Consider the following 144,179-nt stretch of genomic DNA (forward strand, 5'->3'; position numbering starts at 1 on the left):
ATTGGGAGTTCATTACTGGAGCTGAACAAGAACTAGTTATTCCTAATGTTCCCAAGAGAGCCAGAAAAGTTATGTACTGGCTGTCTATCAGTATTTTAGATTCTATGATTGTGCATATTCAGGATGCAAGCACGCCGAAGGAGGCATGGGATACTTTGACAATAGCAGAAATACATAAGCCAGGAAAATGCAGCTCAAGTAGGAGTTGCATAATGTGTAGAGAGAAAATTTGAGCATCAATGACTACCACATGAAGGTGAAGAAGATTGCAGATGCACTTGCTTCTATTGGGTTGCCAGTGGAACATGATGATTTAGTTTATGTGACCTTGAATGGTCTAAGAAAGGATTATGCACAATTCTGGGCATCCATTGCCATCCATGAGAATTTTCCTGATTTTGAAGACTTGATTGCTCTTCTAATTTTTGAAGAGCAGAGAAGTATTTTGTCCTTAACCTTTGAAAATCAAGCATGAAAATTAGCACATAGCCTTAGCAATACAAGGAGAAACATGCTTCTAACACTCACAAAATAAAATCTCACAAAAAATGAACCTACATTGCTTAAAGAGACACACCTTCTTGAAAAACTTCCTTTCACACAAGCAGAGAGGGAGAAGGGTGGAGAGGGAGCACAAGTGTTGGGAGAGGGGCTGGGTAGGGGTGAGGGGTGGGGAATAGAGAGAAGGAAAGCGAGGTTGTTGATTATAAGGTGGGAGGAGAGATTTTTGCTTTTCTTGCAATAGAGATGTGAAAGATGGCGTTGCGCAAGGTTTCGGGTTTTAGCCCCCAGCATCGCTATATAGCAACACGGGTTAGTCACTATATAGCGATGTTTATATCCTAAAAGCGTCGCTCTATAGCGACAAAACATGACAAAGCGTCGCTATATAGTGACGGTTTAGGGCACTTTCTGTTAGAAGAGAGGAAAGGAGCTCATGGGTGGCTATTTTTTGGATCTTAATAGATTTCCTTGCAGCTCATGTTGTGATTTTGGAAGTGTGCAAATGGAAGGGACGAGTGGAAGCTCGTCAAATGATGCGCCAACAGACGGGAGCACAGAGTGGCTTACAGAGAGGTTGTATTGTCATTGCACTCATTGCAAGCAAGAAGTACGACATCAACGTTGTATTGTCATGTGCCACTTACAGATGTATGGGGAGGAGCTCGAACCAGTACCCACCGTTGGTGTTACACATAGTGATGTCAGAGTACACGTGATGTCAGAGTCTGAGGTCAATATGTGAGAGTTGCAATCAACACAGTTGTACGAGGGTGCTAGGATGTCTAAACTGCGGGCTTGTCTCTCAAATCCATAGTGGAGTTGATGACTTGGCATGTATCTCATCAGTCCACTGATGACACATTGAGGATTCCCGCAAATTGTGCAGCTTGGAAGCACATAGACAATCAATGGCCGGACTTTGCGAGGGAGCCACGCAACTTACATCTTGGGCTCGCCATGGACGGTGTGAATCCTTTCAGGTTACGCTCGACATGGCCCATAGTGATTGAGTGTAATACTTTGAGATGTGATTGAGTGTAATTCTGCATGTACGATACATGTTTCCTCAACATCGATCACACATACATTTGATTTTTTGCTCCAACCACATTTTACGATGGTGGATATGGAGGGATTCATCCTCAATGGAGGCACTTGTTGAAGATGAAGACATCCTATAGATAAACAACCCAAGACATGTGTTCTTGCATGAGTTGTAAATGTCAAAACTCTATGTAGCATCTAAAAGCGCATCCAACACCGCGTTTGTACTGTGGAATGCATCTATAAGCGCGTCTAAAACATAGTATAGCCACGCTGATAGATGCACATTTAGATGCGCTTTTAGACACGTGTTTAGATGCACTTTTAGATGCACAGACTGCGAGCGGATTGCATTCGTGAGGAAATAAGGGATTGCATTCTCTTTTTCTCTCTTTTCTCCTCTCTTTCCTTCTCTTTTCTCCTCTCTTTTTCTCTCTTATCTCCTCTCTTTTTTCTCCTGTCTTTTCCTCTCTTTTCCTCTCTTTTCTCATCTCTTTCCTTCTCTTCTTTCCTCTCTTTTATCCTCTCTTTTATCCTCTCTTTCCTTCTCTCTTTTTCTCTCTTTTATCCTCACTTTTTTCTCTTTTTTTCTCTCTTTTATCCCCACTTTCTCTCTTTTCACTTTCTCTCTTTTTCTCTCTTATCTCCTCTCTTTTTCTGTGTTTTTTCTTTCTTTTCTCCTTTTTCTCCTCTCTTTCTCTCTCTTTTTCCTCCTCTCTTTTCCTCTCTTTTCTCCTCTCTTTCCTTCTCTCTTTTTCCCTACGTGAAGCTTCAATAGCCTACCATTGAGCAAGCAGATAGAGACTTCTGTCACTCTAATTCCAAGAATGCAGGAGTCTATAAATGCTTGCTCAATGTCATGCTATAGGATTCTAAGCTTGCTCAATGTCTTAGAGGTATTCTAAGCTGTAGGATTAGTGTACCGATAATCATGATGTGTTAGTATAATTATGATTATGTTATATTATTGACATGACTTCTTTGTTGCTTTGATAGTTCATCCTCCCAATTACAGTAAAAGGGTGCTTACAAGAAGATGTTAGAAATGCTATATTCAAGATCAATGGTATTGTGAGGTATGATTACTATCAAATCGCATTGATTGCATTTTCTTCAATTTAAGCTGAATAATCTATAGACTGATTATGAATATATCTTACATGGGCATGTGAAATAGGTGGATATCTCAAAAAGAGATCTCCATATCAAGCATTGAGAAGGCTAGGGTGGAGCAATGCTTACCTGAACACTCGCCATAGCCTGGGAAGTCATGCATCGTCCACATCAAGACTGCTTTGCAGTTGAAGTCTTGTGATGAGGGAGGCCTGCTCACATCATGCACCTCGATACCTCTCCAAAGTATCTCTAACTCATCAATCAAAGGCTCCAAATAAACATCAGGGTTTTTGACTTTATGTTTCCCTGGAATTAGAAGGGACAGCATAACATGTCCTTTCTTAATAGCCATAGAGGGTGGAAGATTGTAATTCACCAATACCACTGGCCATACATTGTAAGACGTGCTTTTGAGACCAAATGGGTGTGACTTTTGAGACCAAATGGGTTCACACCGTCCATACCCAATCCAAGTCTCAAGCTCCTAGGTTCTTCCTTGAAGCTTGGCCATGTGTCTTCAATATGCTTCCACGCAGGAGAGTCCGCGGGAGTTCTCCACTTGCCATCGGTTGATCGATGGGAGGAATGCCATGACATGAGCTCTATAATAGATTTGCACTTGAACATATGTTGGATGCGAGGGATTATGGGAAAATGTCGCAATACCTTACGAGGCACGTCCAAGGTTTTGAGATCTGCTCTATATCTTGCCTCTCCACAAGTAGGACACTCTCTTGCATCCTTATGTAGTCCACAAAACAAAACGCAATCGTTGACACATGCATGGATGTGCTTGTAATCTAATCCTCCAAGAGAGGTCACATGTTGCCTTGCCATATCTCTTGAGGTCGGTAGTTTATTCTCCCTTGGAAGCATTTTACACAATAGCCTACACGTGAAGACCATAAATGAGAAAAAGCATTCGAGTAATTGACCCACTAGCATAATTCACCATGTTTGCAAAATAGACTTTAAAGCTTACTTAAGTAATGCATTCAAACTTGCATTGCTCCATCCATAGATGGTTTGCAAGTTTAGTAACTCAAGGGAGGCACGTAGAACAGAGAATGTGCACCCCTCAAACAGTGGAGTCGATGCTGCAGTAAAAAGATCATCCTGCTCCATGCTATCATCCCTCCCTTGATGGACATATAAATCCCGCACCATATCATCAAACACCTCCTCCTCCATGGCTTCATGAGGTAATGGCGGAGGGCTACTATCACCATCACTCCATGCATCCGTAACGATCCCTCCTGAAGATCCCACCTCATATCACCGACGCTTCACCCCTTACGGCAAGCATAGCGTAACATATGCGGGTGTGGCACTGCATCCTGTATCAAATTAAAACGGGATCATAACTCAAACATATGAACACCCATAGGTATCTCAATCAACCTTAACTTATAAACCCTTACCCTGTTTACGGTCACATCCCATTCTCCATACTTTGAGATATGATTGAGTGTAATCCTGCATGCATGATACATGTTTCCTCGACATCGATCACACAAACATTTGATTTTTTGCTCCAACCACATTTCACGATGGTGGATACGGAGGGATTCATCCTCACTGGAGCTACTTGTTGAAGATGAAGACATCCTACAAACAAACAACCCACCAAATTTGCTCTTCTTCAAATGTTTAATTTAAACTCTGTGTCGCATCTAAAGGCGCATCTAAAAGCACGTCTACAGTCGCATCTAAAGGCATGTCTAAACACGCATCTACACTGTGTATTTAGACGCGCTTATAGACGTGCTATTAGACGCGAGCATAGACGCAGCTTTTAAACCTGCTTTTTAGCGTGCTCGCTTTGCTTTTCTTCACATTACTTATACTTCGCGCGGCTTGCTTCCTTCCTTATTAGCAGATCCATAGTTTCGACGCTTAAGAGGAAGGCTCCCATACTTACTTCCAAGCTTATACTTAAGAGGAAGGCACCCACACTTACTTCTAAGCTTAAAGGAGAGGAGGACGAACAAGGAGGAGAAGCAACTTTGAAAAAGAAAGAAGAACCTTCCATATCTCTATCCAAGTAAGTCTTTTTGCAGTTGATCTTGTTTGGAAGTTTGCTCTCTTTAGATTTGTACTTTCTCGTATCCAAGAAGCGCATGATCTGGGTATCAGTGTCACGTTTGTGTGTCGGGCGCAATGTCCTTTTTTACTTTTTAAAAATCCCGTCTGTCGGAGTGCGTCTATAGGCATGTCTCAAAGCACGTCTAAAAGCGCGTGTACAGGCACGTCTAAACGCGCGTCTAGCTGTTTGCAGACATAGACAGACGTGTCGATAGACGCTCTGTTAGACGCTCTGTTAGACGCTCTGTTAAACGCTCTGTTAGACGCTCTGTTAGACGCTCTGTTAGATGCTCTGTTAGATGCATCTATAGATGCGCAAATCAGACGCGTCTATAGACGCGCTCTGACAGTAGGCCTCTCTTCCCTTCCCCTTTCTTCTCAGCTCATCAGTAATAGATTTTTTTCCCTTTTTCTAGTTCAACATGTGGCCAGGAAGCGCTTCCAGCTCACCTAATCCCTGAGAATCTATTTGGAAGGAATTATATAACCTTTTAGGCCACCCTCCTAGTCTTGCGGAGTTATATGGGTATATGACGGGTACTCTAAACACTCCCTTGGAGTTGGCACTACAGACTCCAAACCACCCCACACCACCTGAGATCACCCGAGCGGAGTCAGCACAGCCGTCTTATGCCCCTTCTTATGCCCCTTCCCCCATACCGTCTTATGCCCCTTCCCCCATGCCATCTTATGTCCCTTCTGCCATCCTGTCTTATGGCCCTTCCCCCATGCTGTCAGGAGGTCCTTCTGTCTCGCAGAGCCGTCGACGTACTCCTATGCCATCGAGACTCGATTCTCCAGCTACGAGTGGTCAGTGTAGTCCCGTGCAGTCTCCAGCTACAAGTGGCCAGCGTACGAGCTCGACACGATAGGGTAGCAGGCGTAGTAGTAGGGAGATGGTGGGGGATGCATGGCACAATGCTTTGGGCCATGTAGCAGTGAGGAGGATGATGATTCAGATGATTTAGACATGCCTCCGGGTGATGGTACGATTTATTATGACATCACTCAGACAGGAGGCATCTTGATGGATGCGCGAGGGAAGGACATCATGGCCTTCATGCGCTCTGTAATTGCTAACAATTACAGAGATTGCTTTATCCACTACAAAGACCAGCCAAAGAGGTTAGCTGATGAGACCCTCGCTGCTGTTCGCTCTAGGTATCCTAACCCCCCCAATCGCCAGTTCATAGATAAATGGGCCAAGTTAAATATTGTTACGATACTTGGCAATAAAAGATCTTCGCTTAAGAGGCAGGCACTAGGGGAGCTTGCCAGGCTTGAGGCAGGTCAACCACCAAGGGGCCCGCCCCACACCGCTCACAAGCGTGAGTGGAAGAAGGCAATGAAGTCAGCGAGGGAGGACCCCAGTCTGCAGCATGTGAAGGCACGGAGGATCCAGATGGAGGAATATGGAAGCGCGCATTTTGGAGCAGGGGGTGTTGAATCATGGGAGGCCCAATTTGTAAGTATCGATCTCAAATTATATTGCTTATGTAGTTTATTAGGAGGTTGTTTCTTTGTACTAATCCCTCCGCAAAGTGTGTCATAATGCAGCTTGAGATCGTGGGCAAATACCCTACTCCTGTGGAGACAGCCTACCACCGCCACCATCGCAGAGGAGATACATGGAGACACTTCTATGATGATGGGTTGATTACTGAGGAGCAGTATCCCCGGGCTACTGGAGCGGCCCCCAAGGTATTTGAAAGTAATTAAATAATGCCAAAATTATAAGTAAAGATTTGATTTTTCATACATTGATATATGTTGTCCCTTGTTTACAGGCTCGTGCACAAGACGATGAGGAAGAGGAGGAAGGAGGTGCAGAAGGGAGCGTGGAAGGGAGCGAGGACTTAGAGAACATAGATTAGTCGTACAAGTAGTGCTAGCTACTCTTTTTTGTACTTAAAGCCACTGGCTTGGCTTTGTGCCTCTTGTATATACACTCCTCTTATTTTTTGTACTTGAAGCCACATGACGTGGCTTTGTGCCTCTTGTATATACACTCCTCTTATTTTTTGTACTTGAAGCCACATGACGTGGCTTAGCTTCGTGCTATATGTATATACAAGCACTTTTTGGGCTTTCAATTTTATTGCATTTTGGAGTTGTAATGTTTTATTTGGAATTGTAATTAAAATGCGGTTGGCTGTAAGAATTGAATTACACAATGTGGATATGGGATTCTTGTAACTATATAGCATACACAACATACACAGCATTCAGTAAAATTAAAAAAAAAATAAAGCGCGTCTATCAATGCATTTTAAAATGCGTCTATATACACGTCTGTCTGTTCGACTTGTGTCTATATTTGCATCTATAAGCACATTTATAAGTGCGTCTATTTATGCGTCTAACTGCGCATCTATACGCACGTGTGTCTGATATATAGACGCGCAATTAGACGCGGGTCTCCAGACGCGAAAATAGACGCGCCCGTAAGTTTTTTATTTAGTTCAGTAAATGTGTCTGTGCGCGCGTCTATGGGTGCTTTGTCTTGTTGTGTCTTCAATGTAACAAATGGTCTCTACATTGCCTCTTAAGATATTGTTATATTGGAGGCATTGATTGTTGTTATCATAAAACCCAATGCCAGCTAAAGGAAGGCTATGTTGGAAAACATAGGCCTTATTATCTATAATACAATGTAACAAATGGTCTCTACATTGCCTCTTAAGATATTGTTATATTGGAGGCATTGATTGTTGTTATCATGAGACCTAATGCCAGCTAAAGGAAGGCTATGTTGGAAAACATAGGACTTATTATCTACAATACATACTTCCCTACATAGATTATGAATTTAGCCAGTGAAAGTCTACATCATCTGATGTTACTTATGTGGATGAATTCTCAAAGGGGCACTTAGAAGATTATTCATTAGCATTGTATGATTTTGAAGATTGTCATATTATCCTTTGAGTGTGTTGAATGCATTTTGGTCTTTGTGCATGTTTTTATAGTACCTTAATTTTGAATTATATGGTCTTCCTCCTCACAATGGGTAGAATTTTCTTTATAGTATTCAAAAGATTTGGATTATTCCATAGCAAAATGTGGACTAGGTAGCAAGGCCAAGTGAAACTGATTGTTGGGTATACAACTCTTTTTGCATTGTGTCAGCCTCCATGCACATGCCCCTGTGGTGTGTGTGGTGTGTCATTTGCACTCTGCGTATCCATTCCATCTATTGCACCTCGAGCTGCAATCAAAGGCTCTCCAATAGAAGCAAATTATGTCAAAGAGAGCATCCCCCTTATCACGATAGTCGTCATTCCCAACCTTGATCACAAGAGAGAGAGGATCCCAACCTCGAGATTGCGAGTCGAAGACTGGTCATGCTAAATGGGAACATTGCTAAGTTTTGCATTTTCTTTTCTGAAAGAGAGCCGCCTCCTTTATTTTACTTGAGATGCTCGCAACACTGCAGTATTACTGCCTTATTTTACTTCTGAGAACGGGCACCTAGCATCGTGCATGCTGTCTCTACTTTGTCTTACAGCTGGACCTAACACCAACGAGCTTCCAGATGTGCCTTTCAACTTCAGAATCTGTAGTACCCGCACTGATCTTCCTTCTTCTACGTTACCCAGGTTTAATTATTCTACCTCACACGCCAAGGCTGGCTCTTTTACTTTGCGTGTTTTGAGTCGTGTACGTAGGCAACATAGGCACTTTCACTTTGCGTGTTTTGATCGAGAAGTGTCGTTGATCTAATGTACAAGAACTTTCAATAAGGAGGCAGATTTTCAGTTTTGTTCCAAGCTGCTCTTTGTCCTTCTCGCAGGCTTCCATTGCTTGATAGGTATAGCTTTTCTCAGCTTCCGTTTTCGAAATGATATTTTCATATGAACTCAAAGATACCATTTGACAAACTATTGAAATACACTCGATCATATGCATCCAGCAGACGATATTGAGAAGCTCGACAAACTTGATTCAAATAGCTGTCAATATTCATGTTTATTTTCTGTGACTGTTCCAAGAATGTAAACATGCATCCCGTTGTTCTTTCTCATTTGAATTGGTCATATAAAATACTTTCTGGTAAACGATTGAATTGTGAATTGACGGATCAAAACCTCTCTGATCTCCAGGGAATGTGAGGCAGTCACGGGAGAATAAATCATGAACCAGCTATGTCAACTAAGTCAGCAAGATCACCGGAACGTGAATCGTCACCAAACTGTTAAAATATCAGCTGACTGCGCAAGCGACAAAAAATTCACGTATTCGATGCAAGTTTCGGATTCTTTCTATCTTACAACTATCACGTCCCAATTCCGTTTTCAAAGAGCCACTATAAACGATGTTGCTGTCCTTGACTATGCTCTTTTCTGTTTTCATTTTTGTAGGGAATTCCGGAATCTCGCCTATAATTTGTTGCAACGCGAAAGGGAAGTTGTACGGCAATAACCCATTGTCTGTCTGTCCCTTCCCGCCAAGCCCCGACATTCTCCCCCAATACAATTTTCTGCTTTTGGTCTTAAGCTTCATCTCAGCCATGAAGGATTGTCGCGGTTTTCTAACAGCGGCAAGCAAGGGTAAAATAGTTGATATCCACATCGAGGCCTGCAAGGAAGACCCTGAGGGGGGGCAAGCCTCTGAAAAAGATCGGCCACTGTATGAAAGGGCACTGCTCCTTGCAGTCAATAACAAAAGAACAGAGGTGGTGAAGTGGCTGGTAAAGACCTATCATGAGAGGAAATATACGCGTAATGCTGTACTTTTGTATGCTCAGAATGGGGATCTAGACCTCGCAAACGACCTCTTGTTCTCTCTCGACATCAATATGGAGGAGTTTGCGTCTCACTACATACATATAATCACTGCAGCAGCCAAATCGGGCAAATCCGTAGAGCGTCATTTGTACGCTATGGGAATAATATCTGGCTATGATCGCACAAAGATTATAGCGACGGCTATGCAGCATGGAAATGTGGAGACGGCAACAACTCTTATCAATAAGTTTTGGAGAACCCTTAAACCTGCTGATATTGTAAAATTGATCAATTTTTCCGCTTACAAAAATCAGCCAACTGTCCTAGAATCATTAGCACTACCGACGAGAGAAAATGCGGACGTAGCTTTAGAATGGAATCAAGAAAATCTCACCCCATTGTATCTGGCAGCACAATCCGGTAGCATCAGCTGCCTTAAGTTAGCACTAGAGTATTGGCCACAGAAGTTGGACGTCAATGCAGTCTATTTTCACGAAGGTTTCACTGCCTTGCATGCGGCTTCTTTTTATGGTCACGCGGATGTGGTTGAAGAATTGATAACTCTAAAAAATTGCATGATTCTAAAGGACATAGTAGGACGGACGCCATTACATTACGCTGCCGTCAAAGGCCATTTGTCGGTGGTTTCGGAGCTTCTGTCCCATGGTGGAACGGCAGTGGATTATCGTGACCACAATGCTATGACGCCTCTTCATTTGGCAGCTTGCGCAGGACACTCAGAGGTGGTAAGAATGCTCATAGAAAGGCGCATTTCCGTCGATCTAGAAACCTTGAAAGCTCGCGAGTACAAGATTCCAAACTTGGAGAGGCTTTTCAACTATGAGAGTAAAAATTACTTGTTCACAGATAAACGAGACGCGTCTACACTCTTGTTGGAGTCCAATTACTTTCAGCCTCCACGAATCATTGATTCTGTCTTCTGGAGTGCCGGTGAGTTTTCCGCACTGCATTTCGCAGCAGCATTGGGGTGCGACAAAGTAGTGCTAGAGCTCAAAGGAAGTAAGACATTTCCTCAAGAAAAGGATGTTGAAGGATTGACGCCGGATGACTGGGCCAAAGCTAGCCAAATTTTCATGGACTATGGGGGAGCATTGAAAGAAGGCAGAAAGATTGAAGGTGATCATTTAGAAGACCAGGCAGTGTATTGGTTGGAACGCAAGGAGATCGCTGGTATCCTTGAGACAGACGGGGCAGTGACTTTGATGAAGGAAGTCCATAGCTTTGAGCAGAAGAAGAGAGGAATGAAATGGTGCTTGGATATGTGTCAAGCTCTAATCGAGTGTAGCATGGACGCAGCTAGGGGATTGGTGCTCAAAGCCAAAGTTCAAAAGGTCAACATCAACGACTTTGGTGACCGCATCAATCAAGTCTTAGAGTCACATTACTTTCCAGTTGCTCTAGCCCAGAAAGGTCTGGAGGAGGAGACATCTAAAGGCAACATAGAGGGATTGATAACACAGGACACATCTAAAGAGGACATAGAGGCATTGATAACACAGCTGTTGGAAATTGCAGAATTTCCAACAGATGTGTTGGAGTGCTGGTTGAGGTATGCCGTCTTGTTTGATTTTCCGTGCCTCGCTTACGACCTTATCGTAAAGAAGAAAGTCCACTGCATCGGTACCCAAACGTAAGTCATTAAATCTCAACCGTTCTCGTTGATATATTGGACATGTCTTTTGCAACCTCATGTTAGTGATATCTCTGTTTTTCTGTAAGCGTGACTAAAAACCCTGCGATTGTAACATCTTTTTTGTGCTGGCGACTACAGCTTGTCATTGAAAAGCCATCTCAGTGAAAGGAGGCAAGCCACGTAAGTGAGCATTGTGATGTGACATGTCAATGTGTTTTCCTATATAGAGAGTGTACGCGAGTATTGTTTGGTGCTCCTTTTTATGGTTATAATGCCGGATACGCAACTAATTTGCTAGAGAACATCGATGAATACATCGATTTTCGTTCCGAGCAAGCAAAACCGTGCTTTTCTTGTCAGCATGCATCTGACTTTTTAAAGTCTTGTAAGTGGATCGCTTGCCCGTGCCTTTTGCTTAACTTCTGTTCTATTCTCGTGGATCAGCGAATCATTGTTCGAGTTAGCCGACAGAACAAAGCGGACCCAAATGCAAAAATGGATGGTCCAGCGAGAGGACGTAACACGGGGACTGTATGAGAACAGGCAGGTGTTTCTCGAGTACGCAAATACAATTTTGGTGGGTGCAGTGCTCATCGCGGCCGCAGCGTATCAAGGGTGGCTGCAGCCACCGGTACCGCACGACATCAGTACAGCAGCGTCGAGGAGGATGCTACGAGTATTCTGGTGGGTGAATTACATGAGTTTCTCGTTTGCGGTGGCGACGGTGATAGTGGGCGGGGTGGGGGCGATTCCAATAAGCGAGGAGAAGGAATTGGTGCATGCAGTGAAGAGAGTGAGGAACGCAGTGGCGATGGCGAGTGTGCTACTGGTGGTATGCGTGATATTCATCGTGACGACGTTCGGAACGGCAGGGCTAGCGGTGCTACCGCTAAATTGGCAGCCATATCGATCCATCATGTATGGGACGATGGGCTTTGGGGCGTCCTTGTGTGGTTTTGTTCTGTGGTGGTTCATCAAGCGTCTGCTTTACCTCGTCCGCCCCACGTTACTTGAAGTTTCTGCCACCTCCCTTCAAAATACTCGTCGCCTTGTACTCAACTCCTACCGATCTCTCAACGGTCAAAGAGTCCGCATCACCTTTTGGCTCTTAAAGATCATCACTAAATTCCGAGCTCTTATACGCTGCTGATGCTCGCCCTCGTGTGGAACCATCTGGCATCACCGGTTGATGCTCGCCCTCCTGTGGTACGATAATCGGTCGACCATGTTATACAGTGTTCACATGACCTATAGCACTTTCCTTCACAGATTTCTAGTTCGAAAATAGTACACGCCTTTAATTGAAAACTTTGCAATTTTCCTTCTATTCGCATTTGCTCCTGTTCGCATCAATTAATTAATCTCACTTTCCTGATCGTTAGAGTTTGAGTAGCTAATCGCTTCCTCCGCTCGTGTCCCACCCTCCTCTCTTTCTCCCTCCCTCCCCGTCAAAGTCACTCGGGCTAGGAGGGAGAATCTCGGCCGTTGGATAAAGCTGTCATAAAGATGAGAACATGGGGGGCGCTGTACTTAAGCTGATGTGTCAAAAACTTTGCAGGTGGCCCATCACATCATGGAAAAGCTTCCATAAATAGTTGACGTCTCCAAAACTTAGTACTTAGCCTATCACATCATGGTTGATTTTTTAGGATTCTTGCAAAGCCACTCGCCACTTTAATTTGAGGGAAAGGCCTCCCCGTGGCCTCTACCTACTCCTTTCCCTCCCTCTCTCCCTGTATAATATTTTGAGACTGCTCATGGAGTTCTTGAGAGCTAGGACCGTGTTTTTCATGGTTGTGCATGAAACTAAGGCAAAAACGGTATTTTATGCTTGATCGACAATGCAAAGCATATCTTTCACAGGCCGTCAAGGGCCACGGTCGGGTAGAAAAAAACCTCCATTGTTCGATCACACGCTGTTATTTTATGGAAGATGCAATCGATGCACTTGCAAGTCACAATCAAGCGAGAAGGTGGCGCATAGCGCGAGGTTCTGAGGTGGTGTAAGGAAGATGATTGTCTTGTCACAATCACTTTCACGTAGGACGAGGTTCTGAGGTGGTGTAAGGAAGATGATTGTCTTGTCGCAATCACTTTCAGAAGATGGCACAGATTCCAAAAGTTAAGACCTGGCGAAAGGAAGATTTCGCTCCTGTCTCCATCACTTCAGCCTCCCGCAGGCCCTCGACGTCTTGGAAATGCCTCAAGTTGGCATTTCCAAAAAATCCAATGGCTCAGGGGGTGTTGCCACTCACCATATGATTTTATGGAAATGCCTCCTTGAGGCACTTCCCTAAGGACCTCCTTCCCCTCTACCCTCCTCTACCGTGGCCTTCACAGAGCAAAAGCTTCTCCAAGAAGCTGCCCACTCTTGTCTCGAATCTTTTGCATCGTGTGTCTTATGTCAATCGGCCCGCCCTCATTTATGCTTATATTAATCGGCTCCCTGAGGTTTCTTAAATGGGTGCCAGACATTAGACCATGGATCCTACATGTCCAGTAGCTAAGGGGAGCTTGGGCATAAGCACTTTCACAAATGGGCATCAGACAAACATATAAATTTAACTATATCAGCAAATGAGAAGTGACCAAGTGGTTATCATGGCAAATTCTTTACTCTTGTCTGCCTCTAACTTTGTTTGGGCGGCCTTGGACTGCCGCCCAAGAAAAATCCTCTGTGGTCCAAACTTTATTGGGATGCCACATAAGCATGTCCGCGCCCATTTGTGAAACCATTTAAGGGCTCAGGGTAGACAATTGAAATGCCAGCATGCTATTAGGGGCTATCATTTTTGTTAGGACGTCTGTGCCTGTTTGTGAATCCTACCTAATCAATTAAAAGTGAGTTTTTCTCATTGGGGGCCCCTATTAGCTAAAATATTTGCAGCTCATCAAGTGTCTCCTTTAACTTTTTTGCCCCACCGGCTTACTTAAATTTATGCCGCCTCTTTTCAAACTACTCATCGCCTTCTCCTCAAGTCCTACCAAGCTCTCAACGCTCAAATAGGTCTCCTCGCCTTTTCCTCAACATTGTGTCACTAAACTTCGAGCTCTTATATGTTGTTGATGCTCGCCCACTATGGTGGATCATGTCACAAAGTGTTCTCTTAGAAAACATTTACCTTAACACATACCAAAACCTTCAAATTTAAAAAAGATTTAAAGGTTCACAAAGTGTTCTCTCAGAAAACATTTCCCTTAATACATATAAAAACATTTAAATTTAAAAAAAAATTGAAGGCCTAGCAAGGCTTTACTGAAGTTTTGTAGGTTTTTGGCAAAAATAGGATTGAAATGCTAAACTTTCTATTTTCAAATTTTAAGGTTAATTTCCAAAATTAGTCATTCATCTATCATGAAACCTCTTTTTTTCTTGAATACTAATTGTGTATCATCATAGGGATTTAATGCCTTGAAATTTGTAGGTTTTTAAGCCTTCTACTTTCAAATTTACAAATTCGCTATCACAACAACACAATGCATCCATAGACGCACACACAGACGTGTTTCCTTGATTTTTAAAAAAAAGTTACGGGCGTGTCTATTTGCACGTCTATTAACAAATCTATAGACCTGCGTCTATAGGTGCATCTATATAACAAACAGACGTGCCTATAGACGTGCAAATAGACGCTCTGTAAAAATTTTTTAAAAATTGAAAGACGCGCTTATAGAGGCTCTGCATAATTTTTTTAAAAAAAGTAGAATTATGTGTGGTTGAATAGAATGCTGTGTATACTGTGTGGTTGCAGGAATCTCATTTCTACAGTGTACAATTCAATTCTTACAGCCAACCACATTTTAATTAGCATGATTCCACGCACGTCTATAGCCAATGATTACAATTCCGAATAAAACATTACAACTCCAAAACGTTTAGTTCACAAGGCATTCATTAATAGAACATTGCACAAGGAAATTGAATGCAAAAAAAATAAAAGGAGTGTATATTAATTCATAGCCCAAAAAGTGCTTGTATATACATATAGCACAAAGCCAAGCCACCTGTGACTTCAAGTACAAAAAATAAAAGGAGTGTATATACAAGAGAGGTACAAAGCCAAGCCAATGGCTTCAAGTACAAAAAAGAGTAGCTAGCACTAATTCTAGCACTACTTCTATGACTAATCTAAGTCATTTGCGTCCTCGCTCCCTTCTTCATTGCCTTCTTCCTCTTGAATATCCTCACACAAGCTTGTAAATAAGGGACAACATGCATTAATATATGAAAAATCAAATCTTCATTTACAATATTGACATTATTTAAGTACTTTCGAATACTTGCGGGGGCGCTCCAGTAGCCCAGATATACTGCTCCTCAGTAATCAACCCCTCATCATAGAAGTGCCTCCATGTATGTCCTCTGCGATGTTCACGATGGTAGGCTGTCTCGACAGAAGTAGGGTACCTGCCCATGATATCAAGCTACAAGATGACACAATTTGCAGAGGAGTTAGTACAAAGAAACAACCTCCTAATAAACCATATAAACACAATATAATTTGAGATCGATACTTATAAATTGGGCCTCCCATGATGCAATACCCCCTGCTCCAAAATGCATGTTTTCATATTGCTCCATTTGGATCCTTTGTGCCTCAACGTGTTGCAGACTGGAGTCCACCTTCGCTGCCTTCATTGCTTTCTTCCACTCACACTTATGAGCAGTGTGGGGTTGGCCCCTTGGTGGTTGACCTCCCTCTCTCCTGGCAATCTCGGCTAGTGCCTGCCTCTTAAGCAAAGATATTTTATTGGCAAGTATAATGGTAACCTTTGACTTTGCCCATTTCTTTGTGAACTCAAGATTGGGGGGATTGGGATACCTAGAGCATACAGCATTGATGGTATCATCAGCCAACCTTTTTTGCTACTCTTTGAATGAAATAAAGAAATCTCTATAGTTGTTAGCAACTACAGAGCGCATTCATAGAAGATCATACCCTTTGGCATGTCTACATCATCTGAATCCTCCCCGCCCCCACCATTACCCCCAAAGCATTGTGCCATGCATCCCCTAGAGCTCTCCTTGCTACTATGCATGCTGTCGTGTCGTGACAAGCTAGTACGTTGGGCACTTGTCTCTAGAGAAGGGACTCCCAACTACACGTGACTATGTTGGTGGCTCTACGAGGTAGAAGGGCCTCCTGATGGTAGGGGAGAAGGGACTCTAGACCACTGCAGGGGAGAAGGAAATCCTGATGATTGCAAGGGAGAAGGGACTCCAAACCGCAGGGGAGACAGGACTCCTGATGATCGGGGAGACTGCTGGTGGCTCTGTCGCCTGCTGGGCTGCCTTGACTCCACAGGAGTAATCTAAGCTAGTGTGGGTATGGGGTGGTTTGGAGTCTGTACTGTCGACTCCTGGGCGGTGTTTTGAGTACTCGTCATGTATGTGTACAACTCCTAAAGAGTGGGAGGGTGCCCAAAATGTTATATAACTGTTGTAATATGGCATCTCGAAGATGAGGCGAGGCTCCTGAAGAGCTTCCTGGCCACATGATGAACTGCAGAAAAGAAGAGAATAAGATTTCTATCATGCATGCCCTCTTTCAATCATGCATGCAATCCCGTGATTTTTTTCATGCATGCCCTCTTTCCATCATGCATGCAATCCCATGATTTCCATCATGCATGTCCACTTTCTTTATCCCGCCCTCATGCTGCAGTCCAATTTCCCTAATACAATCACTTATTTCCATCGTTCATGCAATCCCTTATTTTGTCACGAATACTTAAGGCATTGAAAATTCAACCTAAACATGCATGCAAGGGAAAGGAGAAAGGAAAGAGAAGGGAGGATGGGAGAATGGAAGGAGGAGGGAGAACAGAAGGAGAAAGGGGAATGGATTAAGGAGAAGAGAGATGGGAAGGGGAAAGGGAAGGGGAAGGGGATTTCCATCATGAATGCCCTCTTTCTTTATCCCGCCCTCATGCTACAGTCCAATTTCCCTCATGCAATCACTTATTTCCATCATTCATGGAATCCCTTATTTCCTCACAAATGCTTATGGCATTGAAAATTTGACTTAAACATGCATGCAAAGGAAAGAGAAGGGAGGATGGGAGAATGAAAGGAACATGGAGAATGGAAGGAGAAGGGGGAATGGATTAAGGAGAAGGGAGATGGGAAGGGGAAAGGGAAGGGGAAGGGGAAGGGGAAGGGAAAGGGAAAAATTGTCTGTCAGAGCGCATCTATAGATGCGGCAAACAGTGCGTCTATAGGCACGACTACACTATTTTCTCTAGCATTTGACGCGCTGTTAGACACATTGTTAGACACGCTCCGACATAAACTTTTTGACAAAAAGTTAAAAACGACAGGTGCCCGACCCCAAAAAGAACAAAAGTACCAAAAGCATCCTTTCCCTGCATATGGCAAAGGATGAATCTAAAGAGAACAACTTCCAGAGAAGACCAATTGACAAGAGACTTACCTTGGATAGAGGTATGGAAGCTTCTTGTCTTTCTTCAAAGCTTCCTCTCCTTCTTCTCTTGTGGCTTCCTTCTTCACCCTCTTCTCTTGCATGCTTGGGGATGAGTGTGTATGCTTGGACATGAGTGTCAGTGCTTGGAGGTGAGTGTAGGTGCCTAGAGTTGTGCCATGTATGCTTGGAGACTTGTGTATTGAAAGGAAAGCCAGTGCGGTAAAGTGAGGAAATGAGCAAAATATAGGTTTAATAAGCAGTACGCACATCTAACAGTGCATCTACATTGTGTTTTAGATGCGCCTATAGACGTGTTCCATAGTACAAACATGCCTATAGATGCACTTTTAGATGCGCTATAGAGTTTTCTCATTAATTACTCAAGGAAGAACACATTTTTTGGGTTGTTTATCTATAGGATGTCTTCATCTTCAACATGTACCTCCAGTGTGGATGAATCCCTCCATATCCACTATCAAGAAATGTGGTTGGAGCAAAAAATCAAATGTATGTGTGATCGATGCCGAGGAAATGAGTATCGTGCACGTAGAATTACACTCAATCATATCTCAAAGTACGGAGAATGGGATGCAACCGTATCTCGGGTAAGTGTTAAAGCGTCTTCATGTGTTTGATATATGATCCTTCTTTAATTTGATACAAGATGCAATGCCACACCTGCATATGTTGCCCTATGCTCGTCGTGAGGATGTGAAGCATCATGGTGATATGAGGTGGGATCTTTAGGAGGGACCGTTATGGATGCATAGAGTGATGGTGATAGTAGACCTACACCATTGCCTCATGAGGATGTGGAGGAGGAGGTGTTTGATGATATGGTGCAGGATCAGTCCTCAGGTAGACCGTAGGGATGATGGCATGGAGCGAGATGATCTTTTTACTGCAGCATCAACACCACTGTTTGAGGGGTGCACATTCTCTGTTCTTTATGCCTCCCTTCAGTTACTAAACTTGCAGACCATCTATGGATGGAGCCATGCAAGTTTGAATGCATTACTCAAGTAAGCTTTAAAGTCTATTTTGCAAACATGGTGAATTATGCTAGTGGGTCAATTACTGGAATACTTTTTCTCATTTATGGTTTTCACGTGCAGGCTATTGTGTAAAATTCTTCCAAGGGAGAATAAATTACCGACCTCAAGAGATATGGCAAGGCAACATGTGACCTCTCTTGGGGGATTGGATTACAAGCGCATCCATGCATACGTCAATGATTGCATTCTGTTTTGTGGATCACATAAAGAGGCAAGAGAGTGTCCTACTTGTGGAGAGGCAAGATATAGAGCAGATCTCAAAACTTTGGATGTGCCTCATAAGGTTCAGTGACATTTTCCCATAATCTCTCGCATCCAACATATGTTCAAGTGCAAATCCATTGCAGAGCTCATGTCATGGCATTCCTCCCATCAATCAACCGATGGCAAGTGGAGAACTCCCGCAGACACTCCTACATGAAGCATATTGAAGACACATGGCCAAGCTTCAAGGAAGAACCTAGGAGCTTGAGACTTGGATTGGGTATGGACGGTGTGAACCCATTTGGTCTCAAAAGCACCTCAAGTACAGTGTATGGCCAGTGATATTGGTGAATTATAATCTTCCACCCTCTATGGTGATTAAGAAAGGACATGTTATGTTATCCCTTCTAATTCCAGGGAAACATAAAGTCAAAAATCCTGATGTTTATCTGGAGCCTTTGATTGATGAGTTGGAGGTACTTTGGAGAGGTATCGAGGTGCATGGCATGAGCAAGCCTCCCTCGTCACGAGACTTCAACTACAAAGCAGTCTTGATATGGATGATGCATGACCTCCCAGGCTATGGAAAGTGTTCAGGTAAGCATTGAACGTTTAATTATGAGTAGGAAATCGATGTGGCACCCTAAACCAACCTTGCTTATGCAATTGCATCTATTGTTTACGTCTCACTACATCAAGTTACCATGCATGTCCTGTTTGTGGTCCTTCGCTGGTTGCTTCATGGGCAGACGCATTGAATAAGGTCATCTATGAGAATCACCATTGATTTCTCCCATTTGATCATCCTAGATGTGTCGCCCCTTGGAATGAAGTCCCCCCATAGTCACTTAATGCATTAGATTGGATGAGAATTTGGGACCGCTCCACCACTCCTCCACCACTTGGCATGAGCTGGTTAGGGTTTGTAACTATTGCGTGCTATATTGAATGGAAATAAAGATTGAACGCTAACACCATCTTTTGTTTAGATACTCCATCTTTTATCAATTATCATATTGGTCCCACCTTAAGATCAATCACCTGCTTGATCCCATGCATATCTTCAAGAATGTGGCATCTACCATTTGGCAACATTTGAATGGGACATGAGATTTTGTAGGGATAAGGGATGATCTACACACCACAGGGAGGATGCGTGACACTTGGCCACAAGAGAGGCCAAATGGGCGTGTCTTTTTACCCCGTGCACCATGGAAGTTATCAAAGCTAGAGATGGTGGCGGTGAAGCGAGCTATCATTACAATTCGTACTCCCACTGGATGCATGAGGTATTTAAAGGGGGGATTCACAATAGATCCCACCATGCTTGAGGATGCTTGAGTTATGTCAGTGGAGGTGGTTTGTTTGGTGGAGGAGACCTTTCCACGTTCTATTCTCACAAGCCAACTACATCTCATAGTGCATTTGGTGGATGAGATTGCTATATGCGGCACTGTACATGCACGATGGTCGTTCTTCCTCGAGCGCTTCATGAAGACCTTGAAGGGTTTCGTGAGGCAAAATGCAAGGCCCGAAGGCCGAGGGTTGGTTGGTGCAAGAGTCACTTGTATATATTTTTGAGTTTCTTGTTGATGTGGATAGCTCTCTCCCACGACTATGGGGAGATGACGAAGACCTAAGGATGACCTCTATTGTGCCTCAAGGGAAAGGACGAAGCAAAGTGATGGACACGAAGTAGCTTAATAATATCAATCTCTATTGCATGCTTAATAGTGATGTGATGAAAAGGTGGGTGAAAAGATATGAGGATGCAAAGGCAAGAAGACAAGGAGAAAGGGCCCCTTTGTGTGTGTGTGTGTGTGTGTGTCCCACCCCCAACCCAAAGGGTAAGACCACATGGTGGGGAGTAAGCCCGCCATGTGGAACTTACTCCCCACCTAGTAGTGTGTAGAGAAAACATGGATCATTATGATAAGTGTTAAAAAGTTATATCACTAGTATAAGCATATGTCAGTTCCATTTTAGGGTGGCACCCATGTTTCTACACATAAAAAGTAATAATTAGTACTCAAATTAAATGGAATCAAAATATTGCCTATTGAAAAATATTTATCTCAAGCCATGTCCTTGCTCTTCCGCTTGGTCTTGGTTGCTTCAATGAAATGAGGAGAGAATGAGAATGAATGAATGGAAAGAAGAGTATATATAAGAAAAACTAGCCCACTCCTCCCACTCACGAATAAATTTGAATTTTAAAAAAAGAGAGGGAAATTTGAATTCATTCTTCTAGAGAAATTTGAATTCAAAATTGTGTTCAACATTCTTCTGGTATGATTTGTGTTCGACATTCTTCTCGTATGTCCCTCTTGTTTGTTGCTCTTGCTCGTGGTACGCTCTTATTTGTCACTCTTGCTCGTGGGTCGTTCTCCTAATCTTCTACTCTTAGTGGTAAGAATTCGACCTCTCTCTCCCTCTACTCCTCTTCTCTATGTAGTGTGCTCTCTCTCTCTCTCTCTATAATGGCACTCCGTCTCTAGTCGCATATCTCCCCATCTCTAGTCGCATATCTCCCTCTCTCTAGTCACATACCTTCCCCTCTCCCTCAAGTCTTCTCATCTCTCCTCTCTCTCTAGTCGTGTACCATCCCCTCTCCATCAAGTCTTCTCATCTCTCCTCTCTCTAGTCGCGTACCTTCCCCTCTCCATCACATCTTCTCACCTTTCTTCTCTCTCTATTCGCATATCTTCCACTCTCACTCACCTCTCCTCTCTCTCTACTTAGCATATTTTCTCACCTCTCACTCTCTCTTCTTTCTCTCTATGTCCTCTTCACTCCCTTCCCTCTTCTCTCACCTGGGGGCTGCAGCCGCCAGGAGTCCTCTCTCTCTCTCTCTCTCTCTTCCCTCTCTCTCTCTCTCTCCTCCCCTCCCCTTCCCTCGTCTCTCTCATTGCTCCCCCTCCCTTATTCCTCTCACTCTCCTCTCATCCTTCGGAGCCGCGGTCGCCAGGGCTCCTATCTCTCTCTCCTCCTCTCTGCTTCCCCTACCCTCCCCTCACTCCTCTCCCTCCCCTCACTTTCTCTCTCTCTATCCTCCCCTCATTCCTCTGACTCCTCTTAGCCCTGGAGGCCGCAGCCAGCTTCTCCTTCTCTCTGCTCTCTATCCTCTCTCTTCCCTCACTTTCTCTCTCTCCTCTCCCTGCCCTCACTCCTCTATCTCTCTCTCCTCTCCTATCTCTCTCTCCTCCCCTCCTCTTTCCCTCACTCCCCTCCCTCCGCTCACTTTCTCTCTCTCTCTCTCTCTCTCTCTCTCTCTCTCTCTCCCCCCTCTCCTCCCTCCACTCACTCCTTCTCTCTCCTCTCTCTACTCACTCCTCTCTCTTCCCTCACTTTCTCTCTCTACTCTCCCTCCCCTCACTCCTCTTTCTCTCTCCCTCCTCTCCCTCCCCTCACTCCTCTCACGCTGGGGGCCATGGCCCCCAGGACCTCTCTTTCTCTCTCCTTAAGCTCCTCTCTCTCCCTCTTTCTCCCTCCCCTCACTCCTCTCTCTCTCCTCTCTCTCCTCACTTGTCTCTCTTCCCTCACTTTCTCTCTCTACTCTCTCTCCTTTGATCTCTCTACTCTCACTCCTCTTTCTCTCTCTCTCTCTCTCCTCTCCCTCCCCTCACTCCTCTCACCTTGGGGGCCGTGACCGCCAGGAATTCTCTTGCTCCTCTCTCTCTCTTTCTCCCTTCACTCACTCCGCTCACTCCTCTCTCACCTCCCCTCCCCCCACCGCCTCCCTACCTTACCCTCTGCCCTACGTCTCCTACTCGCTGCCTCCCCTCCCCTACCCCCCCATACCTCCCTACTACTACCCTACCCTCCCCTACTCGCAGCGCCTCGCTACCCATAGTGCCTCCCTACCCGTAGTGCCTCCCTACCTCCAATGCCTCCCCGCACCTCCCCTACCCTCTATGCCTCCCCTACCCTCCCCCCCCATGCCTCTACCTCCGACACCTCCCCTACCCCCTCTCGCCTCTCTCTCCTCTCTCTCTCCTCTCTCTCCTCACTCGTCTCTCTTCCCTCACTTTCTCTCTCTACTCTCTCTCCTCTGATCTCTCTACTCTCACTCCTCTTTCTCTCTCTCTCTCTCTCTCCTCTCCCTCCCCTCACTCCTCTCACCTTGGGGGCCGTGACCACCAGGAATTATCTTGCTCCTCTCTCTCTCTTTCTCCCTTCACTCACTCCGCTCACTCCTCTCTCACCTCCCCTCCCCCCACCGCCTCCCTACCTTACCCTCTGCCCTACCTCTCCTACCTGCCGCCTCCCCTCCCCTACCCCCACGCACCTCCCTACTACTACCCTACCCTCCCCTACTCACAATGCCTCGCTACCCATAGTGCCTCCCTACCCGCAGTGCCTCCCTACCTCCAATGCCTCCCTGCACCTCCCCTACCCTCTATGCCTCCCCTACCCTCCCCCCCCACACCTCCCTACCCCCGTAGTGCCTCCCCTACCCCCTCTCGCCTCCACTACCCTTTGTGCCTCCCCCCTACCCTCCCCGCTGCCCCTTCTAGCCTACCTCACTGCCCCCTCTGCCCTCCTCGTGCCACCCCCTCTGCCCTCCTTGTCGCCACTCCTCCCCTCCCCATTGCCTCCCTACTGCCTCGCCCCCTCTACCCTCCTTGTGCTGCCCCCCTTTGCCCTCCCTACTGCCCCTCCTCCCCTCCTTGCCGCCCCCCCCCCCCACCGTCGCCTCTCCTTCCCTCGCCGCCTCGCCCCCTCCCACTACCCTACCTCTCCCTCTGCCACCGCCTCCCCCCTCCCGCCCCAGTCGCTTCCTCCCCTCCATCCCCCCACCTCCCTCTCGGATCTCTCTCTCTCTCATACCTCTCTCTCTCTCCTCCCTCCCTCCTTTCCTCCCTCTCTCTCCCCCCTACCACCTTCTCCTTTCTCTTTTTCCTACTTTCCTCTTCCTCTTGGAGGCCACGGCCCCCAGGGCTCCTCTCCTTCTCTCTAAACTTTCTCTCTTTCTCTAGTTCCTCTCTCTCTTTCTTTCTTTCTCTCTCTTCAAATTAAAAAAAAACAAATCTACAAAACTTAGATAAATTAATCAAAAAATATTTACAAGTACTTGGAAAAAGTTTGTAACTATGCTCTTTCTTGCTTTCTTGCTTTCTTGCTCTTCCTTCCTTGCTTTCTTGCTTCAATGAAATGAGGGGAGAATGAATAAAGGCAAGGAAGACTATATATAAGAAAAACTAGGTTTTCCTCCTCCTCTCCTATTGGCTTTCCATTACTTTCTCCCATTGGCTCCCATTACTCCCCCTCTCCCATTGGACCCCCATCCCTCATCCCAATCTTCCATTGGCCCTCCCTCCCATCTATTTCTTCTTCCTCCCCCATTGCCACCACTCCCATCCCACATTTCCACCACGTCCCATGCTCCTCTCATTTCCCCATCCCACCCTTCCATTTCCCAAAATCCCACATTTCCCCATCCCACCCTCCTCTTTTTCATCCCCTATTAACTCCCCTCACTCATTCCCCTCCCTTATTATTTTACTCCCCTATTACCTTCCCCTCTCCCATTCCACTCCTCCCTCCCCACTCTCACTTCCACTTTCCATCACTCACTTGCCATACACATTTGCAAACTATTAATATATTATTATACTATTTTTTTTTACTTATTATCCTACACCCCTATTACCTCCCCCTCTCCCATTTCACTCCATCCCCACTCTCACTTCCACTTCCCATTACTCACTTGCCATACAAATTTGCAAACTATTAATATATTATTATACGATTTTTTATACTATTTGCAAACTTACATGTGGGCAAAATCACAGGTGTCAAAGTGAGCCTATCGTGTTCATACAACAACTGTGCTTTTATTCAAGGGCATATTTACAAGGGCTTATTTATCCTCATCAACAAGCTTATTTCAATGTTTATTTTGACACAATACCCAAGGTATGAAGTGCATGATTTGTGCATGAGGTGTTTACTTTGTTGTATCAAAATCGTTTGCCACACATACACAATATACACATACTAGGAATTTGCTAATATTATTGCATCTACATTTCTCTGATGGGCACAAAACTTTGTACAAGCCTCAACCTAGGTGGTATTGACTTGCATACAAAGTGGTGCAACCATCCCATAAGTACTTGTTCACATAACACATATACAAGCGCATTTTTTGACGATTGTGCATAACACTAAGAAGAAAACGGTGTATAATGTGTGATCGGCTATGCAAAGCATATTCAATGGGCACACGACTTTTCATGTGCCTCAACCTAGGTAGTATTGACTTGTGTGTAAAGTGGCATCCCCATCTGATAAGTACTTGTTTGAATAACACACCTAGGACCATGTTTTTTGACGGTTCTGCATGACACTAAGGCAAACACAGTATTCAATGTTTGATCGACCATGCAAAGCATATACGATGGGAAAAATACTTTGCACGTGCCTCAAAATCGATGGTATTGAGCTGCATGCAAAGTGGAACGCCCATTCAATAAGGACTTGGTAGGATAACACACCTAAGAGCATGTTCTTTGATGGATGTGCATAACACTAGGGGGAAAATGGCGTATAATGCATGATCTACCATGCAAAGCACAACCGATAGACACAATACTTTGCACACACATCAACCTAGCTGAACTTGACTTGCCTACAAAGTGGCGCTCCCATCTGACAAGTACTTGTTTGAATATCACACCTAGGACTGTGTTTTTTTATGGTTGTGCATGACACTAAGGAAAAAATGGTGTTTTATTCTTGATCGACAATGTAATGCATATCCGATGGTCACAATACTTTGCACGCACCCCAACCTAGGAGTTATTTACTTACATGCTAAGTGGCACACCTATCCCATAAGTACTTGTTTGAATAACACATCTAGGACCGTGCTTTTTTACGGTTGTGCATGACACTAAGGCAAAAATGGTGTTTAATAATTGATTGACAATGCAAAGCATATCCAATGGGCACAATACTTTGCACACGTCTCCACCCATATTTTATTGACTTGCGTACAAAGTGGAATCCCCATCCAATAAGCACTTTTTTAAATAACACACGTAGGACCGTGTTTTTTAATGGTTATGCATGACACTGAGGCATAAACGGTGTTTAATGCTTGATATACCATGAAAATCTATTCGATGGGAGCAATATTGTGCGTGCACCAAAACCTAGGTGGTATTGAGTTGCATGCAAAGTGGTGTGTCCATCCGATAAGTACTTGATCAAATAATACACCTAGGAGCGTATTTTTTTACGGATGTGCATGAGACTAAGGCAAAAATGGCATTTAATGCTCGATCGACCATGCAAAGCATATCTGATGGGCACAATACTTTTCTTACACCTCAAGCTAGGTGGTATTGACTTGTGTGCAAAGAGGCACACCCATCCGATAAGTACGTGGTCGGATAACACTACTTACAGTTCAGATAACATACCTAGGAGCGTGTTTTTTGACTGTAGTGTATAACACAAGGACGAAAACAGAGTATAATGTGTGGTTGACAATGCAAATCATATCCGATGGACACATTACTTTTCTCCCACCTCAACCTAGGTGGTATTGACCTGTGTGCAAAGAGGGTCCCCCATCCGATAAGTACTTGTTCGAATAACACACCTAGGACCATGTTTTTTTACGGTTGTGCATGACACTAAGGTGAAAATGCTATTTAATGCTCCCTCGACCATGCAAATCATATCCGATGGGAACAATACTTTGCATGCATCTCAAAAGTGGTGGTATTGAGCTGCATGCAAAGTGGTAGCCCCATCCAATAAGCACTTGTTCGAATATAACACCTAGGACCGTGTTTTTTTATGGTTGTGCATGACACTGAGGCACAAACGGTGTTTAATTCTTGATATACAATGCAAATTATATCCAATGGGCACAATAATGTGCATGCACCACAACCTAGATGTTATTGAGTTGCATGCAAAGTGGTGTGTCCATCCAATAAGTACTTGATCGGATAACACACCTAGGAGCGTGTTTTTTTACGGATGTGCATGACACTAAGGCAAAAATGGTATATTTAATGCTCGATCAACCATGAAAAGCATATCCGATGGGCACAATACTTTTCTTGCACATCAACCTAGGTGGTATTGACTTGTGTACAAAGAGGCACACCCATCCGATAAGTACTTGGTCGGATAACACACCTAAGAGAATGTTTTTTATGGATGTGCATAACACTAGGGGAAAAACGGTGTATAATGCATGATCGACCATGCAAAGCATATCCGATGGGCATAATAATTTGCACTCATCTTAACCTAGTTGAACTTGACTTGCGTGCAAAGTGAATACCCCATCTGATAAGTACTTGTTTGAATAACACACCTAGTACACTAAGGCAAAAACCTCGCAAAAACGGTATTTTATGCTTGATCGACAATGCAAAGCATATCCAATGGGCACAATACTTTGCACACAGCTCAAACTAAGTGGAATTTAATTACATGCAAAGTGGTGTGGTCATCCCATATGTACTTGTTTGAATAACACGTCTAGGACCGTGTTTTTTTATGATTGTGCATGACATTAAGGCAAAAACGGTGTTTAATGCTTGATCGACAATGCAAAGCATATCCAATGGCACAATACTTTGCACTCACCTCAAACCAAGTTTTATTGACTTGCATGCAAAGTGGTACCCCCATCCGATAAGCACTTGTTCGAATAACACACCTAGGACCATGTTTTTTTATGGTTGTGCATGACACTGAGGCACAAACGGTGTTTAATGCTCGATAGACCATGTCAATCATATCCGATGGGCACAATATTGTGCACGCACCACAACCTAGGTTTTATTGAGTTGCATGAAAAGTGGTGTGCCCATGCAATAAGAACTTGTAAGGATAACACACCTAGGAGCGTGTTTTTTTACGGATGTGCATCACACTTAGGCAAAAGTGGAACTTAATGCTTGATCGACAATGCAAATCATATCATATGGTCACAATACTTTGCAAGCATCTCAAAATAGGTGGTAATTACTTGCATGCAAAGTGGCATGCCCTTAGTACTTGTTCGGATAACACACCTAGGAGTGTGTTTTTTGGCAGTTGTGCATAACACTAGGGAAAAAATGGTATATAATGTGTAATCGACTATGCAAAGCATATTCGATGGGCACAATACTTTGCATATGTATCAAACTGTGGTATTGAGTGGCATGCAAAGTGACATGCCCATACCATAAGTATTTATTCGGATAAGATACCTAATTGACGGTAGTGCATAACACAAGGACGAAAACGGTGTATAATGTGTGATTGACAATGCAAAGCATATCCGATGAGCACAATACTTTGTGAACACCTCAATCTAGGTGGTATTGAGTTGTGTGCAAAGATGCTCCCTTGACCATGCAAAGCATGGTCAAATACTTTGCATGGGCCTAAAATGCGGTGGTATTGAGTTTCATGCAAAGTGATACACCCATTCAATAAGTACATGGTCAGATAACACACCTAAAAGCGTGTTTTTTTACGGATGTGCATAACACTAGGGAAAAAACGGTGTTTAATGTGTGGTTGACCATGAAAAGCATATCCGATGGGCACAATACTTTGCATGCACATCAACCTAGCTGACCTTGACTTGCGTGTAGCCCCCATCCGATAAGTACTTGTTTGAATAACACACCTAGGACCGTGTTTTTTTATGGTTGTGCATGACACTAAGGCAAAAATGGTGACATTTTATGCTTGATCCACAACGCAAAGCATATACGATGGGCATAATACTTGCATGCACATTAACCTGGTGTTATTGACTTACATGCAAAGTGGCGCGCCCATCCCATAAGTACTTGTTCGAATAACACACCTAGGACCGTGTGTTTTTTACTGTTGTGCATGACACTAAGGCAAAAACGGTGTTTAATGCTTGATCGACAATGTAAAGCATATAGGATGGGCAAAATACTTTGCATGCAGTTCAACCCAGGTTGTATTAACTTGGGTGAAAAGTGGCACCCCCATCCGATAAGCACTTGTTCGAATAACACACCTAGGATCATGTTTTTTATGATTGTGCATGACACTAAGGCACAAACGGTGTTTAATGCTTGATAGACGATGCAAAGCATATATGATGGGCACAATACTATGCACACATCACAACCTAGGTTGTATTGAGTTGCATGCATAGTGGCATGCCCATTCGATAAGAACTTGGGGTGGTAGCAAGCTAAGGGTGTCCACTTCCGGACCACTTTCGAGTGAGTGTGACACCTGCTCGAGTGGAAATACAAAGGTTTTGCTTCGGTCTGCAATACCTCGATCGAGGTATTAGTTCCAATGAAAATCACACATGAGGACAACCGAGCCAAGCCAATACCTCGATCGAGGTGCTGGGCTTTTTTCACCAGACCGAGCCTATACCTCGATCGAGGTTTGCTGGCAAACCACCTATACATGCCACATCTACCTCGTTCGAGGTATCTTGGCAATCCAGCTACACCTCGATCGAGGTAATGTGGCATGTCCAGCATACCTCGATCGAGGTATGTGCCATCCGACAGGGCAGCTGACATACCTCGATCGAGGTATGCTGGACTGATGACTTGGCCGCATGTCGAATACGTCAATCGAGACATGTGGCATCCGGCTGCTGCCGACATACCTCGATCAAGGTATCGTGGCATGTCAATACCTCGATTGAGGTAGATGTACCGAGATGTATGGGCATGTTAGAATACCTCGATCGAGGTATCGTGGCATGTCTATACCTCGATCGAGGTAGATGTACCGAGATGTATGGGCATGTCAAAATACCTCGATCGAGGTATCGTGGCATGTCTATACCTCGATCCGATATGTATGTTGCATGCGAAATACCTCGATCGAGGTAGGGAAACCCTAAATTTTCTTATAAAAGGAGAGCGACCCCCCTCATTCTGCATACCTCGATCGAGCTTCTCCTCATCGACCGATTTCGGATTTGTGGGACGTCGACAGAATTGCGCTAGCGACGGAGAGCAATCGACGGACATCGACGGAGATGGACGGAGCGGGAGAGTCCAGGTAGGGTTTTTTTTATGTAGCTTTTTTTTTTTGCTAAAATTTAATTAAATTTTAGTTTATAGGAATAATTATAAAAAATTTCTAAATTTCAAATGCATTTTAATGTTTTTTTGAAATTTTTGAATTACGACATTTTTTATTTAAAATGTGAAAATGAATTTTTTAAAAAAAAATTAGAGCTATTTTTATTAAATAAAAAAAGGTTCATAGGAATAATTATAAAATATTTCTAAATTTCAAATGCATTTGTAAATTTTTTAAAAATTTTTGAATTACGACATTTTTAATTTAAAATGTGAAAATGTAAAAATTATTGTTTTTTTAAATCATCTTTGAAAATAAAGAGATTAAAGTAATTGTTTAAATTAGAGCTATTTTTATTTAAATAAAAAAACGTTTAAATTTTAGTTCACAGGAATAATTATAAAATATTTTTAAATTTGAAATGCATTTTAATTTTTTAAAATTTTTTTGAATTACGACATTTTTTATTCAAAATGTGAAAATGTGAAAATTCTATTTTTTAAAATCATCTTTGAAAAAAAAGAGATTAAAGTTATTTTTTAAATTAGAGCTATTTTTAATTAAATAAAAAAACGTTTAAATTTTAGTTCACAGGAATAATTATAAAATAATTTTAAATTTGAAATGCATTTTAAGGTTTTTTTTAAATTTTTGAATTACGACATTTTTAATTCAAAATGTGAAAATGTAAAAATTTTGTTTTTTAAAATCATCTTTGAAAAAAAAGAGATTAAAGTTATTTTTTAAATTAGAGCTATTTTTATTTAAATAAAAAAACGTTTAAATTTTAGTTCATAGGAATAATTATAAAATATTTCAAATTTCAAATGCATTTAAATTTTTATTTAAAATGTGAAAATGTAAAAATTAGGTTTTTAAAAATCATCTTTGGAAAAAAAGAGATTAAAGTTATTTTTTAAATTAGAGCTATTTTTATTGAAATAAAGAAACGTTTAAATCTTAGTTTATAGGAATAATTATAAAATATTTCTAAATTTGAAATGCATTTTAAAGTTTTTTTAAATTATTTTTGAAATTACGTAATTTTTTATTTAAAATGTGAAAATGTAAATATTTTGTTTTTAAAATCATCTTTTAAAAAAAAGAGATTAAAGTTATTTTTTAAATTAGTGCTATTTTTATTTAAATAAAGAAACGTTTAAATTTTAGTTTATAGGAATAATTATAAAATATTTCTAAATTTGAAATGCATTTTAAAGTTTTTTTAAATTATTTTTGGAATTACGTAATTTTTTATTTAAAGCCTGAAAATGTATATATTTTGTTTTTTAAAATCATCGTTAAAAAAAAAGAGATTAAAGATATTTTTTTTATTAGTGTTATTTATATTTAAATAAAAAAACGTTTAAATTTTATTTTTAAAAATGATCTTAAAAAAAAAAGAAAATAAGAGTTTTAGTGAAGTTTTTATTTAAATGTCAAAAAGTATATAATTTGTTTTTTAAAATAATCTATTAAAAAAGATTTATAAGTGAAGTTTACAAATTACTGAAGTTTTGAATTTAATATAACGTTTAAATTTTGTTTTTAGAAATCATGTATCAAGAACAAGAAAATAAGAATTTTGTTAAAATAAGAAAATCATGTATTAAAAACAAGAAAACAAGAAAACAAGAACAAGAAAAAGAGAGATTAAAGTAGGTTTTATGCTATTTTTGAAATTGGTGCTATTTTTATTTAAATAAAAAAACGTTTAAATTTTAGTCTTCAAAACCATCTTTTAAAAAATCATCTTTTATGTGGAATATTATAGATTATATAGTTGGTTAAGAGTTGTTTCATAATTTAGGTAGAGTAAGTAGGCTGTATAAAACACCACATGGGCATTATCCCTAAAACACCACACCACATGGGCAAAGACCCCAACACTAGAGTGGTTAGATGCATAAGCGTATGGCTAATTGGATCTTCTAAATGCACCAGCGCATCGAAAACATACGTAATTTATGATTGTCCAAAGGTCTCCTCTCTCCCCAAGCATGGGAACCAAGTGATGATCTATAGGAATGGCCACTAGTTGAGGTGGATTGCCCAACCAAAATAGATAATATTGAAAAGGCTTAATTATTTTCTCAAAGTTCTCGCTTTAAAAGGTCTGTAGTGTCAACCCGCTCTCTTTTTTAATGTGTAGTCCGAGAAATACTAGATGCGCCTTGCTTGTGTATCGTTCAAAGTAATGTATTAGGTATCCTTCTATCTCCTCCATATCTATTGCAAACCCAAGGCAGTAAAGCATTCAAAGAAGGTCTTATTAACCAAACCTCTCCACTATCTGTCCTTAGTATAGGGGCCATAAGTGGACAATGTGGTCCTTACACCACATTTGGAAAAGTTTCATATTGGATAAAAAGTAAAAAAAGGGAAACATATAAGGAAAAAATATTTGAGACATCTAAGTTTAAAAATGCAACAACTAGAGTTTGAAAAAATTTTAATCAAAATTAAGAATTTTTAATAATATTGAGTTTGATAAACATAATATTGAGCCACACATTTGGCCCATCTACCGGTAGGTGCATAGGATGATCCCAACGACATCCTACATCATCAAGGAGTACGTACAAATAGTTTTCATTACGTAAATAGATTATAAGTCATATTGAATAGAATATTATTTTCATTACCCAAATAGAATATTAATTTCCATGTGTTTTTTTTGTGCATGTGCTAGCCAGCGCACAGGTTCTAGCACCACTATTCGTATGCAGATAGAGATGCTGAGAGCTGAGATGAGGGCACTGTAGGATGCTAGGGCACCCCCTCACTTGGTTACGAGTCTAGATTCAGTTATTGAGGCTCTAGGTCGATTGGACACAGTTGAGGACATTGTGGATCTAGCTTTCAGGCACAGGCTGAGGCAGAGATCACTGGTGGTGGCTTGGATTGGAGAGCCATTTGGCAGTTGTTTGAGCATGAGTCACATCACAGGCAGGCCTTAGAGGATATGTTTTGGGATGGTCACACTAAGGCTATGCGACCACAGTCAAGGCTCCCCTTGCATATTTTACGTTGTAGGCACCCCATCATAGCAGCACACATTTATTCGAGATATCTCGCTACGAATGGTGGTCGATTGCCTCACAACCGTCAGATAGCTAGGTCATTTGCCATGCAGCTATACGCTAAGTTTGTGCTTGGTCATCGGGTAGACTACCTTAGTACCCATCCAGGATCAGGAGCGGGACATGGTAGGATGGGGCATCAGGAGCGTCAGATTGCAGGTGTTCCTGCGTCGACGTGAGGCACTAGAGTTGCACACCATCCCTGCATCGGCATTGCAAGCTGTTGGAGGACAGATTAGGGGGGATGTTCATTCAGTGGCATCATCCTTGCAGCACATGGTCTCTGCCCTATCGAGATCACTTTCGATTCCACCTCCCCCACCTCGATCATCGATGGAGCCTCCCACATCTACACCACCTCCCACATCTACACCGCCTCAGCATGAGTTGGAGGCTCGAGACGCACGGATTGCAGAGTTGGAGGCATTGTTGGCCGAGTCTAGGGACGAGGTTAGTTATTTTGATTATGTTAGTTTATTTTTTTGTAGCGTGTTTTGAACTGAAGTTTTTTGGTTAATTCTCACCATGTACGCGACATGTTTGCATTGCAGGCACATCTATTCCGTCAAGAGATGGAGTCTCGTGTACGACTGTTGCAGACAGATTTGGAGGAGCAGAGGATTCGGACATGCATAGCATACCATCGTGCGGAGCACTATATTTTGCAGTTGAGGCATATTAGTCGTGATCCATCTCACCATAGGATCGACCCCAGCGTGGCCCTATATCCTACTCCTCCTATAGATGTGCCAACTAGGACACCCATAGATGCAGCAGTCGTAGCCAGGCTTCCTACTGCCACTTGCGTCCTTTGCCACGAGGAGTTTGACACCGTAGGGTGGCTTGGACTAGGGTGCGGCCACATCGCACATCTCCATTGCATGGCCCGCCACATGGTGGCACGATCAGTGTGCCCTGTATGCTTTGCTGACATTGATGTGGCCACATACAGAGGACTAGGCATGGATGATCTATATCCTGGTCATCGGCAGGCCATTGATCCATTCGCCCGCGTAGTCTTGATAGAGCACTACAAGGAGGAGGCACATAGAGCGTTGCTGATGCAGGAGGGTGCTGATACATCGGTGGTTGCAGCGTGCGTTCCACGTCGCTTTTCATATGGTGATTTCATGCCAGGTGATGAGGCACGAGCAGAGGAGGCACGCCGGATTGAGCGAGAGGCAGAGCTGCAGACATCATTGCAGCAGTGGGTGGAGCAGCAGCTTGGGCGGGGCCAAGACCAGCATCTTCTACATGTAGAGACGATTACTCGCGCTGGATTTGAGGCACGAGTATTCGCAGATGCACGACTATGGGAGCTGAGACGCGCATACATAGAGGAGGCAAGGTTCTGCACGATGATGATGATGATGTACAGATTAATTTTGGTACTTTCATGATATTGTTCTTACTTTTATAATGTATGAGCATTTTCGTACTTTCATGATGTTCTTCACACTTTGTTTATCTCAGTTTATAGTTTGTTTAAATGTAACATAAACATTTAAAATTAGGAGTATGATTTTGAATTTCGAATATCTCAATTCACACATCTAATACATAAGGTATTTAAAAAAGAATGCCATGTGAAGTAATTGTAAACATTAAGCATTGAAAAAGTGTTCAAGTTCCAACTTTATCATTTTGAATATCATATTGAATTTCGTATATATCAATGCTTGCAATTATTACACTAAACCTAAGAGCCGTGCGAAGTTTCATCCCCATGTGCATATTTAAAATAAAGAGTATGATTTTGAATTTCAAATATCTCAATTAACACATCTAATACATAATGTATTTTAAAAATAATGCCGTGTGTCGTAATTGTAAACATTAAGCATTGAAAAGGTGCTTGCAAAAATGTATGCATTATACCTTCCACGTGGCACAAACCAGATCAGTTGGAGACCAAATCTTGCATGGATGTACGTCTAGGGTAGCCTAAGAGCCATGTGAAGTCTCATCCCCAACAGGGTTTAGGATTTAGGGTTCAGGGTTTAGGGTTTAGGGTTTAGTCATGCTAGTAGGGATTATAAAAATGTACGCATTATACCTTCCACGTGGCGCATACCAAATCAGTTAGAGACCAAATCTTGGTTGGATATACATCTAGGGTAGCCTAAGAGTCGTGTGAAGTTTCATCCCCAACAGGGTTTAGGATTTAGGGTTCAGGGTTTAGGGTTTAGGGTTTATACGTGCTAGTAGGGATTGTAAAAATGTACGCATTATACCTTCTACGTGGCGCAAACCAAATCAGTTGGAGACCAAATCTTACGTGGATGTACGTCTAGGGTAGCCTAAGAGCCGTGTGAAGTTTCATCCCCAACAGGGTTTAGGATTTAGGGTTCAGGGTTTAGGGTTTAGGGTTTAGTCGTGCTAGTAGGGATTGTAAAAATGTACGCATTATACCTTCCACGTGGCGTATACCAAATCAGTTGGAGACCAAATCTTGCGTGGATGTACGTCTAGGGTAGCCTAAGAGCTGTGTGAAGTTTCATCCCCAACAGGGTTTAGGATTTAGGGTTTAGGGTTTAGGGTTTTTGGTTTAGTCGTGCTAGTAGGGATTGTAAAAATGTACGCATTATACCTTCCACGTGGCGCATACCAAATCAGTTGGAGACCAAATCTTGCGTGGATGTACGTCTAGGTAGCCTAAGAGCCGTGTGAAGTTTCATCCCCAACAGGGTTTAGGATTTAGGGTTCAGGGTTTAGGGTTTAGGGTTTAGTCATGCTAGTAGGGATTGTAAAAATGTACGCATTATACCTTCCACGTGGCGCATACCAAATCAGTTGGAGACCAAATCTTGCGTGGATGTACATCTAGGGTAGCCTAAGAGCCGTGTGAAGTTTCATCCCCAACAGGGTTTAGGATTTAGGGTTCAGGGTTTAGGGTTTAGGGTTTAGTCATGCTAGTAGGGATTGTAAAAATGTACACATTATACCTTCTACGTGGCACAAACCAAATCAGTTGGAGACCAAATCTTGCGTGGATGTACGTCTAGGGAGCCTAAGAGCCATGTGAAGTTTCGTCCCCAACAGGGTTTAGGATTTAGGGTTCAAGGTTTAGGGTTTAGGGTTTAGTCGTGCTAGTAGGGATTGTAAAAATGTACGCATTTGTCCTTCCACGTGGCGCATACCAAATCAGTTGGAGACCAAATCTTGCGTGGATGTACGTGCAGGGTAGCCTAAGAGCCGTGTGAAGTTTCATCCCCAACAGATAAGTCCACATGCGTATTTCATTAGTACGTGCGCCATTTTTCATACATAGTCGTGCTAGTAGATATTGTAAAAATGTACGCATTTGTCCTTTCACGTGGCACATACCAAATCAGTTGGGCACCAAATCTTGCATGGATGTATGTCTACGGCAGCTAAGAGCCGTGCAAAGTTTAATCTCCAACAGATAAGTCCACATGCATATTTCGTTAGTACGTGCGCCATTTTTCACACATAGTCGTGCTAGTAGGGATTGTAAAAATGTACGCATTATACCTTCCACGTGGCGCAAAACAAATCAATTGGAGACCAAATCTTGCGTGGATGTACGTCTAGGGTAGCCTAAGAGCTGTGTGAAGTTTCATCCCCAACAGATAAGTCCACGTGCATATTTCATTAGTACGTGCACCATTTTTCATACGTAGTCGTGCTAGTAGGGATTGTAAAATGTACGCATTTGTCCTTCCACGTGGCACATACCAAATCAGTTGGGCACCAAATCTTGCATGGATGTACATCTACGGTAGCCTATGAGCCGTGCAAAGTTTAATCTCCAATAGATAAGTCCACATGCATATTTCGTTAGTATGTGTGCCATTTTTTACACATAGTCGTGCTAGTAGGGATTGTAAAAATGTACGCATTATACCTTCCACGTGGCACAAACCAAATCAGTTGGAGACTAAATCTTGTGTGGATGTACGTCTAGGGTAGCCTAAGAGCCGTGTGAAGTTTCATCCCCAATAGATAAGTCCACATGCATATTTCATTAGTATGTGTGCCATTTTTTATACGTAGTCGTGCTAGTAGGGATTGTAAAAATGTACGGATTTGTCCTTTCATGTGGCGCATACCAAATCAGTTGGGCATAAAATCTTGCGTGGATGTACATCTACGGTAGCCTAAGAGCCGTGCAAAGTTTAATCTCCAACAGATAAGTCCACATGCATATTTCGTTAGTACGTGCGCCATTTTTCACACGTAGTCGTGCTAGTAGGGATTGTAAAAATGTACGCATTATACCTTCCACGTGGCGCATACCAAATTATTTGGAGACCAAATCTTACGTGGATGTATGTCTAGGTGGCCTAAGAGTCGTGTAAAGTTTCATTCCCAACAGATAAGTCCACACGTGTATTTTGTTAGTACATGCGCCATAGCTTTGCCGTAGTCATGCTGGTAGGGATTGTAAAAATGTACGCATTGTACCTTCCACGTGGCGCATACCAAATCAGTTCAGACCAAATCTCGCGTGGATGTATGTCTAGGGTGGCCTAAGAGTCGTGCAAAGTTTCATCCCCAACAAGTAAGTCCACACGCGTATTTCGTTAGTACGTGCGCGAATTTTCTTAGTCACATTTTTAAAATGTCTTAAAGCACAAAACAGATTACAACATTACTACTAATAAACAATTTTTTGTTTTACAAACACAACAAATCCCATTGAGAAGACATCAGACATCATGTATAATATAGAATCTAATACAATGATGTGTATGAACGTGTATACTGCCATCATAGTGAAATACAAAATATGAGTCCTTGAAAATTACAATGGTACGGTCACACAGTGAGCCTATACATATCGAATACAAAAAAGTGTAATCAACTAGTGATACCCAATAAAAATCAATCTGATCAACTGATGATCCCAAAAAATATGATACGTAATGTGCTACTCCTCAGGATTAGCTCTCATGCCAATAGTTGCAAGTATGCTCTCGTGATCCGCCACTGCAAGGCATCATCGTGGAGTGGACGTCGCCTTGCGAGTGCAAACACGACTCAAAGTAATCTTGATCCCAACAACAAGATGAGAATACATGTATGCCTCCTGATCCGCCATGTACTCCTGGAACTCAATATAGCGACCACGCCTCTGTATCTGCTGAAAATAGTGGCCATCTACGATCATGCTATGAGCATTGAAGTGCATCCCATGCCCATCCACTATATCCTCATTCAGCACACTCTTCAGCATAGAGCATCGCAACAAGTAATAATCCACACCCTCCTCATTGCCCTCCGAAGCAATAACCGCGAAGATATCACCAATACGCAAAATATCTGTAAGCTGGTCATAATCTCTAGAGGAACTGAATCCCGCATCCTGATCATCATGTACCTCCTCCCAAGGCTGGAAGGGAGAAAGCACTCGCCGTACCCATGGATCGGCCCATGGTATCATGGAGCACCCTCCCCAATCATCATCAATGCATGCAGAGCAAAAACATGCAAACCGTCGAGAAAAGATCGTGGGGTGAGACTCACCTATGCTCCTGATGGAATGGAAATCAAGAGTGCCAGGCACAGAACGATAATCAAAAGGCCTAGACCAATCAAGACTCCCAATGTCCATGCACCAAAAATACCTGCTCACCACCCTATCGTCACGCGACTGAAACGAGGAGGTAGCACTAGTGGATAAGTGCTGGCTGCACCACCACACCACATCATGTGCATCCTTGAAGCGATCGGCACTGTGACGCAACTGGTATCGATGCAAAGCACGCTTCATGCAAGCACCTGCACCATCGTGCTCTCCCTTACCGTGCCCTATCTTGAAGTAGCTCCATGTGATCGGAATGCCTGTCTCACGGTGCCATCTGTAGAACCAATAAAACTGTCTAGCGGATTTGAACTGACCATCGCAGCCGTCTGACCAGATCCAGTGCCGCTGCCATGTGACACCATGATCCCTCAAGAAACTATCATGCAAAGTGAAGCAATGCTGCACAAAATGGGCATCATGCGATCGATCATCACTAATGTAGAAGTGATACTCTCGCACAATGACGCGTGAGTCCATGGTGCTATCAATGCCATCCACATGAGCCTGTGCATGATGATAGCTAATGTGCACAAATATAGCAACCTGCAATATGGCATTGAAAAAAAATATGACTATTGAAATAATTCAATATAATGAGGCGGGGAAAAAATCAATAATCATACATCACCTGTTCGGAGAAATAATACTCCGATTGGATCTCATGCTGTGGTGCAAAGGTGTAATTCTCTGCAAAGTCCACCACTGATACAACCACCCCTATAGGAAATGTCCTCAAACATGCACGGAACTGACGATCCTCCCATTTCGCAGTGTGCAAGTGGCGTATGTAGCGGTACAGCTTCCCTAAAAAACTGTCAATGAATACAACACGTGGTGTCTCTTTCCCCACAAGTTGCAACCTCCTCGACTGTGCACCACCATCTAATGTCAAGGTACAGTACTCATACTGCTGCCAACGAACCATCTGCACATCACAAGTATCTAGTGCAACTCATGGCACTCTAGCAAAGTCACCACACAAAGTACACGTGCCTTCCACACAATCAAGGGAGTGGAATAAAGCATCACCATCTCGTGTACACAATATGGAATGAATGAAGTCGCGAGGGCTAGTAGGAACCACTCCCCTATGACCATCAAGGGAACGGAATACGTCATACATCAACACGTAGGAGCATGTTTTTTGACAGATGTACATCATACTGAGGCAAAAACGGTGTTTGATGCTTCATCGACCATGCAAAGCATATCCAATGAACACAATACTTTGCCAAAATCTTAAGCTAGGTGGTACTGAGTTGGATGCAAAATGGGGCACCTATCCGATAAGTACTTGTTTGGATAACACACCTAGAAGTGGATTTCTTGAAAGTAGTGCATAACACTAGGGGGAAAACGGTGTATAATTTGTGATCGACCATGCAAAAGATATCCGATGGGCACAATATTTTGCTAACACCTCAACCTAGGTGGTATTGACTTGTGTGCAAAGAGGCACTCCTTCTGATTAGTACTTGTTTGAATAACACACCTAGGATCGTATTTTTTGACAATACTCAAACCACTGACTAGGTAGACTCTTGGTTAGCATATCTGCAGGGTTATCATCTGTATGAACCTTAACAAGCTCTACGCACTTGTCCTCAAGTACCTCCCTGATAAAATGGTACTTGACCTCAATGTGTTTGGTCTTTGCATGAAAGACATGATTCTGTGCTAGCTGAATAGCACTCATGGAATCACTATGCAATATCGGTACACCTATATGAATCCCCAAATATCTCACTAGCCGATCAAGCCATATAGTCTCCTTGCAACCCTCTGTGGCTGCAATATACTCGACCTATGTGGTACACAAAGCAATGCACTTTTGTGCGTGAAACATGCATGACACTGCACCACTTGCAAAGGTGAACACATAACCAGAAGTGGATCTCCTGCTATCCACATGCCCTGCATAGACTGAATTTGTGTACCCAAATACACGCCTCCTTGGTACCTTACATGTACCTTAACTTCCTCCCAATGCCTTTTTCTTGGATTAGCCATATACCGGCTAACAACTCCCATTGCAAATGCAATCTCCTCTGCCAAAGCAGATACACACCTCCTTGGTACCTTACATGTACCTTAACTTCCTCCCAATGCCTTTTTCTTGGATTAGCCATATATCGGCTAACAACTCCCACTGCAAATGCAATGTCCGGTCTAGTAGCTATCATAGCATACATAAGACTCTCAACCATTGATGCATAAGCAACCTTGGCCATCATGGCCCTCTCCTCATCTGATTTGGGACTATTTTCCTGATTCAGTTTCACATATGGATGCAATGCAGTGCTTACTGCCTTCCCCCCCTCCATATTGAAACGCTGCAACACTTTCGTAACATACTCCTTCTGTGAAAGACAAAGGAGTTTCCTATGCCGGTCACGCGTGATGCACATACCAAGAATATTGGTGCATAGACAGCTTGCTCTCTATCAACATATGCAAGTGGATTCACATCCTGGAAAGTGATTCTCCTCATTTCCACATCTCTCATGGGTGTCTTATGCATCTTCTTGTCATTGAAGAACATATCATGGCTTCGTATGATTTTCTTTGCTTCTGGATCCCAGAGACGATAGCCCATCTCTTCACTTTCACCATAACCCAGAAAGATGCATTTCCTAGACTTAGGATCTAGCTTCATCCGAAGCTTTTTGGGCACATCTGCATATGCCTCACAACCAAATATATGCAAATGATAGTAAGAGGGCTTCTTGACACTCCATGCCTTTTCAAGAATACCACCATCCAAACTCTTGCTAGGTGATCTATTGATCACATGCACTACAATCTTCATTGCCTCAGCCCAAAAACCACCAGAAAGACTTGCATTGGAAAGCATACATTGCAAACTTTCCTGAATGGTGCAATTCATCTGTTGTGCTACTAGATTCTGCTCTAGAGTACGAGGGGACGTGAGCTCCCTCTTGATCCCATGTGTATCACAAAAATGTTGAAAGTCATGAGAAATATACTCTCTACCATTATTAGTCCGTAGGCATTTAAGCGTTCTACCTGACTGATGACCATGTAGGCATGGGACCACATACATCTGAATGCACTAGATCCAACTTTTCAAGCTCTTTCTTTCCCCTTCTTTTATGGACCAATTTAGTCTTCTTCCCATAGAGACAATGTTGACAAAATTCAAAGTAAAAAAAACTCAAATGCGGTACATAACCCAAATGGCATAAGAGTTTCATTCCATTCTGGCTCATGTACCCAAACCGGCTACTTGGTTATTGCAACAACATGATCAGACACCCCTGATACATGTAAGGGATACAAGGTCCCACACTTGGCACCCCTGGCCAAAACCATAGAGCCCTTTTGAATTTTCCAACTCTGAAAGCCAAACGTGGTCTGAAAACCAGAATCATCTAGCTGACCCATTGAAATAAGACTCTTGGTCAGGCTTAGGCACATGTCTCAGATTTTTTTAAAAAAAATGCAGATCCATTTGCAAAAGAAAACTTTATCACCTGCATAGTTATTTCCAATATGCACACAACCTGTCTTTCCACTATTATAAGTAGAGAACCATTCCTTATGGGGAGTAACATGGAATGAAGCACTAGAATCCAAAATCCAATCTTGGGAATATACATCATCTGAAGTGGTAAGCAAGTCTACAGGTAGACTAGACATGAAGAGAATGTCATTGTCACTATCATCAGTGACTGCATTAATCTCCTCGATCTTCATTATTCCTTTGTCCTCCCTTGGACTCTCTTCCTTCTTATTTGCACCACAATTTGCATTCTTTTTCTTATCCTTTTGCTCTCTTTTTAGCTTGTAACAATCCTTTTCAAGTGGCCCTTCTTGCCACAATGGTAACACTCAATGTTCTGTAACCTGGATTTGCTACGAGACTTCCCTCTTTCTTGGGACTTCCCCCTGAACTATGATCTTCCCCTTCGCACATTTAAGGCTGCATCCTTCTTGTTGCCATCCATAGACTTCTGTCTAATCTCCTCGGCCAACAAGATACCCATAATATCATCAAACTTCAGTACTCCACCAGGTACATAGTTACTAATAACTGTACGGAAGGTATCCCAAGAGGATGGCAATGAACATAAGAGAAATATTGCCTCCGCATCAAAATTCATTTTTTGAGCCTGAAGCTGGCTGAAAATAATATCAAATTCATTCAAGTGAGAAGCAATGGAGACCCCTTCCTTCATCTGCAGCTCAAACAACCTCTTCATGAGGTAAACTTTATTAGAGGCAGTTTCCTTCTCATAAGTGGCACATAATTTCTTCCACAAATCTTCCGTAGTCTGCTCATTTACTACTGTGAAATAAATTGACTCTGCAGGATGAAGTCCAATAGTAGACTTTGCTAATGCATCCAACTCATTCCAATCATCCTCAGACATATTTGCAGGCTTAGCTTCAATCCCTGCCAAGGGTTTAATCTGCTTCTTTTGAACAAGCACATCCCTTATCTGTTCTTTCTACAAAGAAAAGTTTGTCCCATCAAACTTTTTAATGCTGAAAAGCTTCTTTTTAGACATGGAAGAGGATGCCATGATGCAAATGAAACAAAATCCCAAATGCGAGTATCATCAAAAAATGCATCTGACTCATGTGCATATACTATGCATCCATATGAGCAAATCTGGCCCAAAAGAAAATGTCAACCCCCACAATGACAAAAAACTGGCAAATATAATGCTAATAAGAGCCAAGTGCCTCAAGCATAAACACCATCCGTGGGCATAAGCATCAATAATGTCTCATCCAAGAGATCATACCACAACCTGTGCATCCACTGTAATATGTCAAAGCTGTCCCTTAGCATAAAATAGCATTTGTGTGCTAAATGTCCATTAATAAAGCATCCCACAAGGCAATCTTGGCCTATCAATGCATCCAACAAGGATCACAATGCATCCAAATGGCCTGTAAAGCATCCACTACAACCCAATGAAAACCACAAATCAGTGCACATGGCTTAGACTATAACCAAAGTGATCTGCATAAGGTATATCCAAGAAATCACAGCCCCATGGCAATGACCGCTAGTGAAAATACAACCTGGGATGTCTTAAAACATGGGCATCACTGCATAATCAAATTCAGCAAGACAATCTGCAAACATCTCTCTTCTGCCACAACTCCAAAATCTCATCCAAGGATGGAGTAAGCGCCAGTCAACCCTTGCATTTACTTGCAAAACTGAACCTTAGGAAGCTTAACCTCAGCCAAAATGCCACATGGCAATCAATGAGAAGGTCTTGGAAACTTTGAGAAATTTCCTCAAATAGACGACAGAGAATCACAACTCCTTCAATTCTTCACGGAATGGCAAGCGGCTTTGTAGACATATGTTTCAGGCAGTTCCGGATCCAATGGGACAAACAGCTTTGCAAATGGAGGCCCAGATGTTGAGTTTTCACTCACACAGGAAATGACAGAATGAAGACATTAGAGTAGACAAAGCTTCACTACAGCTTCAGAACTTCACGGAATCGGAAGTAGCTTCACAGGTAAAAGTTTTGGACTACTCTGAATCCACTGGGAGTGACTGAACTGCAAATGGTGGTCTGGATATGGAGATCCAACACACGAAATCCGCGCAGGAAATTGAATTTCGTCACTTTTTGCAAGAGCTGTAACTTTTCACTGAAAACTCGGATGATAGATATGTAAAAACGAAAAATTAAGTACTTAAAGTCTTCTACAACTTTGCTTCACATCTCAGAGCGAGATTTAACTTCTAGAGAAAGATATCTTCATCACAAGACTCTCAGGCCTAAAGTAGACTGACTTTTTGCCTCTAAAACCACCTGCTGGCTTGCAAAAAACAACTCAAACAACTTTCCAAAGGTTCCTACAAGGTCTTTGCACATAAGGATGGAGGTAAAATTACCCAACAGAGCTTCTCCTTTCTCCCACAGAGCTGTAGCTGCAGACTTTGGGCTCCAGGCTCACACCCAGGCTCAGTTAGAACACCCAACGGAGCTAGAAAAACCACTCAGAGAATTTTCCAAAGGTTTCTACAAGGTCTCCACACATAAGGATGGAGGTAAAGACACCCAACGGAGCTTCTCCTTCCTCCCACAGAGCTATAGTAGTAGATTTTAGGCTCCAGGCTCACACCAAACTTCAGCTAGAACACTGATACCAATTGAGAGATCTCAACAACGGAAGAGGAATGGAAGAAGGTGAGAGAGAGAGATAGAGCCAGAAGAGAGAGTCACACAAGTTTTTGGTGGGTGCAAGATACCCTAATCTTCTATGTCATCCATATATATATGTGTTTGAGTATTGTACGTAACTGGGGTTAAGGTACAGTGGCCTTTAACCCCAACAGCATCCCCATCGGATAAGTATATGTTCGGATAACACACCTAGGAGCATCTTTTTTGACTGATGTGCATCACACTAAGGCAAAAATGGTGTGTGATGCTTTATCGACCATGCAAAGCATATCTGATGGGTACAATACTTTGCATGCATCTCAAGCTAGGTGGTACTGAGTTGGATGCAAAGTGGGGCGCCCATCCGATAAGTACTTGTTTGGATAACACACCTGGGATCACGTTCCTTGAAAGTAGTGCATAACACTAGGGGGAAAATGGTGTATAATGCATGATCGACAATGCAAAGCATATCTGATGGGCACAATACTTTTCTCACATCTCAATATAGGTGGTATTGACTTGTGTACAAAGAGGCGCCCCATTCTGATTAGTACTTGTTTGAATAACACACTTAGTATTGTATTTTTTGACGGTTGCGCATGATACTAAGGAAAAAATGATGTTAAATGCTTGATCGACCATGCAAATCATATCTGATGGGCACAGAAATTTTCATGCACCTCAACCTAGGTAGTATTGACTTGCATGCAAAGTGGTGCTACCATACCATAAGTACTTGTTCGGATAACACACTTGGAAGCACATTTTTTTTATGGTTGTGCATAATACTAGGGGAACAATGGTGTATAATGCATGATCGACCATGGAAAGAATATCCAATGGACACAATACTTTGCACGTACCCCAACCTAGGTGGTAATGACTTGTGTACAAAGTGGTGTCCCCATCTGATAAGTACTTGTTCGAATAACACACCTAGGACCGTGTTTTTTTATGGTTGTGCATGACACAAATGCAAAAACGGTGTTTAATACTTGAGCGACCATGCAAATCATATCCGATGGGCAAAATACTTTGCACACACTTTAAAATAGGTGGTATTTATTTTTGTGCAAAGTGGAGTTCCCATCTGATAGGTACTTGTTTGGGTAACACACCTAGCAGCGTGTTTTTTAACGGATGTGCATGACTCTGAAGCAAAAATGGTGTTGAATGCTTCATCAACCATGCAAAGCATATCTGATGGGCACAATAATTTTCATGCATTTCAACCTAGGTGGTAATGAGTTAGATCCAAAGTGGAATGCCCATCCGATAAGTAGTTGTTTGGATAACACACCTGGGAGCACGTTTTTTGTTGGATGTGCATCACAGTAAGGCAAAAATGGTGTATAATGTGTGATCGACCATGCAAATAATATTATATGGGCACAATATCTTGCACGCATATCAAAATAGGTAGTATTGACTTGTGTTCGAAGTGGCATTCCCATCCGATAAGTACTTGTTTGAATAACACACCTAGGTCCGTGTTTTTTGACAATTGTGCATGACACCAAGACAAAAACGGTATTAAATGCTTGATCAACCATGCAAAGCATATCCTATGGGCACATATACTTGACATAAGCTTCAAACTAGGTGGTATTGAGTTTCATGCAAAGTGACATGCGCATTCAATAAGTACTGGTCAGATAACACACCTAAGAGCATGTTTTTTGACGGATGTGCATGACAAGGCAAAAATGATATTTAATGCTTGATCGACCATGCAGAGCATATTTGATGGACACAATACTTAGAACATGACTCAAAATAGTGATATTGAGTTGCATGCAAAGTGGCGCGCCCATCCGATACGTACTTGTTTGGATAACACACCTAGGACAATTTTTTAAATGGTTGTGCATGACACTGAGACAGAAATGGTGTTTAATGCTTGATCGACAATGTAAAGCATATCCAATGAGCAAAATACTTTGAATATGCATTTTCCTATGTGGCATTGACTTGCATGCAAAGTGGCACATCCATCCTATAATCACTTGTTCGCATAACATACCTGGGAGCACATTTTTTGATGGTGGTGCATAACACTAAGGCAAAAACAGTGTATAACATGTGATCGACCATGCAAATCATATCCGATGGGCACAATACTTTGTACATGTTGCAACCTAGGTGGTATTGACTTGTGTGCAAAGTGGCTTCCCCATCCGATAAGTACTTGTTTGACTAACACACCTAGGACCATGTTTTTTGACGGTTGTGCATGACACTAAGGCAAAAATGGTGTTTAATGCTTGATCGACAATCAACAGTATATCCGATGAGCACAATACTTTTCTTGTGCTACAACCTACGTGGTATTAACTTAGATGCAAAGCGGTGCACCCATCTGATAAGTACTTGTTTGTATAACACACCTAGGAGCGTGTTTTTTGACGGATGTGCATCACACTAAGGCAAAAACAGTGTTTAATGCTTTATCGACTATACAAACAATATCATATGGGTACAATAATTCGAACTCACCTCAACCTAGGTGTTATTGATTTGCATGCAAAGTGGCGCATCCATCGCATAAGTACTTGTTTGGATAACAGACATCGGAGCACGTTTTTTACGGCTGTGCATAACACTAGGAGGAAAATAGCATATAATGCATGCTAGACCATGCAAAGCATATCCTATGGGCACAATAGTTTTATGGAACCTAAAAATAGGTGGTATTGACTTGCATGCAAAGTAGCGCCCCCATTCGATAAGTACTTGTGCGAATAACACACCTAGGACCGTGTTTTTTGACCGTTATGCATGACAGTAAGATAAGATCGGTGTTTAATGCTTAATTGACCATGCAAAGCATATCCAATGGATGCAATACTATGCATACACCTCAACCTAGGTGGTATTGAGTTGCATGCAAAGTGGCGCACACATCCGATAAGTACTTGTTTGGATAACACACCTAGGAGTGTGTTTTTAGACGAATGTGCATCAGAGAGAGTAAAAAATGGTGATTAATGCTTGATCGACAATGCAAAGCATATATGATGGGCACAATACTTTGCACAAACATCAAACTAGGTGGTATTGACTTGCATGCAAAGTGGCACACCCACCCCATAAGTATTTATTTGGATAACACTCCTGCGATCTCATTGTTTGACAACGGTGCATAACACTAGGGGAAAAATGGTATAGAATGCATGATTGAGCATGCAAAGCATATCCTATGGACACAATACTTTGCACATGTCTTAACCTAGGTGGCATTAATTTGTGTGCATAGTGGCGCTCCCATCAGATTAGTAATTTTTTGAATAACACACCTAGGACCGTGTTTTTTTACGGTTGTGCATGACACGGAGGCAAAAATGGTGCTTAATGCTCGATTGACCATGAAAATCATATCCGATGGGAATGATATTTTGCATGTGCATCAAGGTGGGTGGTATTAAGGCCGTGCAAAGTGATGCACCAGTCCGGTAAGTGCTTGTTCAAGAAACACACCTAGGAGCCCTTTTTGATGGTTATTTAATTGAGGACCTCTCCCCTCCCTCCTTTATCCCTCAAAATTTATGCCACTCTCCAATTGAAGCCCTCTCCCCTCCTTCCTTTATCCCTGATAAATATCTTGCCATCATATACTACTACACTCCCCCATTTTATTTTAATTGACGCCTTCCTTCACCCCTTTATCCTTAAATTTTTTATATAATCGATGCCCTCCCCCACCCCTCTTTTGCCATCATACAACACTACCCCATCCCACCAATAAATAAATTATTGATTAAAAATTATAATAAATGAGTAGATTATTAAAAAGAGACTAATATTTATGTAATTGTTATTGCTATAGCTTACTTGCAACAAAGGACTCTCAAAAAGGAGATGGCTATAGATTTTGTTCTAGGGATAGATGTGATTTTATGTAGCAAAATAGAAGTAGTTGCATTTGCTACAATCCATGATAGTGATCCCAATTCAGTTTACCACTTTCGAAGACTTGGCGAAGATAAGGTGGCAGTTACTGTATCAAAGATTCTTAGCGCACATGTTGAGCTAAAGTATAAATGTGGAGATATGGAAACATTGGAGATGTTATGCCCTACAATACATCCAACAAATCATTTATATCATGGGACAAAGACGAGACTTATCCAATAGACATTATCAAGAATACAAAGTGCACCACCTTGGATTTTACTGTAGGGGACATTTTACAAATGACGTCATTTGCAAATAAGAATGTAGCAGAAGGTGAAGTATTGGGATTTGAACAAGTGGAGCAATGGTCAGTTGCACAGATGAGGATTCTAAAAGTCACTGATGATGGCATGGTTGATAACATTGTGACAACAAACAATAATATTTTGTTTTGAAACCTGTGGGAGGATTTGTGGGACCCGCAAGGTGACAAAAGGTAGCCATGGAGACAAAGAACCAAGAAGCGTCACTACAAGGCATAGGCCCTTTTTCGACGAAAATATTGATGCTTTTTACATTAATTTTTTTTTTCATGGGCGTAAATGTCGTTATAAAAGTCGCTAAAAGCGTCAGAAAAGAACCGTCTCTATATAGCGACGCTATTAAACGTCGCTATATAGCGACACTACTAATCGTTGCTATATAGTGACACTGGTAAACATCGCTATATAGCGACGATTAACAAAAGTAAAAAAAAAGCTTTAGTGGGGACTAACAGGGCCATAGCAAGCCCTATTTTGCCCCACTAATGCTTTTTTTTTTAAATTACAAGGAAAAGGCTTTTATTACAAAATTTTCCTTGCGAAAAAGGTGATAGAAAATCACTCAAATGAAATGATCGAGTAACAAAAGGATATACATGTCGAACATATACAACATTGTTTGTTACAAAATTATTCTTTCGAAAAGGGTGATACAAAATTGCTCAAACGAGTGGATATACAAAATGACATACATGGCAAAGTATATGTAAACTGCTACTACTACTACTACTACTACTACTCATTGGAATCGTCCTCATCATCCTCGTCCTCCTCCTCATCTTGTTGGCCTAATCCTTGGGCCTCTTGAGCTGCGCCTTCTCCCTGATCCTCATCTTATTGGCCTGATCCGTGGTCCTGCTGATCGCTCGCCTTCGGTGATGGGATGCTGGAGCTTGCACCCTAAGAGTGAACCATATAAATTGAAAATTAGATTGGAACTTAAAGAATAAAACAATTTAAAAAGTGAGATTACAAGTAGGAGTAGACTTATACCGTGCAAGCAGCCACCTCAGCCCAATCGACCATCGCTCCCATCGCCTCTTGCTCAATAAACCACGGTTTTGTTCCTATGCGAAATGCCCCCGTCGCGTCTCTGCATCTGTAGGAGGATGACCCATCGCAGCTTGCTGTGGATCCAATTTACGAGAGTTAGAGTTAGATAAGAGGAGGGAAAGGAAAGAGGGGAAGAAGAGGGAAAAAGATGGAAAGAAGAGGGAAGAAGATGGAAAGAAGAGGAAAAGAGAGAAAAAGAGACATATGCTTATGCTTATGCATGAGCATAAGAACATGAGCATGAAAGAGGGTGGAAAAGAGGAGAAGAGAGAAGAAGAGGGAACAGAAAGAGAGATTGGAGAGGGGGAAAGAGGGAAAGAAAGAGAGAAGAAGAGGGAAAGTAAAGAGGGAAAAAGAGACATATGCTCATGCATGAGCATATGTCTCTTTCTCTTATGCTCATGCATAAGCATAAGCATGAGCATATGTCTCCTTCTCTTATGCTTATGCTTATACTTATGCATAAGCATAAGAGAAGGAGACATATGCTCATGCTTATGCGTATGCATGAGCATAAGAGAATGACCATGAAAGAGGGAAAAGAGGGGGAAAAAGAGAGGAAGAGAGAAGAAGAGGGAAAGTAAAGAGGGAAAAAGAGACATATGCTTATGCTTATGCATGAGCATATGTCTCCTCTTATGCTCATGCATAAGCATAAGCATGAGCATATGTCTCCTTATCTTATGCTTATGCTTATGCTTATGCATAAGAGGAGAGAAGAAGAGGGAACGGAAAGAGAGATTGGAAAGGGGGAAAGAGGGAAAGAAAGAGAGAAGAAGAGGAAAAGAAAGAGAGAAGAAGAGGGAAAGTAAAGAGGGAAAAAGAGACATATGCTCATGCTTATGCATGAGCATATGTCTACTTCTCTTATGCTCATGCATAAGCATAAGCATGAGCATATGTCTCCTTCTCTTATGCTTATGCTCGGGGGGGTCACTCATCATATGTAACCCTATCACGTGAGTTCAACAGAAGGATTTTTTTAATTTTTAAAATTTACAGAAATAAATATACATAAGGGACTATTTAAAATATTTTTGGAAAAAATTTACAGATTTGTATAGAAAAGGGATACATTTTATTAATGAAATTTTTTACAGATAAGGGACTTTAAATATAGGCCTTGAACGCACGTGATATAGAGGGTTTATACATAGTGACGCCCCCGAGTGCTTATGCTTATGCATATGCATAAGCATAAGCATAAGCATAAAAGAAGGAGACATATGCTCATGCTTATGCTCATGCTTATGCTTATGCTTATGTATGAGCATAAGAACATGAGCATGAAAGAGGGAAAAGAGGAGAATGAGCATGTGTCTCCTTCTCTTAATACTTATTTCATTAATTTTGGACTTGTCAATGTACAAATTCATTTTTACATATAATTTTGGACTAGTTTTCAGATAAAATTTAAGAAAAACCCAATCTTCAAAGCACATATAAAAACATAAAAACAAGCATTTTTTTATATATTTTTTAAGGACATGAAACTAAAATTATAAAATTTAACGCAGCCTAGATAAGTTACATGAAAAAATAAGATTCCGTTGTTGTAAACTCTCTTAATATTTAATGGTGTTAATAAACACCTTCAAAAGTCAAGCCTGAGATTTTCAAGACTACAGCCATTCAATTTGATGAATTTTCTATTTTCAAGTCCTTAGCCTAAATTCAACCCATTCAAGAGCTGAGCTCATCTCATCCTCATCGATGTAGTTAAAATTATAGAAGAGAAGTAAGGATTGATGAATTTTCTCCTGCATAACACTTTGTTTATTCCGAATGGCTTGCGCTTCCTCGGGGGAAAATCTTCCATAACGAGCCACACGCGAAGATATCTCACTTTGAAAGTCTATCAACTCTCTCCTATATGACTGCAATTTATCTATTTCAGTAGTAGCCATACTTATTTTTCTTTCCTCTTCCTTATCTAAGCCCTTCTGACAAGCAAAGTCATCCTTCTCGTATTGGGTTAATGGAGCTGGATTTTGCTTTCTCTCCTCTCTCTTTCCTTGGTTCTTGGCAATCCATTCTTTGAGGCTGCTAATGGCTTGCTCGACAGAATCGATTACCTTAAAAAGATCCATAATGGCTGCAAGATGAAAGGAGTATGCTTGAGAAGAGGAGGTAAGGCTGCGGGCAAGATGGAAGGAGCAAGCTTGAGGAGAGGAGTAAGGTAAGAAGAGTAAAGTGGAAGAAGTGTGGAGAGGAGTAAGGTAAGAAGAGTAAAGTGGAAGAAGTTTTTGCTGCGGGTGAGATATAGAAGACGAACGAGGAGCAAGCTTGAGGAGAGGAAGGAGCAAGCTTGAGGAGAGGAGTAAGGTAAGAAGAGCAAAGTGGAAGAAGTGTCTGCTGCGGGTGAGATGTCTGCTGCGGGTGAGATATAGAAGATGAACAACTACTAGGGAATTTATAGAACTACAGATGCAAGACCGTAATGCGAGATGACTAGATGCAAGACCGTAATGCGAGACATTATAAAATAAAATGATGGGATGCAAGACCGTAATGGGAGACATTTGATACATGTAAGATAGTGATAGTACATTGAAATCTATAAAATAAAATGATGGAACACAAGAATGATATAATTAATAGAATCTCATCATGAGATATTCTTTTAATATAATATAAGTTAGTAATTATTAGAATCTCATCATGAGATATTCTTTTAATATAATATAAGTTAGACTTGCTGTACATAATAAATGATAGATTTTGAGTACATTGAAATCTATAAAATAAAGTGATGGAACATAAGAATGATATAATTATTAGATTCTCATCATAAGATATTTATTGTACATAATAAATTAGACTTTCAAAAAAGTAAAACCTAATGTATTGTAATGAATAAATATCATAAAATATCCTAATGTATTGCAACATTTAACATAAGTTTTAAAAACACTATCATTAATCAATACAAACAAGATAAAAATCTTCAAGGACTCATGTTTCTTTCTACATGTTTTACAACTGAATAGAGTCTGATGAGTCCTCTTGAGGCTGTGATTCTCTAAGAGTACATTGAGTCTCTACTTGTGTGGATGGTGTACATTGAGATTCTACTTCTGGTGCAATCGGGATAGTCTTAATCTCTTCCTCCTTTACAAGATGTGATGTTGTAGATGCACATTGAGTCTCCACTTCTTGTGTAGGAAGAATGCATTGAGTCTCTAATTCAAGTGTAGATTGTAATGCTTCTACTTGAGGCTGTGATACAGAAGGAGACTGAATTGTCTCTTCTTTTTCTTTGGCTCCCTCAGGTTCTTCATTGAGTCCATCATGTTGTTTCCCAATGATAGCAGTTAGATAGTGAACAGTCTTAGCCGCAAAATCTTGTAGCTCGAGCTTGGTATATGCTTCTATTGAGACATGTTCAAAAATTTCATTGAGATACAACATGAAGTTGTAGGCAATTCTCCACCCACTACTAAACATGTCTTTCTGCTCCACTGCAAGGCGTGTCTGGAAATTTGGTTGGTCTTGATGCTCCCTGATTTTCATAATCGCAGAAACTAACTTGTTTGCAGACATGTCCATCATGACATATGACAAAGTGAATTTGTGTAGTAAATAGTAAGATGCATGTTCATAATGATATGATAAAAGAACACTTACCTGAACACCCCGTGAAAGCCTATAAATGAGTTGACAAACCAACAATGGTTGTCATCAAGGTCCCATACTATCAGGCTCCAATGTGAACTACATCACCAATAAAGAGCGATAAGATTTATCACAATATTAAGTATTAATTGACACAATATTATAAATAAGAGAGTAAAAGAAAGATTGAGACCATACTTACTTCTCATAGTATGGCATAAAGACAAGTAGTATGCCATCCAAGTCTAAAGGTTGTAGAATTGAACAAACATCATCTACTGTCTTCTTGATCGAGCATACAGACGCGATTCTGTACTGATCTAGGAAAATGAGATATAACTGTACTGCAGCAATAAATAAACAAATGTTAGAAGCAGATTGAATCAAATGATTGAAGTATCAAGCCAAGAGATGTTCATATCAAACCTGAGGATGGCCATCATGACTTTGTCATTAGCCTCTTTCAAAGGGTCGGAGAGGATTGTAACTTCCTCGCTACCAAAAGTCAAAACAGGAGGTTGCTTGCTAATGATGACCCTAACCTCAGAAGAGCTCCCCATTTCGTCCAATACAGCGGTTACATCAGGACAACTTATGGGCGTAGCAACCAATGTTTCCTCTGGATGCTCCACCACGTTATCAATAAATGCCTTAATGATAGATGACATAAATGCATATAGATGCAAGTCTGTATATGTCGACAATGAGGTTTCACCGCCTCTCAAATTAAAAATTTGGGCAAGGAGCAAAAAGCAGTTATATCCGACTCTCCACCGACAACTGTGGTCATCATTCTGCTTCGCTGCAGGGCATGTTACATACTCTATTTGATCTTCCAAGTCACCCTCCATTTGCATAAGTGCATCTATAGCACCTACCAACTTTCGAGCAGATCTACACATCAAAATAGAAAACATAAATGAATGTGCGCATTGCATAGGATGCATCTCATTGACATAATTATGACACAAGTAGGTTATACTTACTTTGACACACTGCCATGGATAGATGCTATTGAATTGACAAAGAAGCATTGCTTGGCTAAGATGCCCACAATTACCAAGCTCCAATGCAAGCTGCATTATCAATTAAGAATAATTATTATTTGATATAATCCTCCACAATGTAAGAGATAAGCTAGGTAGGGATTGATACTCACTCCTCGTGATATGCGGTAAAGATAACTCGCGCCGCAGTCAAATCAATAGGTTGCAACCACTTAAAAACATCATCTATGGTCTTCTGCTTATTGCTAAGTACACTAGAAACAAGAGGATCGACCATATATGCACATCTTTGTATATATAGGGGAAGCTGTTGTAAAACCATACTACAATAAAAAGAAAAGAATATTAGTTCATTTGATCCAATGGAAATACAAAAGCATAAAGTCAGTAAAAAGTTTGTGTCAAACCTGAGGATGGCTATTATGACCTTGTCATTGACCTCTTTCTTGAAGTTTATGAGGATTGAAATGTGTAAAGAAAGAGGGAGAGAGATAGGAGACTCAAGTTCAGCTTTCTTCACAACACACAAAAGAGAGAGGACACAAGGTTGGAGGGTGAAGCCTTTCTTCACTTTTGCACACAACAACAATACAATAGAAGAGGGAAATACCCTATATGTCAAAACCTAGAATACGTGGTTCATATGTGAACCCAAACCAAAACATACGTGGTAGTCTAACTACACCACGAGTACAACTAACATAGACGGTGACATAAATGATAGTCATCCAGGAGATATGTCGGGGATAGAGCTTGATATCTCAACACTCCCCCTCAAGCTCAAATCCATCTCACGTACACCAAGCAAGCTCCTAAATCTGCGAAGCTTCTCGGTACCCAATGCCTTCGTAAAGATATCAGCCACCTGCTCCTCAGTGCTGACATAGACAAGATCAATCTCACCAGCTAGAACCTTCTCTCTCACAAAGTGATAATGCACCTCAATGTGCTTCGTTCTAGCATGATAAACTGGGTTATTAGCAAGCATGATGCTGCTAATGTTGTCACAATGAATGACAACTGCTGCATGAACTGACTGTCCCATATCTGCAAGTAGCTTCCGTAGCCAAGCTACCTCACATGCAGCCATTGCTGCACCCCTGTACTCTGCCTCTGTACTCGACAAGGCAACTGTTGGCTGCTTCTTGCTACTCCAACTGATGGCACCACTCCCAAGGGAAAACATAAAACCACTAGTAGATCTCCTGTCTGAGACACTACCAGCCCAGTCAGCATCTGTGTATCCATGTACCTGTAATGCACACCCAGCTTCATAAAACAGTCCATAATGCAATGTGGACTTCACATACCGCAGTATGCGCCTAGCCGCATCCAAATGTGGCTTCCTCGGTGCCTGCATAAACTGACTCACCAGCCCCACAGCATAGCTCAAATCTGGTCGGGTTATAGTCATGTAAATCAAGCTACCTACTATGCGCCTGTACATAGTAATATCTTCAAGAAGCTCACCTGACTCTGCATTGAGCTTCACATTCTGCTCCAATGGAACAGAGATAGGCTTACAGCCTGTCATCCCATATTTGGACAGCATGTCCAAACCGTATTGCCTTTGCAACAGCCATATCCCACTCGGGGATCTAATAACCTCAATGCCCAAGAAGTAACGCAGCTCTCCCAAATCCTTCATCTCAAATTTCTGCTTCAACAGCAGCTTCACTTCATTAATGTCTGCATCACTATCACCTGTAATAATCAAGTCATCAACATAGATGACTATAAGCACAATCCCTCTGTTTGTCCTTTTCACATAAAGTGAAAAATCTGAATTGGAAATCTGAAATCCAATAGTGACAAGATATTGCCCTATCTTGTCTGACCATGCCCTCGGCGCCTGTTTTAAGCCATACAAGGCTTTGCGCAACCTGCATACAAAATCGGGGTGTGCTTTATCCTCATAACCTTCTGGCTGCATCATATAAACCTCTTCCTGCAAGTCACCATGCAAGAAGGCATTTTTCACATCCATCTGATGCAAAGACCATCCCTTTGCAGCAGCCATAGCAATTACTGCTCTCACGGTTGCCATCCTTGCAACTGGGTTGAAAGTTTCCTCATAGTCAATTCCATATGTCTGTGCAAAACCTTTGGCAACCAATCTTGCCTTGTACCTGCTAACAGACCCATCAGCATTGTGCTTTACTTTGTAAACCCACTTGCAGCCAATAGCCTTCTTATCATGAGGCAAAGGCATCAAATCCCAAGTGTGGTTTGCATCCAAGGCAGCCATCTCTTCATCCATAGCTGCTTCCCAATTTTTATGCCCTGCTGCATCCTCAAAACATGTGGGCTCTGGCTCCTCTAGAACCTTGACCATATAAGCATAGTGATGTGCTGTATACCCATCATATCTCAGCCTGTCAACTGGATACTTAATACGAGTGGACCTCCGTACAACTGGATCAGTTGCAGGAGTCTTTAAATCATGCCTGCTTTTCCTTGCACCAGGTGTAACAACAGAAGGAATCCCAAGTTCCTCATCAAGGCTCATTTCAGAGCCGCTTGACTCTCCATCAACATGAGAGCTACCAGCAGACACATCAAATACTGGAGCATGGTCCACTTTTTCTTTTCCCTTATGTGATACCTGCACAACACTATCAGGACTGCCATGTGACGATTCACTAGATCTCAATCTCCTTGTCCATGCATTAGATCCACTAGTAGAGGACTCTCTGGGTCCACTCAAGGCTTGAGATTGCTGCTCTGCATTTATTGCAGCATTCCCATTTCCTGCATCTGCATCTCCTACCATAACAGTTGGTGCATACCAGCTGCTCATTTCATCAAAAACAACATCTCTGCTTACTTGCATTTTGCGGGTGGAAGGGTTATAACAGCGATACCCTTTCTGGTGCTGAGCATATCCAATAAAGATGCATTTTTCTGCCTTTGGATCCAGCTTTGTTCTCTTCTCATCAGGAACATGAACATAAGCTATGCAACCAAATACCTTCAAGTGAGAAATATCTGGTTTTTGGCCTGTATACATTTCTTCAGGCGTCATGCCATGGACAGCTGCAGTGGGGGTTCTGTTCATAATATAAACAGCAGTTGCTACTGCTTCAGCCCAAAAATAATCAGGCATGTTTTTCTCATTTAGGATCGCCCGTCCTACTTCTGCAATATGCCTGTTCTTCCTTTCTGCAACCCCATTCTGCTGAGGGGTAGACCTGCATGAGTACTTCCTTTGAATTCCCTGTTCTTTCAGATATTCACAAAATTCTTCTGAAAAGTACTCACCCCCTCCATCAGATCTTAGCACTTTAATATGCACACCTTTCTCTTTTTCAACCATGGCCTTAAAAGCCTTGAAATGGCTGAACACTTCACTTTTGTGCTTCATAAAATAAATCCACACCTTCCTAGTGTAGTCATCAATAAACGTCACATAATAATGGCATCCACCAATAGAAGCAGCTTTGGTTGTCCAAACATCTGAATGGATCACTTCCAAAGGTCTTCTGCTCACCTTAGCATTTTTGGGAAATGCATGTCTGGCCTGCTTACCCATTTGGCATGCTTCACATACCTTTTGCATTCCCTCAACTCTGAATTTAGGCAAACCTGCAACAATGTTTTTCGTTTGCATAGATTTCAGCCTTTGTATATTCACGTGCCTAATGCGCTTGTGCCATATCTCAATATCTGCAATGACACCTCTCCCATGCGCAAACATAGCAGCTTTCACCTCAGGCATATCAACATCCAAGGTGAACATTCTGCCATTTTTGTTGCCTTTCGCAACCAAGCGGCACTTATTTTTCAAGTCCTCAACGAAGCATCCATCAGGGTTAAATCTAACCTGCAGACCTTGCTCAACCATCTGGCCAACTGAAACCAGGTTCTTAGTGATTTTTGGAACATGAAGTACATCTGCCAAGTACTTTGTTTTGCCATCCTGCATAGCCAATGGCACTTTACCAACCTGCGTAATTGGGTGCGCAGTATCATCACCTGTTTCAACATAACCTGGCTTATCCAAATTTCTGACATCATGAAACCACTCACCATGACTGGTCATGTGATTAGAGGCACCTGAATCAACATACCAAACATCATTGCAAGCTGCAGCATCTCCTGACATGGAGTTAACCATATGCTGCATCACAAAAAGGTGCTCATTTCTGTCGTCACCATGCCCACTTGATGATGCATAGTTGCTTTGCTGCAACTTTCCACTTTTGATGTCATTCTGCTTTTTATAGCATGTATTCTCCTTGTGTCCAGGCTTTCCACAATAATAGCATTCTGTGCTGCTATTTACTTGCTGGTTCCTTTGCCATGAACCACGGCCTCTTTGGCTCCCCCTGCCTCTAGAACTACCACGTCCTCCTCCATAGGACTGGTTTTCCTGTTGTTGCTGTTGGTTCTGATTTCCTGCACGGCCACCAGAACGGCCTCTTCCTCTACCCCTGCCTCTACCTGTATTCGAGTAGAAAGCAGTCTCTTGAGAAGTTGAGGTGGCTGAACCACCATTCCTTTGCTCTTCACTCAGCAAGAGAGCAATAAGTTCCTGAAAATCAGGAAATGTTTCACGGACTCCAATGGATGTCCGAAATTGTGCATAATCTTTCCCAAGACCATTCAAGGTCACGGACACTAAGTCCTCATCATCAACAGGTGCTCCAATGGAGGCAAGAGAATCTGCAAGGCCTTTCACCTTCAAGGAATACTCATTTATATTCAGATTTTTCCTTTGCACATTGTGCAACTCCTGCTTTAGCTGCATCTTTCGTGCTTTGGTATTTGTGCTATACAGCTTCACCAATGTATCCCATGCTTCCTTAGGCGTCTCTAGATCCTGTATATGCACAATCATCGAATCTGAAATGCTAACAGATAGCCAATACAAGCATTTTCTGGCTTTTTCATGCCATTCCTTAAAGGCCTTCAATTCAGCAGGAGTGGGAGCAGTACCCAAAACTGGTTCTGCAGTTTCACCACTGATGTAATCCCAAACTCCCTTTCCCATAAGGAAGTTTGTCATCCTGAACTTCCATGCTTGGAAGTTGTTCTTGTCAAGCTTCTCACTGACAATGGTAGACAGATTCTCAGACATTTTACAAATCACGAATTGCAACAGCAACCTGTAAACACAGCAAATGCCTCACAAGGGCAAACAGCAAAACTTCTGCGAAAAGCCTCACAGGGGCAGATTTGCAACACTGACGAAAGTGGTATTTCACCACACAGTCACTTCCTCGTGACGATTTTGCATCAACAGGCAACAGGCATGAATCTGCAACTCCCAATATCTCTGCACATAGGCATACGATGCAATTTCTGTGGCACCTTTCCACCGACTAGCCGCGCGGTGGTCGCACAGCAAAAACAGGGCCTTTTTCTGAGTGCCTGCGAAGAACTTCCGCCTTCAAAACGGGCCCCGAAACGGCCTCAAATCAGAAAAATAAAGTCACCGAGGGCTTCGCCTTCCCCCGCAGCATATACTGCGCTCTCGCCGCACCACGAAGGGCCTCTCAATCTGAAGCAGTGCACTCCTGCACTTTTAGCTGTGCTACTTGCAGAGATTTTCTCCCAAACTCGAAATAGGAAAGCTACACTGGTCCTCTTACTGGGACACCAAAAACTTGGCTAGCTTTCTTGAGCTCCTTACCACGAACAAGGCTCTGATACCATGTAAAGAAAGAGGGAGAGAGATAGGAGACTCAAGTTCAGCTTTCTTCACAACACACAAAAGAGAGAGGACACAAGGTTGGAGGGTGAAGCCTTTCTTCACTTTTGCACACAACAACAATACAATAGAAGAGGGAAATACCCTATATGTCAAAACCTAGAATACGTGGTTCATATGTGAACCCAAACCAAAACATACGTGGTAGTCTAACTACACCACGAGTACAACTAACATAGACGGTGACATAAATGATAGTCATCCAGGAGATATGTCGGGGATAGAGCTTGATATCTCAACAAAATGTCCTCTTCATCGAATATAAAAGTAAGAGGTTGTTCTCGAACTTGAAACCTAACTTGAAATGACACCTCCATTTGCTGCAATGTATGATTATTTTCTAGAGTCATCCGACGGATAGCCAGAGCAGCTTTGCTTTCTTGAGATGAGCTTTCTATATTCTCTGCTCCAACTATGTCCTCCTCATCCTCCTCCTCTCCCTTCTCCTATAAAAGGATAAAATAATTATGAGATTCAAAATTTTAAATTAATTATAAATTTAAAAAGACCTTTAAATGAATAAAGAAAATTAAACATAAGTTTTCATACCTCTACATATCTTCGTAGTCTTTTTATGTAACCTTCAGAGGCAACGTCAGTGTCATATCCATCTTCTTTTGCTTCCTTGCTATCGCTGGTGTCCTCACTATTATATCCAGAGCTTTGATCATTTTCATCATCTTTCTTGCTCTCATCATACATGATCATCTCTATGTCATCCTCTTCATGTGAGATCGGACCTTTCTTATCAAACTTTATTGTGAGAGAAGCCACGGTATCAAGGTATTCCAAGCAAGCAGGGCTCTCAATAATATTTACATTGTGTCCTTTTCTGATAAGAGCTTCAAACAGATGTCCCATTCGACACAATGTGACTTCCCATCCGGACGGTAGCAAAAATTCCATCATACTAATTAAAAGATCAGCACTTTTTGCTGGCCTTTCATAGTGATTTGCATTGCGATGGAGGGGACTTGGAGCTTCATGCCCTTCCAGCAGTAGTTGCAATCTCTTTGCATTCCCTCTTATATTGTTTTGTAAGGAGTGATCATTGTAAGGGCTCTTCATGCACAAGAAAAAGGTTTCTAGACTCTGTATCTTGAGACCGCATTCTCTCTTGTCCCTTTTTCTTGAGTATATCCCATTGTAAATCTTAAGCTCATTGCCATATTGTTTTTCTAGGGTAGCAAACATTTGTTCCTTGTCATCTTTATCAGCAAATATGACTATATTACATTGTCCCACTCTACCAATGGTGGTATGTAATATTCTGTCAAGGAGTTGACGAATGTCATCTGGTGATATTTCATAGATAAAGAAAAGCTGAGGTCTCTCCCAAGCAGTGTCGTCGGACAAAAAATCATTCAATGAAACTCCCTTGCACTCAACACTCTTTCCAGACTCTGAAATGAATTCATGTATGAAATAAAAGCCCTTGTTCAAAGTTTTTTCTTTTCTGAGAGTGTGCTTATTGATGACTTTTTGTGCATATGCATACACATTTTCCGGAATGTCACTTCTCATAGAGGGAGTAATTTCAGATCCATCATCTTCTACCTTCACCCATTTATGCGCCCAAGCCTTCTGTTTAGCTGACGGTAAAGCTGATGCCATCTGCCTCACAATGTTATGATCAATTTTACATTGGCTAATTGGAATATTTATTTCTCCCAATAAATATTCAATTGCACTCTTTACTGCATCACGCTTGACCTATTGGATGATGCAATCTTCCATGCAATGATCTTTATCCTTTTTGCCAAAAAACCATTCTTTGGACATTAATTTCTCTACAGCAAGACTTGCGTATTTGTCTGGTAGGTTTCTTAAAGGCCTCCACATCCGAGCTGTCATCTCTTTTTTCTCAATCTTCTTTGCCTTCTCTTTAATCAATGATGGAGCCTCATATGTGACATCTCCTTTCTCACATGCAAGACACACGTCTTTGATCTGATGAAAAACTTCATCAGTACGGAAAAGTATGCTTGTGTAGTCTTGATACCTATCCCTTACTGTCTTAAAGCTTGTAATCACCTCTGCTCTTTCCTGCTTTCCCCTTGGTACAATGGCACTCAAGCATGTGTAGAAGTCAACAAGATTATCCGCTTCCACTTTAGTTGCAGTTCTTTTGAGAGTGGTCAAAGGAGAATTAAAAGTTTTCCATATGGTCCTAGCTTTGAGCAACATCTCTGAAGTGGAGGTGATTTTTCGTAGTGCATAAATGTCATGATTAAGTCTTTCCGACTCAATCAAATATTTTTTCTCATTTTTGAAGATACAAATGCATGCAGAATAGTAGTGAAATTGAGGCACACTCGCGAAGGTTTGATAAGTAATTTCTCCTTTCTTGTATGCATCTCTAGAGCGCTCATTACAAGCATAGGCATAGTGCTGACCATCTATTGCCTCAAATGTACAATGAGCTAAGAAATTTCTCTTGGCATCCCTTATATGTCGTTCTGGATCATTCACTGAACTCTGTCCTTCTTGAAGTGAGGGAACTTGTTTTCCGAGGAACTTAGTGAATTGCATCTCAAAATCTATAGGCTGAGAGAAATTGATGGATTGACTATAATCTCCCATGACTGGCCAAAATGTTCTTGGACGGAGTACCAAATTAGAAACAACTGGTTTTTTTCCATCAATCAAAGCCTGAAAAATCTTTTCAGCATAGGCTGTATCTAAGGACTTGCTGTTGGTGAAGACACTTGCTTTGACCACTGTTGAAGCATGTATAACTTGAGTCTTCTGGCCCCTCGTCTGGCCCCATATATATTCTGGATCCTCATCTGTCACAGCCTCATTCAAGCAAAGATTTAGGTTCTTCATTGATAACATTTCTGCTTCTAGATTTGACTCCATTTCAAGACCCTCCGCATCCTCTTCATGTTCTTCCTCTTCTCTTCTTTGCCCTTTCTTTGTATATGAACGACCTCTTTTTCCAGTTATAGGACTTGGAACTGTAGCTCGTGAAGTACTTGCCTTTTGCATTTGACGTCGAGGTTTATTTTTTAGGGGCTCAATGTGAACTGCTTTAGATCGCCCTACTTCTTCTTCTATTGCCTCAACTTTAGGTATACTTAAGGGCTTCACTTGTTCTGTTATTCCATCAACTTCATGAGTTACACCATCTAAGTGAGTAATACCATGAACAAGAGATGTGTGTGCATGTCCTGTCTTATCTGATGCATGTCGTGTCTCACTCAATTCAATTTCTATCTGAGATGCATGTGCATGTCCGGTCTCCACCAATTCAATTCCTGTCTCAGATGTAGATCCCTTGTAAGCATCCACGTGTACAAGACCCTCATCCATTGCTACAATGTGTTCTGTCTCATCCACTCCACTTCCTCTCTCATTTGTATTACCATGAACCAGGTCTACATGGCGCGTCTCATCACTTCCTTTCTCATGTGTGGATTCTTGCACCTTAGGTCCCTCCAATGAAGTTGAACCTTGTTGGATGACACCCTGAAAGTATTCAAGGATAATCTTTGACTGCATTTTTCTTGCTTCCTCAATGGGAAATTCCTCCCACACATGTTGAAGGATCTCTAATGCAGGAACCAATTCAGGAAATCTAGGTGCTTTTGGCGGCGGCATCACAAAGTGCATTGCATCTTTCTTAGAAAGAAGAAATGATCTGTTGCTCATTCTTGACTTTGTGTAAATCATCATTGTATTGCTGTCTTTTTCAATTTTTATTCCTACTAAGGTGCCCCCTTGAATCAAATTGCTCTTTGAGAAAGATACATTTGATGCCCACTCATCTTTCTCCAACTCTCTCTTTGTCATCACTAGAATGAGATTTCCTTTACTTAAGACCAAGAACCATGCTTTCTTTGTTGTGTCAACAACTGTCCAGTTTGTGAAGTCCTTTGGGGCATAAATTCTTCCATTGTATTTCAGTGTCATACCATTGACAAATGCTGTAGCCTCAAGATCCATCCTGTATTCAAGCACAACACAAATTTTAAGTACTTTGACAAACTACAATTACTTTGAAAAATCAAAAGTACAATGAGTCCCATTAATACACCTCAAGTTTTTATTCTTCCCAATCATATAAGTATCAATTTCATGCTTTGGGAATAGCCTAAAAGGCTTTACAAGGCTTAGAGCATAAATGCTATAGCCTAAAAGGCTTTACAAGGCTTAGAGCATAAATGTGAAAAAAAATAAGGATTTACAATGATCTCTGAATACAAATTTGAAGTCTGTCATATATAAGTGCAAAATGCTCTGTCAACTCCCGCAACTCATATAAGTGTAAAATGCTCTGTCAACTTCCACAACTGTAATCTGTCATGTCCACTAATACAACTTTCAATCATCTTGAAAGTTTAAAAACCTTAATCGTTGCTTAAATGGTAGGGTTGTTGTGACTGTGAAACCGAATGTGAATGAATGGACTGACTCCGATTAGGAACTAGTCGGGAAATTTTGAGCATGGCTTTGATTGGTTTTTTTGGAGTTCTCTCCTCTAAGGACAAACTAATCTATGCTAATCTAGACTACACCAACCGTCGAAGTGAAGAAAAGCAAGAAATAATTTCTTTTCCATTGTTCTTTTTAATATCCTTAGGTTGCGAATTAAAAGCAAAAAATAATCTATTTTCCATTATTCTTTTTAATACACTAAGGTTGTGAGTTTAAAAAAGATAAAATTTATATTTTATCTTTTCTAAACTCACACCCCTTTCTCTCTCTCTCCCCCCCTTCTCTCCCCCCCCCTTCTCTCTCTCTCCCCCCCCTTCTGTCTTGCTGCCACCCCCATCCTCCCACCCCACCTCCCCCATTCTCACTCCCACGCCCACGCCCATTCTTTCACCTTCCCCATTCCCACTCCCTCTCCCACTCCCATCCTCCCACCCCTTTCTCTCTCTCTCCCCCCCCTTCTCTCTCGCTGCCGCGGCAGCGGCCCCCCCCCCTTGTCTCTCTCTCCCTCCCCCTTCTCATTTTAAAAAAGATAAAATTTATATTTTAAAAAACTAATTTACTTACAACTCATAAGAATTGAACATTCACATTAATAAGAAGTTAAAATCTTAATAAATTTGAATTTAAATAATAAAAACTATAAAGTAGTTTAACTTAAAGTTTATGAAAAAATAACGTAAAATAAAGAAAACAATACTTAAAATTAAAAATTTAATATTTACCTAGAAGAATATATTAATTCTCCCTAAAAAGAAATAAATTAAAGTAATAATAACGAATGTAAGTTAAACTACTTTTAAAATTTTAATTTAAAATGTAATAAAATTAAAATTATACTTTTTATATTCCAAAACAAAATGCATTATAGTCTAAATTAAACTAGTAAATTGAAAATGAAAGTGAAACTCATTTTAAATTCAAAAACAAAGAAAAATTTAAAATTCAAGTTTCTACAAGTTTTGCTTTTAGCATACATTTGTCTTTTCACATCCACGCGTTTGTCTTTTGAAACACAAGGTTGTCTTTTATCACAATTTTCAAGTTTTCACACGTTTATCTTTTCAAACACAAGGATTCATAGTTTAAAAAAAGGTGGGAAATTTGAAATTCTAGTTTCCACACGTTTCTCTTTTCAAACACCAAGGTTTATAGTTTTGTTTGTTTAAGTTTCGACTAAATCACACACCAATCTCCTCTAATATGCCTCATTGATCGTAGCTCCCAAATTCTTCCATCAAAGCATCTCTCCTTTATCTCTTCTTGATCGTCGCCCACTCATTTTTTCTCCTCATTGGTAAGATTTTCTATCTCGATCGTACTTTCTCTTGTGCCCTTCCTCTCTAAATTTTCATCAAACACCAAGGTTTATAGTTTTGTTTGTTTAAGTTTCGACTAAATCACACACCAATCTCCTCTCATATGCCTCATTGATCGTAGCTCCTTTATCTTTTCTCGATCGTCGCCCACTCATTTCTCCTCTTCATTTGTAAGATTTTCTATCTCGATTGTACTTTCTCTTGTGTCCTCCCTCTCTAAATTTTCATCTCTCGTCCATCTCTCTCACTCTTCTCTCTCTCTCTTTCCTCTCTGCTCTAGTCTACGTTTCCTCTCATCTTAGTCTACTCTCTCCCCTCCTCTTCATTTCCCCTCTCTCTCTCTCTCTCCCACTCTCTCCTCACCTTTTCCCTCTCTCTCACTTGCACTCCCCACTCTCTCTCTCACTTGCCACGGCCTCCCCCCTCTCTCTCTCTCCCCTCCCCTCTCTCTCTCTCCCCCCCTCTCTCCCTCTCGCTGCCGCGGCAACGGCCTCCCCCCCCCTCTCTCTCTCTCTCTCCCTCTCTCTCTCTCTCCCCCCCTCCCTCTCTTTCACTGCCGCGGCAACGGCCCCCCCTCTCTCTCTCTCCCCCCTCTCTCTCACTGTGCCTCCCCCCCTTCTCTCTCTCTCCCCCCCCTTCTCTCTCGCTGCCGCGGCAGCGGCCCCCTCTCTCTCTCTCTCCCTCCCCCTCTCTCTTGCTGCCGCGGTAGCGGCCCCCCCCTCCCCTTCTCTCTCTGCCGCCCCCCTCCTCTCCCACCCCCTTCTCTCTCTCTCCCCCCCTTCTCTCTCGCTGCCGCGGCAGCGGCCCCTCCCCCTTCTCTCTCTCTCCCTCCCCCTCTCTCTCGCTGCCGCGCCCCCCCTCTCTCTCTCCCCCCCTCCTCTCTCGCTGCCGCGGCAGTGGCCCCCCCCTCTCTCTCTCCTCTCCCCTCCCCTCCCTCCCTCTCCCCTCCCTCTCTCCGCTGCCGTGGCAGCGGCCTCCCCCCCTGTCTCTCTCTCCTCCCCCCCTTTCTCTCCCCCCCCTCCTCTCTCGCTGCCCCCCCCTCCTCTCTCTCTCTCCCTCCCCCTCTCTCTCGCTGCTGCATCCCCCCCCTTCTCTCTCTCCCCCCCGCTCCTCTCTGGCTGCCGCGGCAGCGGCCCCCCCTCTCTCTCTCCCCTCCCCTCCCCTCCCTCTCCCCCCTCTCTCTCTCTCCCCCCCCTCTCTCTCGCTACCCCCCTTATCTCTCTCCTCCCCCTCCTCTCTCGCTGCCGCGGCAACGGCCCCCCTCTCTCTCTCCCTCCCCTCTCTCTCGCTGCCGTGCCCCCCCCCTTCTCTCTCTCCCCCCCTCCTCTCTCGTTGCCGCGGCAGTGGCCCCCTCCTCTCTCTCTCCCTCCCCTCTCTCTCGCTGCCGCGCCCCCCCTTCTCTCTCTCCCCCCCTCCTCTCTCGCTGCCGTGGCAGCGGCCCCCCCTCTCTCTTCCCTCTCCCCCCCCTTCCCTCTTCCCCCCCTCCTCTCTCGCTGCCGTGGCAGCGGCCCCCCCCTCTCTCTCTCCCCTCCCCTCCCCTCCCCTCCTGTAAGAAAATAGTACGCAGCGGAAGATAACAACAAAACGCAAGTACACGATGGAAAGCTGGAGAGAATACAAAGAATTCTGATATACCAAACTGCTGATACAACTGATGGTTGGCTGTCCACCCGTGCGCTCTACAGACAGAGCTTCGATGGTGATCTAGACAGATGCTGGACGGAGGACTATGAGCGTGAAGAACTGGTGATCTGATGATAGGGGGTGGCCACTTATATAGTGTAAGTGGTTGACGGTCGGCCCTGTAATAGGCAGTCGGCCTAATAGACAGTCGGCCTGGAAGACCACCGACCCTTCAGAAAACATGCCGTCGGGCAGATGAAGGATCGCACATAGGTCATACCGTCGGGCCTGGGGCTACCGGCAGCCCCCGGACCCTGCCGCTGGGGGCTTTGCCCCCAGACCCCCACCGGGGGCCTGCGCCCCCCGGACCCCCAGCTATCGGGGGGGCTATCGCCCCCCCGAACCCCCCCTTTGTGCAGACGGGTATCTACTCTTGGCTCCTAAGCCGTCTCATAACCATCTGGTCTACTCTAAGACCCCTTCCAGTGTCTAAACTGGGGATCCCTCCCAATATCTGATACCCATCATGGCTTCTCCTCATATGGGGGCCTTACAACATTGGGTACACAGAATATTGGTGGGTTACATGAGAGGTGGACATTTGAGCTAACTCTAACACCTCCCTCTCCCCCCCCTCTCTCTCTCCCCCCCCTCCTCTCTTGCTGCCGCGGCAGCGGCCCCCCCTCTCTCTTCCCTCTCCCCCCCTTCCCTCTTCCCCCCCTTCCCTCTTCCCCCCCTCTCTCTCTCCCCTCCCCTCCCCTCCCCTCCCTCTCCCCCCCCTCTCTCTCTCCCCCCCCTCTCTCTCGCTGCCCCCCCTTCTCTCTCTCCCCCCCCTCTCTCGCTGCCGCGGCAGCGGCCCCCCCTCTCTCTCTCTCCCTCCCCTCTCTCTTGCTACCCCCCTTCTCTCTCTCCCCCCCCTCCTCTCTCTCTGCCGCGGCAGTGGCCCCCCCCTCTCTCTCTCTCCCTCCCCTCTCTCTCGCGCCCCCCCCTCCTCTCTCTCCCCCCCGTTCCTCTCGTTGCTGCGGCAGCCCCCCCCCTCCTCTCTCTCCCCCCTCCCCCCCCTCCCTCTCCCCCCCTCTCTCCGCTGCCGCGGCAGCGGCCTCCCCCCCTCTCTCTCTCTCCCCCCCTCTCTCTCACGCTGTCGCGCCTCCCCCTTCTCTCTCTCCCCCCCTCCTCTCTGGCTGTCGTGGCAGCGGCCCCCCCTTCTCTCTCTCTCCCCCCCTCCTCTCTCGCTGCCGCCGTAGCTGCCCCCCCCTCTCTCTCTCTCCCTCCCCCTCTCTCTCGCTGCCGTGGCCCCTCCCCTTCTCTCTCCCCCCCCTCCTCTCTCGCTGTCGCGACAACGGCCCCCCCTCTCTCTCTGCCCTCCCCTCCCCTCTCTCCGCTGCCGCGGCAGCGGCCTCCCTCCCCTTTCTCTCGCTGCCCCCCCTTCTCTCTCTCCCCCCCCTCCTCTCTCGCTGTGCCGCGGCCCCCTCTCTCTCTCTCTCCCTCTCCCTCTCTCTCGTTGCCATGCCCCCCCTTCTCTCTCTCCCCCTCCCTCCTCTCTCGCTGCCGCCTCTCTCTCTCCCCTCCCCTCCGCTCCCTCCCCCCTCTCTCCGCTGCCGCGGCAGCGGCCTCCCCCCCCCTCTCTCTCTCCCCCCCCTCGCGGCTTCCCCCCTCTCTCCCCTCTCTTCCCCCCCCTCCTCCTTCTCTCCCCCCTCCCTTTCTCTCCCCTCTCTTTCCCCCCCCTTCTCTCCTCTCTCTCCCTCTCTCTCTCTCTCTCTCTCTTTTGCTGCCGAGGCAGCAAGACTCTCTCTCTTATATTCTCTCTCTAAAAATCTTTTCTTCACTTTTCTCTCTCTAAGTTCTCTCTCTATAATAAAATTTCAAAGAATACAAATTTTAAAAAAAGTACCTGGAAAAAAGTTGAAATCTATGCTTGTGCTTGCTTTTGCTCTTCCTTCTCTTTTTGCTTCTCCTCTTGCTCTTCCTTGTTGAAATGAGAGAAACAATGAGAGAAGGAGAGTATATATAAGAAAAACTAGGGTTTTAAGTGCTTCTCTCTCATTGGTCCTTCTATAACATTATCTCCTCTCCCATTGGCCTCTCTATTAGATTATCTTCTCTCTCTCTCCCACCCACTCCCATCCTCCCACCCCATTCCCACTCCCACCCCATTCCCACTCCCACTCCCACCCCCATCCTCCCACCCCACCTCCCCCATTCTCACTCCCACCCCCACACCCACGCCCATTCTTTCACCTTCCCCATTCCCACTCCCATCCTCCCACCCCACCCCTCCCACTCCCACCCTCACCCCACCCCCACCTCCCCCATTCCCACTCCCACTCCCACTCCCATTCTCCCACCCACTCCCATCCTCCCACCTCCACCTCTCACTCCCACTCCCATCCTCCCACCCCCACCCCTCCCCCCCATTCCCACTCCCACTCCCATTCTCCCACCCTTATCCTCCCACCTCACCCCTCCCACTCCCATCCTCCCACTCCCTCTCCCACTCCCACTCCCACTCCCATTTTCCCACCCCCCCACCTCCCCCATTCCCACTCCCACTCCCATTTTCCCACCCCCCCACCTCCCCCATTCCCACTCCCTCCCCCATCCTCCCACCCCACCCCTCCCACTTCCACCCCCACCTCCCCCATTCCCACTCCCATCCTCCCACCTCACCCCTCCCACTTCCACCCCCACCTCCCCCATTCCCACTCCCATCCTCCCACTCCCACTCCCCACCCCTCCCACTCCCACTCCCATCCTCCCACCCTCACCCCACCCCCACCTCCCCCATTCCCACTCCCTCTCCCACTCCCACTCCCATTCTCCCACCCCCACCCCCACCCCCACCTCCCCCATTCCCACTCCCTCTCCCACTCCCACTCCCATCCTCCCACCCCCACCCCCACCCCCACCGCCCCCATTCCCACTCCCTCTCCCACTCTCCCTTTCTCCCACTACCACCCTCCCACACTCCCTTTCTCCACTTTCCCACTCTCCCTTTCTCCCACTACCACCCTCCCAACTATCAATTCCACTATTACTTATGAATTCTAATTAAAACTATTACTTAAATAAATGATATTACTTGAAAACACTCATAGGATTTAAGGTTTAGGATTTCGTGGTTTGGGTTTAGGATTTAGGGTTTGGTGAATTAGGGTTTAGGGTTTAGGGTTTAGGGTCTGTGAGTTAGGAATTAGGGTTTGTGAGTTAGGGTTAGGGTTTAGGGTTTGTGAGTTAGGGTTTAGGGTTTGGTGGTTTGGATTTAGGGTTTGGGGGGTAGGGTTTAGGGTTTAGGGTTTAAGATTTGGGAGTTAGGGTTTAGGGTTCAAGGTTTGAGGGTTAGGGTTTAGAGTTTGGTGGTTTAGGGTTTAGGGTTTGGGGGTTAGGGTTTAGGATTTAGGGTTTAGGGTTTAGGATTTAGGCCTAGTTTAGGGTTTAGGGTTTGGGGGTTAGGGTTTAGGGTTTAGGGTTTGGGGTTTAAGGTTTAGGGTTTGGAAGTTAGAGTTTAAGGTTTAGGGTTTAGGGTTTGGGGTTTAGGGTTTAGGGTTTAGGGTTTAGGGTTTGGGAGTTAGGGTTTAGGGTTTAGGGTTTAGGGTTTGGGAGTTAGGGTTTAGGGTTTGGGGTTAGGGTTTAGAGTTTAGGGTTTGGGGGTTAGGGTAAAGGATTTAGGATTTAGGGTTTAGGGTTTAGGAGTTAGGGTTTAGAGTTTAGGGTTTGGGGGTTAGGGTTAAAGGTTTAGGGTTTAGGGTTTAGGAGTTAGGGTTTAGGGTTTAGGGTTTAGGGTTTGGGAGTTAGGGTTTAGGGTTTGGGGGTTAGGGTTTAGGGTTTAGGGTTTGGGGGTTAGGGTTTAGGGTTAAGGGTTTGGGGGTTAGGGTTAAGGGTTTAGGATTTAGGGTTTAGGGTTTAGGGTTTAGGGTTTGGGAGTTAGGGTTAAGGGTTTTGGATTTTTAAATCATTAATAAACTAGATTATTGAGAAGAGACTAATGTTCTTTATAATGGTTGTTACAGCTTGTTTGCAAAGGAAACTCACAAAGGAGATGGCTACAAAATTTATTCCGGGGATGGAGGTGATTTTATGTTGCAAAAGAGAAGTAGTTGCATTTGCTACAATCCATGAAAGTGATCCAAATTCTATTTGTCACTTTAGAAGACTTGGCGAAGATAAGGTGGCGGTTATCGTATCAAGGATTCTTAGTGCACATGTTGAGCTAAAGCATAAGTGTGGGGATATGGAAATCCTTGGAGATGTTATGCCCTATAATACTTCCAACAAAGCATTTATTGCATGGGACAGAGATGAGACTTATCCAACACATGTCATCAGGAATACAAAGTGCATATCTTTGGATTTTAGAGTGGGAGATATTTTACAAATGTTATCATTTACAAATAAGTCTGTAGCAGAAGGTCAAGTCTTGGGATTTGAACAAGTTGAACACTGGACATTTGCGCAGATGAGAATTCAAAAAGTTACTGATGATGGTATGGATGATAACTCAATGTCATTGGATGGTCCCTACTATGAGGTAGGTAAGGATTTGAGATGGAGCATGCAATTTTTAAAGATTGGAAAGACTCGGCATGTGGTTTTTAATGATAAACATAATGTATACTACAACATCAAAGAATTGAAAGAATATGCCAATGTACCAAGCTCTATTCCTTCAGAGATGGATGATTCCAATGCACTCAACTATAGCACTGACGTCTTATCAGAAGTCGATGAGTTCATTGGTACCGAGAAAGAAAAATATTTCTCAAGTGATGCCTTATCCGGGGTGGATGAGTTCATGCACACTGAGAACTTGGGCAAAGATGTCAAAAGTGTTATATTTTCAAGCATGGATGGCTTCATGGATACTGATAAAGTTATTGGAGTCAAAGCAGGTAACTATGGAATTATGGAAATCATGCACGATAGTATAATGAGTGATGTTCTCTCTGGAGTAGGGGAGTTTCAAGACTATGGAGTTATGAAATCCATAGAAAGTGCATCAATGAGCGATGTTCTCTCAGGAATAGATGAGTTTGAAGATCATTCTGGACACTCTATCACCACTGACTATGGAGTTGTGAAATCCATAGAAAGTGCATCAATGAGTGATGTTCTCTCAGGAATAGATGAGTTTGAAGATCATTCGGGACACTCTAATGCCATTGTGACAAGTGGTTCTACGATTGTATCAAAAGTAGGGATGAGATCAACAAAGGACTATTCGATGTTTGACTTTGATTGTGAACTTGTAAATGTTACAAATGGTTTGACGAATGTATCAAAAGCAAGGATGACATCAACAAAGGAATATTCAGTATTTGACTGTCAGAGTGATAAGATCAAGGATGCAACATCTCATGAAAACAACGTGACAAATAAATCTTACAAGGAGAACTACACAAATCCAAATAAGAATGTACAGAAGGTCCCAAAACGGACATACAGATGCATGAAAAGACAACGAGTGCAGGCACATCCAGAAAAGCAACCAAAGAGAATAAGAGTAATGAATGAAGATGTTATGCTAAAAGCAATGCGATCTACATGCTGTAAGCATACATGTATGCGATCCATTAACTTACATGACATCAAGGGTTGTAGAGAACATGTCTGGCAAAGGAAAGGAAGCAGAAGAAATGAATACCTACTCACGAGATTGTCTTGCTTTCTTGTAAATGATAAGAGAAGGCAAAGTTCAGGACATCAAATAAGGCCTCTTATAAATGGAAAAAGTATATGCAATAATGCATATCGCATTATTACAGGATTATCACATGGCACATATTGGAATTTGGCTAATAAAGCAAAGTATGGAGTTAAATTTAACATTCATGGAAACATAGGAAGGCCCAAAACAAGAGCCTCAACGGTTGCGGCAACAGCAATTTTGAAAGATTACATTTATGAAAATGCTTTACCGCAACCCCACCTATCAGAAATGCATCTTTCGATAGGTTTGACCAAAAAAGAAGTATTTAACTCTATTGGAGAAACACAGAGGCAAAGAGGGCATGCACCGGCATCTTTTCATACTTTGTATACTCTTTGGAAAAAAAGCTTTGGACATGTTAAAATCCCAAAGAGGCAAAAAATGTCAAAGTGCAACGACTGTGATGATCTAAAGCGAGCACTTGAGAGTGCAACATCTCCAGAACAAAAAGAAGCTTACAAAAGAAAGAGAGAATTTCATCATGGACTTGTTCGACATTCTATAATAAAATATGCATTTTGGAAGGAGCAAGCTATTTCTCACCCAAATGAGTACATGTGCATTATTGTAGATGGTATGGATCAAAATACAACAACATTACCTCGAGTCGTTAACACTCCACCTAAGCTACAAGGCAAATACTTTTTAAAGACACATCTATGTGGAGTGTTAGTGCACGGATTTAAGTTTTTTGCAGACATATGGATTGATTCCTTGCATCTACACGATAGCAATCAAGTTGTAACATCCGTTATGAAGGCAATTCACAATGTACATGCAGAAAAAGGTCGCCTACCAGCAACTTTGAGAATACAAGCAGACAATTACGGACGAGAGAATAAGAATGTACTCTTCTTTGCATTTTGCTCAATGCTAATCGCTCATAGAATCTTCAATGAGATTGAAGTTGGGTTTTTGGTTGTTGGGCACACACATGAGGATATCGATCAGGTATTTAGCACAGTTTCAAGAGAACTAAAACACAAGGACATGGAGACAATGGATGACTTGATAAGAAAATGTGGGAGGCAAGTTGGTGGCCGTAAGGAAGGAACAATATGCTCAATGGTTGAGAGGATGTATGATTGGAAGAGCTTTATTCTACCTTTCATACAAAAAGGTGGTGATGCCCTGATTGGTCATAGCGCTCCACACTATTTTCGATTTTTCTTAAAGGATGAAAAACCAGTGATGCAATGGCAACACTATTCTCTTGATACAAAATGGGAACCTAAAGAACCTTACTCTCTCTTAACTTCAATCCCGAGCAAAGAAATGCATCCAACATGGGCTCCTATAAAAGAATTCAGCGAGAAATCCAAAGGTGAAATAGAAGGCTTAAAAGCTTTTATTGCATACAAAGAGGAAATGCTCCGGAGATTTTTTGATTGGAAGCCCTCTTGGAAGGAACACACTACTGTTGTAATTAGCAAGACCTACCAATTGATAAAGGACCTTGCAAAAATGCGAGAAGATGATATTAAGGCAGAACGGCCTTTATTTTGGCCAAATGTTGGTAATGACTTGCGTACAGCATGTGGTCTCTTTGAAAATGAGTTTAAATCATTGCTCCCACATCCATATTGTGGACCCAAGAAGAGAGAGTTTATGCCACAAATAGACATAGATGTCCATTGTTTTGTTGTAGTTCGACCATCGGATGATGAACATGAGAACTTGAAGTTTTGGGTTGCGAAAGTAGTTGACGTGAGCATGGATGACCGGGGGAGAGCTACAACATTTACAGCGGTATGGTATGAGCCAAGGGGCAGGAAGGAGAACCAAGATAACAGTACATTGTATAGTAGTTGTTTGAAAAAGGAATGGGTCCCAAACCATGAAGCAATTTCAAGACTTTCCACAGAGACAGTCATAGTATCCTGGAAATCAAGGTCAAAGAAAACAAAGAAGCACATGGGGTATGATGTAGAAGACAAAATAAAATTACCGCAACCAATTATTACGCACATTACAGAGTTCACAAAGATGCTCGCCCGGGAGGAAGTAGAAGGAGATAGCGCAAATGAAGAATGCCCATGATAACACCATTCAAATATCGAGAAAGAGTGAAGGTGGTGGTGGTTGTCAGATGAGAGTGAATGAAGATGGCACCCAAGCGACAAGTGACGACAGAAAGGACATTCTGAACAAGCAAATGTTTGGATCGCTCATTTCTGTGATCATGATAGAAAAAAACATTCAAACAAGCAAATGTTTGGATCGCCCATTTGTACTAAACTCATTGTAAAGGAAAAATTAAATTATTGAAAAGGCCACAGGAGATCCTTTGTACAAAGTCTCATCCAGAGCAATATTTGTTGTAAAACTTATGACATGATAATGTAAAATTGCAAGCATAGCTATTGCTATTTTTTGGAGTACAAAAGAGGCTTCCATCATGTCTCATGTGTATATAAACCTTTTAATTTCTTGAATATTCAAGAGTGTTATAGTTTTCTGCATTGAAAGTAAAAAGAGTCTTACAGGTCTCTTATGTATACATTTTTAAAATGTTGTGAATCCTCAATAGCATGGTTTTTCATGGATTTAAACTAATAACTCGGAATTTTTTATTTTAAGAATATGATTCTTATAAACAAGAAATACAAATTTAGGATTTAATAGTAGTTTTTGCATCATTTGTACAACATTGTAGAGAGATATTTTGAAATGTCTTATGTGAAAATGATAGTGCCAAAAAGTAAACTTTTGATTCTCGAATGACAGTTTCATAAAGTAAACTTTTCAGTTGGGAAGGATTTTAAGGAATAGTCCAAAAGTAGACATATGAGTCCAAAATTAATGAAATAAGTGTTTCTTATGCTTATGCTTATGCATAAGCATAAGCATAAGCATTATGCTCATGCTTATGCGTATGCATGAGCATAAGAGAATGAGCATGAAAGAGGGAAAAGAGGGGGAAAAAGAGAGGAAGAGAGAAGAAGAGGGAAAGTAAAGAGGGAAAAAGAGACATATGCTCATGCTTATGCATGAGCATATGTCTCCTTCTCTTATGCTCATGCATAAGCATAAGCATGAGCATAATATGTCTCCTTTTCTTATGCTTATGCTTATGCTTATGCATAAGACTCCTCTTATGCATGCTTATGCTTATGCATGAGCATAAGAGCATGAGCATGAAAGAGGGAAAAGAGGGGGGGAAAGAGGAGAAGAGAGAAGAAGAGGGAAAGGAAAGAGAGATTGGAAAAGGGGAAAGAGGGAAAGAAAGAGAGAAGAAGAGGAAAAGGAAAGAAGAAAAAAGAGACATATGCTCATGCTTATGCATGAGCATATGTCTCCTTCTCTTATGCTCATGCATAAGCATAAGCATGAGCATATGTCTCCTTCTCTTCTTCTTATGCTTATGCATATGCATAAGAGGAGTCTTATGCATAAGCATAAGCATATGCTCATGCTTATGCATGAGCATGAAAGAGGGAAAAGAGGAGGGGAAAGAGGAGAAGAGAGAAGAAGAGGGAAAGGAAAGAGAGATTGGAAAAGGGGAAAGAGGGAAAGAAAGAGAGAAGAAGAGGAAAAGGAAAGAGGGAAAAAGAGACATATGCTCATGCTTATGCATGAGCATATGTCTCCTTCTTTTATGCTCATGCTTATGCTTATGCTTATGCATGAGCATAAGAGCATGAGCATGAAAGAGGGAAAAGAGGGGGGGAAAGAGGAGAAGAAGAGGGAAACGAAAGAGGAAAAAAGAGGGGGAAAGAGATTGAAAGATTGAAGGAGAAGGAGAAGGAAAAGAGGGAAAGAAGAGGAGAGAAGAGGGAAAGAAGAGGGAAGAGAGGGGAAAGGAGGGTTCCTAGCCCATCACTGCAGCTAGCGCTTAAGGCGCTAACTGCAGGCCAATGCAAATAAAAAAAATAACAAATGGAAAAAAGAGGAAGCACTTACCTGGAATAGTACGTCCCGCTCGGTGTTTTGTGGACTGGCCCTACAAAAGAGAGGAGTCTTCTTTCTTTCTTGAAATCTTGTTTTTTGTTTCAATCCTTTGAAATCAAGCATGAAAACTAGTAATCAAGCATGAAAACTAGTAAGCAGCTTTAGCAATACAAGGAGAAGCACTCACAAAACAAAATCTCACAAAAAACCTACCTACATTGTTCAAAGAGACTCACCTCTTCAAAAACTTTCTTTCAAAAAACCAAAGAGGGAGAAGGGTGGAGGGGAAGCACAAGAGCTAGGAGAGGGGTGAGTGGTGGTGAGGAGTGGAGAATAGAGTGGGAGGTCGTCAGAAATAGGTGGGAGAAGAGATTGCTTTGCTTACAATAGAGATTAGAGAGTGCTAAAGAAAGCACCACGTGTCGCGATAGGTTTCGGTTTTAACCCATAGCGTCGCTATTTAGCGATACCTTTTCTCGCTATATAGCGATACTAAAGAGTCGCTATATAGCGACCTTTAACACTAAACCCTAAACCCTAAACCCAAACCCTAAAAGTCGCTATATAGTGACCTTTAATCCTAAAAAGTCGCTATATAGCGACACTTAACCATAAAAGTGGCTATATAGCGACCTTTTACCCTAAGTGTCGCTATATAGCGACACTTATACCTTAAAAGTATCAATTCAAGGCTCTTGATCTAAGAAGAGAGGGAAGGAGCTCATGGGTGGCTATTTTTTGAATCTTAATGGATTTCCTTGCATTTTGTGTTGTGACTTTAGAGGTGTGCAGATGGAAGGGACGAGTGAAAGCTTGTCAAATGATGCACCAATGCTCAGGAGTGCAAAGTGGCTTACAGAGAGGTTGTATTGTCATTGCACTCATTGCAAGTGAGAAGTATGACATCAACGCCGTATTGTCATGCGCCACTTGGTGATGGATCATCGAAAAGTCATTGCTATTTGAGTTCATGATTAATATTGCATGCGTACACGACACGAAATCTTGAGACAGGATGAGGAGAGTGGTGTGCATATACCTTGACACTACCAATGTGGATATGAAGATAGAGATCATGTGGATATGAAGATGCCACTACCAATGCCAGATCCAATTGATCCAGATGGATTTAGAGAAGAAGATGAAGATCACAATATGAGCCAAGAGGAAGATGTGCATAATGACATTATATGGGAGGAAGATGGAGATCACGATATTGAGGAAGTGTTGAGATATCAAGCTCTACCCCCGATATATCTCCTGGATGACTATCATTTATGTCACGGCCTATGTTAGTTGTACTCGTGGTGTAGTTAGACTACCACGTATGTTTTTGGTTTGGGTTCACATATGAACCACGTATTCTAGGGTTTGACATATAGGGTATTTCCCTCTTCTATTGTATTGTTGTTGTGTGCAAAAGTGAAGAAAGGCTTCACCCTCCAACCTTGTGTCCTCTCTCTTTTGTGTGTTGTGAAGAAAGCTGAACTTGAGTCTCCTATCTCTCTCCCTTATTCTTTACATGGTATCAGAGCCTTGTTCGTGGTAAGGAGCTCAAGAAAGCAAGCCAAGTTTGTGGTGTCCTAGTAAGAGGACCAGTGTTGCTTTCCTATTTCGAGTTTGGGAGCAAATCTCTGCAGGTAGCACAGCCAGAAGTGCAGGAGTGCACTGTTTCAGATTGAGAGGCCCTTCGCGGTGTGGCGAGAGCGCAGTATATGCTGCGGGAGAGGCCAAAGCCCTTGGTGACTTTATTTTTTTGATTTGAGGCCGTTTCGGGGCCCATTTTGAAGGCGGAAGTTCTTCGCAGGCACTCAGAAAAAGGCCCTGTTTTTCGCTGTGCGACCACTGCGCGGCTAGTCGGTGGAAAGGTGCCACAGAAATTGCATCGTATGCCTGTGTGCAGAGATATTGGGAGTTGTAGATTCATGCCTGTTGCCTGTTGATGCAAAATCATCACTAGGAAGTGACTGTGTGGTGAAATACCACTTTCATCAGTGTTGCAGATCTGCCCCTGTGAGGCTTTTTGCAGAAGTTTTGCTATTTGCCCTTGTGAGACATTTGCTGTGTTTACAGGTTGCTGTTACAATTCGTGATTTGTAAAATGTCTGAGAATCTGTCTACCATTGTCAGTGAGAAGCTTGACAAGAACAACTTCCAAGCATGGAAGTTCAGGATGACAAACTTCCTTATGGGAAAGGGAGTTTGGGAGTACATCAGTGGTGAAACTACAGAACCAGTTTTGGGTGCTGCTCCCACTCCTGCTGAATTGAAGGCCTTTAAAGAATGGCATGAAAAAGCCAGAAAATGCCTGTATTGGCTGTCTGTTAGCATTTCAGATTCTATGATTGTGCATATACAGGATCTAGAGACGCCTAAGGAGGCATGGGATACATTGGTAAAGCTGTATAGCACAAATACCAAAGCACGAAAGATTCAGCTAAAGCAGGAGTTGCACAATGTGCAAAGGAAAAATCTGAATATAAATGAGTATTCCTTGAAGGTGAAAGGCCTTGCAGATTCTCTTGCCTCCATTGGAGCACCTGTTGATGATGAGGACTTAGTGTCCGTGACCTTGAATGGTCTTGGGAAAGATTATGCACAGTTTCGGACATCCATTGGAGTCCGTGAAACATTTCCTGATTTTCAGGAACTTATTGCTCTCTTACTGAGTGAAGAGCAAAGGAATGGTGGTTCATCCACCTCAACTTCTCAAGAGACTGCTTTCTACTCGAATACAGGTAGAGGCAGAGGTAGACGAAGAGGCCGTTTTGGTGGCCATGCAGGAAATCAGAACCAACAGCAACAACAAGAAAACCAGTCCTATGGAGGAGGACGTGGTAGTTCTAGAGGCAGGGGGAGCCAAAGAGGCCGTGGTTCATGGAAAAGGAACCAGCAAGTAAATAGCAGCACAGAATGCTATTATTGTGGAAAGCCTGGACACAAGGAGAATACATGCTATAAAAAGCAGAATGACATCAAAAGTGGGAAGTTGCAGCAAAGCAACTATGCATCATCAAGTGGGCATGGTGACGACAGAAATGAGCACCTTTTTGTGATGCAGCATATGGTTAACTCCATGTCAGGAGATGCTGCAGCTTGCAATGATGTTTGGTATGTTGATTCAGGTGCCTCTAACCACATGACCAGTCATGGTGAGTGGTTTCATGATGTTAGAAATTTGGATAAGCCAGGTTATGTTGAAACAAGTGATGATACTGCGCACCCAATTACGCAAGTTGGTAAAGTGCCATTGGCTATGCAGGATGGCAAAACGAAGTACTTGGCAGATGTACTTCATGTTCCAAAAATCACTAAGAACCTGGTTTCAGTTGGCCAGATGGTAGAGCAAGGTCTGCAGGGGTTAGATTTAATCCTGATGGATGCTTTGTTGAGGACTTGAAAAATAAGTGCCGCTTGGTTGCGAAAGGCAACAAAAATGGAAGAATGTTCACCTTGGATGTTGATATGCCTGAGGTGAAAGCTGCTATGTTTGCGCATGGGAGAGGTGTCATTGCAGATATTGAGATATGGCACAAGCGCATTGGGCACGTGAATATACAAAGGCTGAAATCTATGCAAACGAAAAGCATTGTTGCAGGTTTGCCTAAATTCAGAGTTGAGGGAATGCAAAAGGTATGTGAAGCATGCCAAATGGGTAAGCAGGCCAGACATGCATTTCCCAAAAATGCTAAGGTGAGCAGAAGACCTTTGGAAGTGATCCATTCAGATGTTTGGACAACCAAAGCTGCTTCTATTGGTGGATGCCATTATTATGTGACGTTTATTGATGACTACACTAGGAAGGTGTGGATTTATTTTATGAAGCACAAAAGTGAAGTGTTCAGCCATTTCAAGGCTTTTAAGGCCATGGTTGAAAAAGAGAAAGGTGTGCATATTAAAGTGCTAAGATCTGATGGAGGGGGAGAGTACTTTTCAGAAGAATTTTGTGAATATCTGAAAGAACAGGGAATTCAAAGGAAGTACTCATGCAGGTCTACCCCTCAGCAGAATGGGGTTGCAGAAAGGAAGAACAGGCATATTGCAGAAGTAGGACGGGCAATCCTAAATGAGAAAAACATGCCTGATTATTTTTGGGCTGAAGCAGTAGCAACTGCTGTTTATATTATGAACAGAACCCCCACTGCAGCTGTCCATGGCATGATGTCTGAAGAAATGTATACAGGCCAAAAACCAGATATTTCTCACTTGAAGGTATTTGGTTGCATAGCTTATGTTCATGTTCCTGATGAGAAGAGAACAAAGTTGGATCCAAAGGCAAAAAAATGCATCTTTATTGGATATGCTCTGCACCAGAAAGGGTATCGCTGTTATAACCCTTCCACCCGCAAAATGCATGTGAGCAGAGATGTTGTTTTTGATGAAATGAGCAGCTGGTATGCACCAACGGTTATGGTAGGAGATGCAGATGCAAGAAATGGGAATGCTGCAATAAATGCAGAGCAGCAATCTCAAGCCTTGAGTGGACCCAGAGAGTCCTCTACTAGTGGATCTAATGCATGGACAAGGAGATTGAGATCTAGTGAATCGTCACATGGCAGCCCTGATAGTGTTGTGCAGGTATCACATAAGGGAAAAGAAAAAGTAGACCATGCTCCAGTGTTTGATGTGTCTGCTGGTAGCTCTCATGTTGATGGAGAGTCAAGCGGCTCTGAAATGAGCCTTGATGAGGAACTTGGGATTCCTTCTGTTGTTACACCTGGTGCAAGGAAAAGCAGGCATGATTTAAAGACTCCTGCAACTGATCCAGTTGTACGGAGGTCCACTCGTATTAAGTATCCAGTTGATAGGCTGAGATATGATGGGTATACAGCACATCACAATGCTTATATGGTCAAGGTTCTAGAGGAGCCAGAGCCCACATGTTTTGAGGATGCAGTAGGGCATAAAAATTGGGAAGCAGCTATGGATGAAGAGATGGCTGCCTTGGATGCAAACCACACTTGGGATTTGATGCCTTTGCCTCATGATAAGAAGGCTATTGGCTGCAAGTGGGTTTACAAAGTAAAGCACAATGCTGATGGGTCTGTTAGTAGGTACAAGGCAAGATTGGTTGCCAAAGGTTTTGCGCAGACATATGGAATTGACTATGAGGAAACTTTCAGCCCAGTTGCAAGGATGGCAACCATGAGAGCAGTAATTGCTATGGCTGCTGCAAAGGGATGGTCTTTGCATCAGATGGATGTGAAAAATGCCTTCTTGCATGGTGATTTGCAGGAAGAGGTTTATATGATGCAGCCAGAAGGTTATGAGGATAATTCACACCCCGATTTTGTATGCAGGTTGCGCAAAGCCTTGTATGGCTTAAAACAGGCGCCGAGGGCATGGTCAGACAAGATAGGACAATATCTTGTCACTATTGGATTTCAGATTTCCAATTCAGATTTTTCACTTTATGTGAAAAGGACAAACAGAGGGATTGTGCTTGTAGTCATCTATGTTGATGACTTGATTATTACAGGTGATAGTGATGCAGACATTAATGAAATGAAGCTGCTGTTGAAGCAGAAATTTGAGATGAAGGATTTGGGAGAGCTGCGTTACTTCTTGGGCATTGAGGTTATTAGATCCCCGAGTGGGATATGGCTGTTGCAAAGGCAATACGGTTTGGACATGCTGTCCAAATATGGGAAGACAGGCTGTAAGCCTATCTCTGCTCCATTGGAGCAGAATGTGAAGCTCAATGCAGAGACAGGTGAGCTTCTTGAAGATATTACTATGTACAGGCGCATAGTAGGTAGCTTGATTTACATGACTATAACCAGACCAGATTTGAGCTATGCTGTGGGGCTGGTAAGTCAGTTTATGCAGGCACCGAGGAAGCCACATTTGGATGCGGCTAGGTGCATACTGCGGTATGTGAAGTCCACATTGCATTATGGACTGTTTTATGAAGCTGGGTGTGCATTACAGGTACATGGATACACAGATGCTGATTGGGCTGGTAGTGTCTCAGACAGGAGATCTACTAGTGGTTTTATGTTTTCCCTTGGGAGTGGTGCCATCAGTTGGAGCAGCAAGAAGCAGCCAATAGTTGCCTTGTCGAGCACAGAGGCTGAGTACAGGGGTGCAGCAATGGCTGCATGTGAAGTAGCTTGGTTACGGAAGCTACTTGCAGATATGGGACAGTCAATTCATGCAGCAGTTGTCATTCATTGTGACAACATTAGCAGCATCATGCTTGCTAATAACCCAATTTATCATGCTAGAACGAAGCACATTGAGGTGCATTATCACTTTGTGAGAGAGAAGGTTCTAGCCGGTGAGATTGATCTTGTCTATGTCAGCACTGAGGAGCAGGTGGCTGATATTTTTACGAAGGCATTGGGTACCGAGAAGCTTCGCAGGTTTAGGAGCTTGCTTGGTGTACATGAGATGGATTTGAGCTTGAGGGGGAGTGTTGAGATATCAAGCTCTACCCCCGATATATCTCCTGGATGACTATCATTTATGTCACCGCCTATGTTAGTTGTACTCGTGGTGTAGTTAGACTACCACGTATGTTTTTGGTTTGGGTTCACATATGAACCACGTATTCTAGGGTTTGACATATAGGGTATTTCCCTCTTCTATTGTATTGTTGTTGTGTGCAAAAGTGAAGAAAGGCTTCACCCTCCAACCTTGTGTCCTCTCTCTTTTGTGTGTTGTGAAGAAAGCTGAACTTGAGTCTCCTATCTCTCTCCCTTATTCTTTACAGGAAGAAGGTGACGATCATCAAGAATCACCCGACTTTATTGAAGAAGATAATCAAGTCTATGGTGAATGTATGATGATGAAATAGGAGATCAACTCAGTATAGAGTTGGAGATACACTTGTTTGGCGCACTAGACTTAGCTCAGGATGAAGCCAAGTCTCAAACGTAGACATGAATATATGAGCTTCGAACTTGATGTACATGCTCTTGTACTTTTATTCTTTCAAAGGATCAAACGTGTACATGCTCTCGTATTTTTATTCTCTATGAGATCAAACATGTATGAAAATTTAAAAAAATTTATCATTGGAAAAAACTAACTTTTAAGGCCTATATGAGTAAAAAAAATCTTTGGAAAATGTCGCTATAAAATAGTATCTCAGTGTCGCTATATAGCGAAGTGCCTAATACGATGAGGCACGAGTGGCAAGAGCATCAAGGGATGGCGGACACCCAGACAGGACGACACAGGGCATGGGCATGAGTGGGGTGAGGGGGTATAAAGAGAGAGAGTATTAGAGAGTGGTGAGGGGTGGAGTTACAGAATATAGCGACACTTAAAATTTGCTATATAATAGCGACCTTTATAATCATCGCTATATAGTAATATTTGCTTAACATCGCTATATAGCGACGCTTTACGAGACGTGCTTTTCATACCGACGATTAGCACCCCATGCGTGCTAAATGTTGCTGCGTAAACATCGCAATAAGATCCGTGTGTAGTAGTGTGTGACGGAGAAGTTGGTGGTGGGAGATGGCTCTTTGCGGCTACTCTCATTGTGGCTTATCAATCTTTTGATGTCGATTACTTTATTTCACGTAATCATTAATGTGGGTTTGACACTAATTAGAATAATTAGTGAAAATGATTGCAAATGTGATTATGAGTGGAGTGCATCATTGTAAATACCACAGATATGAATTATAAATACCTTGGTATAGGGATAGAATGGTTTGAGAGATATATTATTTGCTTTGTAATTGGGAAAATAGAAATGAGTCATGTATTTTGAGTGGGCTAGATGACTACATGACCTCCATAATGTACTAAAATAATATGGAGAGCACATGCCAAGAACATGGAGGGCATGTGGAGGAGTGTGGAAGAGTGTAAAGTGAAGAGGAATCCTTCTAGAATTCCAAGGTGGTATGTCTTTTCAAGATCTATCTATTGATGTATTCAGATATTTATTCCATTCAGTAGAATAAAAGTAATTGTTGTCTGAGTGGTTAGGTCTGTTGTTTGGAGTAGTTTTGAGAACCTTTTGTAAAACCGTCATAACTTTCTGTTCCAAGCTCCGTTTTGAATGAAACTAATATCAAAATCTTCATCTTTTTGAGATCTATGTTTCATCATCCCAACTGTCCCATTCAGCCAAATCAGCCCTATCGATTCACGCCTTTCACATCAGTTCACATTGTGTTGAGTCTAAAGATGTTCTTCCAACAACGGCTCGCCCTTACTTTTGGGGCTGACCGATTAGCTCAAATCAATGCTTCCCCTCAGCCTTTCTTATTTCCAATGCTAGAGTACAACCTCACCTTTGACATCTATACCTTTGTTTTGATATGAGAAGATAGAGAGTGAGTGTCTCTTTAAGCTTCATCTAATGCCCAAATCTCTTCTCTCTTCTTCAATTTGTGGGTTGAGATGTGACCAAAACCAAACCCCCTGTTTTATGTCACATCTTTTGGTAGAGACGCTGGGTAGGTTTTGCCTAGGATTTTCCTATCATATCCTCACGATCTTAGCTTGCTAACAAGTAAAGACTTTCTTCTTTGTGCTCATTTTTTGTGCAAGATGTACAACATTCCAGTGTTCCGTGGATCAAAATGAGAAGTCACGAGGAGTTACCTTTGGGAATTCAATCGATCATGCCGCTTAACTAGTTGGTCTATGAAGGAATGTGCTGAGATACTTCTAGATTTCTTGGAGGGTGTGGCCTTAACTTGGTACGAGGCCTTGCCAAAAGATACCAAGGATGATTGGGAAAGCTTAGTCGAGGCAATGAAGGAGAGATTTGGGACATTGGAGTCACCAAATTCCTTGTTATTGCAGCTGGAGAAGATTTCCCAAAAGGAAAAAGCGTCAGTTTTGACCTTCACTATGAGGTATGAGGATTTATTCATCAAGTACCAACAAGCTGCTTTGCATGTGGTTGAGTCTTCTTCATCTTCTATGGGAGATTCTAAAGGTTCATTGGCAATGGAACATCTCAAGATGAGCAAATTTGTTTATGGTTTGGATTCTACCTTGCGTGGAAAGGTTCTAAGCAAAAATCTCAGTAATTTCAAAGAGGCTCTTTGCATTGCTTTGAAGAAGGAGGCGGCCCATCAAATTGAGTCCACATTTTAGCCATCTACAAGTGTCATGACTCCGGCACATCGGGTAGAGGTAGCCTCAACATCCTAGGTATCTGCTCCCTCACTGGATCATAATATTACACAATTGATGGTAGAATTTGCTGATTTGAAGTCGCACTTAGTGAATGCCAAGCCATCTAGGGCTCCACGAACTGAGGATAAGCCTAAGTTACATGTTATGAATGTCAAGAGAAGGGACACTAGCATCCCAAATGTCCAAAATTGAAAAAAGAAGAAGACAAGAGTGTAGTACTCTTAGAAAGAACATGTTTAGAGGAGGAAGATGAGGAAGAAACTTTGATGCCATTGATGACAAGAAGTCGTAAAACTAGGAGTGACGAGGTCGAAGAGGAGGAAGAGAAAGAACGAAAACATAAGAAGAAAAATTCATCCCGAAGAAAGATTGGACAATCTAATTTTCCTCTTGGAAAAGGGACTCTTAGTTATGATCTATTGACAGACCTTAGAGAGAAGACTGCACAAATCACATTCGGGCAGCTTTTGGCACTCTCTCTAAAGCTTGGGAAGGAATGGAGTAAATTGGCCAGCACTAGAAAGTCTAAGAAAAAGAAGAAAAAGGATAATCGGATACCTATGGCACAAAAGATAGACATAGATGTGGGAGATGATGTACCTATTGTTGATGTTATCATAGATGGCCAGACTATGTCTAATGCATACATTGATGGGGGTGCATCAATAAATGTCATGAGTGAAAAGAGAATGAAAGATGCTAATTTGAAGTTATCTTCTCTTAGCTCTCCTTATCGTATTAAGTTGGCTGATAATGCTAGAGTGAAAACTCTAGGAGTGGTGAAGAAGTTGGCAGTGGATGTGTGTGGAATTTATGTACCTACAACATTTCAGGTTATTCCTACAAAACCAGATGCTAGGGCTTACCCATTGATCTTGGGAAGGCCTTGGCTCCGTCAAGTGAAGGCAGTACATAAGTGGGAGACAGGTGATCTTATTCCCCAAGGAGGGAATAGGAAGGTCCACTACAACATCAAGAGTCGCCCACAAGAAGGTGGTAAAGGAGGAAACTTTGACTTCCGAGCGCTCAGAGTTCGAGTCATCCGATCATGACACAAGTGGCACCTTCGAGGAGTCCATCTCAGAAGGAGAGGTGGAAGGAGTGGTGTTTGGTCTTTTCCTTGGTGTTAATTGGGGGGACAATCAAGGAAATGGAGCTTCACAAGGAGAATCATCATCTTCAACCATGTATGAGGAAGTGGTGGATCACACTAGTCTTCACCAACAAAATGAGATTCTTCTTGATGAGACTATAATAGGTACTGAAAGAGATGAATACCTAGAAATGCTTGATGGGTTTCCTAATCTGTTTGCAAATAGTTACTCACGTGCACCAAGTTACCTTAGTGGAGCACAAAATTGACTTGAAGCCTCAAATCAAGCTAGTGGTGCAACAGCTTAGATGGTTGGGAGTGGTACAAGCAGAAGTGCTCAGGAAGGAGGGAACTAACTTGCTCCAAGCTGGATTTATTTTTCCAGTTGAGAATTCAGAGTGGGTTTCTCCAGTGGTGGTTACTCCTAAGAAAGGAAAGAAATGGCATGTTTGTGTGGACTTTCGCCCTCTGAATGCATGCACAAAGAGGGATTATTTTCCTCTACCATTACAGGATGAGATATTGGATCAAGTTGCAGGCCATGAAATATATTCCGTATGTGATGGGTACTCCGAATACTTCCAAATTTAGATTTGTGAGGAAGATCAAAGGAAGACTTCATTTGTTACATCATGGGGGGTGTATGCATATAGGGTGATGCCATTTGGTTTAACTAATGCACCAACAACTTTCCAATGTTTCATGAGCCAGGTATTTGCACCCTACTTGAGAAAGTTCATAAGAGTGTGTTTGGATGATTTTTGCATTTATTCAAGCCGTGTGGATCACTTGGAAAAGTTTAAGATTGCATTGAAAAGTATAAATTATGCAAAAGGTTGCCTTAATCCTACAAAATGCCGTTTGGCTAGGAAGAAGGTGGCTTTGTTAGGACATGTTATCTCGGAGAAAGGTATAGAAATGGATCTTGAGAGAAGATACAAGCACTCATGGCCCTTCCACCACCTAGTAATGTCGGAGAAGTGAGGGGCATTTTGGGTAAAACAAAGTATTACCAGTGCTTTGTTGATATGTTTTCCTAAAAGATGTATCCTATAAATTTATTGACAAAGAAAAATGTATCTTTCCAATGGGGACTAGAGCAAGATAAGGCATTTTGTTTGCTTAAGGAATGCATGAGCCAAAGGCCCTATCTAGTAGAGATAATGTACATAGCACATAGTACGAGCTATATAGCTTATGTAGTATGCATGGAAGAACGAATTGGGTGCTATAGAGCAGGGATGATGTGCATAGCATATAGCATGAACTATCTGGCTTATTTAATAGGTTGAAAGAATAGATTGAGTGCTATACACCAGAGATAAAGTACATAGCACATGGTATGATCTATTTAGCTCATTCAGTATACTTGAAAGATTAAATAAAGCAAAATATAATAGAAATAATATATAGCCCATAGTATGAGCTATATAATATAGCTAATTAAGAATGCTCGAAAGAATAGATTACGTGCTATATATCAGAGATGTTGTACACAGAAAACTATATGAGATATATTGCTCATGTAGAATGCTTGAGAGATTAGATAAAATGCTATATAACACAAATAAAAACTAAGATAATATCATTTGGGAGACTCACGTTGGCATCATCAACCCTTTTGTGCAGTTCCTATACATCTTCTTTAGTATGCAATCTTTGGAACATTTGTAGCAACCATTCTCAATCAGCATCCTCTCCAAGACTAACAATTTAGCTTCCATCCTATTCATCTCTATGTGCTTTCCTTTTGCTCTATACAAGTCATGGCTGGCGATCTCAAGAACGTGGCATTCCTCATCAAGCGCCAACTTTAGACGTCCCAACCTAATCTCAGCTACACTTGTTGTCATTCCAGCAATGCCATCTTCAAGGTTTTTATAGAATTTTGGGCTCATAAAAAACATGTTTTTCACTGGTGTTGTGGAAACGACAAGTTTTACATTGGAGGGTGAAGGGAACACATGATGCAAAGATCTCATACTCTCTTCTCACCTCTTATTCTTTGCACCTAGATGCCCTCAGACCTCAGCATGTTCCATTGCACTCTCCACAAATGGAGCCCATCCAATGGTGAAAGGATGCATGTCCTCAATTCTTTGTGCTGACTATGCTAACTAGTAATAAATGCTTAGTAGTATTTAGCCTTTTTAGCTATCCTTTTAGTACTAAATACACACTACTAGCAGTGCTAGATAGTGCTGAAACACAACTATAGTAGCAGTGCTAGATAGTGCGAAATAGTACTAAATGCTAAATAGTACTAACTGCTAGGTAGTGCTAATAATACTAAATGTTATTCAAACAGTCCTAAATGCTAAATAGTGATGAATAGTACTAAATGACAAATACGACTAAATGCCAAATAGTGTTAAATGCTAAATAGTGCTGAAACACACAATACTAGTAGTGCTAAATAGTGTTAAATAGTACTAAAAGCTAAATAGTACTACTGAATGCTAAATAGTGTTGAATACTACTAAATGCTAAATAGTGCTGAATAGTACTAAAGTCTAGATAGTGCAAAATGTTAAACAGCAAAATGTTAAACATTGCTAAATGCCAAATATAAATCTTAAATATTGCTAAATCACATAAACAGTACTATTTAGTACTAAATAACTGACTTCAAATGTTCATCATGTACAATATTATATTACTCTATTGAGTAATAAGTAATAAGAAAAAAAGAGTGAAGAAAATATACCTGCTTTGTCAAAGCCGATGGCAGCTAACCATGCATTTGACACCAATACATTGCAGGACGGATAAATACATTGCATCTGCACACATGATGTGATATGTGTGCAAGCATGGTGCAAAAAGCACATCAATAGTTTCTTGAGAAAATCCAAGCCCATAGAAAACACACTTGCACATTTATTGAAAGGGTAAGTACACACTACTCGTAAGAGGACCCAACTCTAAAAACTAAAACATCGATTTGTACATGGAAGTTAAGAATCTCACCATTTAATATTCATGTTCATAGTCATTGTTGTAGAGCCTACGGGATGGTGCATTGGTGCTGGATTCAGAACTCCGGGACCCTGACTTGGGAGCTTCTCAATTAGATGCTGTACGTTGCTTAAAAAATTTGAGCTTACTTTGTAGTGCTCTCCAACGCTGATTTGCTGCCTTTTTGCAGATTCAAATATTACTTTTGCTACATCAAGTTCTACCTCAAGTTTTGCTACATCCTTCAAGAACTCGTCCTGCAGTACACTACCATGTAATAAATTGTCTACTCTACTACACACCTAGCGAAGTGTATGTACAAATGATTCAACTTTTATGAGGGCTTTGCCCTCAATTGCAGTAGTAGCAGCCTCAAAATCTGCATGCAATCTTGCATTCTCCTTTGACACTGTACCCTTCCACTCATGCAGTATACCTTCTTGCTCCACGCTGAACTTTCGTTGATCCTGTAAACTTACAAGCTCTCGTTTTACTATAGACGTTAATGAGACTGGTAGAGCTACACTGACATGCCTTTATAGCTAGATGAACAGTCAAGTTTGCAAACACACCGAGAGGAAACACAATCCCAAGATGAAACACCATGAATTGGGAAAATACTGAGAAATACCATATACTGATAGCCACCAAATACTGTAGAAAGTACAAAGATGAAATGTATAGAGATCACAACCTCCAAGCAACCATAAACTCGTAGATGGAAACCCCTATAGGATCAAATAGAACCTTGCTTGCCAAAGATAGACTAGATGCCTAAGAGCTTTGAATGGAACCTATGGACCCTGCTTCCAATGTTCTTATTTTTCCTCTAGAGACAACCAAAGGAACCCTCTTTCTTGTCAATACTGCCAAAGGGCCAGCTTAACATGCTTTCCAAAACCTTATCATTTGACCAAATGAAAACCACAAGCAACTAAACTAGTCACCAAGCCACCAATCAACTAATCCACCCTGTGCCACTCCACAGTTGCAAACTGAAAGTGCGCACAAATGATACTTGCAGTAAGCAAAACCATGAAGCCACAGTAAGTTGAGCAGGATCTTCTTCAAGGTCTCGCTCTTTCGTGAATTACCTATCCTCTTTGCCTAAATTGAGAGCAGGCGGAATACTGTGAGCACCGAAGGCTTCGAATTATGCACATGAAGCCTGTAAACAAGCTCGTATTGCATGACCTTCAACAACTTAGATGGAAAAACACTTGCCATCTTCATAAATCTAGGCAACAAGCTGTGCTCAATCCTGCACGTCATTCATGTGAGAAATCCTTGGTGGCATCAATGATTAGAATTATCTGTTGTCTACCTCGTATTCACCTGCTTGCATGCCAACAACCCAAAATCAATTTCTTTGAGGCCTCTAAGCTACTTTATGATCACGTAACGGCACTCCTATAATTGTGTCCTCCCTACTCATGGCCTTTTGCCATGACTTGGCTAATGGTATCATGTACAAAGCTTCACGGCCTCTCTATATACCCATGCTCACGAACTAAACTATCTGTAGCCACATAAGCTATTGCTTCTTTCACATAAGTTATTGAAAGGGCAGTAAGCTCGCTACAACAACCTATCTACCTATCATGCAATTCCCAGCAAAGCACCATTTCCTCAGCTGTGCTGTCTATTGAGTCGCCTATGAGCTAACTTATCAAAACATTGAACTGACCTCAAGCAAACTTTCCCCATTCATGTATTGATAATGTAGAACTACGCCTGGCTTGCCACAACTAGCAATGCAAGCATGTTTATCCTCCTGAGACTTACCTCAAAATCGTACACAATTTAGGCATCTGATGCCCGAGATCTTTTGTAGATCCAGCACAACCCAAAGGCAAGAATAATATACAAACACCTTGGTTCACTTTCATGCAGCCCCAATGATCAGAGATGGACAAGTTGGAGGCCTTTCCTATGCTTCACGATCGGTTGATCAGCACATGACCATAAAAAACTCAGCATGAAGCTGACATAGTTTATTCGCTTGACAAGTCTGATATTTATGAACTTTAGAACTTCTTCCATCAACCACAAACCCTCTATGTTAAATCAGCAACCCATTCTATAGATGGCGCAACTCCCACTCCAAAGCCCACGGTCAATGCAACAACTCCATAGATACGGTAAATAAGCTCCCAACTCAAACCATGACTTCCACGATCAATGGAATGAGTCCAAAGTGCTCATGAACAGTAAGGCCAATAAAACTATCCATGAATTGTGCAATGAGCAAAACTCTTTACGGAAGTGTGATGAGCCCAAAGCTCATAAACTCTAATCAAGGGGCCTCTTGAACATGAGATGAGCATGAAGATCGGTTGAATTGAGATGGTCGCCTCTACTTATGGATGATCAAGTAGAAGCTGGTCTTCGCTTCTTTCACTTCTCCTCCCTTGCTTTCCATGCAAAAGTCTAGTTGCGGATTGGTGCTTTTTACGTCATCAATAGCGACCATTTCTTTTTTTGTTTTCCTTGTGGCCCACTCTTTTCATTTGTGGTCGTGAAAAGTGCTCCTTACCTGTAGTCTTTTAGGAAAGCACTAGTCCTTCTTCAATGCCTTAGTGACCACTCCCTCCATCATCCATTCCATGTGTTGGTGCAAGGTCCAAGGTCCACATCCAAACTCCATGGGTCATCCAATCATCAATTTGGTTGCAGAGTTCTTGTCATCATCTCCTGCAATCAGAGTTCTTCATACAAGCGTATAGTTATTTTCAAAATATCTGTTCAATACAAAAATCATCCCAAAAAATAGAGAGGGCCAATGTCATGATATTCTCTAGCTACTATCTTCTATCCTATCCATGCTAGCTACATGTGAACCTATCAGTGCTACTGCCTCCTACACATGAGTGCTATTATTTAAGATTTACATAGTATTTTTGTCTGATACAAAAAGATACCAGTCACACAAAAAAGCCCATCAGATTTTGCCCTCCCCCCAACTGCTAGAGCATGCACATGCTGAGTAGCAAATGTCTTGTCCTCCCTCTGTCCTCCTAAGTCATCCTCGATCAAATGGAAAAGATGAAATTGACCATTTCTTTAGCTTGATAGAAGAGGTGGAACCTCCTGGATCAAAAACCTGTTGACTTGCCTTAACACCTTCATGCTTCTAGATCTCGTCTTTGTGATGCCATATTCTGCTATGTTTCACTTTATCTTTAATATGTTCCTACACTGAGTAACCACTTGTATCTTGCTTTTTAACAACATCAAGATATCTTTCTTTATCTACTTTAATGTCATCCTTCATGGCATCTTTTGAGAGTACATTCTTGGACATCTTGCATATGCTCCACCTCTATTTTCTTCACCAACTCCATAAAAACAAACCATGAATCATATTTACCCTCCAATTCATCCTCAACTTCGATTTCAACATCTGGCAACAGCATGCCTACTTCATCTCCACTTGAATTTGTGATGTCGCTTTCACTCTCACTCTCTTTTTCAATCCCACTTGAGTTGGCTTTACTATCTTCTCTTTCTTCCTCTTCTTCCTCTAGGAGCTTTCTGTCCACCATGCTGAATTTTTTTGTAACCCTTTCTTATCCAACAGAGTAAGTGTGCCCTTCCCCCAATCCTGGACTGCCTTTACTAGTCTCAACCATGGTCTACCCAAGATTAGTGGAAAGGCTCCCATCCCGGCTAGCATAACATGACAATCTACCTTTACATCAACCCCAAACACCCTCACATCCATGGCATTCAAGATCCCCAAGCATTTCACCTTGGAATGATTTGCTAGTCTGATCTTGTACCCTGATACTCCATTTAGTTTGAGGCCTAGCCTTTCAACACATGACTGTGTAATTGCACACACTTAGGCTCCACCATTAACATATGCTTCTCCTATAGATTTTCCTTTGTGCCAAGCTTTAATCACAGGACATATATCAAGAAATTCTTCCAAGGATTGAATTCTTACCGTTTTCTTTCACTCCTGCTTAGGTGGGTTGACCAGTCGCTTCCATTCTCTCCTTAGCTTTAGAGTAATTTTCTTGAGTTCCCCCAAGTGGTAAATCCCCTATATGAAAATGCCTTCATGGTCTTGATTTCTTCTTGCTTGAAGCAAACTCCCCTTCCTTTTTTTTCCCCTTCTTTGCATTATCATGTCCATTCTCAGGCTCTTTTTCTTTGGCCCTTTTAACCGGCATGACTTCAAGATCCTCTAAGTGTATTGGTGACACATCAAGCTGCCTTTCATCTATCTACCCCTTTCCTTTCTCCTCAGGTGTCAACCCACTTGTTCCAGGCATCCCCTTTATCTCTATTCCATAATCATTTGCACGATTATTTAAATTGCTTGGCAAAGGAAACATGTCTCCTCCTCTACGTGGAGGCTTATCACAAATTGGATTGGTGTGACCCCAATCCCCACAATTGTAACCATTATAGGGTTCAAACCTTCTCTGATTAGCTCCTCTACCTGGTCTTGGATCCTGCCTGTTCCCTTTATTTTGGTATGGTGGCCTGGGCCCTCTTCCTTGTCCTCATCCTGCACCTCCCAAAAGATTGAGACTGAGAATTTTGAGCATGTCAACCACCTCATGCATTTCTTTATGCAAACTGTCATTCTATGTATTCTTTGTTTCTCTTGGTGCAACCAAAGCACTCATAGAATATTGTTCCTCCCTCTTCGGGATTTGCTGTACTCCTATGGTCAACTGCTCCATTCTAATCATCTTCCACTCTTTTCCTTTTGCCAGATCCACAGGTTCCTAGAAATTGGCTACAGGTTTTAGTTCCAGCTTCATCCTCAAAGGGCCTCTAAGTCCTGAAATAAGGTGGCTGGTCATTCCCTAGTGAGACACACCAGCGATCCCACAAGCGGCTGAAATTTTGAATATATGCATCAAGGGGACCTTTTTGCACGAACTTATTCAGATCCTCTACCCTCCTGTAATGCTGTAAAAAAGCGTCCCTTGCCAATTCAAAAGTTACATCTACTGGTGGATTATTTGCTACTTGAGCGGCTTCGTAGGCATGAAACCACCTTCTTGCTTCATCCTGCACACAATAACTAAAGATCCGTAACATGAAGGCTGCATCTTGCCGGATTCTTGATCAAACAAGTAATTTCCAACTGTGCCATAAACTTCTCAGCATCTCGCTTGGCATCCCATGAAACAACGGGAAGTCTTGAGCCATGATTTCTGATGATCAACCACCAATGATTCTATTCTTTATAAACTGAAGGTCCCCGATCCTCCGTGGAGGCACCAAAAACATGATGAGACTGACAGAGCTACACTGAAATGCCTTTATAGCTAGATGAATAATCACGTTTGCAAACACACCGAGAGGAAACACAATCCCAAGATGAACTCAAAACACCATGAATTGAGAAAATACTGAGAAATACCATATACTGATAGCCACCAAATACTATAGAAAATACAAAGATGAAATGTATAGAGATCACAACCTCCAAGCAACCATAAACTCGTAGATGGAACCCCCTGTAGGATCATGTAGAACCTTGCTTGCCAAACATCGACTGGATGCCTAAGAGCTTTGAATGGAACCTATGGACCCTGCTTCCAATGTTCTTCTTTTTCCTCTAGAGACAACCAAAGGAACCCTCTTTCTTGTCAATACTACCAAAGGGCCAGCTTAACATGCTTTCCAAAACCTTGCCATTTGACCAAATGAAAACGACAAGCAACTAAACTAGTCACCAAGCCACCAATCAACTAATCCACCCTGCGCCACTCCACAGTTGCAAACTAATAGTGCGCACAGACGATACTTGTAGTAAGCAAAACCATGCAGCCATAATAAGTTGAGCAGGGTCTTCTTCAAGGTCTCGCTCTTTTGTGGATTACCTATCCTCTTTGCCTAATTTGAGAGCAAGAGGAATACTGTGAGCACTGAAGGCTTCAAATTATGCACGTGAAGCCTGTAAACAAGCTCGTACTGCATGACCTTCAACAACTTAGATGGAAAAACACTTGCCATCTTCATAAATCCAAGCAACAAGCTGCGCTGAATCCTGCATGTCATTCATGTGAGAAATCCTTGGCGGCATCAATGATTAGAACTGTCTGTTGTCTACCTCGTATTCACCTACTTGCACGCCAACAACCCAAAATCAATTCCTCTGAGGCCTCTAAGCTGCTTTATGATCACGTCGCGGCACTCCTATAATTGTGTCCTCTCTGCTTATGACGTTTCACCATGACTTGGCTGATGGCGTCGCATACAAAGCTTCAGGACCTTCTCTATATACCCATGCTCATGAACTAAACTGTCTGCAGCCACACAAGCTACTGCTTCTTTCACATAAGTTATCGAGAGGGCAATCAGCTCACTTCAACAACCTATCTACCTATCATGCAATTGCCAGCAAAGCCAGCTGTGCTGTCTATTGAGTCACCTACCAGCTAACTTATCAAAACATTGAACTGACCTCAAGCAAAATTTCCCCGTTTATGTATTGATATTGTACAACTACACCTGGGTTGCCACAACTAGCAATGCAAGCACGTTTATCCTCCTGATACTACCTCAGAATCAAACACAATTTAGGCATCCAATACTCGAGATCTTTTGTAGGTCCAGCACAACCCAAAAGCAAGAAACATATACAAACACCTCGGTTCACTTTCATGCAGCCTCAATGATCAGAGATGGACAAGCTGGAGGCCTTTCATGTGCTTCACGATCGGGTGATCAGCCCATGACCATAAAAAACTCAGCATGAAGCTGACACAGTTTATTCGCTCGACAAGTCTGATATCTATGAACTTTAAAACTTCTTCCATCAACCACAAACCCTCTCTGTCAAATCAGCCACCCACTCTATAGATGGCGCAACTCCCACTCCAAAGCCCACGGTCAACTGCAACAACTCCACAGATACGGTAAACAAGCTCCCAACTCAAACCATGACTTCCACGATCAATGGAATGAGCCCAAAGTGCTCATGAACACTAAGGCCAATAAAACTATCCATGAACTGTGCAACGAGCAAAACTCTTTACGGAAGTGTGATGAGCCCAAAGCTCATAAACTCTAATCAACGGGCCTCTTCAACATGAGACGAGCATGAAGATCGGTTGAACTGAGATGGCCGCCTCTACTTATGAACTGGAAGCTGGTCTTCACTTCTTTCACTTCTCCTCCTTTGCTTTCCATGCAAAAGTCTAGTTGTGGATTGTGCTTTTTACATCGTCAATAGGGACCATTCCTTTTTTCCTTTTCCTTGTGGCCCACTCTTTCCATCTGTGGTCGTGCAAAGTGCTCCTTACCTGTAGTCTTTTAGGAAAGCACTAGTCCTTCTTCAGTGCCTTAGTGACCACTCCCTCCATCATCCATTCCATGTGTCGGTGCAAGATCCAAGGTCCACATCCAAACTCCATGGGTCATCCAATCATCAATTTGGTCATAGAGTTCTTGTCATCATCTCCTGCAATCAGGGTTCTTCATACAAGTAGCCGAGCGCAAATTCACATCTCTATGTTGGGCAAAGTCATCCCAATCCACATCTACTTAATGAGTAGATGCAGCAAATGCCCGCGCTAACACTGTACCAACTTTATTGTTCGTGACTGTTTTCGAATTGTAAATCCTATAGTAAATCTTCATAAAATCGTTCAGCAACGATTCCTTCAACCAACCTATATGAAAGCCACGCTAGCTCTCTTTGTCATTGTTTCCCCATATTTCTCGGCTCCAAGTGTCCAACTCCAGATATGAGTCTGGCTTCACTCTCAGGAAAAATCTCCATCCAAGACTGACTCTAGTCGGAATTGCTATTGGTTTGATGTCCTTAGGCTTTGGCTTCTCTTTGGTTAGAGTCAGAATAGAAGCCGCTTTGCTCTTCATAGCCTTTGCCTTCTCTTTGGTTGCAGACTTCCTGGATGGAGTGTTTCTTCTTGGAGAAAGGGCATCGGGCTTCTTGGAGGCGGTAGATGTGATGTCTTTGGGCTTCCTTGGAGACATGGCGGTCTTCAGCTACTACAAAGAGAGTAACATTTTAGTACTAGGACTCACACTAAGATGAAATAGAGTAAAATAACAAAGAGAGAGAGAGAGAGAGAGAGAGAGCAACAACAAAAGTAGAAAGTTTGCATGTCGAGACAAAAGGAATGGTAAAAGACAATTGCATGCACGTCCGAATATTGAATTACGGGGGAAAAGCATTTAGAGAATGGAGTAAAAGCAAAGAACGAATAGAGAATGGGGGAAAAGAGAAGAACGAATGGAGAGAGACAGAGAGTACTCACGAGAGAGTGACCCGCGTCAACATCTTACCAAAAAATTTGAGGTGGAAATCAGAAGTTCAGAAGTTTGAAAGTGGAAGCTAGAAATCAAAAGTTCAAAAGTTCAAAAGTGGAAGTGATAGAGTACAGGTTTGAAAGTGAAACACTTGAGAGGAGACGTAGTGCGTGAAAATGTGTGTATGAGCATGAGAATGAGTACGTGAGAATATCTTGTGCATGAGAATCTGTAATCAATAAATATATTACTACACATCAATTCGAGAAATCTCTCCATATCGCACACTACTTAGTACTACCACATTCTTGCCAATAGTACATACACCGTAGAATGCTTTCACCCATAGTTGTGCTAGTAGATGCACTCGTATTTTCATTGATTCTACCTGTGCCTATAGATGCACACACTATTTTGCGCGTCTATTAGGTGTGTCTATAGTTGCTTTGTCTTGTTGTGCAAGGCAAAAGACTTTGCAAAAAATATCATGATTTTCTAATTGGGCGGCCCCTCTTCATAGACATAATAGTGACCCTACACAAGCTTCTCGGCAAAGTCATCACGTACATGATATAACTTTATTTTCTTTTGTCCAAAACTCGGTTTGGGACATGCAAATTCAAACTCCCACTCTGCAAGGATGATGTCTTTCGAACCTATTCGTATCTCCCTTGGATCTATTCCAACCATGAGCTTTCCGACTCCCCTCCCCTAGTGCGCTTTACAAAACATGCATTAACTATGGCTAGTCTCATTATATCTCTAGGCATATGTATAGAGCTCCTAGATTTTTATGTATATGCCAAAAGCTCTTAGGATAGGCTTAGATTACCTTTTTGTGCTGCTTTGCTCTCTCCTTCAATCGCCCTTTCTCTCTGTGCCAATCAAACTCTGTACGCATGAGGTCGCTTTAATTCTAGTGCCATTTTTTATTTTCGAGGATGAACTGCCATGAACCGGGAAGCTCAATCTGCGTAACATTAGGGGAGAATTGGGGTCTCAAAAGGGCCTCCAATTAGTGTTTCCTAATTTCAAGGGATTAGAGAGTGATTTGAGGTGTACCAATGAGAGTGCTAGAACGTGTGGGGCAATGGTATGTTGAGGTGGAGGTTGGGTAGGCCTGAAGAGAGCCCCTATTGGTTGCTCCCCTTACACTAGGGACCACCCAAACCATCCCCCCCCTCTTAACCCATGTTTGACCCTCCTACCAGGTGCACCTCCCCCACATGAGCCCAAAACTGCCTTCAATGGGACGGTAGGGCCCTTCTGGCAAATTTTTCTTCTCCCCTCCCTCTTTCTAGGGCCTCTGCCCCCCACTGTTCTTGCCAAATCACTCCATTTGAACCGAATCCCACACATTTTTGCTCTTCCCCCTCTTTCTCTACTCCCTCCTGCTCTGGCCTGCTTGCTGCAGCTCCTCTCTCTCTCTCTCTCTCTCTCTCTCTCTCTCTCTCTCTCTCTCTCTCTCTCTCTCTCTCTCTCTCTCTCTCTCCCCTCTCCCTCTCCCGTGCCTCTATTGGAGCTGCTCTGTCCCTCTCCTTCTCCCTCTCCTGTGCCTCTGTTGCTGTTGCTCTGTCCCTCTCCTTCTCCCTATTTTGTGCCTCTGTTGGAGCTGCTCTGTCCCTCTCCTTCTCCCTCTCCTGTGCCTTTGCTGTTGATGCTCTGCCCCTCTCCTTCTCCCTCTTTTGTGCCTCTAATGGAGCTGTATTGCCTTGTGTAGGAGTCCCATTCTTGCTATTGCAACCTCTGCAAGCATGGTGAGGAGCAAGGCTACGAAATGCATTAGATGAGTGGATCCCTTGCACCTACAGCTTAAATGACTAGATAGTGTTGAAAGAATTGGCCAAAGGTCCACATAAGCTTCCCAAGAGCAAGAGAGGTGACATCTTGCATGAGTGGAAGGGGCGCATCTTGAAGTTAAAGTTTGGGAAGAAAGGATGGCTTGCAAAAGTGCAACATGTTTACATGGGAAAAGATATGCGGCTTCCTCCATCATTCATTCAATCTAGGATACCATCACACTGTGAGCCTTTCTATCTATGTAGCTTTTTCACCTGTAAGTGTAATGAGTCCATTTGGAAATTTTGTGTTTGGTTTCTAAGAGCTCTTATTCATGGTGGCAGATGTTTTCCCTTTGGACTTCGAGGAGTGGGAACCAGTTGAATCATTCATAGGCAAGTTCACTGCGATTCATGAGGATTTAGGTAAGCAAATGCATGCCAGGGAGAAGTTGGCCTCCTTGTAAATGAAGAATGTGTATTGGTATAATGCAACATACATCACTCCAACGACATCATCAAGCTATGGCCATCTACAAACCATTGCACCACCACAACTTCAAGACATGGATTGTAGCAATGTGGACTCGAGGACATTGCAATCGTACAAGGACAAGATTGCAAAGGATGTGGGCATGGCCATGAAGTTTACATTTGGATCCAAATGGGCAAGGTTATCTTGGTTTATCCCTTTTTTGCACATTTTTCCTTCTTTATTTCAGAATATACATATGCATAGAACAAAAACTATGTGGTCCTGCAACCGTGTAGAGGAAAATGCTCTTGAAGACTTACTTGGGATGAATTGGGAAACTAGGTCAGGCGACCAAAAGGGTGATGTGTTTCAATGTCACGCATGTAAAGACAATGTGGTTATTAGATACCATTTGTCATGCCAAATGTTGTATTTAGCTTTTCAGTACAGGCGCTAGAAGAAAACAAATGGCCAGTGGCTTCCCCTAGACTCTAATGATGAAGACAATATGGGGGTAAGTTTGTCTATTGATGTTGAAGAGGGAGATGTCAAGAATATGAATGTCACATCGCAATGGACTCTAAGGGATGTGCGAGAACCTATTGGTCATGGAGGACAGCATGTCAGAGTCCTTTTACCTTACCTTAAATGGTGGTAAGATTGAGGTAAGATTAGCCGCCATGTGGAGAAGTGCATGCATAGTGCCAATTTCATTCCTCTTGCAACTTTGAAGATTGCTAACAACGTGTTTGACTAGTGTAGCATTTAATTTTTTGTCTGTCAAATCCTAGTTATTGCTTCAAAAGATGATGGACAATTAAATTAAAATGTTATTTCTTTTAATGTTTTCTCCTTTCAGTTCACGGTAAATGTTTTTCAAAAAATTTGGGGATTTTATGATAAATTTTAATTTTTAGGGTTTTGATATATATTAAGGGGTAAGAGCCCTTTTTACATCACATTCTCACTCACATTTAGAGAGCCATAGAAACTCCCATCCTCAGAAGTTACTCCCTCCATCAACTGCTATTTGCCATGGATTTAGCTAGAACTGTGTTCCATGACTTCATCTCACGAACTGCATTTGCACATCGTGAGGAAGAGCTATTTTTAGTGTTTGATAGGACTTTAGATGTCCTAGGCACATATATGTGAGCCAAGGATGACTTCTCATATCTCATCCTTTACATGCAAGATAATTTCTCAAATTTTGCTTATACACTTGACCACTCTTCAAAGAGATGGGTTCCCATAGATTACATAAAGTATATGTTTGTAGAGGAACCCAAGTTTGTAAAGCACTTGGCCCGCTTTTGTGACAACCTTACAAACAAAGGGCTTAGGACAGTCGAAGTTCAAGACATCCTAGATGCAGGGATCATAGGAAATACAGGCACCAAATTCCTTTCATGGGAGATGACATTCATCTTCCTTGTCCAAGAAGGAAATTTAGAGGAAGAAGCCTCATCTTCTAGCACCCCCTCTAGTAGAACTACTGATCTAGATGTCCCTAGGCTAGACTCGAACATCTACATGGAAGAGAGTCTTGATGATCCAATAGAGGAGATGGAAGCAGCTCAAGCATTGAGCCTACTTCAAGAGCCCCCAGTAGAGCAAGAATCTACATCCGAGACCACTGACCCAGACTCAGAATTATGGTCCTTGTCCCCCCTCATCATCGATGGAGAAGAGTACGTATTCCTCCATGACATAGAGATTCTTTTTGGACTACAAGAGGATGAGGCACTCGGAGTCCTATTAGGGTTTGATGTTGACACAAGTGTCAAAGATCCCAGGGTTTTAGGTACCAAAGACCAGACAATGGAAGACTTTCTCTTGACGACGCTGATTTCAATGAGGGATGCAGACATGTTCGTATATGATGCACAACCCTCTCATGCAGAAGCTTCCACCTCCAACACAGGTTAGGAGAAAGCGTCCACCTCCCAAATGGAACATCACACAGCACTTGGTTCCATCAACATTGCAAATGAGGAGGGATTAAAGTCGACGACGCTGTAGTGGTAAGTTCGAACAATATTTTTTATTTTGATGTTCTTTTAGTATAATTTGTTTTGTCGGTCTTCTAATGTTTGTTGAATTGTTGTAGGATGCGTTTAAGCTTGATGAATTCTCATCTCGACGGGGTAATGTTCGTAGTGCATTTCGGTGAGATCATTCTTTGGCCCATTACCTTGGCAAGGTCGCACAACAAATTTTCTCCTCAAGGTCCTTCGGAGCTGCTGAAGTGCAAGGCATTGTTGCATGCTATTGGATACTCCAACATTACTCGAAATGCCGACAAAGTCATTTTGGTACACTGCATGGCTGTTATCAATGCCTTTGGATCGAACATTCATGGCAGGGCATTGATGGCAACGGCTATGTCTTTGGCAGCAAGAGAGGAGGATGTTAGTGCTGTTGCAACTAAATTTATATCTAGAAATCCACTAGGGGATTCAAAGACCCCTATTCTCAATGTACTCGAACTAGCCAAGAAGAAAGATAGCCTGTGAGGCCTTTTGTATATATAAACATATATTTAAATGGATACATATTATTTGTTTTAAGTTATCATTGCTCATCATGAATTCCATTGTATTTTGTTTAAATCGTTGATGATATATTTTCTCCATCATTTTAATTGTGTTAATCATGGATGATTTTTTCAAGTTAGTTTCGTTAAGAAACTAAAATGTTTTATTGGCTTTGAAAGTTTGTATGCCCTAATAAAAATAAACGTTTGAAACATTTGCCAGGATTTGAAACTTTTTTGCAAAAAAATTTAAAGTTTCAGCAGGATTTACATTTTTTCCTTTCAAAATTCAAAATAAAAAATATAAAAAAGTACTACATTCTACCAATATTGTGAAACTAAAAAAATGAGCTTGAAAACTTTCGCCAAGATTTTATATTAATATATAGGCATAGCTTCAATAAAAACATCCTTGGTGTTAATTTAATACATTTCTAGCCAATTTAGTATCATTTTCACCAATTCTGGGTATCGAAAGTTCATTTCTGTCAAATCCTGAAGGAATTTCACTGTCGCGCAGAAGGGAAAAGTGTCCGGCACATCGCTAAGACCCTAGAAAGCCCAAAACCCACCATGGCGTGAATTTGGGCATTCTGGTAAGTGCCGTGGCTGGTTTTGGGCTTTCTGGGGTCTTGGCAACCTGCCGGACACTTTTCCCTTATGCGTGACGATGAAATTCATTTAGGATTTGACAGAATTCAAAACTTACATTAAAATGATCAATTACTACAGTCATAGAAATGGAAAATACACAACAATGCGATAGTGTAGAGAATGTCGATATATTTTATTAAAAAAGATCGGCCCTTGGGCCTTAGATACAAGATAGTGCCTTAAAGGGCAGGGGGTGGTCTAAGTCCTAAGAGTGGGCTGCAAGAGAATCTAGGGCTTCAAACTTGGGTCACTCCCTAACCGCTTTGCCAGAGCCATGTCCTTCTCCATGACCATGACGCGCTTTTCATGGATGGCACACAAGTTGGCGTCCTCAAATAGAGCGGTGGTCACTTGCTCTGCAGCCTCCTGGAGAGCCCCCATAGCTCCTGTGCTGAATCGCACATCATCCTTGTATCCTTATGCTATCGCCGGTACCACACATTGGAAGGGAGCACGCGGGATCAGGTTGTCAGTGGTCCTCTGCATTTGCTTGATCTCCCTTAGGGCTTGCGCTCTTGGCTTTGCTCTGTATGACTTCCTGACTCTTGGTGGAGGCTTTACAGGTACCCGAACACGATCCCACTGCCTCCTGTGTGCCTTGAATTTCTTTCGTTGCTCTTGTCTACATTGATCCTCCTCTTGTGGACGTCTTGAGCTTTGTCCTTCTTTGGGATGGGGCTTCCTCGGTGTCTGATTTACCCTCTTCATGGGCACAGGGATCATCTCTACGATGGGTTGTATCACTGGGAGAGGGAAGACTGTGCTCTTCCTAGCAGTTTGTTGGCCCTCGGGAAGCCTGTCTATGTCTGGGAGGTTATCGAACACATTTTGTTTGATCGAGGGAGGGCTCTCATGGGGAGGGGAAGGCTGAGGCTGAGGGGAAGGCTGAGGGTCAAGCTGAGGGGAAGGCTGGGGGGAAGGATGAGGGGTGTTGAGATATCGAGCTCCACTCGCGATATGCCAGGGTGACCGTTGTGTATTTATGTCACCGACTTGTTAGCTGGAGATGCGGTTGGTACACCGCCCACAAATAATAGCTGGATGACAGCTATCCTTATCTACACTAGTTCGTGGCTCAGTTAGTATGCCACCTTAGTTAGTTGAGTTTGGTTTGAGACCCACATATAGGGTTCTTCTATTTCTTTGTACTAGAGTTCTTTTTGGCTTTCACAACTAAGAAGAGGAAAACTATTTTCAGCCTCCACCTTTGTGTGTATTCCCCCATTGTGCTTGTGAGAAAGCCTCAAGTGAGACTCCTTCCCTCTCTCCCACTATCTTGACAAGGGGAAGGCTTATGCTCTTGGGGCTTGGGAGTGGGCTCACGAGACTAGGGAGTGGGCTCACGGGACTTGGGAGAGGGCTCACGAGAGTTGGGGGAGGGCTCACAAGAGTCCTAGGAGACCTCATGAGAGTTGGGGGAGGGCTCATGAGACTCGGGGGAGGTGCCACCAGACCCGGATAGGTTCATGTGTGGAGGAAGCGTGGAGGCGGCATCCCGTAGGTCTAGCAGTGTTCTTCCCTCTTGCCATTGAATAATGAGAGTTAGGGTTTTTTAAAACGTTTTATATAGGCCCATCATGTTTTGACATCCCTTTTAAGTACATTTAGGGTTTTATCGTGCCCACTCCTCACCCTAACCCCTCCAACCCCCCCCACCCTCGTCGCCCTCCCCCCCATTGCCCTCCCCTACTTGCCCCGCCCACGGTCGCCCTCCTCCACAGCCCCCATCCCCCCCTCCCCCCACCCTTGCTACCACTCCACCCCTCCCCTTGCCCCGCCCACGCCCCTCCCTTCCCTCCCCCTCCTTCACCATGTCTCCACTTTCCCCAACGTTGTGTGAGTACAAAAATTGTGGTCAAAATAAGCAAGATATTAAAGAGTGAGTACACAAATTGTGGTCAAAATAAGCAATATGTTTATTTCATATTTATATACAATTATAGCATAGCTTCTGTTGGTGGTTGGACCCATTTGCTCCCTTCTCTCACTCTAGCTTGCAACCAACGTGCGACTCCTCGACTCCCTATGGATGCTTTCCAAGCACTATGCCTTCTATTCTTTGATACAATTTGAACTACTGTTGCAAGTTCTGATGCCTTTGCCTTTTCAGACTTCAAAGTCCTTCCTAGTAAACATTAAAAAAACTAGTTGAACATCTCATTCAATGCATTGCTGCGAGTGACACCACCACCATGCCTTGAGTTCTTGAAGTAGGCTGCCTTGGATCTATAGTGTGACTTCTCCATGCCTTGTGTATTCCAAATGGACAAAGGACCCCAATTTTGTACAAACCATGGTCTGTGTGCATAGAGAATATGCTGCAAGCATGATGAGAATCATTTCAGCAACAAAAACTGTTTATAAAGCAAGTGCTAAATATTACGATGGTGCCAAGATTACCATGTAATGTGTAATGTGTGCAGCCACATGATGATCATGCTATCGAATAGCTCATTATAGACATTAGGAAGAAAGGGAGCTCATTTTGGGGCCTTTTAGGGTTTAGAAAAATAGGCTCTTGACCAATCAGAAGAGGGCCAATGTAACATTGGAAAAATAACAAAAACCATGTAAAAATATGAAATAAGTCATATTCAAAATCTTTTTCTTTTGTTATGTCTACATGCAAGTCCTACATGCAACTTCTACATGTGCATTCTAGATGCAAGTTCTACATGTAGAGAGAGATTCCTACAATTTTTACACACATAGAGAGAATCTCTCCAACTTGTATAAATATCTCATGATGGCCCACACTCTTTGGGAAATTATGTTGAGTTCTATTTTGGTGTTCTAGGCAATTATCTCCCACTCTCCCCCTCCCAAACCCTTTGCTCTTACACGTTCTCTGCTTCTGTGCCGTCCACAGCACCTCCTACATCCCCCTCTTCGCCCCTCTACCCTTATCCCATGATGCCACCCCTCATCCCTCCAATAGTGCCCCCCTCCCTCCACACCTCCACCTCCCCTCCCCCACCCGATCGATAGCCCATGACTGCTGCCCACCCCCTATCCAAAAGAAACCATAACCCTAACCTAATCCCACCAACTAACCATAGGTAGGGTATTGTAGGTTAGTTTAACCTACAGTTAGGCTAGTTGGACTATAACTGGCTAATCGAACTATTAGGCTAGTGACATTAAATGGTTAGTTAGGTTACTTGGTTAGTTAGATTAACTAAGCTAGGTTTAGTTCCTTTAAAATTAAGTCCCTTCACACCTATCCTTAAGGCCAAAGAACCCTTAAAAAAGGCCTAATTTTCACCCTAATTTAACCCTCTATAACTCGCCTAGTTGTGACCCTAATTGAGCCGTATTTGAACCCATATTTCACACATGGAAAATTCACTTTTTGAGGTATCTTTCTAGCCCATTACAAACCATTTTGGCATCCCTAGCACTCAGTAATTTTCACTTTTGTGTGGGATAATGTTTGCACTAATTTGCTCATAACTTTCACTCGTCACCTTTGATTGATGATCCGTTTGCACTGACACATTCCCACTCTCAAGGGGACAATCCTAGGCACATTTCCAGGACTACATTCCCCAAAATACTGAAAAATATCTAATGGCCATAATTCAACTTCTAGACCAAAGGAGGATGCACTCAATCAACCACTCGGCAAGTGTCCATGTAGTTACAATCTAACCGGCATCTACGACAACCCTCCTCATTGAATCTACCTCCTCTTATTAATCAAAACCTTCATCCTCCTCCAATCTACAATATGGTAGAGCATCGTCATGATGATGATGACCTTGACCTAGAGGGGAATGACAAAAACTACTTCAACTACCCAAGCTTCAATAAACCATGGAATAAGATGCCCCTAGGAAAGCTTGAACTTTCGAAGTAAAATGGTCGCATGATCCAAAGAGGTTCCCTAAACTTTGATGCCACATGTAGAGCAGGAGGTTATCAATCCAGTGAGACCCAAGCCGCCGGGTTCCCCATGGTAGTAGATAAATCCAAGGCTGCTTAGTTCCCTATGGCATTCGTTGACGAAGCCTCCAAATGGTAGTTAGATTTTTTATCAAGGAACACACAACATGCGCCCTCCTGAATGCCTTTAAGATGACCCGGCTTTTGAACTTATCAAGATCAAACAAGGCCATAAAGAAGAAGTCCGCACATATCTGGGCTAATTGCAGAATATGGGCCACATTCAAATGACAAATACCTGATAGCGTGGTTCATTGCTGGTCTGAAAAAGAAGATTCATCTTATAGCATGACATTGAGGCATGTGACATTATATAAGCATTCATTGCCTTAGCTACACGCATTCATGGCCTTATATGATTGGGTTACAAGAAGAGTGTGCAAAATCTCCCTTGAGTGCATAACATCATCCAATGACTCTACTAAAACTGATATCTCAAACATTGAATGATCGAAAAAAATGAAAAAATGGTAGACCACATGATATATGTTGAGAGTCGATGGCCCTCAATCGTCAGGGCCTCCAAACAACCAGATGTCATTCATGGGTTGGAAACTATGGTTTGTGGTAGTGTCTAGTGCACATGGAAACATGTATATCAAGAAGCTGGACTGCCTAACAACACAATATTAGTGGGCTAGAAATATTAGCCTAGTGCAATGTTCTCCTTGACTTGGGCTTCAGCAGCAATAAAGAACGCAACATTGGGGCCTTCTCACAATAGGGTGTTGTGGGCAGGTGGGAAGATTGGCCCGGTGTGTTGTAGCTTGTCTAGACCATACACTTCACACGGTGTGGAATTTTTGGCTAGGTGACTCTAGTTATGTATTCATTCCAAACACCCGTGTCCAAATGTACTATCCAAAGGAAAGACACACGAGAGACACACGAGGCATGAACTTGTGCTTGTTTTTCAAAACAGATCCTATGCTAAAAGGTGCACCAAGAAAATGGTAAGGGAATATTGAACCATGCACCAACATTCCCATATCGAAATGTGTCCACTTTTTTGTGTAACAAGGTTGTCCCAATGATTGAGTCATTATCTCGTTTGTAAGACAACCCCCCCCCCCCCCCCTTATGAGGAGAAGGCAAAATTTTTAAGTTGAGGCTAGTGGGTTAGCGGGTGTGTGGCCAATCATTCGATGCATGCTTGAACCGAGTCCAGGCTTTTGTACAAAGACTAGGTGTGGTGCCATTCATGCTTGAACCGAGTCTAGGATTTTGTACAAAGACTAGTTGTGGTGCCATTCATACAAGTTGATCGTGTTTGGGGTTAGGATTTTGGGTAAGTGGTTTGACTCTCATGTTAAGGCGGAGTTCAAGATCTATCAAGGGCTGAGTATGTGGGAGACACAGGTCTCTCATTCGGGGTGCCAAGTGAGTGAAAGGGAACGTTGAGCTAACGATGACCCAAAAAAATGGGAACTTTTAGTATAGTTGGTTGTGTAAACCCTCATATGAAATTTAAATGACTTTTAGTATGTGGGAGACACAGGTCCCTCATTCGGGGTGCTAAGTGAGTGAAAGGGAACGTTGAGCTAACGATGACCCAGGAAAATGGGAACTTTTAGTATAGTTGGTTGTGTAAACCCTCATATGCAATCTAAATGACATTTTCTATCTCCTCCTCATGTCCCCTTGTCCTTGAGCATGAGCACTCACAACAAGGTCAAGGGTGGGCTAGGACTAAGTAAACAGAGGAATGGTTTGGGGTACATTGAGTGTTGGGTGTGAGTTGTGTACAGTGTAGAGAGAGAGAGAGAGAGAGAGAGAGATGATATGATACGATATGATATGATTGTGTTAAAGTCCACTTGAGACCCTTTAAGATCTATGGTGCTAGTTACAACTATTATCTAATAGTGGTTTTTTTACATCCAAAAAATTCAAAAGAACTGTTTACCAAACTTGCTACATTGTGTGTATTTGATTAACTAGATTCTATGCTAGCTCAAAGACTTTGCTGCAGTATTCAAAGACTTCCTTTGTTCTAAAAGTGTTTTAGGTTATCAATGCTTTCTCTAAGTTTTTCCCTTATGTGCACAAAATATCCATCCCTATGGAAAAATTTTGTAGATTCTTGCAGCTCTAGGGATCTTGAGTCTTTCCCTTTTGTCTCTCTCTACCTCTAGGTCTTGGGAGCTGGTCCTTACTTTGCAGACTAAATGGACTTCAAATATTGATATATCTGCCTAAGGTATTTCTGCATTTCATATCTACCCATCGAATTGATTTCCTGTTTATAGAACTGCATTTAGTTCTTGCCTTAATTTTCATTGGAGTTTTTGCATGACAAGAATTTTAATTTCTCCCATATCTTATGGAATATCTTTATGCTCCATGATTACCCCTCTCTATGTCCCATCCAATGGTCTTTGTAGCCTCCATTTCTTTGTGTGGTATCTTGCATGAATCGATCTTCTCAATTGTTGAGGTAGACCATGTATTAGCACAATGCTTCCTGTTCGAGAGCTATCATTCCAGTCTCTCAGCTAAAATGATGAGAGAGAGAGAGAGATACATACAACGTCATTCAGCTTCAATACTCGCATATGAAAGCTACAAAAATTTAATCTAAGAATATAGTATGTATGAAAGAGAGTACTACCTTTTACTTCAATCAAATGGACACCTTTTGATTTGTCGTTTCCTTGCAGGAAATTCATCCTCATATGTCCTTTTTTATCACAAATAAAGAAATTACCCTCCTTAATGTATTGGAGAAGTTGTCTACCCTTTTCAATGCTTTTCAAACTAATATCATTGGGGGGATATGAAGGACCTTGCATTTCAGTACCCAATGGCTCTGTTAAATAGAAATCTCATTCATTGCCATTGGTTGAGCCATTTATGAGGAAGTATTTCATGCCATGGTCTCAGTGTAAGTTTTGTGAGCCAGATTGCATCCTCAAGGGTTCTCTTTGAAGCTTGTGCTCCTTTTGCCAATATGTTAATAAGAGCCCACACAAAGCCAAGTGATCCATATGTTTGGCACGTGGTTGAAATTCACGACACCTTTACAGATATGCATCAAAGTTTATGTTCTTCATATCCAAACTTTTAAATTTGGATATGATGTTTTGGAGAAATTATTATTTAATTATTTTTTCAAAACAAGCCCAAGTTGCTTTGAGGGTGTTAATAGGCTAGCGCACCATGGGCACCACCCAAAGATCATGGATAAGCAAGATTGCTCGCCCAAAGCCGAGATGCATTCAATGCACCATGGGCAAGCATGGGTGGTTCTAGTATATAAAAATCCTTAGCTCACTTCACTAATGAGTGCCTTGCCTTTTAAAACACTCTTTGCACGATTTGGATTTCAAGTTCTTATGAGGAGCGGAATTGGAAGTGTAGCTTGCCAACGATTGAGCGCTCCTAAGGCTAGGCCCACCAACATTGCTTGCATAAACGCAATGGTTTGATCTAGGCCTTAATCTGCATGTCTTGAGCAAAAGGATAAATCCTTCAAATCTTTCAACTGCTTCTCAAAATGGGCCTTGATCACCTACCGATACATCTATCTCTTTTTCTTCTTCATTAATGATAGCGGAAGTGGGAGATGGAGAGAGAGAGAGAGGAGTGCACACGATATAGCTACCTGTACAGTAAGTGTATTGACAATGAACATGAAGATATACATGTGAACCCCTTAGGGTTAGGGTTAGGGTTTTCCACTATGCCCTATGTAGATAGTGCAATTTACACTATCTTTAACACCCCTCTTAAATTGCACTAGGTAAGTAGAGGGTGCTTATACAAGACCTTTTTGTGGATTTCGTTTGGTGCGTATGCTAGAATCCAAAACTAAAAAGAAAAATGAAAAGAAATTAGAGTAGTATGTGCGTATGTGAGCAACGTGAGTACGTAGCGGAAGCATGTACAATGAGTACAACTTATGATCTCGTACATAATGTGCATTTCCCCCTCTTAAGTTGTGGGCCAGCCTTCGCCTTTGCGTATAAAACCCAAAAGATAGGCTGAAGAGAAGAGGAACGAAATATGTAGAAAGTAAAGTCCACCTGGATCAAAGACTAGTTGATCGAAAGATGATTGCATGGAGAACTATGTGTATGGCTGTGTTTTGAACATGTGATAAGTTGCCATGCACTGTGTAGCTACTCTGTAGAAGAGGCATCCGGATGTGAGGCTAGTCGATGTAGCGATGGAGAAAGAATTCGGTAGGTTGACCTGAATAAGTGAAATGGTTGTCAGAGAAGGACAACATACTATACACAATTTATAATCTCCTAGAATAGAGAGGGACTCAGAGTTATTGGAAGTGGGGAGTACTCCATCCCCTATTAATGGCATTGGGAATGGAGATTTGGAGAATCTCGAGGACATTCTCAGAAAATTATAGAAGTACTTGAGCACATAGCCCAAGGAAGCACTCACTAAGTCCCTACATACACACGAGGAGTCATGATGACAAAAGCCTAAGGCTCTAATACTATCGAGATAGTGGGATTTGACCAGCTTGACAAGGGCTTTCCCCACCTAGCATTCATGGCAATAATTCTCGTACAGAGGAATCGCATGGCCGGTGAAGACTCCCTTTCTATGTAGCACACGAGCTTGGAAGACAAGGAACTCTGTGCATCTTCTTCCATTCCTTCATCAATCTCCTTCTCCCCAAATCCTTCCCATATTGAGCTCGAAGAAGGAATGAAGATCAAAGCTCGTCAATGGAGACCAGAGCTTGCCATGCCAACTGGTTGTGGAGCATGGGAGTTAAGTAGCAGCTCGACTCATATAGAAGTAAAGCTAAGTGTGATGATTTCTGACGACTTGATGCTCTAGGTCGGGTTCGGTTCATATATACTTATGTTTATGTCTAGAGTTATCCCTACTAGCCACAGGGATTTTGCATGCAAGGTTAGAGGACTAAATAGAGAATGAGTCGATCTTTTTTCAGAGGATTACGCTGGCATTCACTAGCCCTGTTGGCCAATACAGTTCTCTGTGACAAACTAAAAAAACTGCCGCTACTCTGCAATCAAAAAGGGCCTCCAGGGATCTAGTGATCATGTTGCTCAGCGATTAATAATGGATACCCCAGACTCTAGGGATTAAGCGACTCATATAGGAGTTAGTCAGTTTCTCAATAGACAGAGCCCCAACTCTCTCGGACCTTTACTTTGAGAAATCATGCTCTTGAACCCATGGGTTTGGCAACGCACTTTTATTCTCCAGGATCCTTAAGAACAGACAACGCACATAGTTCTCTGAGAGCTAGGAGAGCTTCACGGCTCTGGAGATGCTGGCGTAGACATACTTGTGTCGAAATCCTCAGTTCATAAACATTTGGAGGAATTTGTATGCTTGGAACCATGCTCAAGGTCCTGTAGTTTTGATGGCACACCCTTATCCTCCATAAACGCATTATTGAACTCTTTACTCTGTTTGTTGCATAGCGAATTGAAGAATATGGGCCAAAACTGAGGTTAAATAGTCCCAGCACCAGCCACAACCCGTCAAGATCATTACACAGTGCTAAACAGCGACCTGACAACTATTCCCTAGGAGCTTTGACTCTATTTGAAACAGCCTCCCATATACATGTGTTCGGACGGACCTATCTTTTTCTTAAATGCAAGGGACTCTAAAGCACACGACGTGCTGAAAGACTACTAGATGCTCAAACGACGTAGTTTTACATTATTATGCTCATACGCAGTGAGCTCCATTTGCTCGTATGTAGTTTTCATCAATGATCGTGGTTTGATGCTATTTCTATAGCATGTGATCCAAGGATTGTAGTGGGTCACTAAAAGGTTGAGCATGCCTCAGTTCGTTTGAGAAACTATGTGAAATAAATAGCCTTGATCCAGGCTTTACATTTAAAATCTTGGGCAAAACACAGATCGCAGGCCTGCGTGACTACGGGACCGTTGCAAGCCCATGCTCTTGTCCTTAGCGTGGCATCATTTTTGTGCATTCTTGACAGTTGCGACGAGCACATAGCCCACAACTGACTACATGTCATGAGCATAGGGACAATTACACCAGCCATTCTACTTCTCTGTAGTACATTACAGTACCAGGCTTTTCTTGGTCTATGCACGCTAGCCATTTTATATTTGCTTGAGTTTTTTTACTGAAGTTTCAACGCAGGACCCCTACTAGGTTCGTGGGCCTTCAAGAGCATACCAAAATGCAGGGTGTGCTATCACGAGAGAGGGGGTCGCACTATGCCATTATGGTTAGGCTTTTGTACAAAATCACTCAAACAAGCCGACATACAGAAGCATATACATGCCAACGTATATACAAACTACTACTAATACTACTACTACTACTGCTCATCTGAATTGTTGCCGTCCTCATCGTGGTTGTGCTGGCCTGAGATCCCTGGCCCTCGTGAGCTATGCCTTGATCCCTAGCCCTCGTCGAAGCCATGTTAGCCTAATCCCTCATCATCATCGCTCACCTCCGCTGATGGGACATTCGAGCTTGCACTCTAAGAGTGAAACCATATTAATTATAAATTAGATTGGAATTTAAAGAATAAAACAATTTAAAAAGTGAGATTACAAGTAGGAGTAGACTTATATCGTGTGAGCAGCCACCTTAACCCAATCGACTATCGCTCTCGTGGCCTCCATCTCAATAAACCACGGCTTTGTTCCTATGCAAAACACGAGTCTCGTCTTTGTGTCTGTGGGAAGGCGACCCATCATAGCTTGTTGTGGGCCCAATTTACGAGAGCTAGATAAAGTGCATGCAATATGTAATAAAACAAATAGAACAATAAATTAAATGAGAAGAAGTAGACTTATTACGATTGCCTCGAACGCCAACCGTCCGCCTGCACCAAAGTGCGAAGTACCTACGGAGTCCAGCCCTCCCCTTGCAGCACTTCTTGAAAAACTTCCAGTCAGCTTTGTCTGCCCAGCTGAGTTTAGCCTTCCCCTTTGTGGTGAAAGTACGCAAGGTTGACCTAATGTTGTCTCTGTTTTACCCAAGTGCAGGTTTCGAGGGTGTTGGTCACCTACAGTCGTGTTGTTACTCGTTATAGCATAGGTGTTCACAAGTGTAGCATAGGTCCTCGGGTCATGTTCCATTGAGAGGTGTAGGCTAAAGCGTGGAAAGCAGATCTCATGCATACGTGAATGAGAAAGAGAGCTTGATTATAACGATTGATGGAAGCTCTCGCCTCCACGGGAGTTCAAGGGTTTAGAAGGGGATTTCAGGGTTAGAAGTGGGGACAGGGTTGAGATAGTTATCTAGGAGTTCCAGGGTTCAAAGGGGGTTGCAGGGTTTAGGAGGAGTCTAAGGTTGAGGAGTGGAGAGCTAGTCTCCTTCGCGGGTTTGAGGGGTAAGGGTTGAGGAGAAGGGAGGGGGGAGGAGGAGGGAGGAGGGAGGAGGAGGAGAAGGGAGGAGGAGGAGGGGGAAGTTTAAGGGAGGGAGGAAGGAGGAGAAGGGAGGAGGAGGAGGAGGGAGTTTAAGGGAGGGAGGAAGGAGGAGATGGGAGGAGAAGGGAGGGAGGAGGAGATGGAGGAGAAGGGAGGAGGAGGAGATGCAGGAGAAGGGAGGAGGAGGAGGAGGGAGTTTCAGAGAGGGAGGAAGGAGGAGAAGGGAGGATGAGGAGGAGGGAGTTCAAGGGAGGGAGGAAGGAGGAGATGGGAGGAGAAGGGAGGGAGGAAGAGGAGATGGAGGAGAAGGGAGGAGGAGGAGGGGGGAGTTCAAGGGAGGGAGGATGGAGGGGAAGGGAGGAGGATGAGGAGGAGGAAGGAAGAGGGAGGAAGGAGGAGGAGGAGGGAGTTCAAGGGTAGAGAATGCAAGGGTAAGGGCATGCTAGAACGCGATAGTGTAAGAGAGCATGGACGCAATGGAAATCAATCGCATGAACACAATAGTGACCTTGAAAACTGAATCCCAAAGAGTGGGAGCTTCATTCTATTTGAGAGATATTTATACATGTTGGTCTCTCCACTTTTTGGAAGGGACCTTTTGGGTCTCTACACAGAGTGGGGGGACCTTTTGGGTCTCTACACAAAGTGGAGGGACCTCCGAAAGTGTAGGCTTTTAGTATTTCTCTCTCTACATCCTGATTTTGCAAGTATGATTGGATCTTTTCTAGAGAGGATTTTGGCTATCCTCATCCTTTAAGATTGATCATACTATATTTCAGGATCAAGATATTACAAGCGGAGCTTCGCCGCTACTCTACACACACAATGCTCTCATAGTTGTTGTCCTAGACTACACTTCTAGCCCTTGTTGCCACAGGGTTAACAACTCCCCTGGACCGATTTGATTACCCGTCCTCAGGTTATGGTCGGGTGTTTAGACGATGTTGTGATGTGGTGTCTTTACCCAATGATTATGGTAAAGATGGCGGTAGTGATAGATGGAGCGAGCTTCTTGTCGATTTTTTCCTTGTAATCCACGAACACCATAGATTGCTTGCTCAGTTTTTAAGAAGCCAACGTCAACCATTTCTTCAAACAAACACACATAACGCCCTTGAAGAGATATGACCCTTTAAAAGAGGCGACTTGTTGTTTGAGCATCTATTTGTTGATTTGGATTGAAGCTGAGGTTGCGAGCAATTGGTCGTCAATGGTGAGGGACACCTCCAGGATGACTGCTAAGGCTTCACTGTATCTTGCACTTTCCTTGAGTGTTTTGTCATAACTTCTTTGCATAATTGATGCATGTCCGTCCAAGGCTCTGGTAAGTGTTTCCTGGCTTGTCCATTTGATTTTAGAGTTTCTATTGATTAACGGCCAATTGCAAGGAGCATCTACATTATCTGGATCATGATGATTGGCATCCCACCAGTAGCGATGGGGCACCGCATCAAATGTGGGATGCATGCGAAAGGAAGATGGAGCCTGCATCTATTCAAGGAGGTACTTTTCATTAAGTAGCTCTGTTCTATGCCAAGCAGGCTATGGCTTCAATTTCATGCTAATGTTTGGAGTGATTTGTGCTTGGCGGATATCATTGAAATTCGCAAGAGGTCCCATCCTCCTCTTGACTGTATGTTTGGGTATTGCCTCCAAAAACCACCAATGGGATTACCAGGCATGGGAATCCTATCTGTATCTTGTTGCAACTCCCTTGTGGGTGTGCATATTGGATTATCCAATTCTTGAAGCTCATTGATGGAATCATTGATGGTGTCTTCCATAGGAAACTCAAGGGACATTGGAGGGACATGTGGTCTTGGGGGAGAGGAAGATGTTATAGGGGAAAAGCTTGAGGTCGAAGAAAGTAGTGAATTAAGAACTTAGAAGTAGGGATGTTGGAGGAAAGTGGAGGGAGAGCAGGACAAATTGACTTAGCAACTTGATAATCCTCAAGGGATGGATTGTCAAGTGTTGGAAAAAAGTTAGGTGTAACTGGATGATAGGAGTTAGATTCTTGGATTAGGCAATAGTGTTGAGAGGCATGGGCAAAGAGGCATGGCAAGGAATATGGATTAGCATGGATTTCTAGAAAGGTATGGAGGATAGTACTGAAGTTAGGTAGGGATGTGAGTAGATCAGAATAGAGAGTGGCAAGATAGGGGAGATTAGATTGAAGGTAGACCACATATTCCTCTGGTAGATCCCTGTTGCTTCTGGTAGGCATTGACAGCTTTAATTTTGGATTTTTGTGGGAGTTGTATCCCATGGAAATTGCTGGTGATTGTTGCTGTAAAGGTAGGAGTCCAGCTATTATGCAAAGAGGGGGGCTTCCCATCAAGCATTCATAATGTAGTATTGCATTAGCCTGTACCCGTATGATGAGATTTGCATGCACTGAGAGACAGAACACATTCCTCTCATCTTCATCCATGTGCTGGCATAGATCTCAGAGATTCTTTGTGCTTACTGGTCTGGTCCAAGACCAGATACTGTATGTAACATTTTGATTTGCAAGTGTTTCTAGAGTATGCGTATTCTTCCTTCAAGGTGATCCTCTTGCTGGAGGACTGCAACAAGCTCTTGGTATAATGTAGTGATGCCTTGTATCAAAAGATCTTGTGCTGACCCCTCTGCATCATCATCGGCTTAACCTAGTAGTTGAATTTCCAACTTGGAAATTATAGCTTTTTGATTTTGCCACTCCATGCACTTATCTTTATACTTACCCAATGTGGAGGTGTATGCAAGCTTTAGACTATTGAATTGTTGAGTTGCTTTTGGATGCCCTGGAACTTGATCATTATGCATGCGGAGTTGGAGTATCTCTTGTTCTTGAGTGTCGAGTTCTGCTTTGCTGTGCGCAAGTATCTCCCTTGATTCCATGCCTTCCTTCTCTAGAGCTTGAATTTGATGTTCGCCCTCTTTGAGGCTATTTTGCAACTCATTGTTTGTGTCTAATGTGGCATGGAGCTGATCCTCTTTAAGTAATAATCTTTCATTTAATTGCACCAATTCCTTTTTGATATCATCACAAGTGGCTTGCATATGGGAGAGGGATAACTCGACCTTTTCCTTTTGGTTCAAGGCCTCAGATAGCTATAGGTGTTTATCTTGGAGAGAAATCGTGGCTTGTAGGGCATCCTCTCTACTTTCTGCTAGAGCATTGTGTGCAAGGAGTTGTTGCTGCATTTGTTCTGCCATGCTTTCCTTGAGCTTCATAATTTCAGTCTCGGCACTTTGCACTTTGGATTGGAGTGATGGGAGCATCTGTCTTTCCATTTCTCTTTCCTGCTCATCTGACACCATGGTAGCAAATAATTGAGACCATTATTGTAACTGTTGGCTATGATGTTGTATGATCTGGACTATGCTATGGCCTTGCTTGTATAATAGGTCATACAGTTGATTCTCATGTGCCCATGTGGAATTTTGATCTATGACTTGAACAAGAGTCTATTGCATGGTGCCACTAGAGACATTTGGGGGTTGTGACTCTAGAGTCATGGAGTTGTCAATATTGGTGACTTGTGATTCCTGGAGAGGTATGTTATTTGGCTCTTTTGCAAAGTCATTATGTGGAATGGTATCCTCTTGGATTTTCATGTTTGAGTCCTGTTGTGGGAGCAAGACTGAACTAAGTTGCAGTATTCTTTGGTAGAGTTCCACATTGTCATTCTCTGGAGTCTGTTCGGATTGTTGCCCTTCCATGCTGTCCTCATTGAGAGTAGGTGGGGGGTCTAATTCCCATTCTGGTGATAATATCAATGCTTCAAACTCCTCTATATCTTGTGTTGAGAGGGGTGTAGATTCATCCTCTTGCTCTATTGCAAACCCAATTATTATGGCCAATAGATGGGCAATGTAGCTTTTGCCATTATGGGTAGTGGATACATAATTGATTAGCAGCAAGGATATGTGTTGAGCCCAATCTTGTAGTTTTGCTCTACCAAGGAGTGTAAGAGTTTTTACTGACATATAGTTTTTTCTCACTCCTGAATTATTGAAAATGTCAGCCAAAAACTAAGCTGCCTCTTTGCATATGGGGTCCAGAATCATTATATGGCGTATTCCCCCGCTTTGTGACTTTGCGTTAGGTGGGAATAAATCCTGAATTTCAGAGAATCTTGCATCCAAATGTTTCTTTGGATATTCTTCTTGTGCATCTGGAAATGAGAAAGACTCCTGCATAGTGGATCTACTGAGGTATATCTGTAAGGTCTTTTCTTTATATCTTACTATTCCATACTTATCTTTCTCCAACTCTCTGCTTTTATATGACATTATGAATTGACAAATGTATTTGTTCATAGCAAGTGTTGGTGAGAAGGATTTTAGCTTCTTAAAAAGACTACCTAGTCCCTTTGACTGCAAGAAGTTGTAAGCATTGGGTGACATGGTGAATGTTGAGACTTGTGGCCATACAAGCTGTATTGTTCCATCTGTTGCTAGTTCTTTGTTGGTCTAGTCCTCAAGGTGTTCTGCACCTGCATCTTGCATAGTCAATTGCTGTGGCTCAATTTCTCATGCCGCTAGTATCCCTTGGTTCTGTGGCATTTCTTCTTGGCATGTTGCATTTATTTGCTCATCAGTATCACTGTCTAGAACCACTAGCCATGGTCGTTTTGGTGCAGACCTCTGGGTAGGTGACTCTACACCGTGTTCTTCTTCAAGTTGGTGATTTGAGGAGGGCTGTTGAGGTTGAGGCTTAGGCGGTTTGGCATGGTGTTGCTTTGTCGATGGCATTGTAGACCTTTTTCCCATCTTATTGGATTGTTTTTACCCTGGCATTGCACACATGAATCAGGTTCTAGTTTGACAGTGTCAATATAGTGTCATATGCCAAGAGTGCATGTTTCTTTTATGAGTGGCTAATGCATTTTACTCTTTTTGTGATGAGGGTGTTGTGTGTGTGGATTCACAACAAGTATCTCTTGGGGCTTTTATTTGTGTAATTTATTCGTGGTGCTCAAAACGTGTGGGTGCACTATGCATGACTAGTGAGGTAGGCATTCCTCCTATATGCTTAATTTGCTAAGGGAATCATAGGGCAACTAGGACACAGTCATCACCTCTGAGCCCTAGGTTGAAATCGATTGAAACTACCTATATGTGCAAAGCCATACATATGCTAGTGAGTGCTCGTGGAACAATCTAGTCCTAACTATGGAAGACTTGGGACCCCCAAATCTTCATTATTGTCGAGGATGGCTTGCATGTTGATGTAGTAGCACTTCAGTTGGCTCGCGTTTATTGTTGTTGTGAACTCCATCCATCCAGTGTTTCTAGCAGCACAGCTCTGATGGGATTCATTTTTTTGACTCTATAGGGTCCTTGACCTAGAAATTTGAGCTTGCCCTTATGGACTTTGGTATTGTATAGTAGAACCAAGTCACCTTCTTTGATGTCTTTGTCTTTGAGGTTTCTATCAAACCATGCCTTCCTTCTTGATTTTTCTGTTGTCATGGCATGGTAGGCAACTAATCTAGTCTCTATATGCTTCTCTAATTGGTAGAGTCTTTCTTTCAATGATTCATGATCTCCCATGCGTTCTTGTAATGCTATGCATAGACTAGGTATTACAAATTCCAGTGGGACCACAGCTTTAAGGCCGTACACCAATTGAGAAGGTGTATTTCCTGTACTGACCTTGAGTGTGGTTCTATATGCCCATAAGGCTGCATTTAGTTTCTCTACCCAATCAGAATGCCTTGGTTCTACTACCATGGTGAGGACAATACATAGAATTATGTTGGTGGATTCGGCTTGTCCATTCTCTTGGGGGTAGTAAGGTGTGCTCTTTCTATGGATCACCATAAAGCTAGACAAGAGTTCTTGGATGACCTCATTGACAAAATGTGTGCCTCTATCTGACACAATTTCAATGGGACATCCAAATCAGGTGATCACATTCTCATACAAGAACCTTGCTGTGCTTTTGGCATCTGCCTTTCTGACGGCTTTAGCTTCAGCCCACTTAGTAAAGTAATCTGTGGTCACAATGATGTAGCGTGCCTATGTTCCTTTTGCTTTTGGATGGATGGCACCCACAAAATCAATCCCCCATTTTGCAAAGGGTTTTTGTGCAATGACTACTGTTAGGGGATTGAAGTCTTTGTGTTGTGGTTTAGAAGCTCATTGGCATACATCACAGCTTTTGACATATTCGTAGGCATCTGACCAAAGTGTTGGCCATCAGTATCCTGCGAGAAGGACTTTTCTTGCTGTTGCTTCCCCTTGGAAATGTCCGCTTATAATGCCTTCATGTGCTTCACTGAGGATTGGCATGATCTCATGTGGCATCACACATCTCCTTAAAACCTAGTCCTTGCCCATCTTGTATAGTTGTCCTATAATGAGTTGATAGGGTGCAGCTTTTAGAATTAGTTTCCTAGCATCCATTGCTTTCATTTTAGGAGGTGGTCTTCCTACCATTAAATACCCAATGATGTCTACACACCAATCAGGCATAGTGTCTATTTGAAATAATGCAGCATCTTGTAGATCATCTTTTATTCCTTCTGGCTCTTCTCCTATTCTCAATCGTGACATGTGATCGGCAATGAAATGTTGAGCTCCTTTTCTCACCACGATTTTGAAATTGAATTCTTGTAACAGTAGAAGCCATCGAGTGATCCGGCCTATCGTACATGGCCGATTCACAAGATATAATAAGGTATGATGATCTGTGTAGAAGATAAAGTCAGTAGCCAATAGATAGTGTCGAAATTTCTTCATGCTATAGATCATTGCCAAGGCTGCTCTTTCTGTTGTGATGTAATTCACCTCTGCATCATTTAGTTGTCTGCTTGTAAAGTATACTGGGTACTCTTTGTTGTGTTTGCCAGGTTGACATAACACACTCCCTACTGCATAATTGGAACCGTTAGTATGTACATGAAAGTCTATGTCCCAGTTTGGTGCCATTAGAACAGGGCTGTGATCAATCTCCACTTGAGGGTTTCAAATGCTTGTTCGCATTCATCTGTCCAAGTGAATTTGATGAGGAGCTTGTATAGGGGCCTTGCAATCATGGCATACCTCAGTATGAATCGTCTATAGTATCTAGCATGTCCCATGAAGCATTTAGCGGGGGGGGGGGGGAAGTTCCATCATGATCTTTATTTTGTCCATGTCAGTTACAATCCCATGTCGAGAGACTATGTGTCCCAAGACTACTCCTTGTGTGACCAAGAATTGACATTTTAGAGGATTCAAAGAGATTCCATACTCCCTGCATTTTTTAAGCACTTCTTCAAGGCATTTCAAGTGATCCTTTTTTCCTGAGTTTATACACAAGTCATCGAGGAAGACTTGTAGGAACTTGTTGAGAAACTCCTTGAAGGCGGTGTACATTATCCTTTGAAAAGTAGATGGGGCATTGCATAAGCCAAATGGCATGACTCTATATGCAAAAATACCCCATTCTGTGGCAAATGCTGTCTTTACTTGATCTTGAGGTGCAATTTGTACTTGGTTGTACCCGCTAGACCCATCCAAGAAGCTATACACTTCATATCCTGCTACACTTTCTAAAACTGTTTTAGTTAATGGTAGGGGATAATGATCTCTGATTGTTGCTGTATTGACATTCTTGAGATGCACACATATTCTGAGCTTCTTGTTTTTCTTAGGAACAATCACAATTGGTGACACCCAATCAGTATGCTCGATCTCATAATTGAAACCAGCCTCCAGTAGTTTTCTAGTTCTTCATAGACATGGGTGCCATACGTGGGATTTATCTTGTAAGGTCCACATACCTTTGGTTTGGATCCTTCCCTTATTGGTATGGTATGTACTACAACTTCTAGGGAAATCCCTTTCATTTCTTTGTAGGACCAAGCCATGCAATCTCTATATTCCATTAGCAATGCTTTCAATTCATTTTCTTCTTCTAGAGTGAGTTATTCACTGATGTATACTGGCTTTTCTTCTTCACCGTCCAAGGCAAGATTCAGTTTCCTTGTCTTGGCTGGTCCTTCATAAACTGGGGTATCCTCAATATTCTCTGTTTCTTTGAGCTCTAATTCCCTGACTAGCCTAGGCATTGCTATTGTTGCTTCTCCTCTAGTGTAGTTTTTGAAGTAATCGGGAACTTCCCTTAGGCCTTCATGGCACTTCGAGGTGCTTGGTTGGCTGCTAGCTTCACTGGAAGATGTTTGGTCCAATTCACTTGTGTTCCCTGTTGAGATATCCAGCTCCACTCGCGATATGCCAGGGTGACCGTTGTGTATTTATGTCACCGACTTGTTAGCTGGAGATGCGGTTGGTACACCGCCCACGAATAATAGCTGGATGACAGCTATCCTTATCTACACTAGTTCGTGGCTCAGTTAGTATGCCACCTTAGTTAGTTGAGTTTGGTTTGAGACCCACATATAGGGTTCTTCTATTTCTTTGTACTTGAGTTCTTTTGGCTTTCACAACTAAGAAGAGGAAAATTGTTTTCAGCCTCCACCTTTGTGTGTATTCCCCATTGTGTATGTGAGAAATCTGCAAGTGAGACTCCTTCCCTCTCTCCCACTATCTTCACATGGTATCAGAGCCTTGTTCGTGGTAAGGAGCTCAAGAAACCAAACCAAGTTCGCAGTGTCCTGGTAAGAGGACTAGTGTTGCTTTCCTTTTTCGAGTTTGGGAGCAAATCTCTGCAAGTAGCATAGCCGGAAGTGCAAGAGTGCACTGTCTCAGATTGAGACCCCTTCGTGGTGTGGCGAGAGGGCATTATATGCTGCGGGGGAGGGTGAAGCCCTTGGTGACTTTATTTTTTTGATTCGAGGTCATTTCGAGGCCCGTTTTGGAGGCGGAAGTTCTCCGCAGGCACTCAGAAAAAGGCCTTGTTTTTGCTGTGCGACCACTGTTCTGCAGGTCGGTGAAAAGTTACCACAGAAATTGCATCGTATGCCTGTGCGCAAAGATATTGGGAGTTGCAGAATCATCCTTATTGCCTGTTGATGCAAAATCGTCACTAGGAAGTGACTGTGTGGTCAAAAAACCACTTTCGTCAGGTTTGCAGATTTGCCCTTGGGAGGCAAAAGCTGTGTTTTTTGCAGTGACAGAATATTTTGCAGTGTTCTATAATGGCGTCTGATTCTCTTTCACAGATTGTCACTGAAAAGCCTGACAAGAACAACTTCCAAGCATAAAAGTTTAGAATGACGAATTTCCTTATGGGAAAAGGCTACTGGGAGTTCATTACAGGAAATGAAGAAGAACCAGTTCTTCCTAATGTTCCCAATCAACAAGAAATGCAGGCATTTAAAGGATGGCATGAGAGAGCCAGAAAAGTTATGTACTGGCTGTCTATCAGTATTTCAGATTCAATGATTGTGCATATTCAGGATGCAAGTATGCCAAAGGTGGCATGGGATTCTTTGGCTAAAATGTACAGCACAAATACGCAGGCCAGGAAAATGCAACTCAAGCAGGAGTTGCACAATGTGCAGAGAGAAAATATGACCATCAATGACTACCACATGAAGGTGAAGAAAATTGTGGATGCACTTGCTTCCATTGGGTCGCCAGTGGATGATGACGATTTAGTTTCTGTGACCTTGAATGGTCTAGGAAAGGATTATGCACAGTTCCGGACATCCATTGCCGTCCGTGAAAAATTTCCTGATTTTGAGGAGTTGATTGCTCTTCTAATTTCTGAAGAGCAGAGAAATGGTGGTGCATCTTCTTCAGGAGGAACCTCAAAAGAAACTGTCTTCTACTCAAATGCTAGAAGGGGTAGAGGCAGAGGTAGAGGAGGCTGATCTGGAGATCTGGAGGCCATGGTAGAAATCAGAATATGCAGCAAGAAAACTAGTCCTATGCAGGAGGACGTGGTAACTCTAGAGGCAGGGGGAGCCAAAGAGGTCGTGGTGGATGGCAGAGAGGCCAAAATGCAAACAGCAATGTTGAATGCTACTACTGTGGTAAAATGGGGCATATGGCTAAAGACTGCTACAAAAAGCAGAATGACATTATGAATGGAAAATTGCAGCAAGGCAATTATGCATCCTCTAGTAGACAGGGTGATGACAGAAATGAACATTTGTTTATGGTACAGCATATGACAAATTCTGTGACAAGTGCAGAAGAAAGCAATGATGTGTGGTATGTTGACTCAGGTGCATCAAACCACATGACAATTCATGCTGAATGGATGCAGGATGCAAGGAAAATGGAAAAACCAGGATTTGTGGAGACTGGTGATGATACTGCACATCCTATTGTGCAGATTGGCAAAATTCCTTTGTCTATGCAGGATGGGAAAAAGAAATACTTGTCTGATGTATTTCATGTCCCGAACACCACAAAGAACCTAGTTTCTGTTGGTCAAATGGTTGAGCAGGGCTTGCAGGTCAGATTCAATCCTCATGGATGTTTTGTTAAGGATATGAAAAATAATGGTCGCTTGATAGCAAAAGGAAAGAAGAAAGGCAGGATGTTTACGCTGGATGCGGACATGCCTGAATTGAGTGCAGCAATGTTTGCACATGGGACCGGTGTAGTTGCAGATATTGATATCTGGCATAAACGCATTGGTCATGTTAATGTACAACGACTTAAATCAATGCAGGCCCAAAATATTATTGCAGGATTGCCTAAATTCAAGGTTGCAGAAATGCACAAGGTTTGTGAAGCCTGTCAATTTGGGAAACAGGCAAGGAAACCTTTTCCTAGGCATGTTCAAGAGAGTAAAAAGCCATTGGAATTCATCCACTCTGATGTGTGGACTACTAAAGCTGCATCTATTGGAGGCTATCACTATTTTGTCACATTTATTGATGACTTCAATAGAAAACTTTGGGTGTATTTTATGAAAAAGAAAAGTGAAGTGTTTGGGCACTTCAAAGCTTTCAAAGCTATGGTTGAAAAAGAAACAGGCCTGCAAATAAAATGCCTAAGGTCAGATGGAGGGGGAGAGTACCTCTCAAATGAGTTTGCAAGGTTCTTGCAGGAGCATGGTATAAAGTAGCAATATTCATGCAGTCATACCCCACAGCAAACCTGGGTTCATACTGGACCACCTTGTTTACTTGTAGAAGCATGCTCTCAGGTTCTACGCACATGCTCTTGGGGCCACAAGTGAGGCATCCTCACCCTCACCTACAAGTCTTCTTGTACTCCCCTTGTGTCTTTACCACCACCAACCAAGTCTGGCCAAATAGAAGCCCCGCATTCTTGATGATATACATGGGATCCAAGAGATGATTGATTTGTAACTCACCCCAATATGAGATCTCATGAAAGATTGACAGTCACTTCCATACCAGGAGGAGGTTCCTCACTATATTAGCTCTCCAATCACGAGTCCAGTCACTTGCTTTCCCATGGACACTACACGAAATGGGCCTCTTTCCAACACTATCTTCCGATGCTTCGTGGGCATGGGTCCGAAGATCATTGGTATGGATGGCGAGCAAGGAAGGTGCCAGTGTAGACATCAAAATTTCCATTAGTGTGGTCGTCAGTATATCTCTCAGTACAAGGGTTGGTATATACCTACCCCCATATCGACATATATACCGACTAACACCAACTCTTGCACTAACACTTTCAATGATGCCTGGGTACATTTTTCCATACCGATGTTTTTACAGAGCATCATTTCCAAGGGTCCCAAAATAATTTTGGACCACAAGTTTGGTCATTTAAAAGATAAAAAATATAAGAGTCTGTTCACAAAAATTGAGATCAAAACACTCATATATTGATAGTGAACTTAATTAACAGACAAATTAATATACAAAATGTCACTATAAAAATGTGAGGGCCAAGTTATACATAAGATGTCTCGATGTCGATGTCAAAACTATGAGTTAGTAGCATTTACTTTGACGATTTCAAAGTCTTGCACTCCAAATATGTCTATCTCAAGGTTTACATACAATTGATGACCTACATCATCATCCCCTATTGTATGTCTAAGCTCAATTTTTGTCAAATGCCATGGTACATTGCAACAGTAGTGTCTGAAAAATCGAGAGACGTACTCTCGTCTGTTATCAGAATCTGTTATCAGACTGTAAGGTTTTAATCGTATATGGTAGTTGTTTTTCAACGAGGTTTCGATACACATCAAATTGTTGTAAGACTATTGTGGAATCCTTGTGTTTTAGGAATGAAACTACAGCTAATCGGGTGTAGTCATCGATGAAGGTTACAAAGTAGGTGTTGTGTCTTAGGGAGCAGCAGGTCGGTGATTGGCAGATGTGGGTATGGACAATCTGCACGGGTTCGAGGTGAATTTTTTGGAATTTCGTACTTGAGAGTTTACCATAGATGCAGCCTTCACAAATCATCAGACGATTGTATAGAGATAAAGACAATCGATGAAGGGCTTGTAATGCCATAATAAGGTTTTGTAGGGATGAGGATTGGCATGAGACAAAAAATGGACTTCATGTGCAGGTTCCATGGTGCGGCCAAGGTAGGATAGTTTGCCATACTTGCCATTGTATAATGTCGGTCGGAAGGAAACTGATGGTGAATTAATATTACCATGGGTAAAGAGAAATTCTACATATTGGAATTAACACTATAAGGTCTTGATTACACCCAGTAGATGATACGAAGAGGCACACGCCTCTCTGTAGCCGTCACCCATGAACTATAAACCATTCATGTATCAATCAATACACTAGAAATCTATTCTATACTACAATGTATGCAACTCTGTGATTTCTATATGGTATCAGTGGCCAGATGGGGTCCAAACCAGCCACGACTTCCGCGACCCACAGGCCTTCAACTCCTCCTCAGAGTATTTGGAAATAACAATGTCCTGCATCGAGGCATTCTCCCATCCACAAGAGGAGAGGTAGAACAAGATCTGCACCCCCACGACGGGCAAAATTGAAGAGCAAAAAACAAAGACATGCCAAGAAATGGCTTCCTCCCGCCACAAAGAGGAGAGGAGCATGGCCACGACCTAATGGCCATGATCTGCTGTCCAAAATCAAAGGACCACCCAACAAAAATGAGGTGTCCTCCCACCCCAAAAAGGAGGAGCAGATGACGATCTACAGTCCCAGAGAGGGCATCAACAACAACATAGGACTGGGCAAAAAGACCCACTAGGAGACATAGATCTACAAACCCTCAACGAAGGGTATGATGAAGATGAAGGTCAAGGTGAACTCTCTCTCGAACAAGGAGAAGTGCAGGGTGTATTCCACCCCTTGAATGTCCAACCCGGTTACAAACTGCCAAGCAGACAAGAACTACGATGCCAAACAAGGCAGAATGCATATGAGGGTAGCTACTTTTCATTTTTAGATGCAAAATTCCTTGGGCTGTCAATCTGTCACAATCGGACGCATGATTTCATAACTGCAAATCATCAAGAGCCTCGGGTTCCTTATAAGATGAAGAAGAAGACATCGCTTTTTCTTTGCTTGACGATACAAGCTCCTTTCCACCCCGGTGAGCAAAAGTACCACTACTGTAATCAACACCATGACTAACACAACAAGACAAAGCAACTATAGATGCGCAAAATAGCGGGTGCATCTATAGGCACTCCTAGAATAGTGAAAATATGGGTGCGTCTATTAGTGCGTTTGCACTGTGAATTAGACGTGGATTTAGACACAAAACACAGAATACAGAAAGTGAGATTTTGGTGCAGGCTGATAAATGCACATCACTGCTTTCCAAACATTTCCCATGATTACCAAAGCACATAATTTTAACAAAGATATCAATGCTTTGTGGCAAACCCACATATACAAAAATTAAGTGAGGTGAGGAGAATGAGACAATATGTAAAATAGTTTTGCCAATATCAATGGGTTACGGTTCAATCTCATCCTCAATGAGATCAATCCTTGCCAAACTATCTACTTCAAAATCCAAACTAGTGTTGAGATCTACAAATACATTCAGCCCACTACTACTTATGCTACTCATCTGCTCATTGAAATCATCATTCACGAGAAATGGCCTCAATATGTGTATCTCCTATCTCATGATCATCCTCCTCTCTCGTATCATAGTCATCATCACCTCCATGGCCATGATCATCCTCCATAGACTCCATATTAGTAAATGTACTATACATCACTTTGGAACGTGGCGTAATAGGTATGACATGCCACCACCTATTATTATCCACCATTGGTTGATAGACGACCTGATTTAAATACAAATACAATCATGTTATTTTCCTCGCATCGAAGGTATTAAATATTTAAAAGTGAGTATTTTTACATGTGTGTATAATACATGTTCACATTGTTGCGGTAGTACTAGTGTGTCCTTCTTACTTTGCCAAAACTTTGTGGAGTCAATAGTTACAAAGCCACTTGCATGGCATTTGATTGTTGCATTAGGGCCTCTTTCCACCACGTCCTTAAACCACTTTACATCTAAAACATACACAAAGAAGCATCGAAGTCAAGCTTAATACTATCTTGGATTATGCCACAATAATCATCCATGGCTCCATTGGCTCCCTCAAAGCTAGCAATGATGCCGCAATCTTGTGTGTTTCTCTTATCATCAATCCGTTGTGTTTGAAAATGCTTACCCTCACACCATAAAGCATTGAACATAGTACACTACAACAAGACACAATCAATTAAATAAGCAATAAGAATTGTTGAAAGCTCCTAACTTATGCATAACGTTCTATATACTGACCTTGCTCATGCATCCCCTAGCATACTCCCATTCTTTCATTGTGATATGCATTCCCTCATGAATCTCTCTCTACTCTCTCCATTTCCTCAAGTAGCCAATCCACATGAATATCCTTTGAAAGTGCTCTTAGATGCTGAGGGTATGGCACACAAGATCCGTGGTGTGTATGAAAGAGGGCCCTTTCTCCTTGTCTTCTTGCCTTTGCATCCTCGTATCTTGTCGCCCATCTTTCTATCACATCACTATTAAGCATGCAATAGAGGTTGATATTATTAAGCAACTCTATGTCTATTACTTTGCTGCGTCCTTTCCCTTGAGGCACAATAGAGGTCATCCTCAGGTCTTCATGGGAGAGAGCTATCCATTTCAACAAGAAACTCAGAAATATATACAAGTGACTCTTGTACCAACCAACCCAGCTCGGCCATGCTACCTTCAGGTCTTGCATTTTGTCTCACGAAACCCTTCAAGTTCTTCATGAAGTGCTCGAGGAAGAACAACCATCGTGCATGTACAGTACTGCATATAGCAATCTCATCCACCAAACGCACTATGAGATGTAGTTGGCTTTGAGAATCGAATGTGGAAATGTCTCTTCCATTAAACAAACTACCTCCACTGACATAACTCGAGCATTCTCAAGTGTGGATGTGAGGGATTATGGAAAATGTCATAGAACCTTACGAAGCACATCCAAAGTTTTGAGATCTGCTCTATATCTTGCCTCTCCACAAGTAGGATACTCTCTTGCATCCTTATGTGGTCCACGAAATAGAACGCAATCCTTGACGCATGCATGGATGCGCTTGTAATCTAATCCTCCAAAAGAGGTCACATGTTGCCTTGCCATATCTCTTGAGGTCGGTAATTTATTCTCTCTTGGAAGCATTTTACACAATAGCTTGCACATGAAGACCATAAATGAGAAAAAGCATTCGAGTAATTGACCCACTAGCATAATTCACCATGTTTGCAAAATAGACTTTAAAGCTTACTTGAGTAATGCATTCAAACTTGCATTGCTCCATCCATAGATGGTCTACAAGTTTAGTAACTCAAGGGAGGCACATAGAACAAAGAATGTACACCCCTCAAATAGTGGAGTCGATGCTGCGGTAAAAAGATTGTCCTGCTCCATGCTATCATCCCTACCTGAGGATTGATGGACATATAAATCCCGCACCATATCATCAAACACCTCGTCCTTCACGACCTCATGAGGTAATGGCCGAGGACTACTATCACCATCACTCCATGCATCCGTAATGGTCCCTCCTAAAGATCCCACCTCATATCGCCAATACCTCGCCTCCTCATGATGAGCATAGGGCAACATATGTGGGTGTGGCACTGCATCCTGTATCAAATTAATACGGGATCATAACGCAAACACATGAACACCCATAGGTATCTCAATCAACCTTAACTCTTTAACACTTACCATCTTTATGGTTGAATCCCATTCTCCATACTTTGAGACGTGATTGAGTGTAATTCTGCATGCATGATACATGTTTCCTCAACATCGATCACACATACATTTAATTTTTTGCTCCAACTACATTTTGCAATGGTGGATACAGAGGGATTCATCCTCACTGGAGCTACTTGTTGAAGATGAAGACATCCTACAGATAAACAACCCAAAAAATTTATTCTTGCATGAGTTGTAAATGTCAAAACTCTGTGGAGCATCTAAAAGCACATCTAACACTGCGTCTGTACTGTGGAGCATGTCTATAGGTGCGTCTAACATGTAGTGTAGACATGCTGATAGACGTGCATTTAGATGCACTTTTAGATGTGCTGATAGATGTGCTTTTAGACGCGCAGATTGTGAGCTGATTTTCGAACCTACTTTTAGCGTGCTAGCTTTCTTTCACATACTTTTAGCATCGCGCAGCTTGCTTTCCTATTAACAGACATAGCTCTGGGCATCCACACTTATCTCTAAGCACCCACACTCATTTCCAGGCTTACACAATCATCCCTAAGCACATAAGAGAAGAGGGTGAACAAGGAAGAGAAGAAAGAGAAGTAGCTTTGAAGAAGGACAAGAAGCTTCCATACCTCTATCCAAGGTAAGTCTCTTGGTGGTTGATCTTCTTTGGAAGTTGCTCTCTTTGGATTTGTCCTTTGTCGTATGCAGGGAACGGATGTTTTTGGTACTAGTGTTGTTTTTTTTGGGATCGAGGGTGCATGTCCTTTTCAGTTTCTTTGAAAAAGGTGTCTGTCGAAGCGCATCTACAGACGCATCTAATAGCGCGTCTGTCTTTTGGAAAAACAGATAGCCGCACTTATAGACGCACTGTTAGATGCGTCTATAGGGGCGCTTCGATAGTCTTTGTTATGTGTTCTTCCCTTTCCCCTTCCTTTTCCTTCTCTTTCCCTTCCCCTTCCACTGCCCCTTCCCCTTCTAAGAAAGGGATTGCATATTGAATGATGGAAATAAGTGATGGCATGAATGATGGAAAGGGATTGCATGAATGAAGAAAGGTGTTGTATGAATGATGGAAAGGGATTGCATGATTGAAGAAAGGGATTGCATGAATGATGGAAAGGGATTGCATGATTGAAGAAAGGGATTGCACTCTCTTTTTCTCTTCTTTCTCCTCTCTTTCCATCACTTTTCTCCTCTCTTTTTCTCTCTTATCTCCTTTCTTTTTTCTCCTCTCTTTTCCTCTCTTTTCCTTTCTTTTCTCATCTCTTTCCTTCTCTCTATTTTCCTCTCTTTTCTCCTCTCTTTCCTTCTCTCTTTTTCTCGCTTTTATCCCCACTTTTTCTCTTTTCACTTTCTCTCTTTTTCTCTCTTATCTCCTCTCTTTTTCTCTCTTATCTCCTCTCTTTTTCTCTATTTTTTCTCCTCTCTTTTCTCATTTTTCTCCTCTCTTTTTCTCTCTTTTTTTATCTTTTCTTCAATTCATCATGTGGCCATGAAGCTCTTCAGTCTCACCTGATCTTTGGGATGCCATCTTTCGGGAGTTATATAACATTTTGGGGCACCCTCCCACTCTTGCGGAGTTATACACATACATGACAGGTACTACAAACACCCCCCAAGAGTCGGCAGTACAGACTCCAAACCACCCCAACCCCACACCAATTGAGATTACCCCAGTGGAGTCAAGACAACCCAGCCCAGCCGAGCCCCTTCTCCCCCCTGCGGTCAGGATGTCCTTCTGCCTCACAGAGTCACCAGCGTACTCCCGTGCCATCGAGAGTCGCTTCTCCAGCTATGAGTGGCCAGCGTACTCCCAGGCAGTCGAGAGTCACTTCTCCAGCTACGAGTGGCTAGCGTACTAGCTCAACACAACAGGGCAATAGGCATAGTAGCAGGGAGAGTGGTGGGGGATGCATGGCACAGTGCTTTGGGGGGGTAGTGGTGGGGACGGGGATGATTCAAATGATGTAGACATGCCAAATGGTGATGGTACGATCTTCTATGACATCACTCAGACAGGAGGCATCTTGTTGGATGCACGGAGAAAGGACATCATAGCCTTCATGCGCTCTGTAATTGCTAACAACTACATAGATTGCTTTATTCACTACAAAGACCATCTAAAAAATTTGGTTGATGAGACCCTCGCTGCTATCGCTCTAGGTATCCCAATCCCCCCAATGTTCAATTCACAGATAAATGGGCCAAGTCAAAGATTGTTACGATACTTGGCAATAAAAGATCTTTGCTTAAGAGGCAGGCACTAGCCGAGATTGCCAACGAGAGGGAGGTCAACCACCAAGGGGCTAGTCCCACACCGCTCACAAGCATGAGTGGAAGAAAGCAATGAACGCATGGAAGGTGGACCCCAGTCTACAACACGTGGAAACACAAAGGATCCAAATGGAGCAATATGGAAGCGTGCATTTTGGAACAGAGGGTGTTGGATCATGGGAGGCCCAATTTGTACGTATCGATCTCAAATTATATTGTCTAAGTTTATTAGGAGGTTTCTTCTTTGTAGTAACCCCTCCACAAATTGTGTCATCTTGCAGCTTGATATTGTGGGCAGGTACCCTACTCCTGTTGAGATAGCCTACCATTGCCACCATCACAGAGGAGATACATGGAGGCACTTCTATGATGATGGATTGATTACTGAAAAGCAGTATATCCAGGCTACTAGAGCGCCCCCCCAGGTATTTAAAAGTAATAAAATAATGTCAATATTGTAAATAAAGATTTGATTTTTCATACATTGATAGATGTTGTCCCTTGTTTACAGGGCCCTACGACTGATCAGGAGGAAGAAGATGAGGAAGAAGGGAGCGAAGAAGGGATTAAAGATGTGGAGAACTTAGATTAGTTGTAGAAGCTACTCTTTCTTGTACTTGAAGCCACTAGCTTGGCTTCGTGCCTCTCTTGTATATACACTCCTCTTATTTTTTGTACTTGAAGCCACAGGATGTGGCTTGGCTTCATGCGATATATACCTACAAGCACTTTTTGAGCTACGAATTAATATACACTCCTTTTATTTTTTTGGCTTTCAATTTCCTTGTGCAACGTTCTACCAATGAATGCCTTGTGAACTAAACGTTTTGGAGTTGTAAAGTTTTATTCGGAATTATAATCGTCGGCTATAGAAGTGCTTGCAATCATGCTAATTAAAATGCGATTGGCTGTAAGAATTGAATTGCACAATGTGGAAATGGGATTCTTGTAACTACATAGCATACACAACATACACAACGTTCTGTTCAACCACACAAATTTCTACTTTTATTAACAAAAAAGATTCTGTAGAGCATCTATCAGTGCGTCTATATACGCGTCTTTCTTTTTTTTTTTAATTTCTAGCAGAGCATCTATTTGCGCATCTATATGCGCATCTATACAGACGTGCCTATAGACACGGATCTATAGATGCGCCAATAGATGCGCAAATAGACGCACCCGTAAGTTTTTTTTAAAGTTAAGGAAACGCGTCTGTGGGTGCTTTGTGTTGTTGTGTAAGATCAAGATTCTAACGATGACCAAAACAATGATCAACAAGATAAAGACCTACAAGACCATGCAGATAAAGCAACATATGTGAATACTGATACGTTGTATGTGCCAATAGCTGATTTGAAACAGGACTTGCAACAAGTGCTCAACGATCATTCAAGGTGTGTGGAGAATACCAACGCTGAAGATTCTACTTACTATGGTGATCCAGAGGAGCGTGCAGATCACGAAGATCAAGGCCAAGCCATTGACAATCAAAAGGACCAAGCTGATCAAGGTAAGTGGAAACAAGATTGAGAAGACAAAAGCAATGGCGATGAAGACGACTCTCATGGAGATAACTATGGAAAGAATGATGAAGATGCAACTGATGACAAAGATGATCCTACGAATGAATCTAAAGGTGGAGCTGCAAAATTCAACCCTTTCTCTCACTTCAGGGGGAGAATTGGTGGACACGCTGAAGAAAGGAAGATTTCAGATCAAGTTCCTTATTCAGGAATGAAGATGAAGACAAAGCTATTCATGATGTTAATTATCTAAGCTGAACTAGATCCTAGATAGATTAAGTGCACTGCATATTGTAAACTTATAGCATATAGTCTAAGCTCTAGGAAGCACCACAATAACTGGGGGTGCATCTCAATTCTTGTCTCTGAATATATCCAGACACTCACCACCTTCAAGACCTTAGTGATCTTAAGGGGGAGTATTGGAATTAAGACCTTTAAGGTCTTGATTACACCCACTAGATGATATGAAGAGGCACACGCTTCTCTTTAATCGTCACCCACGAGCTATGAAAACCATTAATGTATCAATCAGTACACTAGAAATATATTCTATACCACAATTTATGCAACTCTGTGATTTCTATACTACATACATGTTTTTGTCGGTTATTTTACTGACATAGATTAGGTTTTTCACGATTTGTGGTACATAATAGATCTTTTCTATGTTGACAACATTTTCATCAAAGAGTTTGATGTGCCAGTTGCCAATGCCCAATGCTCTCATTACTCCATTATCGCCAAAATAGACATCGATTAGTCTAGATAGATATTTATAGTTCTTTAACCAATCAATTTGTGAAGTTAGGTGGCAATCCACTATTGCTTGTGCATTGGCTTGTACTTTTGCATCAAGCATCGGTGTTGTGCCATCAATGACAGTAAGCAAGTTAAGTTTCTGCAGGAGGAGTTCAATTGTCATCCTCCATGGCTAATAATTGTTATCATTAAATTTATCAACCAGGTATGATCGCAAAGCATGCAAAGATGTAGCTCATTAATAAATTGCCTTGCACAATATTGTATATGTATGGAACATGAAACCAGGGGAGAGAGAGGCAACATGTATAGCAAGGGTTAAAGATTTATTCTCGAGCATAGATCTACATGGAGGCAATGTAAAGCTAATCAAAGACACACAATTGTCAAGAAAATCAGGAAATCTTCCAAATAAAGTGTCCATGGGAGGCTCAAAGGCATGAGGACTTTTATCCAATCATGGAAAAAATTGACTAAATATGCATTGGAATTATTGGAAAGAGTTATGTGGTTGCACCATTAATTTGGATGTGGATTCTTATTTGAGAACCTTGGGGTGAAAGCAAGGTAATGTGGAATGCTTTTACCAATAGCATGAAAATATAGAAAAATACATAGTACTAATATGAAGGAAAAAAATGGTTAATATTTTTTAAAATAAAATATAGAGAGTTCGTTGCATAATTACATGCACCACTACCAAGTAATTGAAAGACTGACGAGACATTTTGGGGTAGTTCTTAGATTCCAACTCCAAAATTATGTTCCCTCCTTGGTGTAGGTGATCATGTTGTTAACCATTTGTTCCTCTATCCTCCAAGTTGAAGATGCTTCAGTATGCTATATTTGTTGTTTATGCTATCGTCCACCTATATTCACCGTCTTCGCTATCATCCAGCTCAACTTCAGTTTCCCCACAACTCTGGTATACTAAGGATTCAAATAGGTACAGTGCAATGACCTTTTTTGAAAGTGTGAGTGGCTCAAGGGGTGCACTACTTAGAAACCCTACGTATCACGTGCGTTCAAGGGGTATTTAAAAAAACCCTTCAACTAAAATTCACCCCCTAATAAAAACACTAGAACTAAGTGATTTTTTTCTAAATTTGAATTAAAAAACCCATCCTGTCATTGTAAACCTATTAAAATTTTCCAAAAAGTTAAATTAAAATACCCTTCCTTTTGAATGCACGTGGTACAGTAAAATTTTATGAGGTGAACCCCTCGAGGTGAGTGGAGAAGCTGGGAATCAATGCTTAAATTTCAAGATTCATAATTTTTTTTGTGAAGTTCCCAAAAGTTTTTCCCACTTCAACATACTCCTCATTAAACTCTCGTGCGTATCGGCAACATTTCTTTTGTACTGGGACCTACACTTGTGATATCTTCTTCGATAACTTGCGAGTTGCATTAGCTACCATGATCTTTGCAAAGGCAAAAATATTAAAAGTCAATATATGTTGTGCAACTCTGAATTCACGAGGTGTTGTTTTGAAGAAAAAAGGGGCATCTTTGGAAAGTTTATTCTCAACAGTGCTTAAATTTGCATTAGGGAGAATTGGGGTCTCAAAAGGGCCTCATAAGGAATGGATTAAGAAATGGATTAGTCCTAGTGAAAGGGCCAAGGTAGGTCCCAAAAAGTCCTAACCCCCCCTCACCTAGGTGGGTTAAGCCCAAAACCGACCCCACCTCTTACACAACTCTTACTCCTAGGTGGGAGCCAAAAAATTCAAACTTCAAAATTCAAATTTTGAATTCCCTCCCTCCTTCTCTCTCCTCCCTCCCTCCCTCCCCCTCCTCCCTTCCCCTCCCTCACTCCCCCTCCTCACTCCGTCCTCCCCCTCCCTCTTCCTCCCCCTCCCTCCCTCCCTCCTCCCCCTCCCCTCTCCTCCCCTCCCCCTCCCCCTCCTCACTCCCTCCTCCCCCTTCCTCCTCCTCCCCCTCCCACCCTCCCTCCTCTATGCTTGCTCCTCCTGCCCTCCCCCTCCCTCCCTCCTCCACACCTGCTCCTCCTTCCCTCCCCCTCCCTCCTCCTCCATTACTGCTCCTCCTCCCCCCTCCCTCCTACTCCTCCCTCCTCCCTCCCTCCTCCTCCATGCCTACTCCTCCTCACCCTCCACACCTGCTGGTCTACCCCCCTTTCCTCCTCTTCAACTATTGGTCCTCCCTCCCCCATCCCTCCTCCTCCTTGCCCTCCCTCTTCCTGTGTTCTGCATCTCCACACCTTCTCCTTTTCTAAACTCCTTTAGTCATGGCACCATTCAAGGATGTCTCCAACAAGTACCAAGTTCACTTAGAGTTGGAGGTTGAATATGCAAGCACACGTAGTCTAGGATTAAGGGGAGCTTCCAAAATCCACAGTCTTCGTTTGCAAGGAAAGAAGCATCTGGACCTTTGGGTAGAAGGATCCTTGTATCCATTAGATCCTGCCAACCAAAAGAGCCCTCCTTTCCATACAATGCATGAGCTAGTTCGGTTTGCTGGAAATGGACATGTGGGGTTGCTTGGGTATTGCAATCAGATAAACAATGCTTAGTCAATGGCTATGCAAGCAAGCGAGATGCGTAGAGCCCAAGCAAAGATGCTAGCACATTTAGGAAATAGCACCATTGTTGCAATGCATAACTCTATGCAGGATCTTCAAAGGAAGAACTAGGATCTTCATGATAAAGCCAAAGCATTGGACTTGGAGCAACATAAATTAGAAGAGTCACTCTATAAGATAGCTGAGTCAAAAAAAGGCTTGGAAAGATCTATATACAATCAAGTTCGACGAACCGTAGAGAAGGAACGAGATTAGGCAGAAGAACGAGTGCAAAATATGAAAGAAACACCTTTGGGATTAAAGGAGAGGAAAAGAAGGTACTTACATAACATGGATGCATTGGCACCCATTGGTGGTGCTAGAAAGAGGAGAGTCTGGGCTACAAGGTTGGTTATCAAATGTTCCAATGAGATTACTCTCTTTTGTGCTAACTGTTTTGACTAAGTTTTTAGTGTTCTTCTTTAGGAACTTCATGGAAGATGTGATGGGAAGAACGGACAGGGATGATATTGACTGTTCATATGCTCTAGCTAGTTTATTGAAGTCAAGCGATGTCATTGGGATACTAAGAGACCCAAGACATAAGCGCCTACGTGTGCAAGTTGCTGAAGAGGTGATGAAGGACTTCAAGGATATTGTGGATGCAAAGGAGATGCTTGCAGCTTGTGATACTACTGGTGTATGCCCCCAGATGGCACCTCTAGCTTTGGGAGGGTAGGCCCTTGACAGAAGTCGAGTGGGATCTAGGAGAGTGGTTCTGGCCGTGAAGCTTACACATCTGTTTTCAAAATTTTCAAGTCTACTATTTTGGGAAAGTATAAGAAGTCTACAGTGCCCCTACCCACACCTTGGTCTGTGAGATGTGCACAGCGAGAAACAAACCAATGTGCAAGAGAAATGCTTGGAGGGTACCATTACGTAAGGGGCACAATGACTTGGACGAGTAAAAAGAAATCTGGCTTGCAAACCTTTGAGATGAATGCTTACAACAATGTCTACTTAGATGTTGAGAAACTGCAACAAGCAATGGTCAAATTCTATGGCATGAGAGAAGATGGTAAGAGGAAATCCATTATAGCATTGCACTTTACTTAGTTCATTTCCTATATCATGTTTATCCTAATGATTTCTCTCTTTTGTTGTATAGATTGCAATGGAAAGCTCATATTTGTCATCAGAATGGATGAAGCTCAATTGGTGAGAGAACACAAGTTAGAGAGAGTTAGCATTTGCATTATGAATAAAGCCTTAGCCTTTGTTCAAGGGAACAAAGAAGTAGAGCAAGATTTCTCAGTGCAATCAAAGAAAGATATATGGTGGCTTGCAGCATTTGAGACTCCAAAACAGTGCCATGAGACATTGAAGTGGGTTTAGATAGAACAGGAATCCCATCGATGATCCAAAGACAAGAGGAAGGGAAAACATTGACAGTCGATGGCCATGGAACCTTTCAATTTGAATGGCATCTTGCTGGTGATTTGAAAACCCTCAAGTGCTTGCATGGTTATGATACAGGGGCAAATGCAATGAACACATGCCTTTATTGCATGTGTTCGCAATGTAAGCAAAAGGCTGGCTTACAATGGGAGAATGGCATTCTATCTTGCAACCAAATCCAAGCTCCCAATTGCAACAAGAAGGATCCAAAGTGGGATCCCATCTTGCCCATCCCACTTAAGAGAGTACACATATGTAATTTACACGCAGAACTACGCATACTTTTGATAAGTTGTTGTATTGCATCTTGTTTATGCTTGGAATTTAATTTTGCAAGAAGTATAGATCTGCATGGTGCATTGTAGAAGTTGAGAAGTTACTGTTAGAGATGGGATTCCATGGAGGAGTGGCTTGTCTTTGCCTAGAAGGGGCCGTAGTCTTTAATACTCGAGTGGGTGCTCAGGTGAGCAGATACTTGGCACACATAACAACATCCAACCAAAATTTATTGGGAAAAGACTTCCCCTTAATCATGCACTTGTCCATTTTCATTATTTCCAAATTTTGCACTCTATAAGTCCATTTTGTTGTGGAGTGTATAGCACTATGATGGTACCCTATGTTGCTAAAAAACCTAAAACTCATGAGATAAATTAACCCCCCCTTTTAGTGCAAAGTGTTAAGAGTTTTTTCCCACTCTCATTCTTTGCTAAGGCAAGAAAATTCTTAAAGCTAGAGAATATATTTGACTTCAATTTCATGGGTAAATCCAAGTGAGCATAGGGAAGTCACCCACAAAAATAATAAAGTAATAGTAGCATCCAAGTGATTTTGCTTACATCAGCCCACATACATCACTATGTACGAGGTGCAACTTCCCGAATGCACTAACAGTATTATCTTTTGAAAATGGAAACCAGTCCATTTTCCCTAATAAGTAGCCCTCACATACATGTTTTGTAATTGCATGCAAGGGTGGGAGATTTGCCACCTTGTCCTATGAATGCATCTTCACCAAACTGCTATTAAAGTTTAGATGCCCCAATGTGTAGTCTCGACGGTGACTCACATGTCGTGGGGACCTTGAAGGAATGCCAATGGAGGCTCCACTCCAAGCTACTCCTTGTGAGAGCAATAAAAAGCACGAGCCATCTGCATGTGTCACTCAAGTGGTCCCCCCCTCCCCCATAGAGTAGACAGAGTCAGTAGGCCCGAGTCAGGCCCGAGAGTCCACGTGTCCTCTCAGACAAGAGCAACAGGAAGGCTTTTGTGGATGGTGAGAAACCCTTGGTCTGTAATGTAGTCTTATGTCCAATCATGTTCTGTCCAAATATAGGTAGCTGTGATAATGGAATTATGTTGAAGAACCTACGCATTTTAAGGAGACATGCACCCAATTTTTCACACAATACCTTGGACAAATTCTGCATGGACAAGGTGACGAGGCAAATTTTGAGAGAATTTTGTAAGAAGGGTGGTGTCACCTATCATGGTCCTTTGTTACTATCAAAAAATATCTACATAGCATAAGATATATCAAGATTCCTTCTGTTGGTAAAAAGTGCTGCAAAGTCCACATCTTGAGCATTCACAGCATAGGGCTTCTGTCCCCATATATATCTGACATCATCTTCTATGATTGTCTCATTGAGATGCATATTGAGGTTCTTTGTTGGACATGAGCTCATCTCTATCTTACTCAACCTCTTGATATGACTCTTCTTCCTCTTTCTCTTCTCTATCATGTTCCTCTTTTACCTATAGTTTCTAAACATAGGAATGCTTTTTTTTTCAGGTAGCCTTTTTGGAACTGTGGCCATTGTAGTATTAATGTTTTCCTTTTTTGTGTCTATCTTTGTCTTTGATAGGTTGCACCAACATGGCCATGGCTCGCCCTTCCTCTTCTTCTATCTTTAGTACTTGTTTTGCACAAAACAGTTGTGTTGCTTCTTCATTTTTCTATTCAAGCACAACCGGGTCAACATTTGCTTGGGTGTAGCCAATCAAAGACTATTTTGCGAGCCATTTTTAGGCTACAACGACTCGGCATGCTCTTGGGTAAAATTTTGATTTTTACACAGACCCGCGCTCTCACGAAAATTTTTTCGACATCATGATGCCACACTGGTGTAATAATGAGATGCAATCTATTTATTTTGAATACCGCAGAGCTCAACACATGGCATCTTTGCACTACATCATGCATCTGTGCTTCGCTTTGTGCACCATAGTATTTGGCCTGACCACCTATCATCACATAGTCTTTTACCACGGCTTTGCCACCTATCATTAGGCAGCGCACCCATGCAGATCATTAAAATTCAAGGTTGTCTTAGAGAGACCACCGCGCTGGTTCTTGGAGTAATAATGAGATGCAATCTATTATTTTGAACACCGCCGTAGCGTAGTCTATGACCTCCTGACTGCCTATCATCACGTAGCCTTTAGCCGTAGCTTTGCCATGTGCCACTAGACAGCGCACCCATGCAAATCATAGGTTGGATTTGAGAGACCACCATGCGAGTTTTGACATAATAATGAGATGCAACCTATCATTCTGAACATCGCCTCAACATGTCATCGCCCAGAATTCAAGGTTTTGTCTTGGGGTGACCACCGCACTGGTTCTTGGAGTTATAGCTTAGTTACATATTTTTACGTATTATAGGAAGAGTTCTATGATGAAAATCATGCTAGCAAATAGAAGGAGATCTATGATAGCCACTGCGCTGGTTCTTGAAGTTATATATTTTTGTACCAAGGAAAATGTATTTCCTTGTGTAACCAAGCAAAATGCAATTGATGATATGGACCTTGAGGGGTCCCCTTTAGGGGCAAGGGCCATATCGACATCCCATATCTTTCCAGTGGTATCCTGGATATAGTGCATGTCAATATGTCCCTTGCCCTTAGAGGGGACCCCTCAAGGGCCATATCATCAATTGCATTTTTTAAAAGTTTAATTGTATTTTTCTAGAGGTATCTCCATGCAACCACAATGGTGGGTCATTGGAGCTTTAGTGCTATTTTGGTCCTAAACCAAGGAAATTGTAGTCCTACTTTACTGGTATTTTAGTCCTTATTGTCTAATAAATATAAATGAGGACAAAAGTATTTTGAGCCACTGCGGTGATTGGCTTGGTGCTACCATCCAAATAATCAACTACAATTCATCGAGTGAAAATTGAGCAAAAGAGATTACAATGTACATCTACATCCAATAACAGGTCATATAAGAGTTAACAACTTATACTGAGCAAAAATTGACAAGAGGACGTTACATTTATAAAAACTCACATCTAGCGACCATAACCATTCAAATATAGAAGTTAACAATAATGCATACTTAGAGCCTCAAATTGAACAAAAAGGGATTACATAAATGTAATAAAAACTCAGCAATTGTTGAGAGCCTTAGAGACCAAAACATTACATCCAGTGAGCCAAAAGATCACTGAGAGCCTTAGAGGCCAAAATATTACATCTAGCCATTGTTGAGTGGTTATGAGCCTTGTTGAGCAAGATGAAATTTGCATACAACTCAGTATTACCGCCAGCTCAACTTGCTGCATTAAATTTTTTTAGGGAGCCAATGGAGGAGACGATGGAGAGGTCAAAGACCATGCATATTGCCAGGACTAAGATTATGGCCCCCCCAACAAGTCGAGAGTACTCTACTGTGAAAATCATGAGGCCTTCGTTGACGTAAATGGGGAACCCACACAGCACAACCATAAAGATGCTAGAGGTGAGCATGTCATATAAGATGGTGACATGCAGATATGGGGAGAATTGACCATGGGAACAAAGGGTGTCCACTAGTGCTAGCATTTCTACTCCGAGTGAGTGCAACACAATCACATTATATGAGTGGGTAGATAACATTGGGATCACATTGCATCGAGGGGGAGTTGAAAAAATATGAAGAGGAGAGGAGAAGAATGGAGAGAGGAGAGAGGGCACATCTAGAAAGCACACCACAAATGACTAGCTGTACACTAGATTTGGTTGAAAATGTAGAATATACACAAACCCATTTAGGGCTAGGGTTAGGACATCTAACCCTTTCCTTTACTGAGTGGTTTGGTAAATATGTCTGCAACATTCTCTTTGCTATCACAATGATGCAGTGTGATGTCACCAAGTAAACTCT

Source organism: Dipteris shenzhenensis, chromosome 12 (assembly GCF_047967505.1).
Source record: "Dipteris shenzhenensis isolate YYH24624 ecotype China chromosome 12, Dip_SZ_1.0, whole genome shotgun sequence".
Classification (NCBI taxonomy): Eukaryota; Viridiplantae; Streptophyta; class Polypodiopsida; order Gleicheniales; family Dipteridaceae; genus Dipteris; species Dipteris shenzhenensis.